The 144,179-nt window shown below is 35.7% G+C and overlaps 1 long non-coding RNA gene across 1 annotated transcript; it reads right to left on the bottom strand.

The window, feature by feature from the left end:
- Positions 1-88,340: 88,340 nt before the first annotated feature.
- Positions 88,341-139,826, bottom strand: LOC129022459 (uncharacterized). The gene is made up of 5 exons (XR_008496435.2): positions 139,768-139,826; positions 138,115-138,404; positions 101,740-101,820; positions 100,418-100,510; positions 88,341-88,574 (listed from the first exon to the last, which is right to left on the bottom strand). It is a non-coding gene; the product is annotated as an uncharacterized LOC129022459 (long non-coding RNA).
- Between the last annotated feature and the right edge of the window lie 4,353 nt (positions 139,827-144,179).

Raw genomic sequence — 144,179 nt, 5'->3', positions numbered from 1 at the left:
TACATTTGTGAATTTGTTGCCTTCCAGTATCTGTGTTGAAAACCACAGATCCAATTCTGTATAAACATTTGTTATCTAGTACAAAGTTTAACATACTTTCTGTCAAGGGCCAAATAGTAAATATCTTAGTAGCATATGGTTTCTGTTGCATATTCTTCTTCTTATTTGTTTGCTTATTTATTTTTTTCACAACTTTTTAAAATTTTTTTTAAAAATTAGCATGAGGGCAGTACAAAAACATACTGTGAACTGGATTAGGCCCATGGGTCATAGTTAGCCAGTTGCTATTCTGATGTCATCTAGAGCTGCATCACCTTAATTTAACATGTGATAAATTAGATTACACTTGAAGGAAGTTGACCAGCTTATCCAAGAGCAGAATGTCATTTCAAAAACCACGTCTAATTTTCTTCTGTGGATGCACAGTTACTTTGAAAATTGATATTTTTACCTTTTAAATTTGAACATTATATTGGATATGAAATATTTCAGGAGCCAGTAAAGAAAATATAAAATTAATGTTAATTGTTGAAAGCATGTTCCTTGATAGATTTCGTGAGGCAATGATGTAGAATTTGTATAAGAATCAATTACCACCTTCTGGATGTATACCTGAGTGTTTTCTCATTTCAATTTTAAGTACTTTTAACAATATAAAACTGACAGAAGGCAGGTATTGTATTCCTGCATCTACATGGAAAAGAAGAACTAAAATGATTCCATGTAGTGTCAACAGAGAGAAAAACAGCAAAAGTTGGAATAGTACACATTATTATATCCAGGTTATATCTGGACTTAACTGCCCGTAGATAGTAATTTCAACTCCATCCCATATGGTGGTTAAATTAATAAAATCCTTCATGTGTATTTTAGAACATCAGAAAATCCATCTGGCTACTATCACCTTAAATTTTAGTGTCTTACTGTGAATTTTACCATCCAAGGTACCACTTTAATGCCAGGGAATGTTTTATCATCCATATTTAATTATTAAGTACCAAAAAGCGCTGGCATTTTGAAACCAGATATGGTAGGGCAGATTAAGACCATGCCCATACATGCCAAATAGAGTACTGGAAAATTATTTGTAATCCAAGGCAAAGACTATTGACCTGAAATAGGCAGGTATCTTAGGTGGAACTATTATTCAATTTGCGTATGTCTGTGACAGGAACAATTCTCCAATTCTCTATGTGCATATAGACTCAGTTATAATATATTATCAAGTTGCTTTCATAAAAATTCATAAGTAAAAATTACTGCGTAGAAAGTATAATAGACTTATTCAGGGCAAAGAACTGAAAAAAAATTCCTGACTTGACTACAAATTTGTGACTTGAGTGTAAATTATAGATAATGAAGAATTTAGCTGATGCTATTACTCTGCTCAACAAATTTAAGGATGGCGTATGTTTCAGAAATGAATTGAAATGTAAAGTCTGTCACTTCTATTTTCTGACTTCTCTCTTTATTCTAAAGGTGAGGCAAATATTTAGAATAAACATACACACTGAGAAGTATGATTCTTTAATCAATGTCAATAAAGGAATATAGCAGTTTAAAATTTTATGGAAATATTTTGAATTTCTATACTATTTATATAAAAATACAATTCTCATGTATTTTATTGTTTGATGGGACTCAGATGATTTTATTGATTTATTACATAAAGAAAGCATATAAAAAAGCCGCTTGATTAAAGTGCTATATGCAAAAAAGTAGTCTGCTTTGCCATTTAGAGTTTAATGATTTCTACTTTAGGCATGCTATAAATAATTGTGTAGGATTTATAAGAGTGAGAACAAGATGATACACTGATGATCTGTTGGAGAGTCCAGAAGCAAGGCTGTATTTTCACAAACCTGTTTTAATCAGACACGTAATGTGTCTGTAGTCAAGGTTGTCTACTTTGACCCTCTGTAGATTTTGTAACAGTAAAGGTGGGGGCTGGAGCAGGCTAGAGTAGAAGCAATAGCAAAATCATCAGAACTATTAACTACTATTTACATTGATTTGCAATTTCCTTTCTTCCTCCTAATCAAATTAATAGTTTCTTAAGGGCTGGGATGGTGTCTGATTTGTCTCTATTTCCCCTACACTTAGCACCACGCCCAGCACTATTGTAAATGCTTAATGATATTCGGTGAACTGAACTGACCTAGGAAGCTAAAATTACATTTGGCATAAAACAGTCTATCAGAAGTTGTGTACTGTCAACAGAATCAAGGCTGTAACAATATAAAGCAGCCAATGCAGAAAAAATAATCAGAGTAGAGCTCCATCACAATTTGTGTTAGAATCAGGGGACCAAGACTCTTACAGGTAAAGTTGGATTTGGAGACATTGCCAGAATGTAGCCATTAGCAGACCCAGAAATGTGGAAAAAGAGAGAATGGAACGAGAGCAAGATGAAGTGCAAATGGTGACATTTGAAGCAGCTGCAGTGCAAAGCAAAAGCAGTTGTTTATGACTACCATCAATGACCACATAACCGTGGAGAATTCAACTGGAGTAGATTACAAGGTAGTGGACTCTAAGTATACCTTAATTGACATTTGGTTGCTAGCACCCAGAAATTGTGATTAGGAGAAAGTGAAGGAGGCATGGGACACAACTGCATCAGGACAAAACCCGATTAAAACAGTATAGAAAGACCCAGGATTACCTCAACTTGACCCAAATAGATGAGTACCCAAGGTAAAGGGAGAGTAATACGTAACATTTCTCTCTCAAGAGAAGATTAAACTCTGGGAAGTAACAGAAACCTCAAGGGCAGATTAAACTCTGGGAAGTAACAGAAACCTCAAGGGCAGGAACAGGAAAAATTTTCTGGCTCTAATTCATATTTATTATTTCAAGGCTGAATTCTAAATGTCAAGGGAAGAACTAAAAGTCCTGAAATATGGTTAGCAATTAATCTGGGAGGTACAAAATTATTTTCTAGAAACATATTTGTCTTCAAATGCAGAATTCTTTTTTTTTTGTATTTCTCCCTGCATGTCACAGATATACACCTTCTTCAGCTACATGATGCTAAATAGATTTCCATAAAAAAACAGAAGGTACAACTTCTAAAGTAACATTTGTGAGATAGCTTTGATTGATTCAAAAGTGATGGACAGTAATCCGAGACTATCTATTTTTTTTTCTTTTTTTGAGACCGAGTTTTGCTCTTTTACCCAGGCTGGAGTGCAGTGGCATGATTCTTAGTTCACTGTAACCTCTGCTTTCTGGTTTCAAGTGATTCTCCTGCCTCAGCCTCCTGAGTTTACCTGATGCAGTAGCTGGGATTACAGGTGCCTGCCACAATGCCTGGCTAATTTTTTTATTTTTAGTAGAGATGAGGTTTCACCATGTTGGCCAGGCTGGTCTTGAACCCCTGACCTCGTGATCCGCCCACGTTGGCCTTCCAAAATGCTGGGATTACAGGCATGAGCCACCGCGCCCAGCCGACTATGGCTTTATAATTACGAGTCTGCCCACACTATTTTTCTCTCCTTAATATTTTTAACAAGGAAAAGTATGCAACAATAATGTCAAAGCCATTATTAGCTTGGAGTTCTATTTAGTAAGTCGTAATGCTGTGAGATGTGTATGGGTATATGTGTCTGTACATCATCAAAATATCTAGCTGAAACGAGAATAACACAAAGAATTATGACTGACAAACAGTATCATCAAGGATTCAAGTCAATCAGTTAATAATAGTAACACAGTAGACATAGTTTTTCAAGGCAAGATTAGGAATACACAACCAAGTTTCCTTGTTTTTAAAGATAAAATCTATTGCCTTCGTTACTGAGAGTCTTGGTCCCTTTTTCCTATATAATTACTGAGAAAACAGCTAATGTCTATTTATTTGTGTTGTACTGGATTCTTCCTATTGATATTACCCTGATTCTGTTACTACAAACCAGAGGATCTTTGCTAAAAATAGTTTAAGGATTTCTGATGGAAGCTTCTTTCATAGTCACTGGATCATCTCAATACAATTATTTTGTTAGAAGAGTGAACTTTCAAAAAAATTATACATAATATAAAACTTGCAAATACAATGAAACTTAAAAGTAGCTCCTCCATATTGTGGTGGTAGCTGTAACATCCCCAAATAAAGCACTTAAGAATGTGACAGAGCAGGTAGCTGGAAGACCATTAAATTTTCTTAAGAAGTTGGTTAATATTACATGAAGCTTCACAGAGAAAATATAAATATCTATTTATAATGATACATTCACTGTGAATTGACTTCTTTATTGTAGTTGGAACACTTAGCAGGAGATCTATGTTCTTAACAAAAATTTAAATACACAATGCAGTAATATTAACTATAGGTGCTATGGTGAACAGAGGTCTAGAACTTATTCATATTGCATAACTGAAGCTTTATACCTGTTGAACAGCAACTCCCCATTTCCCCATCCCTCAGCCCTTGACAAGCACCATTCTCGTTTCTGTTTCTATGAGTCTATTTCAGATAATTCGTATAAGGGGAACAGTGCAGTTTGTCCTTCTGTGACTGTCTTATTTCACCTAGCATAATGTACCCCAAATTCATCCATGTTGTCATATATGACAGAATTTTCTTCTTTTTAAGGCCAAATAATATTTTACTGTATGTATATGCCACGTTTGCTATATTTGCTTATCTATTGATGGAGATTAGTTTCCATATTATGTGTATTGTAAATAATGCTGCAATAATCACGAAAATGCAGACATCTCTTGGAGATCTTGATTTCAACTGTTTTGGATAAAAACACAGAAGTGGGATTGTTGGATTATACGACAGACATTTTTCCAAAGAAGACATACACATTGCAAAAAGGTATATGAGAAGATGCTTAACAACACTAACTGTTAGAGAAATGCAAATCAAAACCATAGTGAGATGTCATCTCATCTATTAGGATGGCTACTATAAAGGGAAACAAAAGGTAGGAGTTGGCAAGTTGGTTGGGAAGTAAAATGGTTCAGCTGCTGTGGAAAATTGTATGAAGCTTACTCAAAAATTTTGAATTTTTTCTCCCAGGATGCTTAGCTCTTTGTGTAACTTTTATTTTAAGTTCAGGGGTACGTGTGCAGGTTTGTTATATAGGTAAATCTAAGTCATGGGGCCTTGTGGTACAAATTATTTGATCACCCAGGTATTAAGCCCAGTACTCACTCGTTGTTTTTCGTGATCCTCTCCCTCTCACACTCCACCATCCAGTAATCTCCAGTGTTCATTGTTTCCCTTTTTGTGGCCATGTGTTCTCATCATTTAGCTCCTGCTTATAAGAGAACATGTAGTATTTGCTTTTCTGTTCCTGTGTTAGTTTGCTAAGAATTATGGTCTCCAGCTCCTCCTGCAAAGGACATGATCTCATTCTTTTTTTATGCCTGCATAGTATTTCATGGTGTATATGAATTAACTTTTAAGTGGAGAAAAGAACTGGTAGATTTGTGAGATTAACAAATATTTCCGTAGATTCAAGTTCATTTTCCCAGGGTTTTCTGAGCTTAATAACCTCTCAAGTATCTGAAACATAGTTTTTCTTCCTTTCACAGAGCTGTTTATGTTATACATGAACTACAACTTAGAGTATTTAAAACTCAATAAATAGTGAAATTATGTTCTTTTCACAATAATTTCTCATATGCTACTTCTCTAAAACAGTGTTTTGTGTTAAAGGAGGCAATCTATTTTGGTGGCTATTTTCTTTCTTCTAGCATATTAAATTTTTTTTCCACAGATATTAGCTGAAAAATTAGGAGGTAAATTATGATTCAAATGCACTCTAATAAATGTAAACAAAGGAATAAGTCTGTAGAAATGTGATATTAGAGGTTGATTCTAAATGTCAGCTTTCATCATGGGGAAGTATTTGCTGAGAAGACTTAATATATTAATGAAACCATTCAGAGTATCCTTCCATATAATTAGAATGTCAGTGTAAGCTACAAAAGTATTTTTTGCTAATTCTATTTGATAGATTAAAATTCAGAGATCATATTGAAGATATTATTTACCAAGTTATCAGATAAATAAACACTTGGAAAAGGAAAGTAACCATTAGACATTAGATCAGAAATCAAAAACCCTAAACACAATCCATTAGTTTGTATAACCCACACAAAATTTTACTGGATTAACTTCTGAAATTCTCTCTCTCAGACACACACATATTTGTTTTGATTTGATTTGATATATTTGTTTGATTTTATTAAGCCTTGAAAATTTCTGTTTACTCTCAATAGAGAATAAATCTACAACCAGACTAGTAGAATAATTACAATGGGAACAGAATGAGAGAGAAGGATAGAAAAGACACTTTACATTTTCAGTGTAATATTAATCTTAGGATACTTTAGAAAGTGCTTCTTCCTTAACAATAACTCACATGTATTATTTGTGACCCCTTCCTCCTCACAGTCATCTCCTCTTAACCCAAGCCATTCTTTCAGTCTCCAGTTTCAGTAACTGTCACACTGGCATAAGTACAGGAGTTTAGTAATACTTTAATTCACCTATCTCTTTCCAGACCATTGTGATTCTCATTGTCCAAATATAAATTGGTAGCTCAAGGTATTTTTCCAACAAAGAAAAAATTTTTAGTGCCAACAGATAAAATAACTACACCTGTACCCAACTACATCACTAGAAACTGGGTGATGATAATGAACAATTAACAAACATTTTGACTTCTCTCTGTCAAATAAATGTGTCAAAAGATCCCTTGTAAATCTAATATGATGTGTTAGGCTCAATGTGTGCTGGAAGACCTGGCTTTCTGAAAAAGGAAATGGAGAGCTCCTGTTGGTGTTTGCTAATCTCCATCCTTTAAATAATCTCACCATTGCCAATATAAGTTGTGAATGTGACATCGAAGAGCTCACAAAATTCTTGAAAATTTAACAATTGCTCTGATAACCCAGTAGAAGCAACGGCCAGCACAGGTCTGGGTGGGTTAAGTCCTGGAAATTATGAGTGTCTGTTTATGAGGCAATTAGATGACGTAGGAAAAACAAAATAGATCCCGGTATCCTTTTATCAAAGATTTGTAAATGATCCCAAAATGTCTCATAAAGCAAAAGTGAGGGCATGAACTATTGCTAACTCTTTCCCATCTTTGATGGCAAAATGCTAAGTATCAATATTAAAAGTTATGGCAAATAACTGAAAATCAAGATTATAAACCTGTTTTGCCATGCCATGAAGGAAGCTTGCAAACGCTGTGATAAGCCAGTAGCTGCTGGTCATTGCATGCCAATCATGCGCCAATGGAAAACAACATTCCTATGTCTCTCCTTGTTCAATAATTGTTAGACCCCAGAAACAAGATGGCTATATGAAAAAAATGCATCCAAGAATGTTTCCTTTCATCCTCATTCTCTTGTTTACCAACAAAGAAACCTAGCACTCTATGGAGCTCTGTCTTTAAAAATTTCCTTTACTAGTAATGAGCTTACATCTGGGGAGGAACCTTAAATTTGAGTATTTTGTCTGCTACATAAGAATGAATGCTCTTTGGTTTTATTTATTCATTTATTTATTTATTTTATTTTTTTTTTTTTGAGACAGAGTCTCAGGCTGGAGTGCAGTGGCGCGATCTCGGCTCACTGCAAGCTTTGCCCCCTGGGTTCACACCATTCTCCTGCCTCAGCCTCCAAAGCAGCTGGGACTACAGGCGCCCGCCACCACGCCCGGCTAATTTTTTGTATTTTTAGTAGAGACAGGGTTTCACCGTGTTAACCAGGATGGTCTCGATCTCCTGACCTCGTGATCTGCCCGCCTGGGCCTCCCAGAGTGCCGGGATTACAGGCGTGAGCCACCACGCCAGGCCTACTCTTTGGTTTTAAAAATAGAGCGAGAGAACAAGATGGCTAAACAGAGCCCTCCAGTAATTGTCCTCCCAATAGGAACATCGAAGTGAACAACTATCCACACAAGAAAGTGCCTTTATAAGAACCAAAAATCAAGTAACAATCACAGTGCCGAAATTTAACATGATATCAAGGAAAGCGGCACTAAAGAGTGTAGGAGAGACAGTCTTGAACTGCCTACCCCATCCCTCCCTCATTTCCCAGCAGCGGGCCGGGTGGTGCAGAAAGAGAATCTGTGTGCTTGGGGAAAAGACAGCATAGTGAGCGCGGACCTGTGCATTGGAACTCAGTGCCATTCTGTCACTGCGGAAAGCAACAAAGGGCAAATTCAGTTGACACACAGGGAGTGAGCCTTTAGACCAGCCCTAGCCAGAGGGGGATCATCCATTCCTAGCATTTGGAACCCGAGTTACAACTAGCCCAACCTTCATGAGCTGAAGTACTCTGGGGTCCTAAATAAACTTGAAAGGTATTCTCACTCATAGGTGGGAATTAAACAATGAGAACACATGGACACAGGAAGGGGAACATCACACACCGGGAACTGTTGTGGGGTGGGGGGAGGGGGGAGGGATAGCATTAGGAGATATACCTAGTGTTAAATGACGAGTTAACGGGTGCAGCACACCAACATGGCACATGTATACATATGCAACAAACCTGCACGTTGTGCACATGTACCCTAAAACTTAAAGTATAATAATAATAAAATTTAAAAAAAAAAAAAAGATGATCTAGGCCACAACGACTGCAATTCCTGCGCAAGTCCTGATGCTGTGCTGGGCTCAGAGCCAGCAGATGTGAGGTGCACATGACCTAGTGAGACTTCAGCCAGAGTCCAAGGGAGTGCTTGTGCCACCCCTCCTCCAACCCCAGGCATTGCAGCTTCTAGCTCCAGGAGAGACCCCTTTCATCTATGTGTGGAGAAAACAGGATAGAGTAAGAAGGACTTTGTCTTTCAAGTTATAGACCAGCTCAGACACGGTAGAATAGGGCACCAGGCAAAGTCCTGAGGCCCTCATTCTACGACCTAGCTCCCAGATAACATTTGTAGACACACTCTGGCCCAGAAAGGAACCCACACCTTGAAGGGAAGGACCCAGTCTTGACAGGATTCATCACCTACCGCCTAAAGAGCCCTTGGGCCTTGAATACACCTTAGTGGTAATCAGGTAGTATTCACTGTAGGCCTTGGGTGACACCCAGTATAGAACTGGATTTGGGGGTGACCCAGAGCATTTCTAGATGTGGTAGCCATGGGGAGAGACTCCTGCTTGAGGAAAGGAGAAGGAAGAGTAAATGAGACTCTGTCTTACAGCTTGAGTGCAAGCTTGATGATAGAGTGATGGAGCAATGAGTGGGCTCCCCTGGGGACACCAGTTTCGGGCCTTGGCCCCTCATCAGCATTTCTGGATCCACCTTGGGCCAGAGCGGAGGCTGCTGCATTAAATGGAAAGATCCAGGCCTGACGTCATTCACCACAAGATCACTCTTGGACCTTGAGTGAATATCAGTGGTAGCCAGGCAGTACTTGCCACAGGCCTTGGGTATGATCCAGTGCTGTGCTGGATTTGAGTCTGACCTAGCACAGTCCAAGTGGTGGTGGCAACAGGAGTACTTGTGTCACCCCTCCACCAGCTCCAGAGAGCTTAACACAGAAAGAAAGACTCTATTTGTTTGGGGGAAAGAAAGGGAAGAGAACAAGACTCTCTTCCTGGTAATCCAGAGAACTATTCTGGATTGTACCCAAGACCACTAAGGTGTTGCCTCTATGAGTCTGCAAACATCTGGCAGCCAACTTCTCAATGGAAGCTTACAGGCCAGGAGAGAGTAGCATAATATATTTAAAGTGCTGATGGAAAAAAACAAAAAACAAAAAACTTTTAACCTAGAATAGTATATCTCATGAAAATATCCTTCAAACATGAAGAAGAAATAAAGACTCCCAGACAAACAAAACCTGAGGAATTTTCATCAATATCAGTCCTTTTCTACAAGAAATATTAAAAGGAATTCTTTAGTCTGAAAGAAAAGAACTTCAAAGAGCAATAAGAAATCATCTTAAGGCCCCAAAGTCACTGATAATAGTAAGTATGTAGACAAACATAGAATATTATAACACTGTAATTGCGGTAGGTAAGGTACTTATATCTTAATTAAAAAGATAAAAGATTAACCTATTAAAAATGACTACAACAATTTTTCAAGGCAGACATTATGATATAACTGATAACAAAAAGTTAAAAATCAGGGGGATAAGGGTAAAGTGAAGAGTTTGTATTAGTTTTCCCTTTGCTTCTTTGTTAGTTTGTTTTTGCCATCAGAGTTAAGATGTCATCAGTTTAAAATAACAGGTCATAAGATGTTATTTGCCAGCCTCATGGTAGCCACAAGTCAGAAAGATACAACAGATATACAAAATATTTTTTTAAAGTCTGGGCACAGTGGCTCATGCCTATAATTTCAACACTTCCGGAGGCCAAGGCAGGAGGACTGCTTAGACCCATAAGTTTCAGAACAGCCTGGGAAACATAGGGAGACCCTGTTTCTATGGAACATTTAAAAATTAGTTGGGCGTGGTGATGCTTGCCTGTAGTCCTAGCTATTCGGGAGGCTGAGGAGGGAGGATCCCTTGAACCCAGGAGGTCAATGTTGCAGTGAGCCATGATTGTGCCACTGCACTCCAGCCTGGGCAGCAGAGGAAAACCCTGTCTCAAAATAACTCAGATAATAATAATGATAATAATAATAATAATAACAATAAATTGAAACATACCCCAAAGAAAATCATGTTCACAGACAGGAACACAGGAAGGAAAAAAGGAAGGAGCAGAACACCACAAAACAACCAGAAAACAAATAACAAAATGGCAATAGTAAGTTATTAGTTATTAATAATAACATTAAAAGTAAATGGACCAAACTCTCCAGTCTGAAGATATAGAGTGGCTTAATGGATAAAATAGCAAGATCCAGATCTTGCTATTTTTTGTTGCCTACAAAAAACACATTTTGCCTATACAGACACACATAGACTGAAAATAAAGGGAAGGAAAAGCATATTCCATGCAAATAGAAACTAAAGAAGAGCAGGAATAGTTGTATTTATGTCAGAAAAATACATTTCAAGACAGAGTTAGTAAAAGAAAAGAAATAATGAAGAACAGAACAGTAATAAAGAAATTGAAATAAAATATACAAAAGATAAATAAAATGAAAATTTGGCTTTTTGAAAAGATAAACTATGTTGACAAACCTTTAGCCAAATTAACTAAAAATCAGAAAGAAGATCCAAATCAATAAAATCATACATGAAAAAGGAGACATTACAGTTGATACTACAGAAATTCAAAGAATCATTGGAGTACTAGGAGGCACTATATGCCAATAAATTGGAAAATCTAGAAGAAATGGATAAATTCCTAGACATGGATAAGATTGAATCATGAAGAAATCTAAAACCTGAACAGACCAAAAAAACTAAGGAGATCGAAGCTATAATAAAAAGTTTTTCGATAAGAAAAAGCCCAGGACCTGATGGCTTCACTGCTGAATTTTAGCAAATATTTAAATGAAAACTAATACCAACCCTACTCAAACTATTTTGAAAAATAAAGGAGGAGGGAGTACTTCCAAAATCAATCTATGAGGCCAGTATTATTCTGATACCAAAACCAAAGACATATCAAAAAAAAAAAACCCAAAACAACAACAAAAAAACTAAAGGCCAATATTCCTGATGAACACTGACACAAAAATCCTCAACAAAATACTAGCAAACTGAATTCAACAACACAGTAAAAAGACTAGTCATTATGACCAAGTGGAATTTATCCTAGGGATGCAAGGATGATTCCATAGCCACAAATAAATCAATGTGATACAGTGTATCAACAGAATGAAGGAAAATAACCATATGATTATTTCAACTGATGCTAAAAAAGCATTTGATATTATTCAATATCGCTTTATCATAAAAACCTTCAAAAACCTGGGTATAGAAGGAACATATCTCAACAATATGAAGGCCATATACAACAGACACAGCTCATATCACACTGAATGAGGGAAAACAGGAAGACTTTGCTCTAATATCTGGAATATGACAAGGATGTCCACGTTCACCACTATTTTTCAAAATAGCAATGGAAGTCCTAGCTACAGCAATCAGCCAAAAGAAAAAAATAAAAGGCATCCAAATTGAGAAGGAAGAAGTAAAATTGTCCTTGTTTGAAGATTATATGATTCTATATTAGAAAAACCTAAAGATTCCACAAAAAAAGTTATTAGAACTGATAAACATTTTCAGTATGGTTTTAGGACAATCAACATACAAAAATCAGTAGCATTTCTATATGCCAATAGTGAACATTCTGAAAAGTACTCAAGAAAATAATCTCATTTACAAACACTGCAAATAAAATAAAATACCTAGGAATTAACCAAAGAAGTATAAGATCTCTGCAATAAGAGCTATAAAACATTGATACAAAAAGTTGAAGAGGACACACAAAAAAATTAAAGATGCTTCATTTTCATGGATTAGAAGAATCAATTTTTGCTAAAATGTCCATACTACCCAAAGCAATCTACAGATTTAATGCAATCCTTATCAAAATACCAATGACATTCTCACAAAAATATAAAAAAAAATCTTACAATTTATGTGGAACCAAAAAAGACCCAAAATAACAAAAGCCATCCTCAGCAAAAAGAACAAGACAGGAGGAATCACATTACCTGGTTTCATATTATGCTGTAGAGCTATTGTAAGTAAACAGTGTAGTACTGGCATAAAAACAGACACATAGATCAACAGAACACAATAGAAAACCCAGAACTAAATCCATACATCTACAGTGAACTTATTTCTTATGAAGCTGTCAAGAATATAGTTTGTGTAAAGAACAGTCTCTTCCATAAATGGCACTGGAAAAACTGAATATCCACATGCGTAAGAATGAAACTAGACCCTGTCTCTCACCACATGCAAAAACTAAATCAAGATCAAAGATTTAAATCTAAGCCCTCAAACTATGAAACTATTAAAATAAAACACTAGGTAAACCCTCGAGGACATTAGTCTCGGCAAAGATTTATTGAATATTACGCCAACAGCGCAGGAAAACAAAGCAAAAATGAACAAATGGGATAACATCAAGTTGAAAAGCTTCTGCACAGCAAAGGAAACAAACAACAAAGTGAAGAGACAGCCCACAGAATGGGAGAAGATATTTGCAAACTATCCATTGGACAAGGGATTAATAACCATAATATGTAAGGAGCTCAAAAACTCTATAGGAAAAATAAATCTAATAATCTGATTTAAAATAGGCAAAAGTTCTGAATTGACATTTCTCAAAAGAAGGCATACTGGCCGGGCACGGTGGCTCACACCTGTAATCCCAGCACTTTGGGAGGCAGAGGCTGCTGGATTACCTGAGGTCAGGAGTTCGAGAACAGCCTGGCCAACCTGGTGAAATCTCGTCTCTACTAAAAAGTACAAAAAATTAGCTGGATGTGGTGGCATGTGCCTATAATCCCAGCTACTGGGGAGGCTGAGGCAGGAGAATTGCTTGAACCTGGGAGACGGAGGTTGTAGTGAGCCAAGACAGATGATGTTCGCTGCACTCCAGCCTACGTGACAGAATGAGGCTCCGTCTCAAAAAAAAAGACATACAAATGGCAAACAGGTACATGAGTTGGTGCTTAAAACCATTGCTTATCAGATAAATGCAAATCAAAACTACAATGACATATATCGCACCCCAGTTAAAATGGCTTTTATCCAGAAGACTCGCAATGACAAATGCTGGTGAGAATATGAAGAAATGAGAACTCTCATAAACTTGGTGGGAATGTAAATTAGTATATCTGCATGGAGAAGAGTATGGAGTTTCCTCAAAAAAATAAAAATAGAACTATTTTGTAACCCAGAAGTCCCACTGCTAGGCATACACCCAAAAGAAAATAAATCAGTGTATTGAAAAGATAACTGCTCTCCCATGTTTATTGCAGCACTATTCACAATAGCCAAGATTTGGAATCAACCTGTGTCCATCAACAGATGAATGTACAAAGAAAATGTGGAACATATATGCAATGAAATAGTATTCAGTCATAAAGTAGAATGCAATCCTGTCATTTCCAACAACATGGATGGAAATGGAGGACATGATTTAAGTGAAATAAGCCAGGGACAGAAAGACAAGCTTCACATGTTCTCACTCATCTGCGGGTGTTAAAATTAAAACAATTGAATTCGTGGAGGTAGAAAGTAGAATGATAGTTATCAGAGGCTGGGAGGGGTAGAGGGGAGTGAGGAATGGGGATGATTAATGGGTACAAAAGTATGGTTGATAGAATTAATGAGATCCAGTATTTGATAGCACAACAGGATGACTGTAGTCAGAAATAATTTATTGCACATTTAAAAACAACTAAAAGTGTATAATTAGAACATTTGTAGTACAAAGAAATGATACATGCTTGAGGTGATGGACACCCCACTTACACTGATGTGATTACTACACATTGTATGCCTATATCATAATATCTCATATACCCCACAAGCATATACATCTACTATGTACCCATAAAAATTAATTAAAAAAAAAAAGAGTGACAAAATTGCTCTCCTAATCAGGCCTATGTCATGCATATGAGAAGCTAAACATCAGGCTTATGTGGATTGTTATAAGTTTTTATCAGATATAATTTACACCAGTTTTATGAATATTGACAAGGTCAATTTTATAAATCACCAAGTGATGCTGAGGCTCTATAATAATAATGTGTAATTTACGACACCATTTTCCAATTTTTTGAAAATATTACCATGTTATCTGTAAAAGTAACTTGCATTAAGACCATCAGTGTTAAACAAATGTCTTAACAGAGAATTTAATTTGTTATTTATAAAAAGGAAAAGGAGTCAACATAATTTTCAAGTGTATAATTGTTTTTATTTGTTATGCGTTTGCCAGATTAACTGAATTATTATTGATTTGGCAGATGTCTTATGTAATTTAGGGTGACATAATACATGTCATCAGGAAAATAAATTGTCTTTATTGTACATCAAATTAGACTGTCTCCCATTGTTTTAAATAAAGAATTAACTAGAATGAATTATTGAAAATATCTATGAAAAATATGTAACAATGTACACAAGATTAAATCTTTTAGTCCAATCGATAATGTGTGCTATATTATATTTTGCAACTAATTTGTGGTTTTCTTATTGTTGTAGATTTCTGAATTGGAAAATCTTTTACTGTGAAGATTTATAAATATGGGGCAGATTTTCCTTGTTTCACAGTGCAGATATCATTTATCACACTTTTTGATGGTCTAAAAGGTTTATATATGTTTCCTATGTTTGTGAAATTGACCATATCGATAGTATGTGCCTCACCCGGGTAGAAACTCACCAGCAAATCATCTTCTGAGGCTTGCATCAGGCAATATTCAGACATGTGACATAAGCCTTGTTATAGACTGAATTGTGTCCCTCTAAGATTCATATGCCGAAGCCCTAACTGCCAATATGACTGTATTTGGATGTATGCCCTTAAGGAGGTAATTAAGGTTAAATAAGGTCATAAAGGTTGGGCCTTTACTCCATAGGACTAGTGTCTTTGTAAGAAGAAGAGTCACTGGCTCTCTTCCTTACTCAATATACACGAAGGAGAAAGGCCATGTGAGGACACAGAGAGAAAGTGGCTTCCTGCATGCCTGGAAGAGAGACCTCATCAGACTAGCCTTGCAGGCACCTGAATTTTTTACTTCCACCTCCTAAAACTGTGAAAAATTAAATATCTGTTGTATAAGTTGCTCAGTGTGTGGTATGTTGTTTTGGCAGCTGAAGCTAATACAAGCCCCAAGAATCGGAAATATTGCTCGAGCCTTTATTCATAAACTTGAGATATCAAGAAATGGTGCCCTCCTACGCGTCTTCAGTGTCAGCAGAACCACATCTTTCAAAGGCAGCATACAGTGTCCAGTGTCTGTGACACAAACAGCGGTTGTGCCCAGCAACAGCCATGAAGGGTCCTATGAACAGTTCCATCGTATGGTTTGAGTGTAAGCTCTGGTTGTGTAAACTCCAAAAGTGATTCTCTGGCCCTTCCTGAGATATCAAATATTAATTAATACATTTGTATTCTCTCTAAAGAAGTTTTTGTATGTGTCTTTATTTATAACCAAAAGGTGAAACAAACGGTTTAAAACAGTGTTTTGCGAATTGGTGAGTCATAAAATATATTCACTATGTAATTTAAAAAAATTAAACAGAACAGAAATAACAGAGTAAAACATAGTAATTACAGTTTCATGAAATGTTTGCTTCATGCATGTAAGTATATATGACATATATGCATATGTATGTCGCATATGTATGTAAGCATCTTTGAATATGCACATACATTAATGTATGCATGTATATGTGTACATACACATACACATATCCAGAATATGTGTCCTGGATCTCAGATAAAACCTACTTTTAAGTGAACTTAGGGTTGATGAGGCTGAGTAGCCACTGATTAAATGTATTTTGGATGGAGACTTTGATGGTATAACACACTTCTTAAATAATTTTGAAAATGAAGTAATATATAATTGGATTATATTAATTAATCACCAAGTACAATTTTCTTTACTCCCTCAAAAAAATCCTCACCTAATTTTTGAGTAAATCTGGTTATACCTAAATTATAGAGCAAAGCAAAGTATTCTCAGCTTATCTTTCCCGATTTAACTTTGAAACAGAAATAATTCCCTTCCTGTGCATCCCAAAAATTAAGTTCTGCTTCTTGTTCCAATGACTTTTCCCCCTCACAGTAGTACCTTAAAAAATGTAATCATGCTGACTTTAAAAACATGGTTTCATTCCCTGGCATGATTTGTTTTTTTTTCTTTATCTCAGAGATGAAAAGTTTTAGACTCTCTCTCAGAAGGGTAAGAAACTATTGTACATAGCTATATAAAAATATCAAGAGATTCCTTCTGTGAGAAGTTCATATCCAATTTGTTTAACTTACTTTATGTTACAAACTTCAATAGTTTATTTGCTTTTTTGGATTCTATGGCCCTTTCTGTTTGTGAAAAAACCTCTTGGCAACCACGGATACATGATAGTATTCCTCAGCTGACAACGTGCCAAGGATCATCACATCTAGAAAAAGCGCTATCTGGCGGACATGAATACAGGGTCATACCATAAAAATGACTAAAGCAACTGCTGAAGAATATAGAATGGATGTAAACCTCAGCTGACTCATTCAGTATAAATGGAATATGTGTGATTGAAATATAATTGCTTTTTAACTTATTCATTTGCATTTTAGACCAAGAGATAAATATGAAATGGATTTTATTCTCTCAATTGAATGTAAACAGACACATCATAAACTACATTCAAATTGGAACTTTAAATGTACTGTATAGTTAAGATCTTTTCCTCATCCTTCTCCCCTTCTAGCTTCTGCCCCCAACTAGGACAGTACTTTGCTCAATATAGCAGTCACTCCTTCATCCTGTGTCCTGGAAAGAGGGAGACATGAAAACTTTGGTCCAAGCCAGCCCCACAAAGCCCAGCTGCAGAATAAGCATTTCCTTCACTTAACATCAGGAAACATGTAGTATATATATAATCTATTATATGTTGAAGGTTGTTTTTGTGAATCCAAAGCTTATTAATTATTAATATACAATTTAAAGTAGGGAACATTTTATTGAATATATGTCTTATAGTATACAAAATAAATTTAAAAATATAACTCCCAAGGAAAAAAAATAATTAAAAGATCTGTGACATTTGGGAGAATCTGTTAAATCAGTGTCATGGTGCATATGAAAATGAAATTTCTTAGCAAAAAGGGCAAATGACTTCTTTTGTTGTTGTTGTTGTTGTTGTTGTTGAGACGGAGTCTCGCTCTGTCGCCCAGGCTGGAGTGCAGTGGCGCGATCTCGGCTCACCGCAAGTTCCGCCTCCCGGGTTCACGACATTCTCCTGCCTCAGCCTCCCAAGTAGCTGGGACTACAGGCGCCCGCCACCACGCCCGGCTAATTTTGTTTTGTATTTTTAGTAGAGACGGGGTTTCACTGTGTTAGCCAGGATGGCCTAGATCTCCTGACCTCGTGATCCGCCTGCCTCGGCCTCCCAAAGTGCTGGGATTACAGGTGTGAGCCAAAATGACTTCTTAATATTACCATGGAATAGTCTTAATCTCATGAACCCCCTGAAAGCATCTTAGGCACGCCTGGGGTCCCTGGACCATTTCAAAAACTGCTAGCTTAGCACAAGTCTTATTTCCTGGAAGGCATTCAATAAGTACCTGTTAAATAAATTAAGTCTAAAATGATTGATGGGGCTGGCACATCTCTGTGTTTGTAAATTCTGATGTGGTCATGCTACTTGTCCTCAGACCTCAAACCTGTGTCCACTTCTCCAGACGGTAGGGTGTGTCTTGGCCTCTGTGCTCCTCTGCCCTTCCCATGAAAGTTGTTCCATGAATGAGTGGGTCAGAGGGTCTTCCAAAATCTAGAAGCTCCTAAGCACTCTGGAGAAGCCAAGGCACCCTCCACTGAAGAAGTTCTTTGTAGATGATTTTGAGGAATCAAGATAAGAGTTGTCTGACTTTGAGTTTTTGTATTTGTGTGAACAGGGTGGTCGTGAAGTCTGGGAAATCTGGAAACACAGGCAAATGTATATCATACATCTTAGAAATGGAGAGGCACTTAGGACCCAGACAAAGAAAAGATATCTCATTTAAGAGAAAAGCTAGAGCATAAGTTTTGTTCTTTAAAAGACTTTTTGATCTTCAAAATGGCATGAGTTGCTCTAACTAGAACCTTGATTTTTAACCATTAATGTTCTCAGAAACATATAGTAAGTGATTTTATCTATTATGTAAAATGACAAAATAACTATAAAATTGTAGTCTCCTTCTCCTAACTTGTTACATTGGGGAAATAACAGCCATGGAATTCTTTTAGTTTTCAATCAAATGAGAAAATGTACATGGTACAAGGCATTAGATTAGAATATGTACGATGACTGCTCTCTATTTTTGTTGTAATCCAGATGTTGGAAATCAAACATTTGGTGGAAAAAAATTGAGGTGATGAATTATCTACTGACTTCCATGTTCATGTATTTAATATCTTCCCTGACACCTATAGATACGAGCATAATCCACATCTAAAAATTCATATGATCCCACCCCTCCTACTCTTAAGCCTGCTCCTGCAATCTTAACATCTCAGCTCCTGAGATTTTGCCCCCTTATTCTATTCGCTAAAGCTACAAAGCTTGGTTTCCTTCACTCTTCTCTTTCTCACCCACATCTAGTTTCCAGTGAATCAGATCGACTTTACTTTCTAGATACATACCAAACTTGACTTCTCAACAACTCCATTGCCACCATCCTGGTACAAGTCATGTTACCTCTTGCCAGGTAATTGCAAGAATCTAGTAACTGATTTCCATATTCCTGCCATTGCCCTTTTCACAGTAGTTTCAGCACAGCAATCATAGTGACCAAAATAAGGCATAACAAACAAGTTTATTCCCATCCCTTGCTCAAAACCCTCCAGTGGCCTCCTATCTCATTAGGGTAAAAATCCAAGAGTCCTTAGAACCCGCAAGTCCTATGAGTGGCACATGGCATTTCTTGGTCCTCCCCACTTTACTTCTCTTTACCTTCTTAACCCATTTCATTCTACACTATTGGCTGTGGATTCTGCATGCTTCTTAGACATCCAGGTGTGCTCTTGCTTCATGGCCCTTTGAACAGGTTGATCACTTTTTCTGGAAATATTATCCCCTATCTCCTCTTTAGATCTCCAGTCAAATTCACTCTCTCAGGGAGACTTGCTCTGGAAACGCTGTTTAAAAGTTCAACTCCATCTACCCACACATACATACTTCATATTGCCTTTTCTATTTATTTTTCTTCCTTAACAATTATCATCATGTAAATCATTATATATTTGAGTCTTTTAAAAAGTTTTTAAGCCCAATGATGGCAGATTTTTTTATTTTGTTCATTTTCAGTGGTCAGAACACTTCCTGGCAGTGAACAAATGCCCAGTGTTGCCTAAGGAATGAACTGATACAGGACTTGCAAATACATGCTACAAACCAGCGCTAGTACCCTTATCCCATCATCTCAGCAAAAGTGAGTATGAATTAAGAGGTGAGGGGAGGTGGTTTGGGAGTAGGGGAGAGTGCTTTGAGTTTGCTGTGCAAGCTGACTGTATTAGAAAGAATATTTATAGAAAGAGATTGTAAACAGTTTACCCTGAAAAAACAAAAACAGCTTTCTTACCAAGAGGGTATCTGTTGAACGTTCAGGGGATGGGACATCTGAGGAAGCCATAAAAGTGTATGTGAGAGAAAGAAACAGCTCTAATCACCCATCAGGCCAATGACAGATCCCACATATGCCTCCCGTGTGGTCATAAGGAATTTCTCTAATGTTCCTTCCTTGGACCCAACCATGGAGAAATGGGACCAGTTGTAAGTGTGTTTGTGTGTGTTTTGAGGGATGAGAATATCTAAGTTAGAGATTAGAAGCTGGTAATATCCACTATTCCATTTTCCCATTCCTAGGCTAAAACAGTACACAGCTAGAGGATGGGAAATGACCTAAAACCTCTGACTCATAGCAGGTTCTCAATTCTATTTCTAGAATAGTTGGTAATAACAGTGCAAGTGTAAATTCTGTGGCAAAGTGAAAGTACAAACAACTTTACTATAGCTTAGAAAAAAAACAGGTCTGCACTAGCTACAGTGTGAGAGAGGTTAAATAGAGGATAGAGATAAAATTGTCACTGATATTCTGAATAGGAAGGAAGGTTTTGATTTCAGGGAAGGGGACTGGGAATTGAGAAGACTCCACTAGTGACCCTAAAGAGTACATATATAAAAGGAAGAAAAATGTGTTTGTGGTAGACAGAGAAGTTTGATGCATTTGCTCTTAATTTCTAGTGACTATGTTGAACTACCTTGTAAATTAGAAATTTAAGGGTTTTTGACTGTCATACTTGAAATTTCTTAAAAAAGTAAATCAGTGATAAATTCACAACTCCTAAAATGTTAGTGGTTCTGATAAAAGTAGTTTATGTTGATTCATGAATTGATCTGTGTGCCTGGGCTGTGTAATTGTTATAGGCATTTTATGTTAATCAGGCTTTTGATATGTAAATAGCATGATTTAATCTCAATTTCATCACCAAGAAGAACTAACTTTTCTTAATGACCTTGTTTTCTTATAAACTCTTTTCTTATAAACTAGACTTTGAACTGGAACTATAAAAGGAATATCTGAACATCATTAACCTAGTGTTCGGTACCAAAGTTAATGACCATTTATATTATAATCATTAACAAAATAATAGAGTGATCAAGAATATTTTCTTACACCCCTGTGTGGCAACATACACCAGAGTGTAAATAATCTCTGTAAGTTTACTCAGGAAACATGTATCAGGTATATATAAAGAGAAAGATTAATCTACATCATAAGACATGAGAATAATAAGTACACTAATTAAAAATAAATTAAATAATCCACTTGTATGTTTCCATTAAAACTCCTACAATATTATCCTTTAAAAATGAGTTTTAGACAAGCAGTTTTGCAGAACAATAAAAACAAAACTAGTGTCCTAACTTTATGAAGATTGCCTTAAATAAATTATTGATGTACCTTGAAATAAGTTTAACACCTTTATATGTTCATGGTAAAATACCCTTTTGTATTTTCACTTATCACTATGGGTTGTTAAGCCCGTATTGTGCATAAATAATCTTGATAAAAATTTTAAGAGAAAATCACATTGTGTGTTAGTGAATCAACAGAAAGGAGATTACTTTAGTCATGCCCTGTAATAACAACTTTATCTTTGTCAAGGAAGAAGTCTTGAAAGTTATTCTTCAGGAAATTGCTCTCATATCTGTATGTTAATAATAAAAAGAAGAAATATAAAAATTGAATGTGGAAATATAACCCCCCAAAATTGTAATAGAATTAAACATGAAGATATTATGCTTCATGCATATTTAAAATTAAGCACTAGGTATGTGCTGTATTCTCAATTCTGCTGGCATATTTGCATATTAAATTCTTTTCAGAACTGGTTCATGAAAACATCACAAGATGTGATACAGGAATTGCTGTATAACAACAAATCATATTACCATGGAACCTCTTGACAGTATTACTGTCATTCTAATTTTCTGTTTATTTGCATCTTTGATAATGATTGCAGTGATCTTATTCTTCAGCAGTTAAACTGGTTTGATTACCAGTATGAACAATGCCATGTTATGAATTGTAAATGTTCCAACCCACTCTGCAGGTGCATCTCTGAGGAATACACATAAATTCTTAGGTTTATATCGAGGATGGTGAGTTATTTTCTGTACCCAACTCCTGTGGGTTCTGATGACCAGCAGGCAGATGATGCAATTGAGTTGTGGAATCCAATTCCCAGTCAGAAAGCATGTTCCTTAGTTCATAAGTTTTCTTTCTTTTCTTTTCTTTCTTTCCCCTCCTTCCTTTCTCTATTTCTCTCTTCTCTTTTTCTTTTCTTTCTTTGGCTTTCTTTCTTCTTTCTTTCTTTCTCTTTTTCTTTCTTTCTTTCTTCCTTTCTTTTTCTTTCTTTCTTTTCTTTCTTTCTTTCTTTCTCTCTCTTTCTTCCTTTCTCTACCTTCCTTCTTTTCTTTCTTCTCTCACAGTGAAGTTCTTCTGCTATTAGGTCATGCAGACAACAGAGATAACAACACAACTGAAATCATCTGAAGCCTCCGCCAACTAACCATCATTAAAATAGATTCATTTGTGCTTATGAGATTCTATATCCTTTGAGAGTTTGCATTATTGCCCTCATTTCTGACAATTTAAATACAATCTTAAAATTTTGAATACCATTTATTAAAAAAATAGTAAAAATCAATTTGTTTGGAATGTTTGAAGAGAATATGCTGAATTGATTCAGATGCTTAAAAGTAAGTTTAACAAATTTTTAGAAATTGCTGATGCTGATAATTATGCTCACGAGTTTTACTATATGAGACTGAAGAGCGCCAATTATTGCAAAATTAATTTTAAAATAAGATTTTGAAGTATTTGGAAAAGCCTTCATGACAATATTAAACTAATGAATTTTTATGTAATGGTGAAAATGCAAAGGTGCCCAAATTTTGAAATACTAGAAAAGTTTATTACATAGCTATTATTTTTTCTAAAAAACCAAGACCAACTAAAAGAGTCTTCATTTTGTTTTACTTTAATTTAAAATGTTTAGTTACCACCTCTAAATATGCTGACACAGTCGGTCTAGTATGGTGTTCAAAAATCTGAATTTTTTTATTTTTGCACATTTTAAAATAAAAGTTAGATAATTTTTTCACCTGGATTGTATGAAGCATTGATATATTAGCTCCTAGTTATGTTTGACTGGGGTTTTGAATGGATAAGGAAAATACACTTGCAATATGAGTTGGACTTTTTAAATTCCCCCATACAATTTGAATATTTTTATAATATCATCATTTGCAGAATATAATTTGGGGACTTTCATATGTTCCTGAACAGTAAAACCTGAATTTTCTCTAATAGTATAAGTCATATAAGTCAAGCATGTGCTTTTTTGGGAGTGAGGGTGGGAGTTGTCGTCGCTGGTTACTGTGCTGGGAGAAGGGGAGATAACTGATGAAGGTAAGAATGATGAATTACACAAGATAAGTAATCAGGCTTTTTATTTTTAATATAATCTTTCTCAATCCAACTAGATCCCCCATTTGTCACTATTCTCTATATGCTGTCAATCTCAAAGGATATGAATCACCAGTTAATCATGTTGCTTTTTATCACCCCCTAATAGATCTGCATGCATTTCACAGCACAGTAGCCCAGCATGATAGGAATATAAAATCAAGGAACTTTAGAATGTTATACTTTCTCAGCTGGTACCTGTAATTGATGCTGTGGTTGCTAGGATGGAATTCATGTTTGCTCCTACCAACATAAGACAATTGGAACAGAAACTGAAGTAATACTACCGTGATAAATACAACTGTCTTCTAAAAACCACACCTTTCTTTAAAATCTACACCTAGTTTAACACATTGTTAAGCCACATTGATTATGCAACTCAGTGTGGTACACCAACATTTGTTTCCCTTGAAATGTACACATTGCCCATAATGATATAGAGTCTGCATATTCAGATTGACTAAGATAGGGTCAAAAACACATTGAATTAATTTTATCAATTAGGAATTGAACTTGGCTAAGAGAAACAGTGGTTTACATAATTGTTTTAACTTTTATTTTAAGTTCAGGTGTACAAGCACAGATTTGTTACATAGGTAAACATTTGTCATGGGGATTTTTTGTACAGATTATTTCATCACGCAAGTTTAAAGTCAGTACCGTTATTTTCCCGATCCTCTCCTTCCTCCCACCTTCCACCTGCCTATAGGCCCTTGTGTGTGTTTTTTCCCTCTACATGTCCATGTGTTCTCATCATGTAGCTCCCACTTATAAGTGAGAACGTGAGATATTTGGTTTTCTGTTCTTGCATTAGTCTGCAAAGGATAATGGCCTCCAACTCCATCCATGTTTAAAAATTGTTTTATTTGTAGGAACTTCATTTTTTTATTTTAGGTTCAAGAATACATATGCAGATTTGTTATGCAGGTAAATGCATGTCATGGGGGTTTGTTTTACAGATTATTTCATCACTCAAGTATTAAGCCTAGTAACCAATAGTTATTTTTTCTGATCCTCACCTCCCTCCCACTCTGTGTCCTCAAGTTGGCCTCAGTGGCTGCTGTTCCCTCTTTGTATCCATGTGTTCTCATCAATTAGCTCCCACTTATAAGTGAAAACATGCATTATTTGGTTTCCTGCTTCTACATTAGTTTGCTAAGGATAATGACCTCCAGCTCCATCCATGTTCCTGCATAGGATATGATCTCCTTCTTTTTTATGGTTGTGAAGTAGTCCATTGTGCATATGTCCCACGTTTTCTTTATCCAATCAGCACTGATGGCATTAGGTTGATTCCACACCTTTGTTATTTCGAATAGTGCTGCAATGAACATATGCGTGTGTGTGTCTTTATGGAAGAATGATTTATATTCCTTTGGGTATATACTCAGTAATGGGATTGCTATGTCGAATTTTCTGTTTTTAGCCCTTTGATTAATTGCCACACTGCTTTCCACAATGTTTGAACTTATGAAAACTCTCATCAACAGTGTACAAGCGTTCCCCTTTCTCTGTAACCTCGCCAGTATCTGTTCTTTTTAATAATAGCCATTGTGACTGGTATGAGATGGTATCTCACTGTGGTTTTGATTTGCATTTCTCTAATGATCAGTGATATTGAGCTTTTCTTCTGAAACTTAATGTTATCAGACTTCAAATTATACTACAGGGCTACAGTAACAAAAACAGCATTGTACTGGCACATAAACAGACACATAGAACAATGGAACAGAATACAGAGCCCGGAAATAAGGCTGCCCACCTACAACCATCTGCTCTTCAACAAAGCTGACAAAAACAAGCAATTCAGAAAAAGTTTCTGTCGAAGAAATGGTGCTTGGGTGACTGGCTAGCCATATGCAGAAAATTGAAACTGGACCTTTCCTTACACCATATACAAAAATCAACTCAAGATGGATTAAACACTTAAATATAACACCCAAAACTATAAAAACGCTGGAAGACAAACTAAGCAATACAATTCGGGACATAGCAATGCACAAAAATCTCATGATGAAGATGCCAAAAGCAATTGCAACAAAAGCAAAAATCAACAAATGGGTTCTAATTAAACTTAAGAGCTTCTGCACAGCAAAAGAAACTATCAACAGAGTAAACAGACAGCCTACAGCATGGGAGAAAATATTTGCAATCTTTGTATATAACAAAGGTCTAGTATCTAGCATTTATAAGGAACTTAAACAAATTTACAATAAAAAAATCCAAAATGGGCAAAGGACATGAACAGACACTTTTCTAAAGGAAACATACATGTAACCAAAAAGCATATTTAGAAAAATTTTAAAAAGGAAATCTAGGATGGATGCTGTGGCATCAACATGTTTTCAAAGCAAATCAGTCCCTTTTACCATCATTTGCATCTGTTCATTTGTTATGTCCTCATTTTTATATTTGAAAGGTGGCAGCCAGAAATCCAGCCATAAAGTTGGTATTTCATAAAAAAGATGGTAAAACATAAATGAGGCTCATGTCAAATCAATACATTCCCCTTAAAAGGCTCCCAGGAACATCTTCCTTTATCTTATTGGTAAAAAATTGTGTTACATGACACTAGCTGCTGCAAAGAAAGTTGCAGAAATTTTTGGCGGGTGTAAGGGGAGGCTATTAATGCCACAGGGAAAGCAAGTTCTATACTTTGGAGAGAAGAAAGAATGGATGTGGCAGTGGACCTTGCTGTTTTGTTACATTTATTAGAGTGAGGAAAGCCAGCTTTTAACAACTTGTTTAACTGTGAAAAAAAAGGATGCCATAATTAGATGTAATAAAGTTCAAAATAAGTAAGATTTTTGACTGGGATGCTGATAGCATCATAGCCAGAATAGGGTAAAGAAGACTAAAATGTATCCTTACCCTCCTGTCCCTTTGGTTTCACTAGAATGTCATCCACTTCCACAGTTATAGCTAATTTTTTTTTTTTTTAGACGGAGTCTTGCGCTGTTGCCCAGGCTAGAGTGCAGTGGTGCAATCTCCTCTCATTATAGCCTCCACCTCCCAGTTTCAAGCAATTCTCCTGCCTCAGCCTTCCGAGTAGCAGGGACTACAAGCGCATGCCACCACGCCTGGCTAATTTTTGTATTTTTAGTAGAGACGGGGTTTCACCATGTTGGCCAGGCTGGTCTTGATCTCCTGACTTCGTGATCTGCTGCCTTGGCCTCCCAAAGTGCTGGGATTACAGGCGTGAACCACTGCGCCTGGCCAACAGCTAAATTTTTTTTTATTGATAACTCTCAGATACATAAATGATATGTTTTTCTCCTCTCATTCATTATCATATTAACACAGACACACTAAATATCCTAAAGCTGACCAATTTATATCAATATGTCCCAAACTGATTTTTTTCTGATTTGTTAATTTCTGTTCATGGCTTGCCCAGCATCTCTCAAGCAAAAGTAAAACCCACCTAGTTAACTTTTATTCAGTGTTCTTCTTCATTTATCTTACCCAATTGGCACTCAATATTGTAGTTCTCTATTTCCAACATTTATTTTTAATAATCTTTTCATCTACTCTTACTACCACTATCCCCATTCATATCCTGGATGATTCAAGACAAAGCTGTTTCCTCAACATTTTCTCTATCCTTTGTAGCATGCTTTTTACAAACAATGCACAGATCTTGTGAAAACCTTGTTACAATCACATCAGTCTCTTAATGAAAATCATTAAAGAATCACGATACCTAATAAAGTGGAAACATCTTAAGGAGATTTCTAGACTCTTAATCAAATATCACCCCATTTACTTTATCAGTTGTATTTATTTTATTTTATTTTATTTTATTTTTGAGACAGAGTCTCACTCTGTCTCCCAGGCTGGAGTGCAGTGGCATCATCTTGGCTCACTGCAACCTCAGCCTCCCTGGTTCAAGCAATTCTCTGCCTCAGCCTCCGGAGTAGCTCGGATTACAGTTGCCTGCCACAGCGCCTGGCTAATTTTTGCATTTTTAGTAGAGACGGGGTTTCACCATCTTGGCCAGGCTGGTCTGGAACTCCTGACCTCGTGATCCACCCACCTCAGCCTCCCAAAGTGCTGGGATTACAGGCGTGAGCCACTGTGCCCGGCCTACCAGTCGAATTTCTTAACTTTCTATTGTGTAACATAGTAGAGCTAACAGACTACTTATTTACCCAAGGGAAAAAAAGCAAAACAAAAATACCTTTCCCTTACATCTGGACTTTTGCCTACACCCTAGGAAACACTTCTTAGGTATCTGTTGACATTGTATTTATCTTCAATTTCAAATTCAAATTAAGCTTTCTTAACAATTCTTGTCTAATTCAGCTGATTGTAATTTCTCTTTCTCTCTCTTTTTTTTTTGTGTGTGTATGTGTGTGTGTGTGTGTGTGTGTGTGTGTGTGTCTTCATGCAGGACAGGTTCCCAGATGGCCATAACCAGCCTAGCTCTTTCCCCTTCTTTCTTGCTTGTACTTCTCAGAATAATGTAGGGTGTTCTAGGAATGCAACATCCTGATATAAGGAGGAACTATTTGGAACAGCCTGGGCTCTGTTCTGTCCTTAGAAAGGGATACACCTCAACACTGTAGCCCAATGAATTCAGTGACCCCTGGGCATAAAACCCACAGCTCATTGCTTTTGGGGTCTCTCAGCTGTGCTGCAACATGGAGCACATGCAGACAAGAGTCCATTTACCCTGGGAAGTTCTCCTGAGCCTTGCAGGATCAGCTTGCCATAAATCCTAGGATTCCATTGTCCCTTATTACCTATCTGTGAATAATAAGGTTGTTTCGCTTAACTTGGTGTGTGAACGTTCTGTCTTACCAGGCTCGTTCAAATAGTAAAAATTACAAATCAATAACCAATGCATGGTAAGCTGGCTTTGCACACAGTAGTCCTTAATTTTTTTTTTACCACTTTGAAACCACTTAATTTAGTATCCCTGTTTTTCATGTAACTTGATATGGTTTTATATTCTCTTCTGGATTATGTAGTTCGGGGAATACTAGTTATTAATGTGTCTCCTGATATGCTAACCACAGTATAGAAATGTGACCCAGTTATATGTCCAGGAAAAAATATGGGTATTTATATGTTGTGAATGAGGTCTGCTCTGTGCCATCGTGCATAGGATGAAGGTTTAATATCAGAGGCCAATATTTATTTTCAAACCACTAAAAGATTACCTTTATGTAATTTACATCACTGTTATTCGAACTTTAATGTATATATGAACCTCTTAGGAGTCTTATTAAAAATTCAGATTCTAATGCAGTAGCTATTTGATAGAGCCCAATATTCTGCATTTCTTACAAGCTTCCCAAAGATGTAGATGCTATGGACCCTCAAACTAAACATAGAGAAGAAGGGAAATAAATAAAGGAACAGTTCAGGAGGACATTTTAAATATTTTTTTCTGTGTCTAATCTATAAATAGAATACTAATAATAGCAATATTTACTTTATGCTGTTGTAGATATTAAATGAGATTATAAGTAAGAAAGTGTTTTAGAAACATAAATGTGTAATTCCTTTAATCAATATATCTATGTAAAAGTAAGTATTTTTTTTCTTGGGAAGACTGAATTACGTATGTTGAAACATAAACATAGAACTTGTTGATAAACAAATCGCATATACCATTAATGTAACCATCTAATAATAATATTCCTGTGTTATTTTTAAGACTTTCTGAAGATATTTTCACTTTGAATTTCTGATCCTAATTTTTGCCCTCTGAAGTCCTTACAAAGATATGAACCAATTAGTTTACAGCCCGAACCTTAGACACTATTGTTCCTAAAACTATTCTAAATTACTCTGCAAATTTCTAATTTGTTTGGGCTTTGCAACAACTTTGAAAACTCACATTTTGTTTCTAAAACTATTCTAAATTACTATAAATTTCTGTTATTTGGGCTTTGGAACAACTCTGAAAACTCACACGCAATACAGAGCAAGATCTACAGAGCTAAAAAGAGAGTTTAAATACATGGATCATTGTCAGTTTGTCAAACCAGCCAAGCCATTTAGCAATTAGCAGCCGTAGTCACAAAATGCCAACTAAATCCAGAAGCATGTTCCTCTCATCAAACAGTCCAATTGTTTGTATTGATGCAATGCTTAGTCATAGACCAGGTGCTCTGTGCTTTAAATATGAATTCATTTTCTGAAATTAAGTCTGAAAACCTAATGAAAAAAGCTGGCTGTAATTGCCAGGACACATTACATCATGACAATAGTTATAAATGATTCAAACAGCAATTAAATATGCCGATTACTTGTTTGACATGGGTTGTGGGAAGAAATTCCTTTAGTTCAATTTACTTTTAGTATTTTACAGCTGCATTTCTCTGGAATATACAGCCCATTTCCACAACTAAAAGGCCAATAGATTTTCTTTATGTAACACTCCAGTGCACTGCCTAACCTCAGCAGGGATAAGCATTTATCCTATTTAAAAAAAAGTTATTTCAAAAAACCCCTCTGACATTGCAATGAAAACTGTAGTAATTGTTGGTAAAGATGATTTCTGTTTTTTCTTTTTCACTGTATTAAATGTTTCTCTGTAGCACAGCATGGTGACTTTTGTAACCTTTACGGTGTTAAAATGAGCTATTCACTGTTTACTAGAGTATTTCTTTTGTAAGATAAATGTATTCAATTGATTGAATTCTGGTAAGCAGTGAATTCATCCACAAAAGTAAGAAGTTTATTTGTTCAATTTTGCATTTCAAATAAATTTTATGCTTTGAACAACTATTCCTTTAACATATTTTTATGTTTATTTTAAATGAAGATACATACAACATTAGGTCCTTTATTTAATGACATATTGGTTAGTCATTTGATGAATGAAAAAAATAATAATGTAGCACGAGTTCAAGTTGGTATGTATTATTAAGTGATAAAGATTTTTATCAAATTGTAATATAGTGTTCTGTTCTTATACTTTGGTATTCTTAAGAATAATTGATTTATATTTTTAACATACACACACACACACGCACACATAAATGTGCTTATTCAGTCATTCTCTTCTGATTTACTGGACATTTCAAGCAAAATTACAAAGTACTTTGCCATGTAAATTCTGGGATGTTAGTAAAAAAAGATTATATTCAATAGATTATTTTTGTTTCTGCTATTAAAACTGAAGTATACATACACTTTAAAGTGATCATATTCATTATGATTTAACACCATATGCATTTGAGCTTGTGATCAGCTGATATGGTCCTAAAATATTTAGTACTACGTCCTGAAGTTCTGCATTTAATTCCAAATTGTATTACTATATAGGCTAAAGGACAGTTTGGCAGCTGGGATAAATTAGTTGTATTACATAATTATTTTTCACTATTTTATAAGTTATTTCTGAAAGAAAAATGCTACGATTTTTTGTGATAAGGTAATAAAATAGAGTATTACATATTCTGGATATATTTTTTTGTTTTTTAAATCACTAGGGGAGGGGGTTTAAACCTTTCATGGATATGCCATTAGTTTCATTGGATCTATAATCTGAGAGCAGTGGTGGCTGCTATTTCAGTGAATCAATAAAGTTAAACAACATGCTTCAAATGTCTTGAGATCTTATTATTTGTTAAACTTTTTATTAGATCAGTGTTTTGGAGTCTCAGTGACAGTCGTGCACATTACGTTATGAGTATGTGTGTGAAAAAATAGAATGATGAGAAATAAAACATTGTTTTCGAAAAGTTGCATCCATGATTCTACTATTATACTGTTTGCTATAAAATCAATTTAATAAAAAGTATCTACATAGTTTTTACATTTTTGAACTCAGAAAAATAATAGTGAGAATTTGTACACTTAAGATCAACTTACCACATGGACATCTGAAATTCTCTTGGGGAGTCTACAGGAAATAGAAAACAATAATAGTGCAACAATGACCTATGAGGATAGTAATTATATCAGCCTGCCTTAAGGAGAGCACTCAACTTCAACACCATCAGTCTGAAAGTTCCCTCCCGTTGGAATTCACAGTAATAAAGGAGTCCATTTGTATTAAAAATTTTAATTCCTGACACAATGGAAATAGTGTCAGGAACAGAGACATAAACATTAATTCAATTATTGACAGAATATTTTGAAAATGAAATAATAAAAATAATTGCAAGCTGCCAGATGAAGAATCAGATAAACAAATAGCAATATTTACTAAGCACTTCTTATGGGACAGAAACCTTTATGTGGTCAGAATAAGGCAATATGAGATATTACTTTGTTGTCAGGAGACCTAGAAAACATCGTAACAATGGAGTGTTTTTGAAGAATAGAGAAGATGGAAGCTAATAGATCATAAATCTTAACAGTTTTGATAGGAAAATAACATACGAGGCAGCCTGGACAGTACACATATTCTGAATTATTTAAGTTTGTTGTCTCTCTTAATATCTATCACCTTTTGGACAGCAAGAACCTTATTTGTAGTTGCGGACTTCAGGGTCTGAATTAGACACCCAGCATTTTCATAAGGAGAGGATTAAAAGGATGTGTTTTCAAGTCAGAAATCCCTTGTTTAGAATTTGGCTCTCCTCCCCATAGTTGATAATACTAGGTAAGTTGTTACCTCCTTTAAGACTTGCTTTACTCTAAAGTAAAATACACATAATAATACTTATGAGTTTTTTTAGATTAAATGAATTGACTTATAAATCACTTTGATTAGTTAGGGGCTCAAAAAATAGTGGTCGAAAAACAAATTGATAATTCCTTTTCAAATACATAACATTGAGAAGGTTAGACATTCTTGTGGAATGAAAGGCTGATCCCATTAGGATCAAATAATATACATACATTTTGAAACAGAGGAAGGTATAACATCACCAAGATGGCAGAGTAGGAGATACCAACCTTCAACCCCCTTAAATACGCACAAACACACACACACACACCCACACACACAGAGACACACGTACATACACACACATAAATACACACAGAGCTATCCTCAAACCAAAATAACCTTGAGAGGGCTCAAAGTCCTATTAAAGAATCTTCTGTAACACACACAGTGGAGCAAATCACCAGAGACTATCTACATAGATATGATTTCTGGTTATATTGGCATACCTGAGATGCTAGAAAATGGATAGGAAGAAAGAAGAAAGTCAGAGGCTATTGGTGTCAGCCACACAGCAGGTACCACCATAGTTCTTGGCAGTCTGCTCTGCGAAAGACACCAGCACCTTCTGCCACTAAGTTAACCAACAGCTATTCCTGCCAAGGAACCCCAGGCATCTTTTCCAAACTCCCTAAGAAGCAGACATTGTTCAGCCACTTTGGGTAAGGAGCTGCCACCTCTCCCAACCCCACTTGGGCCCAATCCCAAAGCCATGGCTACCTCTTGAGTGCTTAAACTCCAGACCTGGGCTCTGCAAACACCCACATTTCTAAAACCAGAGCCATCAATATGGTGAGGGAGCTAGTTATCAATCCAGGCCTGAAACCAAGGTCTCTCTGAGCATGCCCCTGCTCCAGGCACCAGCTCAGCTACTGTGAAGAGCTAAAATCCACCCCAACACCAGAGTCACTGTAACTCTGCACATAACTGTGCTCCTGCTCTTGGATCCCTGGCTGCTTCATGAACATATGCACATCACATATAGTTACCAACACGGCAGTGGGGCTGCGTGTACCCTGGACACCAGGGCCATTACCACTGCAGATCCGAGAGCCATAGTTTCCTCTACTTATACCATAATTCAGACTGCAGCTGTGTGACCACTCCATAGATGCTACTCATCACACACTGGTAACACCACTACTGCAAGTGGACTTGCATGCCAGACCTACTGCCAAGAGGGATCCCCTCAGCCCCAACTATCTTGGTGGGGGAATACGAGATCAGGAGGACCACAGCAGTCATCACCACTGAAGACTCTAACAACCTTTACCAGCACTGAGAACATAGGATGAGAATCAATTCAAAATAGATCAAAGACTTAAATGTAAACTGAAACTGTAACACTACTAGAATACTTAGGTGAAAAGCTCATGACCTTGGGCTGGGCAATGATTTTTATGGATAAATCCTCAAAAGCACAGGCAACAAAAGCCAAAAATACACACATGGGATTTTATTAAATTAAAAAACTTCTGCATATTCAAGAAAACAATCAATAGAGTGAAGAGAAAAACCTATGGAATGGTAGGATATATTTTCAAATCATACGTCTGAATAGGGGCAACTATCTAAGATATATATAAGGAACTCAAACATCTCAAAATTCAGCAAACAAATAGGCTGATTTAAATATGGGCAAAGAGCTGGTCATGGTAGCTTACGCTACTCCCAGAACTTTAGAAGGCTGAGATGGGAGGATTGCTTGAGGGCGGGAGTTTGAGACCAATCTGGGCAACATAGCAAGACTCTGTCTCCACAGAAAATAATTAAAAAAAAGCTAAGTGTGGTGGTATGCTGTAGTCTTAGATACTGAGGAGGATGAAGCAGGAGGATTGCTTGAGCCCATGAGTTCAAGGCTAATATTTTAGAGGTTTATTTGGAGTACATCACAAGTTCAGTTAAGATTTAGTGATTCAATAAAGTTATCTGACATTTCTGTCATTATATTCATATATGCTATTGAGATTGTTAGAGATGGCTTCTCTGCAGCCATCATAAAGTGGAACATTATTACTTAATTCACAATGTTTGTAAAAATGAAAAAATCAATTTCTGAAGGGAAGAATACTAAGGACTGTGTTAAGTTTTTCAAAGAATATATATTAAGGTTATAAACAATGCTGCTTAATTATTACAATAAAAACCACAAAGTGAATTTTATATATTATTTCTTAGTATGGACCTCAAAATAATATGTATGTGAGTAAAAACAATTCAAAAATGACCCTCAGTCGATTGATAAAAGCATGTAGCTGTGTGGCTAAAAATTGAAGACCTATGGGTTACAGTTCTCTTCACTGTAGCCTGTTTACAAAGTTTAAAGTTAACTTCCAAAACTTGAATTCATAGGGCCTTTAAATTGATATCTAGCTTTTAATTTTTTTCCAAAAACAAAAGATAAGACAATATTTAGCCTTCATTCCCACTTAGCAAGTGGCTATCACTTCTAAACAACTGCTGCCTCTGTAGCTAAGGCGTTAACAGTCCAGTTTCACCGTCTTATATTTCATTGTCTTACATTCTGCCTGCTCCCTGTAATCAAGTTTTCTGTCTGAATCCTATACTGAAATTTCCTCACTTTAAGAAAAAACTTTAGCATTGTAAGAGATAAATTTGACTTTACATTTTTCAAAATTGTTCTTTACACTTTGTTAAACTTTTGTATAACCTGAGGAAATACATATTTGGAGGGTTTATTTCAGTCAAATAACTTACCCATATGATCCAAATAAATTTATGGTCAAATGATCTCTATTCTGGATTGATATCATTTTCTGAATCAAAAGACGTGTGCCTTAACATAAAGCCGATTCATCATGTAGGCAAGTATGACCCTGTCAGGGAATTAGTATGGATACCAAAGATAGAGTAGTCCATGTCTTTATGTAGTTCAAATTTTGGTGGTGAGACCAAAAATGAGTAAGTTAAAAAAAGATGTTCTTCTAATTTAAAATAACAAATGCAATTTAAAAAAATTCAAGGTAGGAACATGAAATGATGATACACGGAAGATGTGTATTGTAGAAAAAAATGGATGTGGAAAATGCTCTCAGATAAGCATTGTAAGCAGCGATGTGGAGGGATGCCAGGGGCCAGCCTTGTGGCACTACTGGAGGAGTAAGAGCATCACAGAAAAAGCTGTCAGGACAACTTTATATCACCCAGCTAAAGATCCAGTCACGCTATAAACAGTCTTGTTTTTGTTCCTTGCACTCGAAAGTCTTATCCACAATTTGACAGAACACATAAAAATCAACGACAGAAATAGTATGACTCATTCCTGACTACTCTTCATACAGAATATGTAAAATTGCTCAAATTATTCATGGAAAAATACTGACATATTATTTTAGGTGAACAGGTTGAGTAAGGGAATATAACAGTGAATAATGTAGGAGATGATGTCACCATTTAACACTGGTTACATCACATTCTGAAATAACCAATAATTACCATACAAGCATAATGGCAGATGTAAAACAGTAACCATTATGTGTCTGGAATTGGTTCTGTGTGGTGGGTTATTGGCCTTGCTGACTTCAAGAATGAAGCCACTGACCCTGGCAGTGAATGTTACAGTTCTTAAAGACGGTGTGTCCAGAGTTTGTTCCTTCCAGTGTTCAGATGGGTCCGGAGTTTTTTCCTTCTGGTGGGTTCGTGGTCTCGCTTCACTTCAGGAGTGAAGATTCAGACCTTTGCAGTGAGTGTTACAGTTCTTAAAGGCAGCACATCTGCAGTTGTTTCTTCCTTCCATTGGGCTTCTGGTCTCGCTGACTTCAGGAGTGAAGCCGCAGACCTTCGCAGTGAGTGTTACAGCTCTTAAAGGTATCACATCTGGAGTTGTTTCTTCCTTCTGGTGGGGTCGTGGTCTCACTGGCTTCAGGAGTAAAGCTGCAGACCTTTGCAGTGAGTGTTACAGCTCATACAGGTAGTGCAGACCCAAACAGTGAGCAGCAGCAAGATTTATTGTGAAGAACAAAAGATCAAAGCTTCCACAGCGTGGAACTCCACTGGGTTGCTGGGGCTGGCTCAGGTGGCCAGCCTTTATTCCCTTATTTGGCCCCTCCCATATCCTGCTCATTGGTCCATTTTACAGAGCACCGATTGGTCCATTTTACAGAGTGCTGATTGGTGCGTTTTTACAGAGTGCCGATTGATGCATTTACAAACCTTTAGCTAGACACAGAGCGCTGATTGGTGTGTTTATAATCCTTTAGCTAGACAGAAAAGTTCTCCAAGCCCCCACCTGACCCAGAAGCCCAGCCGGCTTCACCTCTCGATTATGGATTATAATCTCGAATTATTTCACAGCATTGTCAAGTGGAAAATGCAGGTACCAAGATGATATTGTATGAAATCAGTGCTGTATTTCTTTATTGTTTTAATAGATGTTAATTGAGTGGCTATTACGTGCAATGTTCCCAAATAATGGCCAGGAAGGGGCAAGAAGTGACAGGAATAATATCCAAGTTTCTGTTTTTGGTTAGTTGGTAGTGCCAGTGTACAAAATTCAGTAGAAAGAATAACTTTGAGGGGTGAGTAGTCAAGAGAGAGAGATGGAAACAAGTCTTAAATAGGCTTTTCTGGTTACTTTTCTCTGCCATTGATCTGGTGAAGGACAGAGTGACAGCATTCTCGTAAGGTAAGAGCTTACATAAACTGCAGATATTTTAATTAATGTTTCTTTATTAATGGATTATGGGAGGAGAATGTGAACATGCAAAATGTTTTGGATAGCTATTTAACATAATAAATCTATCAGCCAAGTGGGATTGGACATTGGAGCAGGATGCTGGGTGTGAAGAACGCGGGGTACTGCAACATCTTAGCCTAACAACGTCAACAAACTCTGATGTTAAAACACCTTCAAGTATTTTTTTATAATTACCCTAGATATTATAGAAATTAAAAGGTTGCACAATCTTTTTCTTATATTATCATTATTTTATTATTCAAGTCCATTTCAAAGCTCAAAGAAAATAACATATAGCATTATGATAAACAGGATAAAGTTACAAAGCACTTTAAACCTAAAAATGGAGTTATGCTAAAGATTTCATAAAATTGATTTTTTAGTTTGTTGAAGTTGTCGGTGATTATGGAATTCGTAAATATTAAGAAGTTATGCCCAACTAACACTAAAGCCTCTTCTCTTACCATTAAATCAGGTATTAGACCTTTTTTTCATTTTATGCCACTCATAAAAGGGCACAGTAGAATTTATGAAGAAAATATACATCTTCAAAAATTATAAAAAGGCAAACTTCATGTTTACCCTTCATGTTTCGGTTTCTGTCCCTCTCTCTCTCGCTCCCATTGTAAGTTTTTGAGAAACACAAATAAATTTTGACTAGTTGGATCAGTAGCATTGTATTTTAATATATTCAATTAATTCTGCAGCTGGGCTCTCCGTTAGGCAGTTTTGGACAAAGATTCTCTAGCTTATCTCATATTTCATTGCTGAAGCTGATATAAATTTGATGTTCTACAAATTATTAACAAATTCCTGAAGGACAGGTTTAAAATAAAGGTGCTAGCCAGGCACAGTGGCTCATGCCTATAATCCTAACACTTTGGGAGTCCAAGGCAGGCAGATTGCCTGAGGTATGGAGTTTGAGATCAGCCTGGCTAAGATGATAAAACCACGTCTCTACTAAAAATAATGAAAAAGAGCCAGCGTGGTGGCGCACGCTTGTAGTCCCAGCTATGAGGGAGGCTGAGGCAGGAGAATCACTTGAACCCAGGAGGCCAGAGGCTGCAATGCGCCAAGATTGCACCACTGCATTTCAGCCTGGGTGACAGAGCAAGCCTCTGTCTCAAAAAATTAAATAAATAAATAAGATGCTAAATATATGTTTCAAACTACTGTATTTTCCTGTTATATAACAAATAAATTATCAGTAAAATTAAATAATATTTAGTAATATTACATTTGTGTTTCAGGCCATGAATGTTGAATATATCAAACATCAAGAAAATGAGATGTATTTATCTGATTTGCTATCTGTCTTACCTTGGAAATGTACCCCAATCTTAGTTGTCACATTTACTTAGATTCTTCTTGGCTATTTCTCAGATTTTCCTTGTTTTCAATGACCTGGCAGTTTTGAGAAGTACATGTGTGGTATTTTGCAGATTGTCAACCAATTAATTTTGTCTGACATTTTTCTCATTAAACTGGGATTATGGGTTTGGAGAAGAAGATCTTAAAGGCAAAGTTCAATTTCTAACACATCATTTCCAGAATACATGCTACCAACATGACTTATCACTGCCATGCTAATCTTGATCACCTAGCTGAGGCAGTTTTTGTCAGGCCTCTATACGGTGAAGTTACTCTATTTTAAAATAATACTCTAAAAAAGTTCCATTTACTGTTTTGGAGAATATGATAATGAATATTAGCAGTAACATGCACATTAAATTTAACATTTGACCTATACTTCCATATATTCCTCAATAATTGGAACTTATTTTTATAATAATTTATACTTGCATGAGATAGAAACTATACAATTTACTAGGGATGCGTATTCAAGTTCTCCTGTGAGTCTCTTGTCACTCTATGTAAAGCCTGAATAACCAAACATGTAATTTACTAAGTATTACATTCTGTTATTCTATGTTACTATATTCAACCAAGTCAAATTTATTTCACAACAAAAAGTAAAATTTGAACTACCACATGATCCATTAATTCCACTACTGGGTAGATAGATACAGCATTATTCACAACAACCAATATTTGACATCAACCTAAGTGCTTATCAGTGGAAGAATAGAATAGATAAAGTAAATGTTTTATATATTCACAATGGAATATTATTCAGCCATAAAAATTATAATTCTGTCATTTTAAGCAACATGGATGGAACTGGAGGTCATAAGCTCATTAGGTTAAGTGAAATAAGCCAAGCACAGAAAAACAAATATCAAAGGTTCTCACTCACATGTGGGAGCTAACAAAGTGGATTTCATGAAAATGTTAGATTGGTGATTACCAGAGACCAGGAAGGATAGAGGGGAGCAGAGGATCAAGAGAGGTCGATTAATGGGTACAAATATACAGTTAGAAGAAATGAGACCTATGTTCAATGGATCAGTAGGGTAACTATAGTTAACATTAACAATACATTTCAAATAACTGAAAGAGAATATTTTGAATGTTCCTAGAATAAATAAAAGATATGTGTTTTTGGCTTGGGTACTGCCAAATTTTATCTGCCAAAAAGTAAAATCTAATGATTATGCCATTTCACTTTTATTCCCTGTGTCAAATGATAAGCAATTTCAAAGCCAACAGATATATTTTAAAAATTACAGTTCCAATAAATAAAATATAGAATTATAAACCAAAAATAAAGTCATCTTAACAAAATAATGCATCTTAGATAATTTTATAAGGGAATTAGCTGCTCCCATTATCCTGAGTCTGACTTGTACAACAAAACGTCAGCCTAAATTTATAATTATTACAAAGTTGTGCCTTTTCTATGTAAAGCAATCAGTTCACAAAAATATATAATTCATCATACACAGACAAGAATAGTCAGCCTTATAATGAAAATTAAAAAAAAAAAAAAAAAAAAAAACAGGCCGGGCGCGGTGGCTCACGCCTGTAATCCCAGCACTTTGGGAGGATGATGTGGGCAGATCATGAGGTTAAGAGATCGAGACCATCCTGGCCAACATACTGAAACCCCATCTCTACCAAAAATACAAAAATTAGCTGGGTGTGGTGGAGCGCACCTGTATTCCCAGCTACTCGGGAGGCTGAGGCAGGAGAATGGCTTGAACCCAGGAGGCGTAGGTTGCAGTGAGCCAAGATTGTGCCACTGCACTCCAGCCTGGTGACAGAGCAAGACTCTGTCTCAAAAAACAAACAAAAAAAACAAAATAAACAAACAAAAAACAGAAAAATATAAAATATGTATGTATATTTATGTGTATTTGCATATATTAACATATACATATATTTATATATTTGGTATTAAAAACAGTGAATTTGTTAAAGAGCTCATTAGATGAGGCTTAATTGAAAATTAGTGAACTGCAAGATTAAGCTAAAATTACATAGAACGCCACGTAGATGCCTAAAAACATGAGAAGATAAAATAGAAGCTAAGAAATAGGAAATATTAAATGAGAATAAGATGCATTAGATTTGAATTTCGGTTGTATAATATATCTAAACATTGTGGATGCATGGCTGTATCTGCTTCATTCCACCTCATTAAGCATCAAGTTTATGTATGATCCATCATTGGCTTTTTGCAGTCTTTGCTCAGAGCAGGAAAATTATCTCAGATCCTGATTTCAAGAGGTCAGCAAGATCTCACATCATAGGTCAAACTTTTCATTCCTATTACTCACAGAGTTCTAATTTCTTTCTCTGCTTGTTTTTTGACTTTGAAACCAGAAATCTTGCATATTTAATTTAAACACACTTACTGCTTTGTGTTTATAGTCTTTCTAGTCTTAGAAGATGTTTTAAGGAAAACTTAGCAAAGGGCTCATGAGGAAATATATATTCACTCTCTGGGAATACATGTATGCTTCAAAATAAAATTTTGTTAAAAATGAAAAAGAAATAAATATATTTTTTCATATACAAATGCTGGAACAATTCATTGTTAACAAACACACACTACAAGAAATGTTAAAACAAGTGTAAGTGTCAAGCAGAAGAAATATGATACCAGATGAAAATATGAGATAACTCTTAAGGAATAAAAAGCACCAGAAATTATAACTACAGGGATAAATAAATGAGTTGCATGCTGTAAATCTCTTTAAAAGGTAATTGACAGCTTAAAATATTGTGGAGTTTATAGCACATATATGTCAAATACATATATATATCTCTCTCTCACACACACACATAATACACACACATACACATACACATACACATACACATACACATACACATTCACACATCCAGTAGTTGATCCTTGAGAAACACAGGTTTAAACTACATAGATCTACTTATACACAGGTTTTCTTCTGGCTCTTCCACCCCCAAAACAGTAATAACAACTCCTCTTTTTCCTCCTCTTTAGCCTTCAAATTGAAGACAAAAAGAATGAAGATTTTTGTGATGATCCACTTCCACTTAATGAATAGTGAACGCATTCTCTTTTTCTTCTAATTTTCTTCATAATGCTTTTCTTTCTCTAGTTTACTTTATTGTAAGACTACAGTAACATATAACATATAACATACACAATATGTGGTAATTGACTGTTTATGTTATTGGTCAGGCTTCCTGTCAACAGTAGGGTATTAGTAGTTAAGTTTTTAGAAAATCAAAAGTTATAAGGAGATTTTTAACTACATGGGGATTGACACTCCTAATCGCTGTGTTTTTCAAGGATCAACTGTATATGTCAAATGTATAACAACATTTTCATAAAGACCTAGAAGGAGGAAAGGAAAGTACAGTAAATCTCCACCTAATCTCATTGATATGTTCTTGAAAAGTGAGTGTGACTTTAACATAAACTATATATAAGGAAACCAACTTTTATCCTCATCAATATTGTAGTGAAACTATACTGAATTAAATGACATTATTCAAGTGTTTTCTGCATGTTGTTTCATATGAAGTCAGTTTTTAAGAATATATTGATGACGTTAGGTGAGGACTCACTGTATATTATTCTATGATCTTGTGAACTGTGTAGAGTGGTATAATATCTCTTTCATCTGGACTGTGACAAGTTCAAGTAACCATTAAAATAACAAAATAAAGAGATATAACTAAATACAGAAGAGAAACAAATTGATTTATAGCAATAGTAATAATTAATCTAAAATATGGCAGAAAGAGGGAAAAATGAGAGAGAACAGATGAAGCAAATAGAATATAAATAGCATAATGAAAAACATAAATCTGACTATACCACTCACACATTACATTTAATGGCCTAAATACTTCAATTAAAAGGCAGGGATTTTCAGATTGCATTTAAAAGCAGCTCTAATCATATGCTGCTTGCAAGAAAAAAAAATTTAAGAACTATTAGTTTAAACAATAAATAGATTAAAAGTAAAAGAGGTTAAGAAGATAAATCATACAAATGCTTGTCAAAATTAAGATGAAATGACTATACTAATATAAAAAATGTGATTCAGAGCAAAAAATATTACTGAGTATAAAGAAGATTAATTTATAATGTTAATAGTGTCAGGTTATCAGGAGGATATAGCTTTAAATTACATGAAACTAAAACTAATATACAAGAAAATTCAAAATTGTAGTTAGAAATTTTAATTCTCCTCTTCTGACAATTGAGAGAACAAATAGAGTAAGAATGAATGAGGACATAGAATATTTACACAACACTACCAATCAACTTAACCTAATTAACAATTATGAAACACTCCAATCAACAACAGCAAAACACATATTCTTCTTATGTATGCATGAAATATTTACCAAGTTGGACCATAAATCAAGTCTCAATTAATTAAAGAGGGTTGTAATCCCTGGAAGTAACCTAGGAACTAAGTTAGCAAATTAACAGACAGATCTACAAAAAATCTCTCCATCATATGGAAAGAAAGAAAACACTTCTAAATAATACATGGGCCAAATAAAAGTGAAATTATAAAGTATTTTGAACAGAATGGTAACAAAAGAACAACATATCAGAATTCGTGGGATGCTGCTAAAGCAATACTAAGAGAGAAAGTCATGACATTAAAGAAGAAAAATCTAAAATCAATGCCCTTGTCATTGGCTCCAAAACAATAAAACAAGAACTATAAATAAAACTCCAACTAAAGCAATAAGAAGAAATATTAATGATCAGAATAGATATTAATGAAGTAAAAATCACAACACCAATGTAAAAACATCTACAAAAACAAAACTGGTCCTTTGAGAAAATCAATAAAATTGATAAATCTCTAGCCAGATTTATCAATTAAAAAGAGAAGAGTCACAAATAATCAATTTAAAAAGTCAGAAAGTTAAAAAAAAACTCTAGGTGATTATATGATTAGAGAATATTGTGAAAATTGTCAGAATCAAAACGCAAGGGTGGAAAGTGGGTGAGGGATAAAAGACTACAAACTGAGTGCAGTGTATACTGCTCAGGTTATGGGTGCTCCAGAATCTCACAAATCACAAATAAGAACTTACTCATGTAATCCAACACCACCTGTTCACCAATAACCTATGAAAATAAAAAAATTAAAAAAAGAAAGAAAGAAAAAAGAAGAAAGAGAGGAAGGAAGGGAAAGAAACCCTGACAAATAGAACCTGGGAAGCGTATTAAAGTTCTCATGCTGTGTGCCTAATAACAAAAAATATCAAAAAAGACGGCGAAAACTGCAGCCTTGCACAAAGGCCATCACAAACTTACACAAAAAAATACTTCTCCAAAGACATCTGCCCAGCAATTGCCTGTTCATCCTAGAACTTACATCACGCTTGTTATTGATCTTATTGATCTTTGCAGCCAAGGATAATTATGTCCATACAATTATGTAATCTTCATGTTTCCTTTAAAAGCTTTGTCCTTTACCTTTCTAAATCCACACATAATTTAATACGGCATGTATTCATATTGAAATGCCCTGTTTCCCAATAGACATTATTCTCCTTTAGAAAAAATTATTTTAGTTGACTTTAGGAAGAACTTTACTCAATAAATCTATTATGTTCAATATTTCAATTTCCTTGAATGACAAGACAAATTTTATTGAGGTAGAAATAGGTGGCCTAGATATCTCATATCTATTCAAAACAGTAAAATTTTAGTTAAAAAATTTCTCACAAAGACGTCTTTATTACTAAATTTTTCATAAGAGAATGATAGCAAATATTTAAAGAAGAAATAATGGCAATTCTACAGAAACTCAGAAAATTGAAGAGAAAGAAACTCATTCTATGAGAACTGCATTATTCTAACATATTGTGAGAAATGAAAGTTATAGTTCCGTATGTTATATGAATATAGATGCAAAAAAAGTTTAAAGTTTAGCAAATAGAATCCAAAAATATATAAAAAGAATATTTCACCATAATTATTATCTTGGAAACGCAAAGTTGTTTTACATTCAAAATCATAAAATATAATTAACCATGTTAACATTAACTGTGATTTTGTGAAATATATATTTGATCTTAGTCCCTGTTTCTCTTTTTGTGTGCTAATGAGTTGATTGGTGGCTGGGGGCCCTTAGACAGATTCAGGATGAGAGGTAGTCACCAGAAAGAACGAGGCATTATTACAGAGTTAGAACTTTCAGACCCACACTAAACCTCTGGGGAGAAGACTGACACTGAAGATCGAGTTGATCACCAATGGTCAATGATTTAATCAATCATGCTATGTAATGAGACCTCCACAGAAAACAAAAAGGACTAGGTTTGGAGAGTTGCTGGATAGCAGAATACATCCTTCGTTCAGTTCCTGGAGGGTGATGTGCCTCAGGAGGGCATGAGAGCTTTGGGTCCTGATGACTCCCTGTTTTTTAACGCAATGAGAGTCATTTAGGACTTTTGATCTTCACAACTATAAGATAATACATTTGTACTGTTTTAAGTGAATAAGTGTATGGTATTTTGCTGCAGGAGTAACAAGCAATTAATACATGAATGTATGCAAAATATACATCCAACATTAATAATTAATGGCGAAATTGATGCTAAATGCTGTCCAACTAAGATCAGGAAGAATAGAAGGATATTCATTTCACCATGTACTGGATATTTCAGCCAATGAACAAAAGCAAGGAAAAGAAATAAATGGGGTCTAGATTTATGCAAAAAGGAAAATTGTCTTACTGTCTTATTTGCGGAAAGCATAATTGTCTATAAAGAAAATCTGATGGAACTTGATAAAATATTTAAAAGGAAATAAAAAGCAATGCTTTTAGAACTAACCAGTGATTTTAGAAAGTTTACAGAACACAAGACCAATATACAATAATCCATTGTATTTCTAAATATTAGCAGTGAACAATCAGAATTATTTTATTTAAAATTTATTTATAATAGCTTCAAAATGTTAAATGTTTAGGGATAAATTTGACTGAACATGTGCATTACCTGTCCAGTGAAAACTACAAAATGTTACTGGATGAAATTAAAGGAGACCCAAAGAAATGGAAAGAGATACCTTGGTCATAGATCAAGAAGTCTCAATATTGTTAACATTCAATCCCCACCTCCACCCCACAACTAGATTGGCTGATAAATTCAATGCAATCTCTAAACCCATCAAGGCTTTGTTGCTATTTAAGTTATCAAGCTAATTCTAAACAAGTATTTGAAAATCTGAAAGATCTGGAATGGCCAAAGCAACTTTGCACAAAAACCTGTGCTAAAAGAAAAATCTTGGAAGTTAAATGATAATTGAATAGATAAAAACCTCTAGAGAAATACAGAGTTATCCCTGGACTGACATGTTTACATTTCAAAGTGGGAAGAAACCTGGAACCATTTTTTTGTACAGTGTTCCCTATATATCCATGGGGGACTGGTTCCAGGAACCTTTGGGATACCCAAATCTAAAGATGCTCAAGTGCCTGACATAAAATGGCACAGTATTTCCATATAACTATGCACATCCTCCTGTATTCTTTAAATCATCTCTAGATTACTTATAACACTTAACACAATGTAAATGTTATGTGAATAGTTGTTGTATGGTATTGCTTTTATTTTTAATATTTTTAATTGTTGTATTATTTTTTATCGAGATTAAAAAATATTTTCCATCTGCCATTGGTTAAATCCGCTGCGTAGAACGTGGCGATACAGAGGGCTGACTGCACGTCTTATCACTAAACGACTATAAACTAGGAACATCCCACTCCTCTTCCCACAGATGACTTGCTTGTATTGGAGAAATCAGTTATCTCTGTCTCCTATCTCTTTATTATAGCCTCTTTCTCTCCACTACTTTGTTATAAATCTGGATTTTATTAATATGAAAAGGGGATCATGATCCAAGTCACCATATGTTATCTCTAATAAATGCATGAAGTATAGTCAACACATATGCTAAAATGAAAATTCCAGAGACAAATTCCTATAGTCACAGCCAAAACATGATGGAAGCATCATCCATTCTCTCAACAAGTTTATACTGAGATTCCACTATATGTTCCTGCACTTTTCTTGGAACCAGGAACACACTGATGAAAAAGAAATAGTACCTACCAATCAACATTTTTAGAGTGAAATCGTGGCTATAAGCTAAGACAGCCAAAAGAAACAAACAAAAACTTACAAGCTAATTAAAAGTGTGCTATACGCAATACCGGATACTAAACAGATGGTATATGCGTAGCAGAATAAAATTGCCAGAACAGAAATAACAATGGTGCTCCTTCTTTTGGATGTAGATTTGCCCCCTCCCAAAAACAGAAAGAAATTTTGTCCCCATGGATATTCATGATTTAGGAGGGAAAAAGATGTTGGTTAACAAAAAGAGAGAGAGAGGGAGGGGGAGACTAGAATTAGGAGCAAGATCATAACATAATGGGCAAACACCTGTAAACAGGTAAAATGAACTGAAATGAGTAATGTGTTTTCAGTGAAGCTCACCAAATTAGAACAGGAGTAGGAAATAACCATGGAAAAAGACAAACTGCTAGAGTGGTCTGAATAATTAGTATATTTCTGATGCTTTTTGTATTTTCCGTAATATTGAAAAAACAAGGGCTACTGTTACACTAGACCAATTTTTAATAACAAAAGTTAATTATCTGGTAAAAATCCAGTGAAAATGAGATCACTATAACCTGAAATTAGTGACTTATGGGGACCAAAATTTTAGAATGATTTGAACAAGTATCCTAGATTTTAACTAGAAAAAAAAAAAGTTATAAAAACAATGTCTGAATTTTAAATGTATCATTAAAATATCTTAAAGATCTTTGAAAACTAAACCCTGTAAATATACCTTTGAATGAGTTGGATGAGAGCGAAGATGTGAAATGATTTAATGATATTAATATGTTTAACATAAAGGTCCATAATTAGCACATCTAAAGGTTAAAAAAATAGTTCATAACCAAAAGAAAATACAAATTTCAAGAATCTATAAAGTTAGTCTTAGGGGACTGTAATGTTAATTTTATAGAGCAACTTGACTTGGCCAATATATGCCCCGGTATTTGGTGATATATATTCTGGGTATTGCTGTGGAGGCGTTTTTGGGTGACATTAACATTTAAGTCAGTAGACTGAGTAAAGCAGCTCACTTGCTCTCTCTGGTGTGGGTGGGCCTCATCCAATCTGCTGAAGGTCTGAATGAAACCAAAAGGATGACCCTCCCTTAAACAAGAAGGAATTTATTCTGCCTGACTGCCTTCAAACTGGAACATCAGTGTTTTTCCCACCGCAGACCCCACTGAAACATTGGATCTTAGATTTTGAGGCTGCTGGCCTTCAGGTTGAACGTTGAATCATTGGCTTTCCTGAGACCTCAGCTTATCAACTCACCCTAGAGGTCAGCCTCCAAAATCGTGTGAACCAATTCTTTCTCTCATAAGAAATAAATTCCATGATAACTCTCTCTCTCTCCGTGTGTGTGTGTGTGTGTGTGTGTGATGTATCATTTAACAATAGGGATATGTTCTGAAAATTGTGTCCTTAGGTGATTTTGTCATTGTTTGAACATCATAGAGTGTACTTATACAAATCTAGTATATGTATAGATATAGATAGTGTAGTCTACTGCACATCCAGAGTATATGGTACAGTTTTTGCTTTTAGCCTGCAAACCTATTCAGCTTGTTACTGTACTGAATACTGTAGGCAACTATAACACAATTTTATCTATATATTAGTTATAGAAAAAGTACAGTAAAAATGTTATAAAAGATAAACATGACAGTATATAGGGCAGCACCATAATAATATAACTCTCATCATACATGCAATATGTCACTGACAAAATGTCATTATGTAGTACATGACTGTGTATGTGTATGTGTGTGTGTGTATATATATATATATACACACACACACATATACCTAATATGCATAGCCTGTGTGATAAAGGATATTATATTTCGCCGACCCCTTTACAGGACTCTCAACAGGGGTGTCCCGTTTACCCAGACTGCAGTTTTCAACTCCTCTTGGAACTGGAGTGCATGAACGCTGGAAGCAGCCAGCTGCTTCAACGCCAGCAGGGCCGAACTCCACTCACTGGGACCTGCTGCACAGGTGAGCCGGTGCAGGAGTCAGGGCAAGCATTTTCGGGCGGTGGCAGGAGCAAACTCCATGCAAGCCCCGCGGCAGCATCTAGGGGTGGTGCCTGCAACCCCGGAAGGCCCAGAGGGAGTGTTACAGTGTTTTTTTTGCTCTGCCATCTGTGGACAGCTTAAATGTTAACAGCTCAGTGGGCCCTCTGCCTTTTGTATCCATACTTGTGTCTCCCGAGCTCTTGTCCGGAGTCCAAGAGAAATTAGGTTGCATGAATTGAAGGATGGTAAATTCAGGTGATTTTATGGCTGATAAAAGTGGCTTTCAATGGGAAGGGGAGCTGAAAAGGGGACGGGGCAGGATGATAATCTTCCTCTGCATTCTGACGATCTCTGACCAGATTCTTCTCCGAAGTTATGCCACCAAGCTGTCTTTCTAGAGTCAAGCCGCTTCTCTCTGACATCCAACCGTAGCCTTCAATGTCCAGTTACCTTCCTCTCTGCCAGTTTTTACAGGCATAGGATGGGAGAAGGGGCCATAGATGGTTTAGGAAAAAGGCAACAGTAGAACAGTAAAGCAGGGGTGTAAGTTCTCACTTTGGGTCACGGTTTCAGACTTGAGAGTGGGGTTTTGTCGGGGACCCATCTTTTCTGCAGAGGAGAGGACCAGGTTAACTTGACTATATCTGGAGGAAGAAAATGAACAGAGACACCATAGATCTGGTCAAAAAACAAACTGAAACATAAGAAAATAAGGTATTTAATTGTTATTTTGCTTCTATTTTCTCTGTAATTTGGAAATGAGATTGAAACCAATTGGTAAGAAGAAAAATTGATTAACACAATCAATCAAATATATCGAGAAAAATTGGAAGAGAGCAACTAGCTTACTAAATGAACTTGAGTCATGGCTTAGACAAATTACATCTCAGGGCAATGAACAAACTTCAAAAAGAGTTAATTAAAGTTATGTCAAATATCTTTGAGAAATGATGGGAAGCCAAATGAAGATGAAAATATACAGACTGAATATTTAAGAGGAGAAAGTTAAGTCTAGACCCCAGACTAGCTAGAGCTTCATATTGACCATGTCCAAGATTGCAAACTCAGCATCAACTAGTTGAGTCTTGGGTACCTAGAAAAAATAAGTAATGAAAATCCTAAATGTTCCAAATTAGGGAAGGTTTGGAAAGGTCATGGTTGAGTTTAATAAATTACAGTGCATAAGGCAAAGAAGATAATAGGCACACTTTTTTCTGTGCTGATTATTTTCATCTGAAATATTACCTTAAGTTCTTGATGAAATACATTTAAGAAAATGATGATGTACTACATTACCTCTCCTCTAGAAGTATACGCAGAATAATGAAGACAAGTAAAGCCATAGTATTTAAGAAATTGTTGGGGGGCATGGATGATAGTAAATACAGAGAAAAGACACTTAACAGAAACAATTTAGGGTACATATTTGAAAACATGGCATTTTGTATAAAGATTTGGATGCTGTCTGGCATAGCTGTGATGAGAAAAATCATAAGTCACAATTTGGAAAAGCTTTCTAATAATTATCCCCACCCCATCCCCAAGGATCAGTTTGTCCCCTACTGTGGCATTTGATTTGATTTGAAAATGTGGATGCTCAAATTGAATTACCACGTATTGGAGATGTTTTATGAAGGATGTCACATCAAAATGAGTAATTAAGGCTGGTGTCTCAATCAATGGAGGTTTATTGAGCCGGCTTGAGGGTCCATCCGGGAAAATGCAAGTCACAGACACATTGGTGGCTGCTTTTTTCCAAAAGGATCCCAGGAGGTTTGGAATTTATACATTTTTGCTTAGAAAGGGATGTGAGGTGTATAATTACATACTTGTGAGACTTTAGTTAATGCTCATTACATCTACATTTTACAAGATAAGTTGAATGTTTGAAGAAAAAGGGAACAGTGAAAGCAGACGTCTCAGAGAGAGGTGAAGGAATGATGAATCTCATCTTGTCTTTGTTCTATACCTGGAAAGATAAGACAGTAATTAACATTATCAGGGTGGAGTGTTTTGAAAGGACTGATTTTGGTTTATCCCTTAGGGAAGAATGCCTAATGGCAGTTAGTGAGGGAGCAGGTGTAATGAGAAGTGTCCATAGCCCCATCCTACCATGGCAGGGAACTCAGCTCGCAAAGTTTCTCTGGGGTCCCGTTAGCCAGGAGGGAGTCGTTCAGTCAGTTGAGGGGCTTAGAATTTCATTTTTCTTTTTCAGATGTAAGAAATTGTATTGGGGCTCAAAAAAATGATTTTCCAAAGTATAGTGCTTCGGCACGTTGAGTCCTTTAAGCTAAACGATAACCAAGATCTTGCTGAACTTTTCCTGCCCTCCTTTATTTGTCTCCCAAAGCACGGAGAGGAACTCTCTCTGAACTTCCTTTGCCTACCTAAAGCCTGATCTTTCAAAAAGGAACTCGATTTTCATGAGCTTCCTCCTCAAGGATCTCATTAACCAGAGACGATTAACTCCATAGGAGATACCACACACAGACACACCTTGTCACAGAGTATCGTCTATTCTTCTGATGGGCTCTTATGAGGCCATTTATTACCTGAGAGACTTTCTATCTGCGTAACAGACAACCTTTGTTTGTCCTGCATGTCACCATCAACACCCACAGAAGCTCCAGGCCTCCATTTCTTTCTATAGCTGAGGATGCTGTATAAACTTCAATCATCTCACATTTCTTTGAGTCACACATTTTGCAGAACTCTCATGCATGTTTTTTTTCTCCTGTTAATCTGTCTACTGTGTAAACAAAACATAAAATTCTAAGGCCCTTCAACCATCTGAATGGAACCCTTCTCTTGGCCAAAGGCATTCCAAGGTTAACCTGAATCCAGTTCAAGCCGTGATGGGAAGGGAGTTTAGACATGCCTTAATATACCCACCTCCTTTTTGGAATTCAGGAAAAGACAACCAGCATTGATGTCACCACATAAATTAAACCTAGTAAGAGATATTTACATTCTCTGCTCTCTGAAGCCTACTACCTGGAGGCTTCTTCTGCATGATAAAACTTTGGTCTCCACAACCCTTTATCATCATTACCCAGATATTCCTTTCTATTGATTCCAGATCTTTAGAAAATAACTTAACTCAATAAATTGCCTTTCAGAACATTTCTAAATCTATCTGTAACCTAGATGCCCCCGCTTTGAGTTGTCCCACCTCTCTGGATCAAACCAATGAGTATCTTACAGGTATTGATTGACATATTATGTCTCCCTGAAAAGCATAAAAGTAAGCTGTACCCCAGCCACCTTGGGCCATATGTCCTCAGGACCTCTTGAGGCTTTGTCACCTGGGTGTCCTTAACCTCAGCAAAATAAACTTTCTAAATTGATTGAAACCTGTCTCAGATGCTTTTGAGTTCACCACTGTCAGTTTATTTTGTGGAATCAATTATCAAACCTTCAGAGAGTAGACAGAAACCTTTCTCTTCCCTAAATATGGAAGGTGATCTTAAGACTGATCTTATGACATACTTCCAAATCTGATTGTATGCTGATAGTCATAACTATTTAGCTGATCTGTGCAACTTTATTTGTGTGTGCTCATGCCTTCTTATACTGAAAGACAGAAATACAATCTGCATATTTCTATAATATTACTTGACTCACTGTGAGCACTATTAAATAAAAGAAGCTTTACTTTGGCTATGAAGTCGTTTATGAAGAACTACAGCTTACATCATTTACAACTTGAAAATGTTCTAAGAATATACTGTAGAGAGCGCCCTGCATGTCAAGGTGATGCCCCAGGTGGCCTAATTGGAGTTACCTACAGATAATTGCTTCAGCACTGTAAAAAAAGTTCTGGCACAACTAAAATATGTAGTGCATTACCTTAAATATTTATTACAGTCATTACATTGCCAAATGCAATACATTCTCTCTAATTTAATCTGTACATCTCTGTAATTAACAACTTATTCATTATAGGAGCTATGTCTCATATATCATCTAACACACAGGATTAAGTAGCAGAGTTGCCAAGAGTAAATGCTTCACCTATCTATAAAAGAAAACAAAGCAATACACATTTTACTTATTAAATTATTTTCTCTCCATCAGTGAAACAACATATTCATTTCTTCATATCTATATCTATACATACAAATAATTATAAATGGGAACAAAAATATCAGTCATTTAACAATGAATCAAGGGTTATGTTTGAGATCCACCACCCTCTCCCCCACTCTAAGTGCATAATGATATTAGAAGAATCTAAGCTTACCACAGATGTCTTCTAGGAGCAAAAAGAATGTAAACACACGGCAATAAGCAGGTTTAAATATGCGGGCCTGCTAGTATCACAGTCAGAAAACAAGCAGAGGAAGAAGAAAATGAGGTATCTTTGGGTATAATAGGTATTAAAAGGCTTCCCTGAAATGGAGAACATTCCTGACTTTTTGAAATCAAGACATGAGCCTGGTTTCTTACTTTGAAAAGAGACTGAAAAAAAAAAAAGTTGTGATGGCTGTTTTGGCTGAGGTTATAGAGTTCACACCTAATGAAGCGGAATGAAGCAGATATAGCCATGCAGCTAATCATGTTGTTTATATTATTTACGAATGTCACCATGGAACAGGGATTCTGAACCGACTAAATTAGATCTTTCTGGTTCTGGTTAGAAGAAATTTATAACACACAAAACCACATTATAGGAAGGCGTGAGTACATAAAGATAAAGAGAGAAAAACATAAAAATATAAACAACCCCCAACTTGGTACTAACTTGCAAACTGAAAGCAGGAAACTCAAATTGCTATTGATAAGGATAGCAAACTAAATCAACTGAAAAATGAATTTAGAGTAGATAAAATGAAAATAATAGAGGATTTTTTAGTCCTTTTAGGCTGCTATAATAAAACATCATAAAACGAGTAGTTTATAAATGACAGAAATGTATTTTCATAATGCTAGAGGCTGGGAAGTCCAAGATCAAGGTGCCAGCAGATTTGGTGTTTGGCAAAGTCCCTTTTCTCGGTTTATGAAAACAATACCTTCTATATGTGTCCTCACATAGTGGAATGGGTGAAAGAGCTCCCTTGGGCCTATCGTATAAAGGGATGTTTCCCAGTCATGATAGCTGTGGGTTAGGATTTCACTGTCTGAATATGGGTTGGGGGGGTGGGGAGGACAAGCATTCAGATCATAACAATGAAACTTAAAATGACTTTATTATAAATTTTTTAGATATCTCATAGGGATAAAACATGGAATCCCATTAATAAAAAGAATAAAATTATAAAAAGGCATATATTAAATAAATTCATATGGTTATAAGATTGACTTATCAGAAATATGAGAAAAGGTAGTCATTGAATTAAAAAAAATTAATGAGTGGAAGCAATTAATGAGTGCGTCTAGAGACAGTTCTGAGGAGTTTGCCCAGAAAGCAACACAAGAAAAGTAATTAGCCAAAAAATAAAAATAAGGAAGATTTAGGAACTGCAGCACATATTTAGTAGGATTTTCACAGGATAATAGAGGAAATGTCAAAGAAACAGTATATGAAGATAAAAATTAATTATGCTTTTCTTAGCGTTTTAAAATACTAAGAAGTCTCAGATTGAGAGTGCCAAAATATAACTACAAAGAAAACCACTCTGAGGCCCTTTGAAGTAAAATGGAAGACCAGGTATAATTAAAAGGAAAATTATAGGAACTCCCAGATAAAAAGAAAAAGAAATTTTAGAGATGTTAATTAGATTGACAGTAAGTTTTTAATCATTAATGTATGGCAGGGTCACTGAAAAAAAGTTGGCCCAGCGCAGTGGCTCACGCCTGTAATCCCAGCACTTTGGGAAGCCGAGGCGGGTGAATCACGAGATGCGGAGGTCAAGATCAGGCTGGCCAACATGGTGAAACCCCGTCTCTACTAAAAATATAAAAATTAGCCAGGCATGGTGGCAGGCACCTGTAGTCCCAGCTACTCAGGAGGCTGAGGCAGGAGAATCGCTTGAACCCGGGCGGCAGAGGTTGCGGTGAGCCGAGATTGCGCCACTACACTCCAGCCTGGGAGACAGAGTGAGACTCCATCTCAAAACAAAAAAAAAAGTTTAAGAATTACATCAAAAAAGGTAAATGTCACCAAAAATTATCCATCCAGGTGCACCATCATTCATAATTGATGTGGATAAGTAACTATGAAGAGGACTCACATACCACACACCCCTCACTTTAAATCTGCAAGATATATTTTGGTAAATGGCAACCTATACGAAAGCAGTATGCTGCCAAAAAAGATGACTACAATAAAAGACCAAAATATATTAGCAAGTTAACTGTCACGTGTGAAAACAATAATAGTGACCAAACCATTAGAATTTAATTTCTAAATAGAATCAATAAGGACAATGTGAAAAAGGGTTTCCTAAGTGGTTAAAATTTGCTAACAGTGTCTTATTTAACAGCCAGAGGCTAGAAGCAGTAATTATAAAAATACTTATTTAGATATATAAGTTAAAGGTAACAACTGAGAGAGTGGAAGAACTAGGTGTAACTTCTAAACCATCACAGGATAAAAAAAAGATTCTGAGTTTGGCAGGGTATAATGTGTTTGTATAAAGAGATAAAACATAAAACAAAAGAGTTAAAAGAATCAGCAAGATCATTCTAATTAAATTACATTAGTGAAAGAATATGGGCCTGAAGCAAGCCTTGCTATACAATTAATTGGTTCATATTTGATATATATAAATCCAAATACTTAGCAAAGACCTTCCCAATCCTACAAATACAATATTTCCCGCACCCCACCCACGCACCCCTAGTCTAGTGATATATCTCGAATCCTGTGTTCTCTGTCTAGGTTCATTTACTTCTTAGAACCATCAACTCTTACCGTTGTTAAAACAAAAATCTATATGCAATTTTCTTAGTGTTTGTATGTTGGCTACCTATTGTGGCTACCTCCAGATCAGTGAACTGAAATACTGAGCTTGTGTCAAAACAAATATGTTTCTCCCTTTGAATTTCTTTCCATGGGGATGTTTTGCTTGTTGTGCAGGGTACCTTTCCTTTGCTCCTTTAGATTCACTCTCCAGACTTTTCAACTCTGTTATCTACTACCTGAAGCTGACCTCTAATATATGAATCAATGGGCTCCCTTGTGTCCTGCTGTTCTAGTTTGGCTCAGTCTACTAGATGCTCTGAGTTAGAGGAAAAAAGAGGGAAGATAGTAGGTCAGGGTATTCATTCCCCTGATTCCTTTTCTGTGAGGTTGATTTGAACTATGCAATTAATTCAATATCACTGCTGCTCTCAAGGGAACCTCTATTCCATAATTTTCTTCTATCAGGTTATCACTGCTTCCTTTCCTCAAGGGTTGTGGTTTGGTATCTCTCGACTGCTACTGAGCTCAGGTCACAGAACAGTCATATATGCCTTGTTTACATCCAATAAACTGTGCCCAAACTTAAAATTTGACTATGCCATCTGGTTCTTATAGAAACCCTGTTAGGTACATTGTTTATTAAATGTATAATTTTTAATACCTGCCTTATTCATATACTAAATGCATCATTAGGGATTTATTTGTCACACAAACATCACAGAGTGTACCTACACAAACCCATATGATATATCTTACTACACACCTAGGCTACATGGTATGAACTATTGCTCCTAGACTACAAACCTGCACATCATGTTACTGTATAGGGAAAGGACTCCCTATTCAATAGATGGTGCTGGAATAACTGGCTGGCAACATGCAGAAAATTGAAACTGGAACCCTAACTTTCACCATATGCAAAAAATAACTCAAGATGGGTTAAAGAATTAAATGTAAGACCTCAAACTACAAAAATTCCTAAAAGAAAACCAAGGAAATGCCCACTTGACATCAGCTTTGATAAATAATTAATGGCCAAGTCCCCAAAAGCAATTGCAATGAAAACAAAATTGACAAAGAGGACCTAATTATACTAAAGAGCTTCTGCACAGCAAAATAAATTATCAACAGAGTAAACAGACAATTTACGGTATGGGATAAAATATTTGCAAACTGTGCATCCAACAAAAGTCTAATATCCAGAATCTGCAAGGAATTTAAGCAAATCAACAAGCAAAAACCAAGTAACCAAATTGCAAAATGGGCAAAAGACATTCCTCAAAAGAAGATATATAGGCAGGCAATCAACATATGCAAAAATGCTCAACATTACTAATCATAAAAGAAATGCAATTCAAAACCACAATGAGCTACCATCTCATACCAGTTAGAGTAGTGATTATTAAGAAGTCAAAAAATAACATGCTGGCCAGGCTGTGGAGAAAAGGGAACACTTATATACTGTTGATGGGAATGTAAATTAATTCAACCACTGTAAAAGCAGTCTGGAGGCTTCACAAAGAACTTGAAACAGAACCTCCATTTGATCTAGTCATCCCATTACTGGGTATAAACCCAAAGAAAAATAGTTCTATCAAAAAGACACATGAACCCGTATGTTCATCATAGCAGTATTCACAATAGCAAAAACGTAGAATCAACCTAGATGCTCATCCATGATGGATTGGATAAAGAAAATATGGTACATATACACTATAGAATACTAAACAGCCATAAAAAATGAAGTTGTGTCCTTTGCAGCAACATGGTTGCAGCTGGAGGCCATTATCCTAAGTGAATTAATGAAGGAATGGAAAACCAAATACCACATATTCTCACCTATAAATGGGAGCTAGACATTGAATACACATGGACAAAAAGATGGTAACAATAGACACTGGGATTTACTAGAAGGGAAAAGGAGGGAGGGGGTGTGGGCTGAAAACCTACCTATTAGATACTATGCTCACTTCCTGGGTGATGGAACTATCTGTACACCAAACTTCATCTTTCAAGTATATAGAAAGGGAAGTTTCAGGGAATTTGTAAAAATGAGGAGTCATCATCTTCATTTGACATTTTTCCATTTCTATGAATATCTGAATTATAAAGGACTTTCTTACAGAAAAGTACACTAAAATATAGGAACAGATACTTGTCTCCCTAGCAGCCATTTGCCTTCTCATTTGTATTTTTCTTTCCAAAATCAACCTTCTATAACAGAGACTGACAGAGGCTGAAGATTGTTGAAGTGTATCTTCCTAATATTTCGAATAGGAGTGACCAAAACAACTCAGTTCTCTTCCATGAGCTTTCAGGGAAGACTATTTGGAGTAGTGAGGGATTTGGAAAAATATTTCCACTTTAATAAATGAAGGTATTAAAAGAAGAAAACTTTGTTCTTCATTCTTTTCCTTCCTGCTTCAAATGCTGCCATATTTGGATACAAATCTTAGAGACAAGACATTTCACTTTATACTACGAGGGAAGATATTGCCACTACAAGGAAGATAGAAGAATGGAGAGCAAGAACCGGGTTCCTCTAGGGCTTACTGGAGCTCTGAACCGATCCAAAACAGCTAATAATTAGACTTCCGGTTATGTGAGATAATTGAATGAGGTTACTTATGAGTCCTAATTAGCTGTGCATTCTGTTATAGCCAAAACAATATTCTATTGATATAGAAAAGAAGCTGCAAGTCACATAAATTCAACTTGAATCATTTAAATGAAAAATGCAGACTTTTTAATTTACATATTCAAAAATGACTCAAAAATACATCTCCATTTCAGATAGAAAGAAGGCAGGGAGGTCAAGGGTAGGAGTTAAATTCTTTTCCTTTGTGACCTAACCCTTAAACTGTACATGTTACATTTTTAAAACATTTTATTTATTTATTTAATTGAAAATATTATACATATTTATCATGTACAACATTATGTTTTGAAAATATATACATTGCAGAATGGCTAAATTAATCTAGTTAACACATGCATTATCTCATACACTTATTTTTTGTGGTGAGAAGACAAATTCTCCCTTAGTCATTTTCAAGATGCAATATATTATTATTAACTAGAGTAATCATGGTGTATAATAGATCTCTTAAACTTATTCTTCATATCCGCTGGAAACTTTGTATTATTTATGAACATCTCCCTAACCCACTCCATCCCCATCCTCTCCTAACCACTCTTCTAACTCTGCTTCTATGAGTTCAACTTTTTAATCTTTCAAATGTAAGTGAGACCTTGCAAGATTTTTCTTTCTGTGCCTGGCTTATTTCACTTAACATAGTGTCCTCAGGTTCATCTACATTGTTTCAAATGGCAGGATTTCCTTCTTTTTAAAGGCTGAATACTATTCCATTATGCATATGCACCACATTTTCTAAATTCGTTCATCCACTGATGAGCACTTTGCTTTCACATCTTGGCTATTGTGAACAATGCTGTAATAAACATGAGACTGTAGATACCTCTCCAAAATAGTGATGTCATTTCTTTTGTATGTATAACCAGGAGAAGGGTTGTTGGATCACATGATAGTTTTATTTTCATTTTTTTTTGAGAAATTTCTCTACTGTTTTTTGTGTGGCTGTAGCAATTTACATTCCCACCAGCGTACATCTCTTATTGAAGAGAATTTCGTTCCATGAACACACCTAATTCCTTAGAATTGAAAGGAATGTGATTTTATTTTTTTCTGGGCAATACTGTGTCCAGAATAAAAGTTCTGTTACTATGAAAGAACAGATGGTGACAATGTCCTTTATTTTTGCATTTATTTCTGTGGCCAAATATCCATGCACTCGCTTCTCACGAATGATACAAACTCTTCCCATCTCCAGCAAAAAATAAACAAACAAAAACAAAACAAACAACCATTCCCTACTAAATTACAATGTCATTAAATGTTAACGAACAATGGATAATATACAGGAAGTTCCAATATGGACATTTAGTTTAGATAACTAAAAGACAAGTTTACACTCCCCATGTCAAAAACCATCGAATTTGGAATAGAATAACAATAAAAATCTGATTTGAAAAAAGGCGGAAGAGGAAACAATAGGCCTTATTCAAAGTATTTAATAAATGTCACTAAGCAGGACACCGCACCTCAGAAGTAATTCCCTTGTTCATGGTCCTGAGTGCATTTTGGCTGTCCCCCTGGGAAATTTTCTTTATATAGTAATTTGCCCTGGTCAGAGTAAGAGGATATTGGAGAATATCTTCCTGGGGGGTGAATGTAGGTTTGGTGTCCTGGGGATTGCTTATTAATTGTACAATCAAAGGCTCCACATATCAAGCTGTTGGTGTCCTTGCTAATATAATTAACTTGAATGACTTCAGGTCTCCACCCCTTAAAAGGTTGGGCTGTGCATAGTGACTTACCTCTAAAAGGCATGATAGGGGAGGAGCCAAGATGGCCGAATAGGAACAGCTCCGGTCTACAGCTCCCAGCGCGAGCGACGCAGAAGACGGGTGATTTCTGCATTTCCATCTGAGGTACCGTGTTCATCTCACTAGGGAGTGCCAGACAGTGGGCGCAGGTCAGTGGGTGAGCGCACCGTGCGCCAGCCGAAGCAGGGGCGAGGCATTGCCTCACTCGGGAAGCGCAAGGGGTCAGGGAGTTCCCCTTCCAGGGGTGACAGACGGCACCTGGAAAATCGGGCCACTCCTACCCGAATACTGTGCTTTTCCGACGGGCTTAGGAAACGGTGCCCCAGGAGAGTATAGCCCGCACCTGGCTCAGAGGGTCCTACGCCCACGGAGTCTCCCTGATTGCTAGCACAGCAGTCTGAGATCAAACAGCAAGTCGGCAGCGAGGCTGGGGGAGGGGCGCCCGCCATTGCCCAGGCTCGCTTAGGTAAACAAAGCAGCCTGGAAGCTTGAACTGGGTGGAGCCCACCACAGCTCAAGGAGGCCTGCCTGCCTCTGTAGGCTCCACCTCTGGGGGCAGGACACAGACAAACAAAAAGACAGCAGTAACCTCTGCAGACTTAAATGTCCCTGTCTGACAGCTGTGAGGAGAGCAGTGGTTCTCCCAGCACGCAGCTGGAGATCTGAGAACGGGCTGACTGCCTCCTCAAGTGGGTCCCTGACCCCTGACCCCCGAGCAGCCTAACTGGGAGGCACCCCCCAGCAGGGGCAGACTGACACCTCACACGGCCGGACAGGTACTCCAACAGACCTGCAGCTGAGGGTTCTGTCTGTTAGAAGGAAAACTAACAGAAAGGACATCCACACCAAAAACCCATCTGTACATCACCATCATCAAAGACCAAAAGTAGATAAAACCACAAAGATGGGGAAAAAACAGAGCAGAAAAACTGGAAACTCTAAAAACCAGAGTACCTCTCCTCCTCCAAAGGAACGCAGTTCCTCACCAGCAACGGAACAAAGCTGGACGGAGAATGACTTTGACGAGCTGAGAGAAGAAGGCTTCAGACGATCAAATTACTCCGAGCTACGGGAGGATATTCAAACCAAAGGCAAAGAAGTTGAAAACTTTGAAAAAAATTTAGAAGAATGTATAACTAGAATAACCAATACAGAGAAGTGCTTAAAGGAGCTGATGGAGCTGAAAACCAAGGCTCGAGAACTACGTGAAGAATGCAGAAGCCTCAGGAGCCGATGCGATCAAATGGAAGAAAGGGTATCAGCCCTGGAAGATGAAATGAATGAAATGAAGCGAGAAGGGAAGTTTAGAGAAAAAAGAATAAAAAGAAACGAGCAAAGCCTCCAAGAAATGTGGGACTATGTGAAAAGACCAAATCTACGTCTGATTGGTGTACCTGAAAGTGACGGGGAGAATGGAACCAAGTTGGAAAACACTCTGCAGGATATTATCCAGGAGAACTTCCCCAATCTAGCAAGGCAGGCCAACATTCAGATTCAGGAAATACAGAGAACGCCACAAAGATACTCCTCGAGAAGAGCAACTCCAAGACACATAATTGTCAGATTCACCAAAGTTGAAATGAAGGAAAAAATGTTAAGGGCAGCCAGAGAGAAAGGTCGGGTTACCATCAAAGGGAAGCCCATCAGACTAACAGCAGATCTCTCGGCAGAAACCCTACAAGCCAGAAGAGAGTGGGGGCCAATATTCAACATTCTTAAAGAAAAGAATTTTCAACCCAGAATTTCATATCCTGCCAAACTAAGCTTCATAAGTGAAGGAGAAATAAAATACTTTACAGACAAGCAAATGCTGAGAGATTTTGTCACCACCAGGCCTGCCCTAAAAGAGCTCCTGAAGGAAGCGCTAAACATGGAAAGGCACAACCGGTACCAGCCACTGCAAAATCATACCGAAATGTAAAGAACATCGAGACTAGGAAGAGACTGCATCAACTAACGAGAAAAATATCCAGCTAACATCATAATGACAGGATCAAATTCACACATAACAATATTAACTTTAAATGTAAATGGACTAAATGCTCCAATTAAAAGACACAGACTGGCAAACTGGATAAAGACTCAAGACCCATCAGTGTGCTGTATTCAGGAAACCCATCTCACGTGCAGAGACACACATAGGCTCAAAATAAAAGGATGGAGGAAGATCTACCAAGCAAATGGAAAACAAAAAAAGGCAGGGGTTGCAATCCTAGTCTCTGATAAAACAGACTTTAAACCAACAAAGATCAAAAGAGACAAAGAAGGCCATTACATAATGGTAAAGGGATTAATTCATCAAGAAGAGCTAACTATCCTAAATATATATGCACCCAATACAGGAGCACCCAGATTCATAAAGCAAGTCCTGAGTGACCTACAAAGAGACTTAGACTCCCACACATTAATAATGGGAGACTTTAACACCCCACTATCAACATTAGACAGATCAACGAGACAGAAAGTCAACAAGGATACCCAGGAATTGAACTCAGCTCTGCACCAAGCAGACCTAATAGACATCTACAGAACTCTCCACCCCAAATCAACAGAATATACATTTTTTTCAGCACCACACCACACCTATTCCAAAATTGACCATATACTTGGAAGTAAAGCTCTCCTCAATAAATGTAAAAGAACAGAAATTGTAACAAACTGTCTCTCAGATCACAGTGCAATCAAGCTAGAACTCAGGATTAAGAATCTCACTCAAAACCGCTCAACTACGTGGAAACTGAACAACCTGCTCCTGAATGACTACTGGGTACATAACGAAATGAAGGCAGAAATAAAGATGTTCTTTGAAACCAACAAGAACCAAGACACAACATACCAGAATCTCTGGGATGCATTCAAAGCAGTGTGTAGAGGGAAATTTATAGCACTAAATGCCCACAAGAGAAAGCAGGAAAGATCCAAAATTGACACCCTAACATCACAATTAAAAGAACTAGAAAAGCAAGAGCAAACACATTCAAAAGCTAGCAGAAGGCAAGAAATAACTAAAATCAGAGCAGAACTGAAGGAAATAGAGACACAAAAAACCCTTCAAAAAATCAATGAATCCAGGAGCTGGTTTTTTGAAAGGATCAACAAAATTGATAGACCGCTAGCAAGATTAATAAAGAAAAAAAGAGAGAAGAATCAAATAGATGCAATAAAAAATGATAAAGGGGATATCACCACCGATCCCACAGAAATACAAAATACCATCAGAGAATATTACAAACACCTCTATGCAAATAAACTAGAAAATCTAGAAGAAATGGATAAATTCCTCAACACATACACCCTCCCAAGACTAAACCAGGAAGAAGTTGAATCTCTGAATAGACCAATAACAGGAGCTGAAATTGGGGCAATAATCAATAGCTTACCAACCAAAAAAAGTCCAGGTCCAGATGGATTCACAGCCGAATTCTACCAGAGGTACAAGGAGGAGCTGGTACCATTCCTTCTGAAACTATTCCAATCAATAGAAAAAGAGGGAATCCTCCCTAACTCATTTTATGAGGCCAGCATCATCCTGATACCAAAGCCTGGCAGAGACACAACAAAAAAAGAGAATTTTAGACCAATATCCTTGATGAACATTGATGCAAAAATCCTCAATAAAATACTGGCAAATCGAATCCAGCAGCACATCAAAAAGCTTATCCACCATGATCAAGTGGGCTTCATCCCTGGGATGCAAGGCTGGTTCAATATACGCAAATCAATAAATGTAATCCAGCATATAAACAGAACGAAAGACAAAAACCACATGATTATCTCAATAGATGCAGAAAAGGCCTTTGACAAAATTCAACAACCCTTCATGCTAAAAACTCTCAATAAATTAGGAATTGATGGGACGTATCTCAAAATAATAAGAGCTATTTATGACAAACCCACAGCCAATATCATACTGAATGGGCAAAAACTGGAAGCATTCCCTTTGAAAACTGGCACAAGACAGGGATGCCCTCTCTCACCACTTCTATTCAACATAGTGTTGGAAGTTCTGGCCAGGGCAATTAGGCAGGAGAAGGAAATCAAGGGTATTCAATTAGGAAAAGAGGAAGTCAAATTGTCCCTGTTTGCAGATGACATGATAGTATATCTAGAAAACCCCATTGTCTCAGCCCAAAATCTCCTTAAGCTGATAAGCAACTTCAGCAAAGTCTCAGGATACAAAATCAATGTGCAAAAATCACAAGCGTTCTTATACATCAATAACAGACAAACAGAGAGCCAAATCATGAGTGAACTCCCATTCACAATTGCTTCAAAGAGAATAAAATACCTAGGAATCCAACTTACAAGGGATGTGAAAGACCTCTTCAAGGAGAACTACAAACCACTGCTCAAGGAAATAAAAGAGGATACAAACAAATGGAAGAACATTCCATGCTCATGGGTAGGAAGAATCAATATCATGAAAATGGCCATCCTTCCCAAGGTAATTTACAGATTCAATGCCATCCCCATCAAACTACCAATGACTTTCTTCACAGAATTGGAAAAAACTACTTTAAAGTTCATATGGAACCAAAAAAGAGCCCGCATCGCCAAGTCAATCCTAAGCCAAAAGAACAAAGCTGGAGGCATCACACTACCTGACTTCAAACTATACTACAAGGCTACAGTAACCAAAACAGCATGGTACTGGTACCAAAACAGAGATATAGATCAATGGAACAGAACAGAGCCGTCAGAAATAATGCCACATATCTACAAGTATCTGATCTTTGACAAACCTGACAAAAACAAGAAATGGGGAAAGGATTCCCTATTTAATAAATGGTGCTGGGAAAACTGGCTAGTCATATGTAGAAAGCTGAAACTGGATCCCTTCCTTACACCTTATACAAAAATCAATTCAAGATGGATTAAAGACTTAAATGTTAGACCTAAAACCATAAAAACCCTAGAAGAAAACCTAGGCATTACCATTCAGGACATAGGCATGGGCAAGGACTTCATGTCTAAAACACCAAAAGCAATGGCAACAAAAGCCAAAATTGACAAATGGGATCTAATTAAACTCAAGAGCTTCTGCACAGCAAAAGAAACTACCATCAGAGTGAACAGGCAACCTACAAAATGGGAGAAAATTTTCGCAACCTACTCATCTGACAAAGGGCTAATATCCAGAATCTACAATGAACTCCAACAAATTTACAAGAAAAAAACAAACAACCCCATCAAAAAGTGGGCAAAGGACATGAACAGACACTTCTCAAAAGAAGACATTGATGCAGCCAAAAAACACATGAAAAAATGCTCACCATCACTGGCTATCAGAGAAATGCAAATCAAAACCACAATGAGATACCATCTCACACCAGTTAGAATGGCAATCATTAAAAAGTCAGGAAACAACAGGTGCTGGAGAGGATGTGGAGAAATAGGAACACTTTTACACTGTTGGTGGGACTGTAAACTAGTTCAACCCTTGTGGAAGTCAGTGTGGCGATTCCTCAGGGATCTAGAACTAGAAATTCCATTCGACCCAGCCATCCCATTACTGGGTATATACCCAAAGGACTATAAATCATGCTGCTATAAAGACACACGCACACGTATGTTTATTGCCGCATTATTCACAATAGCAAAGACTTGGAACCAACCCAAATGTCCAACAATGATAGACTGGATTAAGAAAATGTGGCACATATACACCATGGAATACTATGCAGCCATAAAAAATGATGAGTTCACGTCCTTTGTAGGGACATGGATGAAATTGGAAATCATCATTCTTAGTAAACTATCGCAAGAACAAAAAACCAAACACCGCATATTCTCACTCATAGGTGGGAATTGAACAATGAGAACACATGGACACAGGAAGGGGAACATCACACTCTGGGGACTGTTGTGGGGTGGGGGGAGGGGGGAGGGATAGCATTGGGAGATATACCTAATGCTAGATAACGAGTTGGTGGGTGCAGCGCACCAGCATGGCACATGTATACATATGTAACTGACCTGCACATTGTGCACATGTACCATAAAACCTAAAGTATAATAATAATAATAATAATAAAAGAAAAAAAAAAAAAAAAAAAAAAAAAAAATAAAAGGCATGATATAAAAAAGAGGAAGAGAAAAGTAATTTTACAGGCACTCTCTCAGCCGGGTGATCAAGGATAGCATAAAAAATGATATCATGTTGGTGATATGATAAACATGGCACTTTACCTTTGTGATTTTTTCGCAAAAATCCTAGTCTAATCATAAGAAAAACACCAGATGAATCTGAATTGATGGAGAGTTTACAAAATATCTGACCAGTACTCCTCAAAACTGTCAAGATCATCAAAAAGAAGGAATGTCTGGGACACACTCATCTTCTAGAGGTGCCTAAGGAGATAATGGTCATTAAATGAAGTATGGCAACCTGGATGGGGTACTAGAACAGAAGAAAGAACAAGAGATTAAAAATGATAAACATGTGAACATAATATTGACTGTAGTTAATGAGAAATTCAATAATATTTGATTAATTGTGACAAATGATCTTACTAATGCACGATGTTAATGACAGTGGAGACTGGGAGCTCTCTCTACTCACCTTGCAGCCTTTCTGTAAATCCAAAATTCTGTTAAAATAAAGTTTATTAAAGAAGTCTTAGCAGGCATCTTGTCTAATTGCTTCAAATCAGTTTAATTGTGAATAAAAGTATCCAAATATTGTTACTAGACATAATTTTAATTCTGAAGTGTATTGTCTTCAATTAAATGTTCTCCGCTCTATCTTGATCCCTCACCCCTCTTACCTTATAACAAAATAATGACAGATGTCTTGCTTTCCTACAGGCAGAGCTTGAAAGTGCATCTGCTTAGCATCTATGGGGATCTGCTTAGCATCTATGTAAATTAAATTCTAAGCTTAGGGTTTTATGCCGTACAAGTGCTGTCCCTTATGGCTCCAGAAACCTGTACGGCAGGCTTGTGTCTAACCTCCCCTCTACCCAGAACAATTTTCCAATTTTAATTGGCAAACATGATTAAGTTACGAATCTTCCCTAATGTGAAGAATACTAAGCAATTGAGTATCCTAAGATGTGTATCTATACATTCCTGCAGTGTGTAGGACTCTGGTTCTAACAGTGAATAGGCTCACTTTGCCAGAATATGTGTTTCTTGCCAGAATGTACAGCTACATTTTTAATTTAAGAAAATAATTTCTAACAATTCGACTTGAAGAACACCTGTCATATTTGAAATTATTAGATACAGCTAGGATTAGTCTCATGGCCACTTATTAGATACTTGTGTATCTAATAATCTTGCTAGCAATGCAGAGGATAAGTCACCAAGTTCCATAATTCCATACAATAGTTTTTATGCAAGCCAGAAAAAGTATGTCACAATTGTGATTATATTATTAGCTTCTCTGTCTTGGAAACCATTAATAAGGACTCATTAACAGTGGGTAAGAAACAGTAATAAAGATGAACTATTAGGACATTGTGTACAGGTTTACACAAAGGGTGGGCAGATTTTTGAGCAGATCATGAGAAAGGAAGAGTCATCCAGGGTTGGATCTTATGGATGCATTATTCTGGCTACTATACAACTTTCATATACACTGTGATTTGCTGAAGCAAAAATCTGCATATCAGGCTACACCATTGTTAAACATTTTTTCTACTGTTATTTTTTTTCACTTTCTCCTAGGGTGCATATATCCTCCAAGTTGACATTCCCTAAAGCAACCCAACTTTCCTTTTTCTATGTTCATAGCCTAATTTTTTAGGCTATTTCATAAGTATCCTTGTGAATTCACTATCAACATTCAGTATCAATGTGACCTGCGCTCCACTGCACTCTAGCCTGGACAACAAAGTGAGATCCTGTCTCTAAAAGAAAAAGAAAATTGAAGTCCATAAGATTACTAGTTCTTTGTGAAATTAATATGGTGAGAAAAAATATCTTTCTCCCAAAAGGTAATTTTATACCAAATTATATACAACTGTAGAGTAAAATATTTGTTTTGTTTCAAATTATATTCACAAATTTTTTGATGTATGTTTGGTAAGTTTTAAAATTGACAATCACTCAACTCTGTATGAATGAGCTGCATGATTACATGATAATTAAACAGAAAATGACAACAAAGTTTCTAAATAATATTATGACTAAAGAATTATGTTATTTTAATGATATGTAACACAATCATAAATTATGTCACACATTACATAATGAATATAAAATAATTATATTCTTTTCTCTAACATAGAGAAATCACGTAATTTCTACCACGTAATTTCTACCACATTTTACAAATGTAAGTACATTTTTTTCTTCAATCCGTGTAGAGAAAATTGAAAATTGCTCATCACCAAATATAAGGATGACCTTTCCAGTATAACATAAGAGTTTTGTTTTTGCTTCTGTTCATTGTCAATCTTTACTTTGATTTTATTAAAAATACATAAAAATATTTTTTGGCCAAGTAATGATAGTAAAGCCCATTGATATTTTTACCAATACAAATTACTTGCTTTCTATGTTGCTTGCTCTACTTCCACTTCCTTTCAAGTTCTCACTCATTTTGTATTTCAAATTATTTTGTGTCTCAGAATCCTAAGGATTTGTGTCTCAAATCCTAATTTATAGATAGTATCTTAATTATTTTGATTGCATGCCCCAATGAAATCCTGTGTGAATTCATTTCATGGATATATAAGTACTCCTCTCTTAATACTACATTAGTGATAAAATTTAATCTGCTTAGAAACATCTTGTTACCGTAGAATAAAAATTTTCTTCAAAAATTACATATATCTTAATAATGGCATGGTTCTAGTATCAAAAGTCTTTAGCCTACAACACTGGCAAAATCTGAGACGATCTATTTCTTGAAACACAGTCCAGTGCATTCTATAATTTGGATCCAGACCTGGTTTACATAATCATGCTGATGAAGCCATTCCAGAGAGACTAATGAATAAAACGAGAGTATGTTTTCCTTTCCAGATCGAGAGACAATTCTGCTGATAAAATCCTGGTAATTGTCAGATTGAATCAGATCCATTGTCTTCCAAGTCAATGTCTCATATAATATTTTTGCCTGTAATTTCATTTGACATAAACTGTAACTGTTTGGGATGAGACTCAGATATGATAACCTGGGTTCAAATATCATATGGGTTTTCATTGCTTCAAACGTCTTATTCACTATTAAAAAGTGTATGAAATAGTTTCTGTTAACTCTAATTTTGACAATTGAATGCTGCAAAGACTTTCTCTGTTAATTTTTATTCTTTGTTGTTTTATATTTTATTTATATACATTGTTATTTTTTACATTTTCTTCAGAACTCTTTAGACTCCCTCAAAAATGGCAACATTCTTACCCTTGAATCAATTTTATCTTTTTCAAATACAATAATTTAATTGAATGTTTTTTGAGAATGAAAATTTTAACTGGAGACATAGGCAGATAGGTATATATATAAACTTAGTAATGTATAAATATAATATGTATTGGTATCTATATAGTTATAGTGGTTATTTATTAGCTGAATTTTATTTATAGTCTCTTCACTTTTTCTACAGCTTCACTAAATTTGTCTACTTTTTCTGTCAATCACTGTATAAGGTGTGCTAAAACCACCCAATAAGATGGTGGATTAGCCAATAATTCCTTATATTTTTGTCTTTCTTTACGTATTTTGAAACTATAGTGTTAGATACATGAAATTTGGAATGTTTTTAAAATCTGGCATATTGAATTTTCAGTTCGAGATATTTTAATACTCTTTATACTAGAATTTGTTTACTTTCTTGCTGTTTAGCTATTAACTGCTTGGTATTTTTTTTGTGTGTATATTCCATCTTTAATCTTTAAATTTTGGTTGTATTATCTTCTGGGTGTGTTGTTTGTCTCTACTGTGAATGACATATAACTACACCCTTTTAGATACACACACACACACACACACACGATAGCTAATGTAGCAAATTCAGCATCAGAAGACATTGCACTACCACTACAATATATGGATAAAAACTAAAAGTTTGCTTGCTGGATACAGGGAATGAAATACCCCCTCTCCAAACCCAACTTCAAAGAAATCCTCAGTGATTGACTTTGCAAATTGGATGTCTGTGTACTCCAGCCCCCTCAGCCCTTCAGGAGCAAATTCTGATATGTATGTTTTGCATAGTTTCCCAAAGGTTTCCTTTAGAATTAACTTGACATCTATAAGAGCAATGAAATGCATCTTTTTATTGGCTTCTTTCTCATTTCATACTTTCCTACTTGTATTCATGCAAACACCAAATAAATTACATGTACTCAAATCCTTTTCTCATGGTCTGCTTCTGAGAAAACCCAACAGAAAACTCAAAAGTTCCAGTGTTTTTGTTACCTAGGAAATATATTCATATTTATATGTATAGAGTTTTTGATATGATAGAATTTATTTTCACCATCTCATTTTGCCTTTTTTATGTTCTCTATATTTATAATTTTCTTTATAGCTTGGAGTACATACCGGGATGACATTTATTGTTTCAGAACTTACTTTTATCTTTATTTCATTCTACCCAAAGGAAAGAAAAGGAAGCCTGAAGTTAATTTTAGAGAGAAAATGCATTTGCAGTACAAAGAGGATAAAAAAATCTATATATGTTAAACACACTAGAGCAAGCATTTAAAAACAATTCTAGAGTATAATTTCAAATTACCTGTCCAAGAGACAGGAAAATAGTTGTAAATCACGGAGGAATATTTGATACTCAGGCATGTGCTTTGATCATTAAAAAAAGAGTTACAATATCAGAATATTATTTATTTTGTAACTTTGAAAGGGGAATAAATTATAAAAATCTAGTAAGTATAACAGCAACTACCATTGATCAAGTTCTTACAATGGCAAAGGCATAGTGCTCAGAACTTTTCATGCATTCCCTCCTTCACTTTTCATCATAGCCCTGGGGAGTTGCACTGTTATCTCTGTTTTACAGATGGGGAATCTGAAGTTTCAATAGATTCAGTAAGTTGACCATGTGATAGAAAGTGCCCACATCACTCTGATATGAATTAAATAAATCGTAGAAATATTTAAGCATTTTGGAAGAGGATGAACTTAAAAATATTTTTTCTGAGGCAAACAGTTAAAAATGTTTTGAAGCATTTAATAATTCTCTTCTGCAGTATATTGCTCTATGTCATGTAATACTGTAATAAAGATCCTATAATTTTAAAAGTCATGTGCTATCTAAACTTTCTGAATAATATAAAATTTCAAAAAATATTTTCTCTTCATAGATATTCCCCTCAATTGAAGGTCCAGATCTATTTTTCATACATATATGTATTTTTCACATATGTATATATTTTCCACATATATGTGCCAAAATTTATTCTACTTATTAATGGAATCTTCATGAAATAAACAGAATCTTATCATTGTTTTGAGTGTGATAGGTGTTTCTAATATCCTATTTTGGTTTATTCAAACAAAACTCTACTGACCTGTAGTAGACGTGCTATAAAATAGAAGTAAATATTTAAAAAAAGAAATAGGAATAACGTTTCAGAGCAAAGAGCAACACATTTACTCAGCAAAGCCATGTAATATTTTGGGGCTTGCCATTAATTTAGTGGTTTTCAGTCAGGACTGGTTAATATCTCAAGCCCTCATATTTTTCCCCAGAAGCATAACACTGTCTCCATATTCTTCACACAGATGTTGTCAGGGTTAAATAAAATGCTCTAAAAACTGTCAACTGCTATATAGGGGAAAAATAATTAGGTATTATTGTTAATAAAGTAACCATTTACAGGAATTTTTCATTTATATTCTCCACTAATGTTTCTCTGATGGAATGTTTTGCCTTAGCCACTTAAACTATGTGCCCCATAGATAACCTTTAGCATCTTGAATTTTTCTGATGCCAATTAATAAAATCTGTGCTCATTATCTTGTTGAATTAGAAGATTATAACCCAACAGAATGACTCTGACTTTATTTCCCAGATGTTTGCTGTATAAAGATGTACCACTTGTTACTCTATCTCCCCAATAGAATTTCTGCTAAAATTTTGATGATTTACTATTAACATGAAAGGTCCTTTTAGTCCCTTAACCTTAGAGTTCTGAGACTTCTTCACTTCCAATGATCTGGTCCTTCAGTTATTGACTCTCTGTTCATGCCCTAGTTTTTGTTGTTTCCAGCGACTACATTTCTTCCTTAATATCAGCTCGAACCTTCACACTCTCCAGCTACCACTTCTAATCTTTCCAAATTCTTTATTACTTGAGAATTCCAAGACCATTTTTTTCCCACCTGAACTTCCTTCAATCCTTTGAGTTACTGCTGTTTGTCACCTCCATTATGTTTTCATTCTTCTCATTACCTTCTTTGGTTTCTATGAGCTATCATTATAATCATTCTGTTGCATGTATTTGCAATCCCCTTGTCCCTTTTCCTTCTGCATTTTGCCACCTTGAAAAAAACCCAAATTTAATTAAGTCAAGCTCTCTCCCTGTTTTATGCCTGCCTCTGAGCAACTCAAAGTAGTTGAAGAAAAACACACACACCCACACTGACTGATCTTGCTTTTAACTCATGACTAGCAGCCTCCATTTACCTTCTGTTCAAAGATTCTACTCAATGTTCCTGGTATATTTACTGTGCAGTTGTAATCTCAAGGACTATATCGTACCTTAGTCTTTTTTCTAAAACATTATCTTTGTAAACTTGAAAAGGACAATGAATCAGAAGTAAAATACAATACATTTTCAGGCGCTATCTGCCTTTCTCTGCAATTCTACTCACTGGTTTTCCACCTGGTTTAGTTTGTCTTATGTGTATAACTATCTAAGGCCAAAGACCAAATCCTAAACTTGTACAATGAAATTATCCTCTCTCAAATGATTTTGTTGTGTACACTTTTGTACTTTCTATTATGAAATAACTCAGTGCAGAATGAATTTTAAAATATTTTTGGCTACACAGTCTCTCTGCTGTCACCAACAACATTGCTCTCCACACTTTGGAGTAAAACTCTCCTGAGTTGTCTGTATTGGTTGAATTCAATTTTTCTTTTTCCATCCTCCCTTGAACTGCATCATGTCTGGTAATACAACAATTACAGTTAAAGCTTCCAGTGAGATTTGTTTGTTAAATCTACTAGATATTTTTTGTTTTGCTTACATCTTACTTGAGTTATATGAAGCAATTGGCACAGATGATCACTCATTCATACAGAAACAGGTTTTACTTTTTGGTAACCAAGACCCATGACTTAATAATTTTTCTCTCATTTCACCTTTCAGGCACTTTTGCTGATTCTTCTTCTAAAGTTTTCATGTCCAGAGCTGAGCCTTGAGTTATCTTTGCTGTACTTATAATGACTTTTTTGGTAATCCTATCCCTTTTCATGGCCTTAAAAATCATGTAAGTGTTGAAAACTTCATTTCTTTGCCTCAGGCTGAATCTCCCATCTGAGATATTGCTATGAAAAGCATTCATTTTTATGTCTGTCAGTCATCACAGAGTTGACATGTTTGATTCTTCACTTTGATTTGCAATCACTCCTGAACTTACTTCTTTTTCGGTTGTCCCCATTTCAGTAAAAAACAGTCCCACTCTTCCTATACTGGTTACACCAAAGCCCTGGGGTCTTCCTAGGCTCATCTCTTTTTCTTTCCTCCCACAGTAATTTCAAAAGCTAACAGTGTTTACTATGTGTCAGATAGTGTTCTAGCTAGTACACAGACACGCACACAGAAAGGAGAAATTTTCACAACTAGATTAAGATAGGTAACACAGTAACCTGTTTTATACAGATAAGGTATCATAAAAAGTTTAAGTAGCACTCTGCTATGTAGCAAGAAACAGGCAATTTTGGGATTTAAGCCAAAGTAGTCTGGTTCCAGGATGCATACTCCCAACAACTACTGTCATACTTTCAAAATATAGTCGGAATCTAATCAATTTTCATGGCCTTCAGTTACTGACTTGCTATAAGCCACCATTGTCTCAACTATAGTACTGCAAGTGCCATAGTCTTTATTTATAGGCCCTACTAGTACACCCTCCTGCTTGTCTTGCTTCCTGTCTTCCTTCTGCTCTCTTCAACTATCACCATATTCAGGGAGCTATCCCTGGTGACCCTGCAGAAAATGACACTGGTCTTTTCTCTCTGCTACTTGACCTTTTATCCTTTGTAACTGAGTACTCCCTTAGTTCAGGGTGAGTTTTCCTTTTTTCCCCACTGTTCTAATATTAGAAGAGTGCCAGATATTTATCAAATATTTGTAGAATAAATTAATAGTCCATGCATACACTGAAAGCATTCTGAGTTGTCCAGATACTTAAGCTAAACTAAGCTGAAATAGTACTTACCATGTTGTGCATAGTCTTCTTTTCAAAGGAAACTGACAAAATTGGTTGCTTATTTGAGTGATATATATCATCAATTATTGGACAATTTGATGTGCAAAAGTCTGGAACAACTTTGTCGTATTCTATTCGTACGTAGAGGTAGAACCTAATAACCATTCTATGTCCATTGCAAGTCTGGAGTTAGACAACTTCCTAATTACCAAAATCTGATTTACTAGCTATACTCCTGAGATGGTTTGGAAGACTCTAGACACCATTCCTATACCCCTGGTTTGCAGGGGCACACTTATCCTGTGTATTCCTGAAATTAGTTGTCTCCAAAGTGAGGTGTATGTATCAAGATGATCCACTGGGGCATAAATAAGAAGAAAACATTACAATGGATAATGTTTAAATGTAGAGAAAAATTATTTTCATAATATTTAATATATGGATAAATACTCATGTTCTCACTTCATCTTAAGACAGATGGACGGTTGTCCCACATTGTGTAAATATCCCCTAAAGAAAGAGAAGTGACAATCTTACTCTCTTTTTCCCCTACCAAGTTATCATGCATGCAACACTCCTATTTCAGGTTTAGTGAATTTCTGGATAGTATTATTTTATTTTAAGAAAAGTAAGTTTTATAACATGAACAAGCAGCTGAAAAATATCCCCGCAAAGAGCCATTAGTTGACAATATTGCTCACAGTATAAACACAAGCAAACAAGCAATGGAGGAGCATATACATTCTTAGTTAGAGCACATTAACTTTGTCAAGAACTACAGGATAAAGCAAATGCCAATTTAAGAAGATTTCAAGGCAGGACGACAAAAATGGAAATAAAGTGAAACTAATTGGAAACATGTATTTAATATGATGAGAGTGTGTGCTATGCCTTGAGATGCTTGTTAATAATACCATTTACCCATCATCTTTAGCAAAATTGTTAAGAACTAAGCACTAAGTGTCAGTGATTGTTTCATTGAGAGTAATAAGTATCAAAATTTATTTTATTGTGAATTTTTGTGAAAATAATGGATGATATAGAATATCAAATCATGTAGCATTATTGTTTATTATTTTATTTTTATTTAGTTAATTTTAATTTCTCTTTTGTAGATTTTTGCAATATACATATCAGCATGGCAGTATAAGTAGTATAAGTATATAAACTGTAAGCAAATCATACATATATTTGGAGTATGTGCTCACAAATTTTAGAAATACAGGTGCATGAGTAAAATGGTTTGGCAATGAAAAGCTCATAATCTACATACGGTATTCACATAAATCTCAAGCCATTAATGGAATTTGTTCATTCAAGCAATTGATTAATTTGATAAATATTTAAAATCCATTACACAGACCAGTACCGTGCAGAAAAATAAAATGATTGCATTATTGCCAAAAGACCCATATTAAAAAGAAAAATTTGGAGAATGTTTAGCTAGTTTTTCTTACAACATGAGGTAAAATTAGACTAATTTACCATATTGTACAAATATGAAAATAAAGCCCTCAAATATTATGTGAAGAACCAAATAACAAAAATAAAAACAATGTCTTCAGGTGGCAGTTAAATCATATTTATAAATAAATGAACTGATACTGATTTTCAACTCTAAAAGCATGTTTTTATATAATAATTAAATTGGTATATTTAACATAAAAACAGTACATAATTTGTATTATACATTATTATATACTGAATACTTTATATACAAATTCTTATATCAATATGCATGATATTGCTCCTGATTAATGAAAAATTGAAGCATTTTTAGAATAACACAATTATGTCTCTAAAGTATTAAAATATTGTTGTTGGAATATACTATATATAATTACAATTAAATAATATTGCATATTTTAAAATATTTGCACATGTTTATTCATATTTATGGTTTTAAAATATAAATTTTATAAGAAAATTAGCTCAGTTTTGTAGTCAACTTAAAATGCAGTATTTATAATTGACTTCATTATTTAAAAGTTAGTAATATATTGAGAAAAACCTAAGAAATAGCCACAAGAATAATAAATCATGCTGTCACATTTTATATTATATTCACCAAAGATTAACTCTTTAAAATTCCCAGAGTTAATGTATTTATTGTTATTTTTGAATGAGAAAAGTAAAATTCTTAAATTTTCAATCAAATTTTTAAATTTATTTTTTAAATGAGAGGAATAAAACAGGGCTATATTGTACTTTACAAATATTAAACCTTTTAGAAATGTTAGGAAAATACTGATATCATGCTAACATATATAATATTTAATACAAATTAATACAAATTGACTTTCTGTTAAAATGTTCGTACTATCTAATAATAAGGAGCAATTATAATGTAAATGGTTGTAAGAATTTGACCCTTAGAGAAAACTTCTTAACAGAAAGACAAGGTCATGATTTAGGTATTAGAACATGGCACCTCCCACATCTAATAACTGAACTAAGCCAGTGAGATTACCTCCAAAGCATCTGTCTCCATTAACCCATGTTTCTTTGTCATCTGCAATACACTGCTGACCCACATAGGTAAGATGATAATATCTCTCAACTTCTCCATTAAAATGTCTCCCTTACTCCTTTTTTTTTTTTTTTTTTTGAGACAGAGTCTCGCTCTGTCGCCCAGGCTGCAGTGGCGTGATCTCGGCTCACTGCAAGCTCTGCCTCCCGGGTTCACGCCATTCTCCTGCCTCAGCCTCCAGAGTAGCTTGGACAACAGGCGCCCGCCACCACGCCCGGCTAATTTTTTTGTATTTTTTAGTAGAGACAGGGTTTCACCGTGTTAGCCAGGATGGTCTCGATCTCTTGACCTCATGATCCTCCCGCCTTGGCCTCCCAGAATGCTGGGATTACAGGCGTGAGCCACCGCACCCAGCCCCCCTTACTCCTAATGTTGGATTCACACCAGCTTACCACTGAGACTACCTAACTTACAGTTCTTAAGCACATGTCTTCGTGGTTTTCATAGCAAATAATAATAAGAAGCAAACAAGCGAGCTCAAACAAATGTGTTAGCGACCTGCGCCTTCCAAACAAAGTTACGATTCCACCTTCTAATCTTCCTCTGCTATGCACTATGCAATTTTCTTCCAGACTAACTGTTTACAATACATCACACTCAAAGCTTAACCTTCTCCCAAGTTCTTGCTACTATAACCTTTTTGATTGTTGCTCCTGGACACATACGACTTGTTTAATGCACTGGACCGCTATAGATTTAAAGGTTAAAGGAGCATGCAAGAAATAGGTTTTTTAGCACAGTACAAAAATTTTTCATAAATATATGTATGTATAGTACTGTGGTGGATTTAATTTATTTTCTCAAATACATTGATATTCCTCTCTCATGGGTAGAGTTTAAGCTCCTTCCATTGACCCTAGATTACATACACAGTTTGTAGATAGGCAACTTATAGTTTATAGAAAGGGGGTACAGAAACTTTCGATACACAGGAAGTTTCTACGTATTTGTAAAAAATGATAAAATCAGTCATCTTGAACTTTCTGGAGTCACTTAGAAATATCTATTTTAATTTTTTAGTAACTTCAGATTTTTCCATATAACTAAAACAGGTAAAAATCATAAAGTAAGTTTTAAAATTTCTTAAAAATATATTAAAAACTCTCTTGATTAATAATATATTTATAAGGAGTTGATTTTCACTTTTTGCAATAAGGTAAAAACTAACAAAACAACTTACAGATCTTTTTTCTCTTTCCCTGAAAACTTAAATCACACTTTATGGGGAGGCTGTTGACTTAAAAGAGCAGAGTACAGTGTTTTCAATCACTTGTCAGAGCACATCTATGAAATCAAATTAAGAAACTGTTGCAAATGTGTTTAAATCACACACCCATGAGCGCATCTAGTCCTAAATCCCTAACCACATGAGTAGAGCAGTCAGCACAGACAGATGCTAATGGAGACTCAAGAGACAGTCCTGTGGGAACCTACACAAACATGGTAAATACAGAGCAGTAGCTGATTAGTAGTAGTGTTTAAACGGTGTTTTTTTTTTTTAAACAAATCTAGAAATACAATTACTGCTTTATTAAAGTCAATTTCCTTTTGTTTAGTCCTGTGTGGACATAGAAAACTGCATTTCCCTCCTAATTACTCTATGTATGAGTCATTTCTATAATCAGATTACCCTTGTCCTTCCTTTCTCTAAGCTAAACAAATCTAATTCACTTAATATTACTATTTGCCAGAGGGTTAATTATCTTTGTTTCTCTTCTCTGACCATCTCCTTTTTCACCCTTTCTTAAATAAGGTCAGCATCTAAAACTAGACACAATTATAGAAACCTGATTGATGTAGAACAGCAGAAAGATTGCTTTCCATTTCTGCCATAATTATTTAATACTTCTCAGTATCTTACTGGATTACATTTTATCATGACATTTCCCCATGGCCATAAATGCCAGTTTCAGTAATTATTATTTTTCAACCTTATAGATAGCATTTCCCCCAAAATGTTCTCTTTGCAATTCATTTCTACATCAACAATTTGGGGGCCCTAACAGTATCATTTATCCTTGTCACACTCTCCTCCAATGCATTTATCTTCTACCATCAGACTAATTTCGTAATGTAGCATCACATACCTTCATCCAGTATGAAGCCAGTCCCTGTTAACTGTCACATGAAGTCAAAGCTCTTCTGGTTAGTTGCCAGGTGTTTCCCTTTTCGTCCCTGGCCTGAAGGTGAGCTCTCTCTACTCGGCTGTGTGCCGCTGAAGATTTCTCCTTGTTCAAAATCTTTGTAACACTTTTTTGTAAGTTTCTATTCAATTATTTGTCTTTCCTGCCTTACTGTAATCTCATTAAGAACATAGACTATCTGATTGACTGTTTCACCTTTATAGCCTGGAATTTTGTGCTAGTGCTAAGATACTCAATATATTGTTTATAATCAAATAAATACAAAAGTCCATTAATATACAAATAATGTTGTGAAAATATTAAATTAATATGTAGTAAATACTTTCATAATTCATTTTATTCTGTAGCCCATTAGTCATGTCTAAATGATAATTTTTATCTATCCTATAAAAGTGGGAATGGTGAATATCTCTTGGAAAGAGGAGAACAAGGCAAAGTGGTAGCCCCTATGAAATTAACTGTGCAGAGAGAAAGAAGGAGCAAGAGCACAGTCAGACTTGAGGTCTTTTAACCCTCATCTAGGTCATAACTTCATAGAGAAAGAGCCACAACACTATAAGGTGTTCCCAGAGTAAGAAGGAGGTTGGATCTAGCAGGACTTTTGCTTATTTGTTCATATAAAAATATTTTTGAAATCCATTTCTTACTTTATCATAAACTAAAATTATTCCAAATAGAAAAAAAAGTATATGAAAGTGTATTTAAACCAAGAAGAACTATAAAAAACAAAGTTCTCCTTTGAAAATATCAAATATCGAGTAATTATTGTAGTGCCAACTAATTGACTGTATTAGAGAATTGGGACCACCTTGAAGAAAGTCATATACCTACATAATTTTAGAAAAGAAACAGTATTTGGTTTGTTTAAATTCAGAGAGGGACTTAAGAATTTGGGGGAAAATGCCACCTATAAGGTTAAGCATCAAATATTGAGTGTTGCGTAGACATAGTTTAGAACCAGTAGGTCTGTTTTGTACTAAGGGTAGGTGTTGACTCCATTACCAAGGCTACAGCTTAAAGAGTGTATTAGTCAGGGTTCTCTAGAGGGACAGAACTAATAAGAGAGATTTGTAAATGAAAGGAGTTTATTAAAGAGAATTGACTCACACACTCACAAGGTAAAGCCTCATGATAGGCCGTCTGCAAGTTGAGGAGCAAAGAAGTCAGTGGTGGATCAGTCCGAGTCCCAAAACCTCAAACGTAGGGAAGCCAGCAATGCAGCCTTCAGCCTGTGGTCAATGGCCTGAGAGCCCCTGGCAAACCACTGGTGTAAGTCCAAGAGTCCAAAAGCTGAAGAACTTGGAGTCTGATGTTCTAGTCCATTTTCACAGTGCTGATAAAGACATACCCTAGACTGGGCAATTTACAAGAAGACAGAGGTTTAATGGACTTACAGTTCCACATTGCTGGGGAGACCTCACAATCATGGTGGAAGGTGAAAAGCAAGTCTCAAATGGTGGCAGACAAGAGAAGAGTGAGAGCAAAGCGAAAGGGTTTCCCCTTATAAAACCATTAGATCTCGTGAGACTTATTCACTACCACGAGAACAGTATAGAGGAAACTGACCGATAATTCAATTATCTCCCACTGGGCCCCTCCTACAACATGAGGGAATTATGGGAGCTACAATTCAAGATGAGATTTGGGTGAGGACACAGCCAAACCGTATCATGCAGGAAGCATGCAACACAAGAGAAAGATGAAGGCCGGAAGACTCAGCAAGTCTGCTCTCCATCTTGTCTTGCCTGCATTATTCTAACCACACAGGCAGCTGATTAGATGGCACCCACCCAGATTGACCATGCGTCTGCCTCTCCCAGTCCACTGACTCAAATGTTAATCTCCTTTGGCAACACCCTCACAGACACACCCAGGAACAAGACTTTGCATCCTTCAATCCAACAAAGTTGACACTCAATATTAACCATCACAAAGAGCCTAGGACAAATACTGAATGAAGGACATGTTTGAGTACTCAGGATTCAACAGGATCTGCAAGAGTCATGGTGGAGATGGACCCACTAGGAGGGCCCTGAAGTCTCTGATTGTGGCCATTTCTTGCAGCCTAGATGGCAGGAAGACACTTACTGCTAAGGAGTATTAATTCATGAGCCAGAGGACAGCACAAGGATACAAATCAGAGCATAGGTCCATTGTCCCATTATGATGAGGACATATAAGAATCTTCTACATATCAACAATAATGAGGAGCAGGGGGCTTATTAGAAGACTGAGCATTTTCCCCAAAGGAGACCATTTTAAAATTAAAACAAACTGAATTTCTTTTAACTTTAATTTTACAAACTTCCCCTGCCCATAGCAGAAATGGAAATTTGTAAGCCCAATGGAAAAAATATATATATATCCAGCAACAGGTAAATAAAAGGATCATGTTCCTGATTAGTGCCGAGGTAGATGTATAAGATTTCTTTTTACCTCTTCACAAATTTTCTGTATCTATTCGAAACCTGCATTCACAGTCAGAATGCAAAGACTTCTCACAAAATCCACATCTATCATACTGGTCTAAGCCCATCACCCACTTGGTCTTAATAGCTATCTCCTCTCTACGTAAATTTTCTATATTTATATCAATCTCTTCACTGTGTTGCACAGTTGCTCATTTTTGTCTTTCTTTATGAATTACCTCATCTTTCTTTTCATTTCTTTTCTAATCCTGCTATGACTGATCTTTAAGATCTAAGTCAACCTCTAACTTCTAGATACTAGCATACTTTTATCTCTCTCTATGCTACAATTTCTGAGCTTCACAGTTTACCTCTTTTTTTTTCTTTTTTGAGACAGAGACTCACTCTCTTACCCAGGCTGGAGTGCAGTGTTGTAATCATAGTTCACTTAAGCCTCAACCCCCTAGGCTCAAGCAGTCTTCCCACCTCAGGCTCCTAAATAGCTGGGATGACAGACCTGTGCCACTAAACCTGGCTAATTTTTTTTCTTTTTAAAAATTTCTTGTAGAGACAGAGTCTTGATGTGTTGTCCAGGTTGGTCTGGAACTCCTGGTCTTAAGTGACCCTCCTGCCTCAGCCTCTCAAAGTGCTCAGATTATAAGTGTGAGCCACCACATGCATCCCAGGATTTAGCTTTTAATTAACTTCATACTGCTCATTTTAATTTATTAGACTTTGTTCAGCATTTAGACTTCTTAAGGAAAGTACACAATGTTTGCACTTATTAAATAAATCCCTCTATACCCAGCAGAAAGTTAGATTAGTGAGTATTTTACATACTTATGGCCAATGGTAACCTTCCTAGATCTGCTTCATCTGTAGTTTTGTGAGGTCATTTTATCATCGTGCATTTTAATCTCATATTAGTGATTAATATCCTTTACAAATGTACTTTTCTTGCTGACTTTATACCTTTTATAGTTGTTTAGACAAATGCATATTTTTAGTTTGTTTTTCAATTTGTTTTACTACGTGGCAACCTATTCGAAATATCCATGTCTCTTATTTCTAAATATCATTGTATTAGTCAGTTATTGTACTGTATAAAGAAATACCTGAGACTGGGTAATTTATAAAGAAAAGAGGTTTAATTTGTTCATGGTTATTCAGCCTCTATAGGAAGCATGTCTAGGGAGACCTCAGGAAACTTACAATCATGGCAGAAGGCAAAGAGGAAGGAGGCATGCCCTACATGGCTGGAGCAGGAAAAAGAGCAAAGCAGGGAGGTGCTACACATTTTTAAACAATTAGATCTCATGAGAACTCTCTCACTATCGTGAGAACTCACTCACTTTCATGAGAACAGCAAGGGGGAAATCCACCCCCATGATCCAGTCACCTCCCACCAGCCCCTCCTGTAATATTGGGAATTACAATTCAACATGAAATTTGGTTGGGGGCACAAATCCAAACCATATCAATCATCATGTTTAAAGTATTGTAAAAAAAATAAAAGGCATGGAGTCAGAAGACCATTGAATAAGTCTCTTAATTTCTCTGAGCTTGTTGGCACCCTTTTTCAAATATAAAAAAAATCCATTTCCTACTTTATCCTAAACTAAAATTATTATTTTTTCTTGTTTTTGTTTGTTTGTTTGTTTCTTTGTTTTGTTTTGTGCAGTGGCATGATCTCAGCTCACTGCAACTTCCATCTCCTGTGTTCAAACAATTCCCTGCCTCAGCTTCCCAAGTAGCTGGGACTGCAGGTGCACACCACCACACCCAGCTAATTTTTGTATTTTTTGTAGAAACAGGGTTTCATTATGTTGGCCAGGCTGGTCTCGAACTCCTGGCCTCAAGTGATCCACCTGCCTCAGTCTCCCAAAGTGCTGTGATTACAGGTATGAGCCACCATGCCCGGCCCTAAACTATAATAATTTCGACTGGAAAAACAGATAAAAGTGTTTTTAAACCACAAAGAACTGTGAATATTGTAGTCTTCTTTGAAAAATATCAGATATTTAAAAATTATTGTCGTGCCAACTAATTGACTATATGATAAAATTTTACTAAATAATTTAAAACAAAATGTTGATTTTGTATAATACTTTATATGTCAATAGTTTTTAAAATTCGTTTATCATTTTGTTATGTAATTAAAATATAATTGAAGTTACAATGCCTAATTTAGCCATGGCAATCCTAGTGATATATTTTAAATAATTATTATGAGAGGCAAATTTCCTAGATAGGCTATAACAAACATGTCATTTACATAGGTCAAAATGCTAATCATACTCACCTCTTTGCTGCCACCAAATCTAAATGTTTGATTTTACCGCTTCTCTGTGAACTTCTTTGAAATAAAAGGACTGAGTGAGATAAAGAAGAAGAAAATGTTAAAAGATGCCAGATAATGATAGTGAAAGCGAAGTCCAGTTTAAATAACAATGTGGCCTGCATTCCAAGGGAAGGCACTTTTGAGTGGTGCAAAGAAGTAACAAGGAGCCAGGACAATGACCATTGCTTCCTGTTTGGGAATAAGAGAATGTGTGTACACAGATACAGATGAATACACACAAACATACACATACACACACAATTTTATAGTTTCTTCCTTTTCCTTATATCCAATACATACTCTATTGGTTGTGTCATTAAAGTGTGAGCCTTCAGAGATCAGTTACTGTGCAGCATGTTCCTGATTGACAGCCTCCTAGACCTAACCATTGTTACCAGAAAAATCTTACCCTTAAAGTACCTGGCATCTCAAGTGTGATTTACATATTGTCATTTCATAAACATCCTCATAGAGTTAGATCAAGTATTAAGAAAATTTTATTACATAACATTCATTATGTAATTTTTTTTCTTTTTGGTTTTGTCATCTCTAAATTGTGTGCTTTTCATGACATGGCATATTATTTTAATAATCATAAGACATTGTTATGCTGTTCATAGAATACAAAAAGAAAAACTCATTGTTATGGGCAATTTCAATGTGTAAGTATCATTTCTCTCTGGCTATTAAATCTCAGATCAATATGAAAGCAGCCAGGAAGCAGAGGAGGTAATCTACTCACTAATAAACTGTAAATGAAACTCTGTGATTTATTATATTTTTAGAATTTAATATGCACATAAATATTTCAATTGGTTCATTTAAATGTATTCAGAAACACACTAATAGATAGTTGGATAACACCAAAGTCATGAGGTCTGAAGTTGTAAAATTGAATTATTATTCTAATTGGAAATAACCAGTGGTAAAGAATTATTTTACTTATAAAGTTATCATATTTCATATTCTACTCATCTTTTACTCACATAAGCTTTCCCCAGGAATGTTCTTTCTTATTCTGTCCACTGGCCCAAATCCTGAAAATCCAGAATAAAGGACACCTTTGTGTCTATAATTTCCCATTGCACTTCATTTGTATCTTTTTTTGTAGCATGCCACTCTCTGAATTATACCACATATCTAGTTTTTCATATTAGATTATATTAAAGGTATTTGAGGATATAATATGTTTACCTCTTTATGTTCTACAGAACCAGGTACAGTACCTTAAATACTGTAGATATTGAATAAATATTTCTTGAGTCAGTATATCTGTAACAGATTGTTAAAGGGAAGTTTCCTAACTCACTTTTATCTGAGACATAAAAATAATAGGTATTGCATTTCCAAGTAGCATTTCCAAGTAGCTTTGTCTGAGACAAAAGAATAATAAGTGTTGCATTTCCAACTAGGTAGGTGGTTAGGAACCAGTTCGAGAACTCACTTATATCTAACATAAAAGGTATAATTAGAAAGACCTAAATTCGTATGTTCAACAAGGTGAAGAATGTGTGCCATTTGCTTAAAGTCTATGAGTGCAGTGCCACTTGAAAAGCTTAAATATTTGTTTCCGGCAGCTGGAGATTTGGGGAATTGATGTCTGACCCATGCCTGAGAAAGATGAAGGAGAGAGCTTGACTAGAGCAGCCTGTGGTGGCTGAGAGTTGGAATAAGGCAGTAAAGGAGAGGCATTGAGAGAGTTGTGGTTCAAGGAGTCCAATGTGGGGCACGTGACAACATAGAATGAAAACACACTCTTATAAAGGATGCTTTAAAATAACACCTGTTCTGTAAAACCTTTTGCAATCGCGAAGATTTAAAGGATAAAATTTAATAATTTTGACACTGTGAAATACTCACCACAATCAAAATAGTGAACATGCCGTCATCCCCCAACATTTCCTCAAGCTTCTTTGTAACACCTGCCTTTCATCCATTCTACCTTATCCTTCCATCCCCAAACAATCATTGCTTGCTTTTTATCAATACAAATTAGTTTGCCTTTTGTTGAGTTTTATATAAATGGAATCATCTAATACATACTCTTTTTTGGGGAGGGGAAGGTCTTGGCTTTGCTTATTCAGAAACATTTTTAGGTTCATCCATGGTGTTGATTTTATCAGCAGTTCCCCCATTTTTGTTACTAATATTCAATTTGTTGGGTACATTATAATGTGTTATGTATTCACCTATTCATAGGTATTTAGGTCGGTTTTGACTATTACAAGTATCTCTTACAATGATAAATGATATATGGACATATATTTCCTTTTTATTCCTTTGGGTAAATATCTAGGAGTAGACTGGCTATACCATATGACTGACATATGTTTAGCAAACAAAACAAAACAAGTTGTTGAGCTGTTTTTCTAAAGTGGTTGTGTCATTTTCCATACACAAAGTCAGAGTATCAGAGTTCCAGTTCCACCCTCTTCTCTGCAATACTTCAGATAGCCTCTTTTAATATTAGCCATTTAAGCAAGCATGTCATAGTATCTCATTGTGGTTTTTAATTTGCATTTTATTAATAATTAATGATGTAAAGCATCTTTTAATGTGTGTATTCTCAATTCACATAACATTATAAATTACAGAAATTATGCAGTTTCTATGACTTTAAGTGACTATAAGTCTGTCTGTTTCTTGCTTTTACAACATATCAGCTATAACTGAATCGACTATACGGTTTGTTATTTCAGTAAAAATCTCCTAACTCAATAACTCAGTAAATCCATAATATGTTGTTTAATTACATGTTAAATGTTCTATGGAGTTATTAATGTAGCAGATTCTTTAAAAAACTACTTTTTAAGGAAACATTAGGGTAATTTTTGAACTATTATAACACAAGGCAAAGCATTTGTGAGAAGTTAGCATATTGACAAAAATAAATGGCAAACAGAAGGATGATGTAAAGAAGCTCTACTAGATATTTTTTAAATGTTTCAATACAGATTTCAAAAAACTGCTTCAGACTATAAGCACTACACTGAGTATCACCCAACTAATAAATAAAAATTAAATGTAAAATTAATAAAATATGACTACAAAGTTAATTTCAAATTATTTAGTTTCTATTAAATGCAAATATTATATAAGGCAAATGGTGGTAAACAGGAGTCTCCAAATCTACAGTATATGTGTTTTGAATAATATTGTATTTGTACAATTTTTATTCTAGCACAGGAAGGAATTTATGTTTCATAATCTTGGACTTATTCTGTTTTGTTCCGGTTACCAATTATCCATACATTTCTCCCAGTCTATTTTCTAACTTGCTTCATAAAATATCCTATAGGTATTCATTGGTTGAATAAAAATCCCTCAGTAATAATTTCTAAAAGCGGGGAAGGCATAACCCTAATGAACAGCCACAAGATATTTCCAGTTTGATGAATGCAAGTCTTTTGACATTACATTAGACCTTTTGCATTATAGATCTAATGAGGAAGAGAAATATAAGAATGGTGACTTAATATTAACCCTCAAAACTAAGACTTTGACAACATCCTGTGCTATTAGGATAATTGTAATAAGCTGAAAAGAAAACTCACCTTAATAATTTGCCTCATAGTGAAAGACAAAATGATCACAAAAACTGTTTATTTTGCCAAAGTAGACATAGTCTGATAAATCTTAATTCTTGATATAAATTTTAAATAAATTTTACTTTGAAAAATGAAAACACTAGAAATTAAAAAAATAATTTCTACTAGTTATAGCATATTTTAAGAACTCTGTTTAATACTTTTTTTCAGCACCACTCAAAATGGAGGATAAAATGAATCACTTTTTGGGGGTAGAAATCTAAGAAATATTGTCCTCTAATTAGCTGTAATGTTTTCACGGAATATGATCTGTCAATTTGTATGATATTACATCAAACTTTTAAATACTTTATAATCATTTATCCCTGCAAATATTCATTTTCATAAGTTTTAAAACATAACATCATAAAAGCTGTTTCAAAGCAGGTAAAAATATGTGTGAATATGCCATGGAAAATTTAATAAATAGTAACTGACAGATCTTGTACTTTGAGACCCAAATACTGACCATATAGTGTATGGAAGAAGTCTTGAATAACTCCAGTTGTCTCAGAATTGATATTTAGAGCACTAGAATAGATAATATATTAATATATGTCTATAATATACACAGATCTATACATGTATACATACATCTATACAAGTATGTATCTATCTATTTAACTATTCCATAAGCTGATATTCCCAATTTAAATTCCACACTAGAAGATTTGTTCTATTCCCTAACTCCTTTTTATATGGTTACTCCCTCTTCCAATAGTGCAACCATTGTCCACAATATATAATCTCATTTGTCAGTCTTAGATTACATTGAAAGCAGTTCTAAAAGTACCAATCCATGCCAATACAAAAATATTGCTAATGAGGTTACAGAACCTTTTAGAAAGTCTTTTTTGTCTTTACACTGAAGGTATTATAGTCAAAATACTGTGCTAATGTGTTTGCAAGTTATTCGGATTCCTTCTTTGCTCCACCCCTCAGTTTGGTTGCATTTTTCCAATACGTTGAATGGAAATACTGTTAGGTTCATTTGTTTATTGGTTTGTTTTTCATTTTAAAGATGTTTCCCTCAAACTTCTTAATTTTATTTTATTAATTATGTAAAATATTAACATGGGTCCAAAAGTAAAACCTATACCAAAAAGGGGAGTCTGAGAAGCTCACTCTTTCTTTAACACCGTTTCTCCCCATTTCCATTTCTATGTATGAATAGAAATATTAGTTTCCCAGGACTGCCATAAGAAAACAACAGAAGCAGCGTGGCTTTAAACAAAGGAAATGTATTCTTTCATGGTTCTGCAGCCTGGAAGTCTGAAATTAAAGTGTCAGCAGGGCCCCGCTCCCTTTGAAAGATCAATCCAGGGAAGAATCCTTGCTTGTTTCTTCTAGCTCCTGGTGGTTTCCGCATTCTTGAGCTTGTGGCAGTACAACTCCAATCTTTGCCTTTGTCTTTCCATGGCCTTCTTCCCTCTGTGTGTCTGTGTCTCTAAGTCTTCTTCTCCTAAAAAAAAAAAAATACACAAAAATAAAAGAACCTCTACTCTACTACTCTGCTACTACTCTATACTACTACTCTAAAAAGTTATAGCAAAAATAAGGACTTAAGCCCTACTCTAATCCAATATGGCTTCATCTTAACCTGACCGTATGTACAAATACCTTATTTTCAAATAAGATGACATTCATAGGTTTACAGTAGACATGAATTTTGGGGGACACTCTTCAACCCACTAATATGGGCAATATCATTAGTTTTAGATTTATCATTCCTGGGTTTTGTTTTGCAAAAACAAGCAAATATATGTATATTTCCTATTACTCCTCTTTCTTTTACACATCTGATAGCACACTATATATATTCTATAAGGTTTTTTCTTCATTTAACATTGTATGACTGTTTCTCCACTATTGGTAAAACAGAAAACTGATCTCCCTCAGTTTTTGTTTTCTTCTCTCTTTTTTTTTTTTTTTTTGGAGACAGTCTCTCTTTGTCGCCCAGGCTGGAGTGCAGTGGCGCGATCTCAGCTCACTGCAAGCTCCGCCTCCCGGGTTCACGCCATTCTCCTGCCTCAGCCTCCCGAGTAGCTGGGACTACAGGTGTCCGCTACCATGGATAATTTTTTGTATTTTTGGTAGAGAGGGGGTTTCACTGTATTAGCCAGGATAGTCTCAATCTCCTGACCTCGTGATCCACCTGCCTCGGCCTCCCAAAGTTTTCTTAAATCAGAAACATAGACTTCAGTGTGTAATTCTAATAGTGTATTCAGTCAATCTCTTATGTTTATGCATGCATCTTCACCAAACATCTTGCTATTAAAAACAATGAACAACCTGTTGCAGGTGCATTTTCATATTGTTGGAAATGTGTCTTTGTCTTAACTCCAAAAAATGAAATTGCTTAATTCAAATGTAAATACACATTTGTTTTAATATATACTAAAACATTTTCTTCCTTAACTTTTTAAAAGCTATACCAATTTACATTTCTATCAGCTATGTTTGAGTGTTATTTCTTCTCTCAGTAGCTTTCTTTCTCTCTCTGTATATACCTGTTGTATACATACAATATACAGGTTAATAAATTTATAAATTTTATTAAATTATATTCAGGATATATCACCTTTATTATGTTTTTATAATATTTTGACACTTCCAAGGATATTTTAATAAATACACCATTTTATATCTAATAAATCAGAGCCACAGAAAGATATGGACATTTAACTATTTTAGGCAACTAATGATTTTCTCCATTGTACAGGTCCTATATTCCTAAGTATGAATTTTTTTATATATAGTAATGCCAAAATAATTTTTCATTTTCACAATTTTTAATTTTTCTATCTTTCCCATGTAATTAATTGGTCTCTGGAGCCAAGTCAACTTTATCCCATGTTAAAAACATGAAAACATGCTTTTTTACATGACTTGAGAAACTAAGAAATACTAAAAAACATTAAATGTCATCTAGTAGATTTTCTAGATGTTCCTATTTTCAAACTAATGCAAGGAATGTTCTTACAACAAGAATCACATAGGCAAAAACCAATGCTATTTAAATAATTCAAATGTTTTCTATAGAAGCATGCTTCCCATATTGATTATTAGGGACAATTTTTTTATGTGTAATGAGCTTGAGATAAATACTGAATCTAACAGATTTTTTTGGTTGTCTTGTTTTGCAGGCTCTTGGAAGGAAATAATAATAATAAGATTAAGTTGCCATTGGGGATTAGTAGTAATTTCTTTGTGTATTTGTTGGTCGTTTTTTTTTTTCTGTTGTTGTATTTTGTTTTGTATTTAGTCCAATAGCAAAAAGAGAATAAAAACACGATAGTTGTTAGGACAGAGTAATGATAATTGTTACTATTGATTGAGTGTTTATAACATGTTTGATCTCTTGCTAAGTGCAGTACATACATTAATTTTTATTTCACACAAAACTCCCATTTTGTAGTAAATAAAACAGATTTAATGAAGATAAATCACTTATTACTCCCAAATCACTTAGCTAGTCATTGGTGATATCAAGCATATCACTCAGTGTTCAGTCAGAGAACCAGAAATAGATAAATCAATAGAGATTTGACCTCATGCAGTATTTTCAGAGGCTTGACCATATGCAAACTGGTTAAGTAGTATCTGTAAATCTCTTGTCTTTGTATTTGATGTTGGACCTTGAAGTGCACAGGACACAGGCAGCAGGGAAAGAGGGATAGATGTCAGGTGGGTGAGAGCAAGCAGTAAATGGAACCCAAAAGCGCAAGCTGTAGCAAATGAGGACAGGCTAAACACTAGGTCAGTTGTTACTGCCTCTGAACCTCATTGGTATGGGTGTTCTGCATAAGCCAGACCTAACACACACACCTGACATAGGAGTTTATGAAGCCAAAAGAGGAACAAAAGGAAGGTGGAACATTTGCAGGCTTGGCTACTGCCTCAAAGTAAGGAAACTAGCAAGTGAGTGACACAGTGGAGAACTACATAACGGCTGCCCCTTCACTTTCACCCTCTGAATCTCTCCCAACAGTCTTTTCTGTGATCCAATTAGCCGGAAACATACAGAAAAGGAAATAATAAAAAACGTATTTCAGTGTAGCTACATTGACACATTACAAAACTACATGAGAATTCAGTTGCAGAGTTTTCTATTTTCAAAATCTGTGTTCTCAAGTCCAGTGCTCTGTGGTTATCTATCATCGCAGGAAGTTTAAAGGCTTCTCTCCATGATTTCTGACTGTAAGGGGAGGAGAAGCTGCCCATGTCCAGGCAGTTGAAGAAAACACATTCTCAAAGAAATGATGCCTCATGGGAGTTAGCGAATCCTAAACTGTGCTTAGCACAATTGCCTGGAAAAAGTTAGGCACTCGGTAAGTTCATTTTAAATAGATGACCACTTCGAGAAAGGTGGAGAGAGGGGGCGGAAACACAAGTCGCAATGGCTACAAAAGCAGGGCCCAGGGTGCCAGAAACTTGGTGGGCCTGAGGAACCAAGAGAATGCCGGAAACCAAATCCCCTAAAATCACAGCTTAAAGTCTGGTAATTTAGCTACTGGGTTTTCAAATGATACTTGTGACCTAGTAAATAGATGTTCTTTTTATTTTTTTGTTTCCAGTTTTTTCCCCTAAATTTGTATATTAACAGGGCTATTTACCAAGTGTTCTGTGGATTTAGTTTTTTCTACATTATTCACTAAAACATGTTATTATTTGTTTCCTACTATCATCCACATGCACAGATTTAAAAACTACTCAGATTTGTTAAGAAAGTTCTTATATTCAGCCAGGCGTGGTGGCTCACACCTGTAATCCCAGTACTTTGGGAGGCCGAGACGGGTGGATCACCTGAGGTCATGAGTTTGAGACCAGCCTGGCCAAATGGTGAAACACCGTCTCTACTAAATATACAAAAATTAGCCAGGCGTGGTGGTGCACACCTGTGATCCCAGCTATTTGGGAAGCTGAGGCAGGAGAATCGCTCGAACCTGGGAGGCGGAGGTTGCAGTGAGCCGAGACTGAGCCATTGTACTCTAGCCTGGGCGACAAGAACGAAACTCCATCTCAACAAAAAAAAAAAGAAAAAAAAGAAAGTACTTATATTCAGTAAACAGCCTGAATTCCAGCAAGTGTCCTTTAAATCTATTGTTTTGATAGCAATGAAAGGTATATTCTGAAGAATTTGAATGAACTATTATCTTTGAAGAGTGTGTTTTTTTTTTTAATTTTAAGCATATGTCAGTTTTTGTTTATCTTCTTTTATTGGCAAATAATAATTGTACGTATTTCTGGGATATTAGTGATGTTTCAATACGCATAATGTACAGTGAGCAGATGAGGGTAACTCACATATCTATCAGCTTAAACTTTTATCATTTATTTGTGTTAGGGATATCCAATATCCTCCTTCTAGCTATCTTAAAACTATATAATGTATTTTTGTTAACTATAGTCATCCTGCAATGGTATAGAGCAATAGAACTTATTCTTCCTATCTGGTTGTTAGAGATAATTTGTTTAATAAATTATTAAGACCATAATTTTCTGAACTATATTTTTTAGCAGCACTTTTTAAAAATAGGACAAATATTATAGTTAATCCAAAGGGATTTTTAAGTGTAAATGAAAAATGATAATTCTTACTTTTTTGTTTTTAATGTTAGATTAGTGGTAGATTAGATTAGATGGTAGTAATAAATTAGATTAGGGCAGAGGATATGATCAAAGACAATGAAGTGTTCTAACATAAAATCACAAAATACTATTTTATTTAGGATTTCAGTCTTGATGAAGCATAAAAGCAATTTGCATCACATAAAAGTTATTTAAAAAATAAATAGTGATAAGTGGTGGGTGAAAATGGAAATCTATAAATTTGTGAGCAATAGAGTTATTAATGGAACGAGCCTATATGATCAACAGAATATCAGTTCATGCAGGTGAAATGTGAGAATTAGTTTTGCAAAAAGCACAAAGAAAATAAATGAAAAGCTAGTCATTTTTTTAAAACCTTAAATACTATAGAGCAGTCTATTCATTATCCTTTGAAGTTTCCTGTTTTTCCATTGATTAGTCAGTATAATTATAACCATGCCTTCTAACAAGGTCACCTAGGATATAGAGAGCTTGAGTTCAGTTTTGGAGCCTCACTCCAAAATGGAAATGAGTGCAGTTACTTAGGAAAATAATTCTTGAACCAATTAACATACTCCTTTCCTTTATGATGCAAATTTCCATTAAAAAGCAGCGAAAAATTTTACTGCACATCACTTAATGAATTGGGAAAGTTCATACCATCTAACTTTAAGATGTAATGGGATTGCCGTTATAAATATTTCCAGCATTCTGAATTGTACCTTCAACATTTCTCAACAAATGAAACACGTAAACCAGTTATAACTGCCAAGGTACCTCATTATATTTAATATGTAAATATTCTGTGATATAGAATAATGGCATGATTACTCATAAACACACATATGTGCACACACTACACAACATCTCTAGCTGCCAACCTTGTGGTCCTACCTCTTCATTCACCAGGAATTTACAGATCTACTTTAAAGACTTTCTCACTTCAACTGTTGTCACTATTCTGGTTAATATCAAACTCATGTGGGCTGCCTGCTTAATACTGCGGCTTTAACTTTATATAAGAAACTGAAACCCTTCCCATCCCTTAAGTTTTATTATTTCCTGGAATATTTTATACCCTGAAATCTCACTTTACTTTCTCCACAGCCTAAACCATATATTCAATAATATGCGTGACTATCATCACCATCGTTGATTCTCTGGGTTGTTTTTATCTACCATCTACTCCCTAACTCACCCCCATCTTCTTTGAGATCACTTTCCTTTGTCCTACATCTCCTCACCCAGTACACAATATTTGCTGGTGGAAAAAAAATAATACCAACACGATAAACTTATTGTTGCCATTTCAAATACAATGTTGCCAAATACAAATCTAATTGTTTCATGTCTTTTACCTTATTTTATTTCTCAGCTGCATTCCCCATGGTTAATCCTCTTTTCCTGGAAACATTTTCTTTTTCTCCATGGCAGATACTTTTTTGGTTTTTATTGCTACTATACTGGATTTTACTCCTCAATCATCTTTGCGAACTCCTCCTCCTCCACTTTGCCTCTAAATATAGAGGAGCTCTTTGGTCTTTTTCTGGATTTTCCTCTTTTTTCTATCTCCATTCAGCTTGTTTATTTATTTATTCACTTGTTTATATAGCTTCAAATTCAATGACGTTGTGGGTGTTTTTGATACAGAAGAAAATATTGTCCCCAAGTATTCACTGACCTTTCCTGTAAGAAGATGATGGCCCTCCCAAAACATCTGGATTGTCAGGACTTGCTTTAACCAATGGAGGGTGATCAGACATGATACATGCCATGTTTAAATCATCTAAGTAGAAGTTTTAAACCATCTTGTGCTTTTGCAATTCTATTTTCTTTTTCTTTTCTCCTTTTCCATGAGAATGTCTTATCTCAGAGGGAAGCATTTCTGCAACCTGCATTCAAAACTAAAGAAGACAGGTGGCATAATTATGGTCGATCTTCAGCTGACAAGTAATTGAGCAAGAAATCAAGAAATAAAATTTTACATTTGTATGCCTTAGAGATCTGGAGTTATAAGCACCCCTACTTATAATTTTCCAAAAGAATTACTCACACTTAGAATAAAATGCAAACTACTTACTTTTTCTAAAAAAAAAAAAAAAAAAAAAAGGCCTCTATCATCTGATACTTGCCTGATTACCTAACCTCTTCTACTATTTTCCTTGCTTCTCTCAGGATGTTTAGGCATCTTAATTTTTTTCTTACTTTCTCTATGGGTCATTGTACTACCTATTACCTTATTACAGGTGTTTGGAATGATCTGTTCTGATTTTTGTATATCTTGCTCCTCTTTTTTTCCTTTAGGTCTTGGAATAAGTGACATTTGAGATAGACAGTTAAGAAAAAAATTTTTTTTAAAACCCACTAATTTTTCACTTCCTTTTATACACTCTTTTTTTTTTTTTTTTTTTTTTTGAGACAGAGTCTTGCTCTGTTGCCTAGGCTGGGGTGCAGTGGCGTGATCTCAGCTCACTGCAAGCTCCGCCTTCTGGGTTCACGCCATCCTCCTGCCTCAGCCTCCTGAGTAGCTGGGACTACAGGCGCCCGCCACCATGCCCGGCTAATTTTTTGTATTTTTAGTAGAGACGGGGTTTCACTGTGTTAGCCAGGATGGTCTCAATCTCCTGACCTCGTGACCCACCTGTCTCGGCCTCCCAAAGTGCTGGGATTACAGGCGTAAGCCACCCGGCCCGGCCTTTTTTTTTCTTTTTTAGACGGAGTCTCGTTCTGTCACCAGGCTAAAGTGCAGTGGTATAATCTTGGCTCACTGCAACTTCTGCCTCCTGGGTTCAAATGATTCTCCTGCCTCAGCCTCCCGAGTAGCTGGGAGTACAGGTGCATACCACCATGCCCAGCTAATTTTTGTATTTTTAGTAGAGATGGAGTTTCACCATGTTGGCCAGGATGGTCTCGATCTCTTGACCTCTTGATCTGCCCACCTCAGCCTCCCAAAGTGCTGGGATTACAGGCGTGAGCCACCGCGCCCAGGTTTTACTTACTGTTGGGTAGTTCCCTTCCTTACTGACTCTGGCCTTGTCTATGTGACCTGCTTTAGCCCGTGAGACAGCAACAAATGTTATCCAAGCAGAGGTTTCCAATTACTCATTGCAACTCTCTTTCTTTGGTGGATGTTAGAACCATCCCACTCCTGTGTAAGCAAGATCAAGCTAGCTTATTGGAAGATGAGAGGCATGTGGCCCTGACATCTGTTGGCAAACAGCTTGCTGATCTCCAAATATGTGACAGACACTTACCAATGTCACCCGTACCACAGCCAACCTTTTGCTGATTGAAGACACACGGGAAATCTCAGAGCAGAAAAATCAGGCAGACATTCCAAGGAGTTCAGAGATAAAGAGGTGGTTGTTTCAATTCATTTAGCTTTAGGGGTTTATTAGGCAGGAAAAGCTAACAATCTCATCACAGTCATTCCATTACCATCCCGAACAGAGGTCCCTTTCCACTGCTTTTTAACGTATCATCCTATTTTAAATTATTTGCTTAGCATTTGTGACCTTCTGATTTTTTCTTTCTGTATTCTCACCAGCTCTTAAAGAGCATGATCTTACCTAATTTCTCCACTCTTATCTACCCAGAGCCTAGAGCAGTTTTTTTTGACAAATAGTAGGGATTTAATAAATATTTTTTGAAATAATGAAGGAAATGAAGCATGTATTTGTACTCATAAATGTACTGTCAATATCATTATTTAATATATTCGCTCATTCTTTATGAATTCTCTCAGGAATAATTTAGAATCTTTGTTAGACACAATTTCAGTTGTTTGGCAAATATTTTCCTTATTCTTTTACAAAGGAATTTATTGTTTTAATCCAAATACCAGATGTAACCAAGTAGTTAAGAACTGCGCTTTTGTCAATTTGTGGCATCTCAAGTCTCTGCCGAGTGAATATGACTACATAAATTTAGGCAGTACAAGGTAGTATGGTGGTATTTGCTATCAGCTTTATATATATATATATATACAATTTTTTTAAATTTCTAGTATTTTCTGAGAAGTCACTGTTCTCATCTGATGGTTGGGTATAAGTCAACATCAATCTTGGAAGCATCTTTAGACTTCCTGCTCCCACCACTGTAGGGCTACAGAAAATTCAGTGAGGTATTATTCAGTTTTCTGCCCACCCTGTCTTACTTTGCTTTACACAAAAATCATTTAACTTTTTATGGAGCCATGCTAGGTTGTGCAGAAGTGCTATGAAATTTTCTAATATCTTCTCACTTTACAGAAATCTAATAGTTTCTAATCTGGTCTTCTAGTGATGTTTGTGCAAGCAGAATCTTTAGAATCATGCCATTATCCTGGGCACAAATCTGCTACAAGCTTCAATTTCCTCTCAGTCTCAGTTTCGGTTATTCCCTTCCAGGCTTAGTCCCATGGGTAAAAACCTGCTTAGGATTAAGTTTCCTTGTATAACCCTTTCATTTTTTCTATAACATTTCTGTTCCTTCTCTAGCCCAAGGTCAAGGTACATTCTCTTCTTATCATCTAAATCTTTGCAAATGCACATTAATTGGATTCAAATCACCATTCTTACTCTTAACCTGTATGTACATATCAAAAGTGAAAGTGAAGGTCAAGTAAAGGAATTTTCCCTGATAGAATATTGTTAACCAATTCAGCCACTCCAAATATTAGGGCAGGCTTATCCCTTAACACATTACCCATTTTAACTAAATGTCTCCCACTGCCAAATCTTGCTGAAAACTTATAGCTATGTGTATTGGAAAATACAGCTACTCTCAGTATTTCTAAAAATACAATGTGTGACTCATCTGCAACAGAATCACCTGGATGCTTGCTAAGAATGCGAAGTCCTGATTCACATCTCAGAAGTACTTTATGAGAATCACAGAAATTAGGAAGAAGGAATTTGATTCTTATGTGCTTTAAAAATAAATACATTTAAGGTGTAATAAGAATAAGTGCTTAAATAGGTTTACATAATGCAACGAACCCACTGAAAATTACACATCTATTTCTCTTTGTTTTCATGTGGTAGCAATAATCCTCTTCTCTCCTTCAGGATGGACCAATGTCTCGTCCTATCAGAAATGCTATTCACTTGTTAAGAATGCAATGACCAAAGAGTATGGATATGTAGTAAATCCTTCCAGAAGTTAGCCAGACATTAGAGCATAATATCAGATTGATGTTGTTCCAAGAAATTTGGAAATTTTAGACACTACTGGTTACATCTGAATAATTCAGTTTGGCTAATGTAAGAGTTCTTATTATTAGCCTACTTGGTTAGCTTCAAGAACCTGACCTTGGCTTACTACCCAGGACTTTATGTTTTAGAAAGAGATTTAATTCATAAACTTATTCTGAACTAGCCTGTGTCTGAAGTAGCCTTTAAAGTAGTTAAGCAACTATTCACTTTCTTAAACCATTAGGTTAATTAATCCATGAAGATTACTAAATGGTTAATATTTTAAAATACATTTTTTACAAAATTTCTAGACAATAATGAACTTTTAGGCATTATACACTAAGAAAAATATTTTTTCATTTCAATTAATTAAATTCTAAGTATTTTATGCGTCCCTGGTAAAAAAAATAGTTAGTCCAAACATTGTTCAACAGTGCCACTAATCACAAGACATTACCAATACAATTATTTTTTAATGTCAGTTAGGAATAAATATATACATTTAAAAACACTCTGAAACAAAACATCATTTTATTTCTGAAACTGTCTTAAACATATGTGAAACTCAGACAAAAGACTTTGAGAAAAATGGACATCTTAGCAATCTGAAAATGAATATCGAGTTTTGCAATGTCAGAGTCAATAAAGCTTCTTGTTGAAAGGCAAGTAACACAAGCAATTAAGCAATGGGTTCTGGATTCAGACTTTCTGGTTACAGACTTTAGCCATGTTATAATATTTTCAAAAAGTTAAAGTCTCAATTTCCTAACATAGATGGTTTGATAAGAAAATGAGTTATTAATATAAGATGTAGTCAGTGCTCACTAGATGTTATCTATTAAAGCATATAGCTTTTTCTTTATATATTCCAAAGTAGCTATATATATATTTTAAATATGGACTCTTCTAGATCTGACATTGTATGTGTGTCACACACATATCTAAGCTTAAGTTTCATTGACTATATTCCTTTCTTTGATATAATAAGAAACCAAATTTGGTGGAGCTATAAATATTTTTCCAAGGACTGAAGACCATCTCAAATAAACCTGGAACATCTAAGTTTTTAAAAGACATGATGTATTATTTTAATTAACATTTGAATTGGAATTATTTGTGTACTTTAAAACATGTCAACAAAACCCTGCTTCTGTTTGCTTTGGTTTCCATTTTATAAGTGAATGCCTTATGAAATAATCAGCATCTTTTACAAGCAAATTAAGATGAATAATCACAGCTGCGGTCACAGATCCAACAGACACAGTGGGCTGGCCCATTACCATATGATGTACATTCTCAGGTGAAAAAAAACCTCAAAGGTGAAGTTCATTTAGCTTCTAATCTCAAGTGATGGGGTATCATAATAAAGAAGAGCATAGGAAGGAACTAGGGAATCTTGACCTTTTTATTAACGACATTAAAGGAGGAGAATTATCGTATCAGGTAACAAGGAAGAAAACTATGACACACTATAGGGCGTAACTGTAGTAGTGTGTATTATAATCTGAATAAAATAATTTTTTTTAAAAAAAACCTTAACAATGTAGATATGATTTTGTAATCTGTGATTTAACGTAAAAGAAATTCTATTTTTCATTTCCTCAGGCTATTTCAACTAAGTTCTTCTAATAAAGCCTGATTGGTTTCCCAAGTTCAAATGTCTGCCTATTCTAATAGAATCTATAGAGTAATGTAATTACATAATCCATCCATTATACACGATAAAGATAGTACAGTTAAAGTGTCGAATATAATCAAGGCTATCTTAATGAGAAATATTTTCTATTGTAATTTTTTCTTTCCCCAAAGAGACATGAAGGTATAATTTCCTGCATGTGTGAAATGTTTATATTAAGCTTCTAAAAAGAAAAGTCTCAAGAACCATTTCAAAGTAAAAAGTGCTTTGTATTTGTGACCTTGTACAAATTTCCTAATTTTTCACGGCCTCAGTTTCCTTATCCGTAAAGTAAGAAAGAGAAGCAAAATTGTCCCCTCACTATGTGGATAACCAAGGATTTTATGTGTCCCCCAAATCAATTTTTTAAAGTAAGAAAATGATACAGTGGCATTTAGCCACGTGCAGTAGTCCACGCCTCTAATCCCAGCACTTTGGGAGGCTGACTTGGGCAAATCACTTGAGGCCAGGGATTCGAGACCATGCTGGCCAATATAGCAAAACTCAGTTTCTACTGAAAATACAAAAAAATAGTTTGGCAAGGTGGTGCATGCCTGTTGTCCCAGCTACTGAGGAGGCTGAGGTGGGAGAATCACTTGTACCCAGGAGATGGAGGTTGCAGTGAGCCGAGACCACGCCACTGCACTCCAGCCTGGGTAACAGAGTGAGACTCTGTCTCAAAAGAACAAAAAAGAAAAGAAAAGAAAAAATATGATATAGTGGCACTTAGAAATGTATTAGGATTGTAGCAATTATAGTATCAGATTTATTGACACTGAAAGCTAAGCATTTAATTGAGAAGTGTTTTATAGGAAAAAAGGTAGAAACTGCAATTCAGTAAACTGACATTTCATCTTGACATACCTTGAACAACTCTTCTTTTGTCTGCCTCAGAAAGCATGCATTCCTGGAAAGGGATGTATTTCAGAAGCAAGGAGAAAGCCAAAAGGAGAGAACCTGTCCGGAACACATTATAATTACTTTGTTAGAGTTTTCACTAGCATTATACTCACCTAGAATAGAGAATGGGAATGAGATAGAAAAATGAATCAACATTTTATCTGTAACACATATAACCCTTTGCACAGGAAAATAAATGTGGTCTTTCCATTGTCAGTGGATGCAAAGTTAAACAGTTTTCTGGAAACTCTAAATCATATAGACAATCTGAAGATAAGGACATAAATATTGAACAACATATATCCAACAAATATATTTGAGTGTTTAATATATCAGGCACTTGAGATGTATGAGTGGAAAAAACATCAAAGATCCTAGCCTTGTAAGGACATGCATCGTAGTAAATAGTAGATGCAGTAGGTAAATGATGTAATATGTTGAAAGCAATAGGTGTTTTGGGAATATTTAAAAAGAGAATAAAAGAAGATTAGAAAAGGGATATTAGAATAACTGCTGGCACACTACTATTCAGTCACATTCAGCTACATGCAATACAGGCATGGAATAGTCAGGGGGTGAAATTAATCAAGTGTTTCAAAATGAACGTTTGAAATCAAGAGAGAAAGGAGATCTGAGAATGTACGCAAGAGAATGACTGTCCTGACTAACTATACCGGTACATCTAGTAAGCAAGAAAGAAAAACCACCAAAGTGTTGAAGAGGAGTTGAAAAAGAAAGTGGTATGTAGAATCAATAAAATGTATGTTTGGTGGGTCATGGAATGGCTTAAACAAGGGAATAAGAGGAGATACATTCATTCTAAACCTAGGTCCTTACATTGATCTGGTGTTAGAGTGGGATGGATGAAATGAAAATTATGGGGAGGTTTTAGATATTGCTAATATATAAAGTAATAAAAATTTTTGTCACGAGACAGTAAAATTGTCATTTCAAAGACATAAAACACAAATTAAGGAATATATTACGGTAAATCATTGAGTATTTCATTATGAAAAATAAAGACTGTTACAATGATATCAAATTGAATTGAGGAAATGCTGTACATTTTTGTATTTCATTTGAAAGTTAATACCCATCACTGAGACGGCATTGGAGATTTGCATTTGTTTCCCTTACTCATATTGGCTCAGCTCATTTGCTTGTCATGGAAAAACTGTCAAGTAGATAGCCCAGTTCATATTTTGCTGATAAGAAAACAATGGCACAGATAAATGAAATGACTTCCTGGTATAGAGAAGTTCCAAGACTCAAACTAAGCTACTCACTTTTGCTTGCCAGAATATTCCAGTAAAAACTACACCTCCTCCCTGGTAGGTAGACCTGTTGGGTCACATCTCTGAATCACTCTGTGAGTAGAACAATAGACACAGGAAAAATTAATTTTAATGACAAATAAAAAGAACTTTGGTATTCAAATTGTTTAAATTATTTACAATATTATTTTATATAACATATGCAAAATGTAGCAATATACAAAATGTATAATATGCAAAATGTGGCATATATAATATGCAAAATTGCATATAATATGCAAAATGTAGCAATATACAAAAATAGTTAAAAAATTGACAACTTGCGGGAGTAAAGTTATGAAAATCCTTTTGTTTGTTATGTTGGAGAAAGGCGGAGAAACTTTCAAATGCCTTGAAATTGAATTTTGATTAATTACTTTTTTATCCATCTCCAGAAAAAAGTGCATTATTTCTTACAGTAAAGATGTCAATGACTGTTTTCCTAGAAGATGCAAGGGTGTCCAACTTCACACAATCCTGATGCTTTCCCTGAATATAATGCAATATATCATTTTGTGATTTTACTATATGAATATCCTTCAGTATCACTTTTACTGTTTGTAGTATACTAAATACAGGTGAAACCACTTTATTTTCCAAGCTACTGTGAGTTTTCATTTAAAATAATAAAAATTAATATGAGACCTTTTGAACAAAATGCAATTTAACCTTAGTGTAGTATTTTGAAACATAACAAATTCTTCAGCTAGAATTGATATAACTAAATATGTTTATTCAGCCCAATAATTTTAAAAGGAAAAAAAAACAGTCTTTTTTAGTGCATCTCAAGAAAATGCTAAAATCATCAGTGACAAGGTTAACATTCCAGGGCATTCAATCTATCTTTTGAATATGCATCGTCAGACAAGCCGAGATACCACCAAAATATGTTTCCCTAACAGTAAATCATCATCATGATTGCCATTATTGATCTGTAGAGTCAGTAACCAAATCTATCCATGAGATTCAACATCATCTATCTTGATATTATATAGCCCCATCCTCCTGCCTAAACTCATTAAGCTGTCATCTGTAGGTTTACATCATTTTTATTTGAGGGCCCTAGTGAAACTTTGCACTTTACTTGGTTTCTAAAACAGTTCTAAGACCAAATTGTCTCATCAGGAAAATTCCTTGTTTCCTGTTAACATCTGTTGATTCCTGTTACATCTGTTTCCAAAAATGAAGACCATAAGAATTTTAAATGGGAGGATAGGTTGAGAATGAAGCAAGATGGCAGAATAGAAGGCTCCACCTATCATCCCCTGCAAGGACACTAATTTGACAACTATTTACACACAAAAAAGCACCTTCATAAGAACCAAAAATCAGGTGACCATTCATAATCCTTGGCTTTTACTTTGTATCACTGAAAGAGGCACTGAAGAGGTAGAAAAAGCAGTCTTGAATCACTGACACCACCTTTTCCCCACCCACCAGCAGCAGCAGCTTTCTTTAGACAGAGTTTTTGTGCCCTGAGGAGAGGGAGACCCAGCAATTTTGAGACATTGAACTCGATGCTGCCCTTCTTTATAGAAGAAACCAAAACTAGATTAAACTCAGTTGATGCCTGTCCACAGAGGGTGCATTTAAACCAGCCCTAGCCAGAGGAGAATGATTGATCCCAGAAGTGAGAATTTGAGTTGTCGTAAGGCTCTCCACCGCAGGCTAAAGTGGTCTGTGGCTCCAAATAAACCTGAAAGGGAGTCTAGGCCACAAGAACTGCATCACCCAGGCAAGTCATGTCCTAGGGCTCAGCTGGGCCTAGAGATAGTGGATTGGGGTGGCATGTGACCTACTGAGACTCCTCTGCCTGTGGAAAGGAGAGGGAAGAGTGGAAAGGACTATGTCTTGTGGTTCGAGTGCCAACTCAGCCGCAGCACAATAGAACCCAAGGACGACTTCTAAGGTTTTTGATTCTAGTCTCTGGCTCCCTAACAGAACCTCTGGACCTTCCCAGGGGCCAGGGGAAATCACTGCTCTGAAGGAAAGAACATAGGTCTGGATGGCTACAACACTTATTCTAGAGACCCAGCACTTTGAGCGAACATAGGTGGTACCAGGGAGTGGTTACAGCAGACCTTGGGTAAGATCCAGTGCTGTACAGACTTCAGGTGTGACCCAGTACACACCTAGGGGTGGTGGCCACAGAGTTCTTGTGTCAATTCACCCCCAGCTCCAGGTGGCTTAGAGCGGAGAAAGAGGGAAACACACATATACTGAAAATAAAGGGATGGAGAAAGATATTCCATGCCAATGGAAACCAAAAAAAAGCAAGAGTAGCTACTCTTATCAGAAAAAGAATAGATTTCAAGACAAAAACTCTAAGACGGTGCAAAGAAGGACATTATGTAATAATAAAGTGTTCAATTTATCAAGAGGGTATAACAATTTTAAATATATATGCACCAAACACTGGAGCACCCACATATATAAAAAATATATTATTAGAGTTAAGGAGAGAGATAGGCCCCAATACAATAATCGCTAGATACTTCAACACTCCACTTTCAGCAATGGACAGATCTTCCAGACAAAAAACCAACAAAGAAACATTGGACTTAATCTGCATTATAGACCAAATGAATCTAATAAATATTTACATGGCTCATTCTCAAGGATAGACCATATGTTAGGTCAAAAAAACAAGCCTTAAAACATTCAAAAAGATTGAAAAAATATCAAGCATCTTCTATAACCACAATGGAATAAAAGCAGAAATCAATAACAAGAGGAATTTTGGAAACTATACTAATACATGGAAATTAAACAGTATGCTGCTGAATAACCAGTGAGTCAGTAAATAAATTAAGAAGGAAATTGAAAAATTTCTTGAAATAAATGATAATGGAAACACAACCTACCAAATCCTATGGGATACAGCAAATGAAGTAATAATAAAGAAGTTTATAGCTATAAGTGCCTACATCAGAAAAGAAGAAAAACTTCAAATAAACAACTTAATGATGCAAGTAAAAGAACTAGATAAGCAAGAGCAAATCAAACCCAACATTAGTAGAAGAAAAGAAATAATAAATTTCAAAGCAGAAATAAATGAATTTGAAATGAAGAAAACAATACAAAAGATCAATGAAACAAAAAGTTGGTTTTTGAAAAGTTAAACAAAATAGACAGATTTTTAGCCAGGCTAAGGAAAAGAGATTATCCAAATAAAAAAAATCAAAGATAAAAAAGGAGACATTATGCCTGATACCACAGACATTGAAAGTATCATTAATAGCAACTATGAGCAACTATATACCAATAAATTGAAAAATCTAGAAGAAATGGACACATTCTTAGACACGTACCACCTATCAAGATTGAACCAGAAAGAAATTCAAAACCTGAAAGGACCAATAACAAGTAATGAGATCAAAGTCATAATAAAAATCTCCCAGTAAAGAAAAGCCAAGGGCTGGGTGCGGTGGCTCATGCCTGTGACCCCAGCACATTGGGAGGCCAGGGCAGGTGGATCACCTGAGGTTAGAAGTTCAAGACCAGCCTGACCAACATAGTGAAACTCCATGTCTACTAAAAATACAAAAACATTAGCTAGGCATTGGGGGTGCATCCCTGTAATCCCAGCTACTCAGGAGGCTGAGGCAGGAGAATTGTTTGAGCCTGGGAGGCAGAGACTGCAAGAGCTGAGACAGTGCCACTGTACTCCAGTTTGGGTGACAGAGTGAGACTCCATCTCAAAAAAAAAAAAAAAAAAGAGCCCAGGACCCAATGGTTTTACTGCTGAATTCTACCAAACTTTTAAAGAACTAATACAGAGCCTATGCAATCAATTACAAAACATACAGGAGAAGGGAATACTTCCAAACTCAGTTTAAGGCAAACATTATCCTGACACCAAAACCAGACAAAGGCATACTTAAAAAAAAGAAAGAAAGGAAACTACAGGCAAAAATATCCCTGATAAATAGAGATCCAAAATTCCTTAACAAAATATAAGCAAATCAAATTCAACAATAAATTTAAAAAATCATTCATCACGACCAAGTGGAAATTATCATAGCATGCAAGGATGGTTCAAAATACACAAATCAATCAATGTGATACATCATATCAACAGAATGAAGGAAAAAACCCACATGAATGATCCAGCTGATGTTGAAAAAGCATTGATAAAATTCAACATCTCTTCATTATCAAAACCCTCAAAAAACTGAGTATAGAAGGAACATACCTCGTCATAATTAAAGTCATATATATGAGACCCACAGCTGTCATACAGAATAGTGTCATACTGAATGAGGAAAAACATAAAAGCCTTTCCTCTAAGATCTGACAAGAATGCCCCTTTTCACCACTGTTATTCAACATAGTACTGGAAGTCCTAGCTAGAGAAATCAGACATGAGAAAGAAATAAAGAGCATCCAAATTAAAATGAAAGAATTCAAATTACCCTTGTTTGCAATTAATATGATCTTATGTTTGGGCAAACCAAAGAGTCCACTAAAAAGCTATTAAAACTGATAAACAAGTTCAGTAAAGTTGCAAGATACAAAATCAACATACAAAAATCACTATATACCAACAGTGAACAATGTAAAAATGAAATAAAATATAATCCCATTTACAATAGCCACACATAAAATAAATATCTAGGAATTAATTTCAACAAAGAAATGAACAATCTCTGTAATGAAAACTATAAAACACTGATGAAAGAAATTGAGGAGGACACCAAAAAATGGAAAGATATTTTATATTCAGGGATTGAAATAATCAACATTATTAAAATGTCTATACCACCAAAAGCAATCTACAGATTCAATGCAATCCCTATAAAAATACCAATGGATGAAATTGGAAATCATCATTCTCAGTAAACTATCGCAAGAACAAAAAACCAAACACCGCATATTCTCACTCATAGGTGGGAATTGAACAATGAGAACACATGGACACAGGAAGGAGAACATCACACTTCGGGGACTGTTGTGGGGTGGGGGGAGGGGGGAGGGATAGCATTGGGAGATATACCTAATGCTATATGACAAGTTGGTGGGTGCAGCGCACCAGCATGGCACATGTATACATATGTAACTTACCTGCACGTTGCGCACATGTACCATAGAGCCTAAAGTATAATAATAATAATAATAATAGTAATAATAAAAAGAAAAATAAAAAAAAATACCAATGACATTCTTCACAAAAATAGAAAAAAAAACTAAAATTGTTCTTAAACCACAAAAGATCCACAATAGCCAAAACTATCCTAAGCAAAAAGAACAAAACTGGACAAATCATATAACCTCACTTCAAATTATATTAGAGTTACAGTAACAAAACAGGATGGTACTGGCATAAAACACACACACACGGAACAGAATAGAGAACCCAGAAACAAATTGACGCACATACAGTGAACTCATTTTCAATGAAGGTGCCAAGACCATACACTGGGGAAAAGACAGTCTCTTCAATAAAAGAGGAAAACTGGGAAATTCATATGCAGAAGAGTGAAACTAGACCTCTATATCTCACCATCTATAAAAATTAAATAAAAATGCATTAGAGAATTGAATCTAAGCCCTCAAACTATGAAATTACAACAAGAAAATATTGGAAAAATTCTCAAGTACATTGGTCTGCACGAATATTTCTTGAGTAACACCCCCCAAGCACAGGCAACCAAAGCATATATGGACAAATGGGGTCATATCAAGCTAAAAAGTTTCTGCACAGCAGAGAAACAATCCACGACGTGAAGAGACAACCCACAGAAGGGGGAAAATATTTGCAAACTACCGTCTGACAAGGTATTAATAACCAGAATATATAAGGAATTCAAACAACTCTGTAGGGAAAAGTCTAATAGTCTGCTCAAAAGATTTGCATGGACATTTCTCAAGAGAAGACATCCAATTGGTAAACGGTCATATGAAAAAGGGCTTAACATCATTGATCATCAGAGAAATTCAAATAAAAAAATACAACGAGATATCATCTCAGTTGAAATGGCTTTTATCAAAAAGGCAATAACTAATGCTGGCAAGGATGTGGATAAAAGAGAACCCTCTTGTACATTGTTGGTAGGAATGCAAGTTAGTGCAATCACTATGGAGAAATGTTTGGAGGTTCCGCTACCATATGATCCAGCAATCCCCTGCTGATTATATACCTGATATGGTTTGGCTATGTCCCCACCCAAATCTTATCTTGAATTGTAACTCCCACAATTTCCACATGTCTGGGAGAGACCCAGATGGAGGTAATTGAATCATGGGGGAAGGTCTTTCTCATGCTGTTCTTGTGATAGTGGATAAGTCTCATGAGATCTGATGGTTTTGTAAAGAGGAGTTCCCCTGCACAAGTTCTCTCTCTTTGCCTGCCGCCATCCATGTAAGACGTGACTTGCTCCTCCTTGCCTTCCACTGTGATTGTGAGGTCTCCCCAGCCACGTGGAACTGTAAGTCCATTAAACCTTTTTTTCTTCCCAGTCTCTGGTATGCTTTTATCAGCAGCATGAAAACTGACTAATACAGTACATTGATACCAGTAGAGTGGGGCACCCAAAATGTGTAAGTGACTTTGGAACTGGGTAACAGGCAGAGATTGGAACAGTTTGGAGGACACAGAAGAAGACGGGAAAATGTGGGAAAGTTTGGAACTTCCTAGAGACTTGTTGAATGGCTTTGACAAAAAGGTGTTGATCATGATATGAACAATAAGATTAAATCTGTGGTGGTCTCAGATAGAGATGAGAAACTTGTTAAGAACTGGATCAAAGGTGACTCTTGTTATGTTTTAGCAAAGAGTCTGGCAGCATTTTGCCCCTGCTCCAGAGATTTGTGGAACTTTGAACTTGAGAGAATGATTTAGGATATCTGGCAGAAGAAATTTCTAAGCAGCAAAGCTTTCAAGAGGTGACTTCACTGCTGTTAAAGCATTCAGTTGTATAAGGGAAGCAGAGCATAACAGTTCAGAAAATTTGCAGCTGGACAATGCGATAGAAAAGAAAATCCCATTTTCTAAAGAGAAATTAAGCTGGCTGCAATGACAATCCCCAAGACAATGGGGAAAATGTCTCCAGGGCATGTCAGAGAGCTCTTTACTGCAGCCCCTCTCATCACAGGTCCAGAGGCCTAGGAGAAAAATATGGTTTTCTGGGCTGGCCCAATGTCCCAGTGCTGTGTGCAGCCTGGGAACTTGGTGGCATGAGTCTTGGCCACTCCAGCCATGACTAAAAGGGGCCAAAGTAAAGCTCAGGCCATGGCTTCAGAGGGTGCAAGCTTCAAGTCTTGGCAGCTTCCACATGGTGTTGAACCTGCAGGTGCACAGAAGTCAAGAACTGAGGTTTGGGAACCCCCACTTAGATTTCAGAAGATATATGGAAATGCCTGGATGCCCAGGAAGAAGTTTGCTGCAGGGGTGAGTCCTTTATGGAGAACCTCTGCTAGGGCAGTGTGGAAGGGAAATGCGGGGTTGAAGCTCTCACATAGAGTCCCCACTGGGACACTGCCTAGTGGAGCTGTGAGAGAGAGCCACCATCCTCCAGACCCATAGATCCACTGACAGCTTGCACTGTGTGCCTGGAAAAGCCACAGGCACTCAATACCAGCCCATGAAAGCACCCAGGTGGGAAGCTGTACCCTGAAAAGTCACAGAGTCACTGCTGCCCAAGATTATAGGAACCCACCTCTTGCATCAGCATGACCTTGATGTGAGACATAGAGTCAAAGGAGATTATTTTGGACCTTTAAGATTTGACTGCCCAGCTGGATTTTGGAGTTGCATGGACCCTGTAGCCCTTTTGTTTTGGCCAATTTCTCTCATTTGGAATGGCTGTATTTACCCAATACCTGTGCCCCAATTGTATCTAGGAAGTAACTAGCTTGCTTTTGATTTCACAGGCTCATAGGTGGAAGGGACATGCCTTGTCTCAGATAAGACTTTGGACTGTGGACTTTTGGGTTAATGTTGAAGTGAGTTAAGACTTTGCCAGACTGTTGGGAAGGCATGATTGGTTTTGAAATGTGAGGACATGAGATTTGAGAGAGGTCAGGAGCAGAATGATATGGTTTGGCTGTGTCCCCACCCAAATCTCTTGATGAATTGTAACTCCCACAATTCCCACATGTCATGGGTGGGACTCAGTCGGAGGTAATTGAATCACAGGGGTGGGTCTTTCTTGTGCAGGTCTCAGCATTTTGAATAAGTCTTACAAGATCTGATGGTTTTATAAAAAGGAGCTCCCCTGAACAAGCTCTCTCTCTTTGCCTGCCACCATTCATGCAAGACGTGACTTGCTCCTTGCCTTCCACCATGATTGTGAGGCCTCCCCAGCCACATGAGATTGTAAGTCAGTACCTAATTGAATACAATACCCAAAAGAAAGGAGATCAACATATGCAAGATATATGTCCAACCCCATGTTTGTTGCAGCTTTGTTTACAAAAGCCAAATATTGGAAGCTACCTCAGTGTCCATCAACAGATGAACGGATAAAGAAACTGTGGTACATGGCTGGGCACAGTGGCTCACACCTGTAGTCCCAGCATTTGGTAGGCCGAGGCAGGCGGATCACCTGAGGCCACGAGTTCAAGACCAGTCTGGCCAACATGGCAAAACCCCGTCTCTACTAAAAAATACAAAAATTAGCCAGATGTGGTGGTGGGCACCTGTAATCCCAGCTACTCAGGAGGCTGAGGCAGGGAGAATTGCTTGAACCCAGAGGCGGAGGCTGCAGTGAGTAAAGATTGTGCCACTGCACTCCAGCCAGGGCAACAGAGCAAGACTCCGTCTCAAAAAAAAAAAAAACAAAGAAAAGAAAAGAAAAGAAAAAGAAACTGTGGTACTTATAGACATGATGTACTATTCAGCTGCAAAAAAAAAAAAAAAAAAATGAGAACCTGTCATTTCCAACACCATAGAAGGAATTGTAGGTCATTATGTTAAGTGATATAAGCCTGGCACAAGGAGACAAACATCATATGTTCTTACTTACTTATGGGATCTAAAAATCCAAACAACTGAACCCATGCAGATAGAGAGTGGAAGGATGGCCAGCAGAGGCTGGGAAAGGTAGTGGGGATTGGAAAGAGGCTTTGTAACAGGTACAAAAAATAGTAATGAATGGACAAGGATTAGTATTTGATAGCACAATAGGGTGCCTATAGTCAGTAATAATTTAGTTGTACATTTCAAAATAACTAAAACAGTATAACTGAATTGTGTGTAACACAAAGAATAGATATTGATGAGATGGATAACCCATCTTTCATGACATGATTATTATGAATTCCATTCCTGTATCAAAATATCTCATGAGCTCCATAAGTATATACATCTACTATGTATCCACAACAACTTTTTAAAAAGAAATAAACCTCTTGCATTTAATACATTGAAAAAATGGGAAGACAGCCGTCATCACTGAACATAGCACGTCATATAGGATGTGCATGTTTATTTTCATGTCTACACGTATACTTGCAAGAATGTATAATAAAATAATAATTCAATAGCTATCAGAATATAGGAAATACTACGTAATGATATCTGTTCTGGTGTACATTCAGAATAAATTAAGAATTGTTGAATACTATTTAATATTGTTACCTATATCTTTGAAATAATAAAGTGATAATAAAGAAATAATTTAGTTAATACTATTTACCTAGAGTTAAGTTGAAGATGTTTTGGTTTAGGAACTTAAGGTCTTTCCTTACCTTCATTTCCAAAGACTTTCAATTAATGAATTGCAATATGTGTGTGAATATCATGACAATGCATACTAAATATTGTATCTATGTTCATTTCTCTTAACTGGTGAGAAAAAGATCAAGAGTTTTTAACAAATTATCAGGAAAGCCCATGATTTATAAAGTATTTAAAACTACAAGATACCTAGAAAACATGATTTTTTAAATTCAATGAATAATTGCCATAATTGATTTGCTGAAAATAAAGAAGTAGTATATTGTACGTAGAGTTTACACTCAAAACATTGAAAGTAAACATTAAATATCAGCTCAATATCAAAATGAAACACAAAACATATTTTATCTACAGTTTAAAAGCTCATGTGTCAGGAGCTTTTAGGAAAAAGCAAACAGCTCATGCAACAGGGAGAAATATATTTACATATATATATGTGTATATATATATACACACACACACGTATTTCTCCCTGTTGCATAAAGGAGAAATATACATATATACATATATTTCTCCCTTTGCATAAACTTATATATATACACAAGTTGGTATAATATGTACCCTTTTTGACTTTTGAGTAATTTATTATGCTCTTTCCTGTAATTTCTATTTTCTGTAATTATCAACTAAATGTTATGCTTACGAAAGTATAATAATTGCTGTTACAATAAAATTTGTAACTGTAGTTTATAGGTGGTAAAATTTTGAATTTTTAAATCACAGAAGGTGTATGCAAGTGAACATATTCTTTCTAATCTCTAAAGTGTAAGGTAAAAAATTAAGGTATATCATATCTATATATACTTATATAGTTATATGTATATATCTGTATATGTGTATGTATCTATACGTGTGTGTGTGTATATATATACATATGGATTCAATCATCTTGAAGCAAATATACTATGCACTAGACTCTTGGCATCAAAATTGGAAATGATGTAATCTATTATCCCTATCTTCAAGGACTTCATGTTCTGGTGAACTATTTAATTACATTAGGTTGGTGCAAAAGTACTTCAGGTTTTTCCATTACTTTCAATGGCAAAAACCACAACTACTTTTGTACCAACCTCATAATACAACTCTGACACAATGAGGACACTACAATGATGGAGATGCACACAAGGTTGGACTAGCAAATGCTGAAAATATTTTCTGGAGAAAGCGACAGGACTGCAAATGCCTTCACTACCAGCATTCTGTGAACTCCTTGGGTTTCCAGCCTATCGTCTTGTGACTGTGAACTCAGCACATAGCAAAAGTACACTGTGCACATTAGGGGTCTTTAGAATACTTTATACTGAATGTAGATTAAGTTATATACTCATTCACATTGTATCAATTCCACCCTACTTAGGACTAAGCTCTTTTTCTAAGCCTGGATTTAGAAAACATACAGGTTTTGAGGACAAAAGTTAAATAGTAGTGAGTATGTATATATCTCCATTTTTGAAGATTTCTAAGATTTTATTCATTTTGTTCATTGACACTGTACTAGCCATGATGAATTTTGCAATCATGAGCATAATTCTAGGCACAAAACTGCACTTGTGCACTTTCTTTCTCTCTTTTTTTCTCTCTTCATATGTGTATGTGTGTGTGTATTACCTTTATATTATGTAAATTTCCCATAATTTGTGATATATGCATGCATGCATACACACATATACACCATTTTATTTTTTTAAAAAAACTTTGTATTATGAAAAATTTTAATCATATACAAAATTATATAATGGATCCCCATGGATCTCTCACACAGCTTTGATAAATGTCAACACATAATTAATCTTGTTTCATTTATACCCTCATCCACTTACGCTCTAGCATATTATTTTAAAGCAAATCTCATAGGTTAGGTCATGTCATCTCTAAATATTTTATTATTTTACTCAAAAAGAAAAGGAATATTTTTCCTTTCTGGGAACTCATTATTTATATACCTGTAAATACAGATGTATAGAAAATAAGAAACCGGCAATAAAAATGAATAAAAAATATAGTGAGATACAGAAAGTTGGAAGGAATACAGTTATTTAACATAGCCAGAATATAGCAAATAAGCTTTTCAAGATAGTAGTTGAGTTTTATATATTTAAAACATTTCTAAAATCATTTTTGATGTTACTGATTTTCATGTTGAAATAATCTCTGAAAGTTTTTATACAAATCTAAATGTGTTTTGCTTGAACAGAATCCCATTTCATATTTTTTAAAACAAAAAGCATTTCTTGCACATGTAGTATACACATTCTTCATATAGAGATTTAAAGCAGAATAGGAAATGATTCTAAATCTGTGGAACCAGATGAAAGTATTCTATGTGATACGAGTCAGGAATTTCCTCAAACAGGTGTCTTTTCTGAGTCTTAAATTTGAAAAATAATTTTCTTAGCCCTGCCACAAAATTAGGAAGTTTCTTAGTAAATAAAAGCCAGCAACCCATGCAAGGACTCATCGATATGAATGAACTTGGTGGGTTCTGGCAGATGGAAGGATTGTGCTTGGTAGGGGAGGAAGTGGAGATTTAGTGTAAGGAGTTGAGAAGTCAGGGGACATACTGTGCTAAGGAGTTCAAAACTTTATACTCCAGGCAGAGGGAAGTGACTGGATGATTTGTGAACAGATTTGTGTTTTTCAAAGTCTAGGTTCAGTGTAAGAAGTGGACTTAATGCAGGAGAGATTCAAGACAGCAACAGGAAGTTTTACAAGAGTTGATGAGACACCCACTAGCTGTCCTAACTCAGTCTTACCTAGTTTCTCACAGTAAAACCAAGGGAAGGCTTATGGACCCTCATCTGACTGTATGCCAAGAGTAGGTTAGTAGGAGGTAGTAGAATACTAGTAGTCTACTCTGGGTATAGGCAATAAGGGGGTGTATTTTATGTGGAGAAATTTAAAACAATAATAAAACTGACTAAACATCTGTTTCTTATTTTCATATGAGCTGACAATGCTAAAATATATCAGAAGATACATTTGTTAACCTAAGTTATAAACAATTGCTGTGATTAATGTTGTTTTAATAATACATCTGTCAGTTACAACTTGCAAGTTTGTATTACTTATCATTTAATCAACATTATATTCTATGGGAAATTTAATTCAAAGAATCCCTAGTTATATAGTCAACCTCGAATGCAAGGAGATTCACCTACACATGTTCATCTTGAGAGGAAATTTGTAAGAATTCATAATTGTTTGACCTTCCTTAAATTCATCTTGTATCTTTAACCCCAAAAGCATATAATTATGTGTGCAAGAACTGTATGCAATTTTTCTTTTATGAGTTATCTTTTTCCCCAATATAAAGATTTAAATGAGGTTAATCAGAAGCAAAATATATTTGCAAGTAGCCAGAATTAGTCTTGAAAAAAATATACAGTGGACCACTAAGCTGAAATCAATCTTTGAAAATTAGTACATGGAAATTGTGGAGTAGGACATCATGCAGCCGCAACATTAAGGGAGTGGATCCCTCCAAAGAAAAGCAGAATCAAGTTGCTAAGAAGAAGACCAAGAGAACTGAAAAAGGTGCTCATCTTGTATCGTCAAAGATTTTTAAAAGTGGGATGGTTTATTGCCTAGATTGTTCACTTTAATAAATGGATACTCATTCTAAACTGATGAATTAATAACACCAATATTTGTTATTATTCAGCTGTTTCTACAATTTTTATAAAAGACAAAAAAGTAACAATACTTTAATAAATATCATTAAAATTCATAGTGTATTTTCTGTTGAAGATGTTTTATGGGAAATTTTGTAAGAGCAAGAAATAAAACAACATTATAGTATATATTTCAAGTAGGATATTTACAAACTTCTGCAAAACTCATCTTTATATTGAAGACTTTTGTTAATAATTTGTGTTCCTTGTTTCTTCATGTAATATAACATTTTCAAAACTAAAATTAATAACAAGTATTCTTTCACCAAGGAGAGAAAGAAGAAGGACAAATCTGGTTATAATAGCTATAGGACATGAAGAAGATCAACTTTGATAAAGTGATTGATAAATTCGTGTAAGTTAAGGCTCAAAACAAAAAATGTAATATTTATAAATATAACAAATCCATATGTCATATATTTTTCCTTTTTAAAAAGATATTGCAATTAAAAACTATCCATTATTTTCCTTTTGGATTTTATATTTTTTTGAATTTTTCTTTCATAATTCTACATATATGAAATTCAGTAACATAAAATTCTCACCCTGCAAATTTTTGCCATAATTCACACTTATTTCATCTTATTAACATCCCAGAAAATAATGTTGTCCTATAGACAAGGAGGATGTTAAAAAATGATTCACCCTGGTGGTCAAACAAAACAGACATTGCCGTCATTAGAACTCTAAACACCTCGGTTTAAATCACCTTGCACCAACCTCTGAAAAAACTTAAATTCTATCAAAAGTTTACTGTATAGATTGGATATTAAGGAATTATTGTACATTTTCAGCTATGCATGATGATGGCATTACATATACATATGAAAAGTGGAAGGCCATAATGTCTGAGATATTTTTGAAACATCTTATCACCAAAAGAATAAAAATGTGAGAAAACAAAGAAGATATTAAAAAGATATCAAACAAGTTTAGAAGAATGTTTATCATTTGAATGATGTATATTTGGAAGATTGTTATAATATTCTCTCTCTGTGCAGAATAATTCATTTTTTTCATAACAAAAAATAACCATGAACAAGTTCACCTTGATCAATGGATCTGGATTGATAATTACATCGTTATGTTTTCTGAGAAAACCTGACCATCAGCAGGACTAAATAAAAAAAAAAAAAAACATACATTTTGGTACTTGTCTTAAAGACCCAAAGTCTACCTTAAAACTGTGTACTTATTCTTCCACAACAGAGATACTTATTTTGTAGGGAGGATATAATACTTTTCGTAGTCCATCTTGATATCTCTCTCCCTCTTTTTTCACCTCATCAATATATCTTATTCTGCCTGCATTCAAAAATTGCAGCTTGTAAAGTAAGCATGTCTGGAGATGGAAAACCTGTAGTAAATGTGGTAACACAAAAAGTTAAAAGATGAAGGGAGTTCTTCTTGTTGCAATGCATCATGGGAATTATGAAGAGTTTATTAGATTATGAATTATGAATTAGTTTATTCATTAGTTCATATGAATTATGAATTAGTTTATTCTTCAGTTCAGAAATTCACTGAAATACTCAGTGGGAATAAGAGAAGAATCCAACTCGGTGAAGTAATAGCCCACAAATAGCTTCACTTTATTACCTTTTATGTTCCACCATCTCTGATAGTTGATATGCACATTTCCATTTCTAATTCAGGAAAATATTAAGTAAAGGCCCAGGAATCTAAAGAAAATAGGACAAAACAGGTAAGAAAAATGTGCTAAGTAGAAGAATATTAGCAACAAGTGTGTCTACAGATGTGGGAAAGGAAAGAAAGGATCTTACAATAAGGAAGCTGAACCCACGCACCTAATCCATCACCCGTGGAAGCAGCAGGCCAGGACGGACACCTAGTCCACAATAGAAAATATATGAAGTTAAAGTTAACGAAGCCATTGGTCAGAGTCTTACAAAGACAAGGGCCACAGAAGAGGAGGCAAACAAGGTGGGAGAACTTCAGTTCTGTTTCTGGAAATGTAAAAAGAATAAGAAACGACTACTTCTGCAGAGGGAGGAGCAGAGTATATAATCAGGAAGTCTGAAGGGCAAAGAATTAGGAAAGTCCCCAGGTAGTGTCAAGGGAAATTAAAATGGACATAGTTAGAAAGATAAGGAAGATTTAATTCAAGACTATTGCAACAGGAAAGAAAACAAAAGGCAGTCTGAACCGAACTCAGGAAGTCTGAAGGACCAAGAATTAGGAAAGTCCCCAGGTAGTGTCAAGGAAAAATTAAACCTGACAAAATAAAAATGCTAAGGAAGATTTTATTCAAGACTATTGCAACAGCGAAGAAAAAACAAAAGGCAGTATGGACTGAACTCTGCTGCAGCAAAAGCCTGGAGAGTTTTGAAGAGCTGGGGTAGTAGATTATAAGCCGTGTGTGTTTTCAAATTAGCCTCATTCAAAGGAAATGTAATTTCAACTTTTATTTTAGATTCAGCAGGTACATGTGCAGTTTTGCTAGATGGGTATATTGTGTGATGCTGGGTTTTAGTATTGATGATCTCATCACCCAGCAGGTGAGCATAGTACTCCACAGGTAATTTTTCAGCCCATTCCTCTCTTCCTCCTTCCTCCCTCTAGTTTTCTGTAGGGTTCCATCTTTATGTCCACATGTATTTGTTGTTTAGCTCCCACTTATATGTAAGAACATGCTGTATTTGGCTTTCTGTTACTGCATTAATTCGCTTAGAATAATGGCTTATTATTTGCAAAATGTAAACTCTCTTTTTATGACTGAAGGAAAATTTACAAATTAGATTTAGGCTTCTGTGCTCAGATAGAGACTGGGAGATGGGGGCTCTATCTTCCTTAATGATTACATTTCAAAGGGATGGCTCCCAGGACCTTGAAAAAGACAGTCCTAGGGTATAAAAGCACCAAGATACTTTTGAAACAGCTTGAAATCTCAAAGAAGCAGAGAAATAATGTGCAATTACATGTTGTCAAAACTACATGCTTTAAGAAATGAGAGTTCAGGGGCCTAGAATCAGAAAGAAGTCTGTCCAAGGTTTAGTCAAGCTGAATAGAACATTAAAACCATCTTGTTCAGCATGGTTGTTGCTAAAATGCAGAACTGAGGAACAGAGCTATCTCTATTTATCAGTTACCTTTGAATATCTTGTAAGAAGGTACTTCTGTATTTTAAAGGATCCAGTGATTAAGATTAGCCCTAATTTCCATAATACAATGTTCTTCTTCATTTTGACACTTCTTTTATCAAGGCACATTTCCCTTCTAAGATTTAGGCAAAGGAATCAAATAGTCCTTCACCAAGGCCTTTGATAAACCCAGAAGGCTGATAGAAACTGAAGAAAATGAAAGTGTATTGGAAGAGCATATACATGTGCTCAGTACTACAGAGGACTTCAGTCATTGAGATACAGGTCTTTCAGTCAAGGATCTCCTCTATATTTCCAGTTTGGAATTATCCAGGGAGACTGGTGTGTATGAAACAAACAGAGAGAAGCCAAAGGAAGTGTTTGGCCATAATGCAGAATGGTTGGAGAAGGCCAGTTGCTAAGAATATATTAAAATAATAAAAGAGGTGCACTAATTCAGAGTCAACCAATATGGGAAGGAAATGGTTTAATTAAAGGATGATGAAGCACTGCAATGCAGAGTCTCCAAAGTGCTCACCAAGTCATTTTTTTCAATCCTATACACAAAGCTAAACTATTCTTTTCTTGCCTACAACCACTATCTTGTAGAAAGGTGAGACCATGGGACCAAGTTTTGGCTGATAAAATATGGGCAGAGATGAGGCATCTCTCTTCCTGGTCTATTACCTAAATTTTCTTTTTCTTTCCTCTTGAAGGCTGGAAAGGTGGCAAAGAGTCTGTGGAGAGCTCCATATTTTTGAAGGATGTTGGAATCACTTAATGGAATACCTATATCCTGTATCTCAGTTCTTTAAAAAGCGCCGTCCAAGAGAGTTGCATGTTTAGCAAATCTACATTGGAGGTAGGAAGAGCAAAACATATACATTTGTTGTGTTAAGCCACAGGGATATTTGATTATTTATTTTGGCAGTTTACTGAGTTCTTAGTTCTACAGTGCAAAAACAAGGCTGACAAAATAAATGTAGAACGTTGGAACAAAAATGAGAATGAATAAAATCTCTAAGGGAAAGAAATAGGCCAAAAGAAACAATACTCAAAAACAGAGCCCTGGGAATGCCTCAGATTAGGAAACAAAAGACGGATAAGTAGCTGTAAAGGAATAAAATAAACCGATTATGTAATAAGTATGTAATAACATAATGTCATTGAAAATAGGAGAGTGAACATTTTTTTTTAAATGAGGAGTTAAACTGGATAAATAAGATCCAGAACTACATTGATTAAATGTGTACATGAGAGGGATTCTGAAATTTTAAGTTCAATTTATCATAAAACTTACAGTTGAAGGGAGACATTTTATTCAGTGCTCTCATTTTAAAAGAGGTATGGAAAAATTAATAGAGAAAGATAACAATGATTAAAATTACACATAATTCTTAAAAATACAGTGAGTCTTTTAATCAAGATGAACTATCATGAATGTTTCAGCAACAGATTTTTTCAAATATATTACTATTTGTTGTTTCATGTTAAAGTCAGCGCCAGACACTTAAGGAGTCAATGTAAAAGTAGACTGAATTTCTTCACTCTTATTCCAGTGAAATTTTGAGAAAATTGATCAATGCTTAATTATTTAAGAGGGAAGTTTTGTTTGTGTTATTACTAGAAAAAAGAGATACTAGCAAAAATATATCTAAACATCCAAATAGTGATAATACAGCAGACCAGGAAATTTTAGAATTGGATGCAATTTTAGACTCTGAATCTAAAATTATTTAGCTAGCAGGAACCTCTAGGACATACTCATGAATGAGCTACAAGGTGTCATTGTATTCCTGAAATTAAAAGTAAAATGCAAAGTGCAAGTCATTTTTATAGAGAGAAGATATAACTTTAATCAAATTTTCAAAATGTCCGTGACTCAAAAAGATCAAAAGAAATTGTTATAATTCAGCTTTATCCCTTTTCAAATGAGGCACGTAAAATTCAGACCAATAAAATGTCTTATACAAAGTCACACAGGTAGTTACAAAATTACGACCATAATATATGTTTTCTTATCTATAGTACTGTTCTTTTCTATGAATATACTGTTCTATGAAGAATTCTAGAAGCAATAAAAAATTCAAATCGAATGATACAGTTACAGGGGAGAGGCAGGGGATGTTTTTTCTCATTCTTTAAGACCATACAGCTGTTTTATTCTGTTGCTTCCCCTGTAAAATGCCTGGAACCATTCTAATAAGCATAACCTTTTACATGTTTTGGGATAGTTATTAAATCTGTCTAGGCCTTTCAGGCAAGATATTATCAATTCTGCTCTTTCTTTACATACTATATTTTCCATTCCTTTTATATTTGCTCTCTTATGAAAGGTCTCCAAGTCTTTCCCATGTATTTTCATGTTCGATAACTACAAATTAAAGACATGGTAAATACTCCGGTAAAATATCCCTTTCCTGAAGCATTTTCTATTATTTATTCTTTACTCTTCCAGATATTTCACTTATGTAATTACTTTGGTCTCTCTAAAGTTGAAGGAACTTTGGAGAAAATAAAAGTATCCATTTAGCTGAATTAATTACTGTAACACAAGTTTTTGAGATCTTTCATGAAATTTGATAGCAGTGTAATGTAGTCAAAGAGAATAGACTATGAGGCATTTATGAGCTGCTTTGAAATATCTCCAACAATTAATTAACTGTGTAACATTGGGTATATTATTTTACTTCTATGAGTGTCCATCTCCTTCTTAAAATGGAAGTATTAGTAGAGAGACTAAAGGTTTTTAAATTAAACGTATCAATGAATTAGAAAAAATAAATTTAAATTTCCTATAACCCTTCCTAAAAATTTTAATTATTTGTTAAATCTTAATGTATCATTTGAAATATACATTAGCAACCTTACTCAAGATTATCAATTTATGCTAAAAGATAATACAATATTGATCATTAGATTTTATCAATTTATCTTTCAGATATATCCTACATTGTCTTTTTTTTCGGTTTTTATGTTAATGTTGAATTCCACAAATAATTTGGATTTTCTCAATTTTATTTATTTTTTTTATTATACTTTAAGTTTTAGGGTACATGTGCACAACGTGCAGGTCTGTTACATATGTATACATGTGCCATGTTGGTGTGCTGCACCCATTAACTCATCATTTAACATTAGGTATATCTCCTAATGCTATCCCTCCCCCCTCCCCCCCACCCCACAACAGGCCCACAACCCCTAGTTCAAAGGGAATTATGGATGAACAAAGTGTGAAACAAATAAAAACCAAAACTGGTTTTATTTAATAATGAGTTGAAAGTTCAACAGCTCGCCTACTGATTTGACATTTTTTTCTCAACACTATAATCCTCCTGAGAGTTCATATTTAAAATAGTAATGGGGATGTATTTATGGGAGAATTATGTTTGAACTCTATCTTTTCCTAGGCACCAATTTTATTTTGTATAATATTTTAAGGTACAAATTGCATATGTGTTTGTGTGTGTGAGTGAGTGTGTGAATGCTGATGATGATGTGTATACATCTTCAATCCTAGCATAGAGAAATGACAATTTTGACTCCCAAAATATTACTTTTACTTCCCACAGCTTCTTATTTTTCCTTTCTTTGTCCAACAACTTGTCTGTAAGAACTGTTTTCTAAAGTTTGACAAAATATTTAATCTTAATTATTTTAAAGCTTAAAAAAATCAAGTCTGAGGAACATAAATAGAAAGGAACTGGAGTAATACTGCACAGGCCATGCTTTACTGAGATAACATATTCACATGTCCCAGAATCTCAGTAACTTGCAGCTTTTTCTTTATTTTATTTATTTACTCATTATTTTCACAACTTAATTTAAAATATGCTTACTAGTATATTATGAAGAAGCTCAATAAATAATTGATACTACCGTGAAAATAGATATATTTTGTAGTTTGAAATATGCATATTACAATCTTTGGAACAAATGAGAACACTATATTTTCTACATAAAGAGTCACATAAGTTAATGTCTGAATTACAATATGATACAGCACAAGGCCGCACAATATGTCACAATAACAACACTGGGTACAATGTACCTTTGTGCTATAAACTTGGAATTGTTTTATTGATGGCCTGGCAATGTGAACATGAGTATCTGGTTATAATTTAATGTGAAAAGTGTTTCTGCAGGCATTTTAACAGTGGACATTTTTATTGTTAGTCAAATCTAGCTTTTTGCAAGACAGGTAAACATAAAACAACCATAACATGTTATTTCACTGTTTAGTGACCAGTATATCCAAGAAATATTTTTCCAAATGCAAATAACATTCCTATTTTCAATGCTAAAAAAGGTGAATATTCGTCAAAATTGAGTACACCGAATGTTGTGTATTTTACACGTGATTTTTTCATTGTTCTATAAGTACATGGATTTTAACAAATATAACTCTTTATGCTTAAAACATTTTATTTAAATAACTGAATTTTTTTTAAGTCATGGCTCTTGGAGATTTGCATGAGTTTAAATATATTAAGTACCTCACAGAATGCCTAATAATCAATGGAGACATATTTCCTTCAATTTCCCTTCTTTATTAAAGATTATGATTTACTTTCTGCTATGTTTTAAAAGATAATTTAATTTACTGTAAATCCATAAATTGACGATCGATGTCAAAAATTTCCCCCTCATCAAGTCTAAAGCAGTATCTTCATTTTAGAAAATCTCCTTCAATTTTTATCTCCAAGCAAATATCTCCCAAATTTTAAATTATGTCTTATTTTATTTTCATGTGCTAATCTACAAACGTGTTGAATACAAATTTCACTCTAAGCACTATACTGAACATTAGGAATATGATGTCAATAAGAAAAATATATTTTCTATCCTCAGATGCCTTACATTCTAATGGGAAAATATGGAATAGAAACAATTAAGTAAATAATTTAACTCCTTAGAGTGCTCTGTGCTTTGAAAATTCAAAGGAAAAATATCGGTCAATGTATGACAAGACAAAAAGCTACTTTTGGAAGGATATGCTGAAAGAAGAACTCTTTGATCTTGATATGTCTTACATCTTATTGACAAGACATGAAACTCTGAGGAAAAGACCGTCTAGGTAAATAAATAAACAAGGACAGAGCCTTGATTGGAATGAGTTTGATTTGACAAAGGAAAAAGAATTACCAGCCTCATGTTTACATTACAGAAAGAGTTTTCTAGCTATTTTTATCCTTGCCATCCTACATTCAGTTCTCCAGACAGCAGCGTTTGTTGAAAAATATCATCAGATGCTTTGCTTGGCTAGTGAAAGGACTTCAGTAACTTCTTTTGAAATATAAAATAAATTCCAAATGATTTACTATAGCCTGCAAAGCCAACTCATGCTCAATCTTGTCTTTCTGACATCATCTTCCTTTAGTACTTTTCTCATTCAACAAGCTCCAACAATATTGATTTCATGGTAAAGGGTAGAACATTAACGCACACATGCTTTATCGGTTTGCAACTGATGACAGTTTGAAGACTAAGATGCATTGGTGAAGATGACAAGGTGTATCCTTGACTTGGAATGTAATCATACTTGATATTCTTCAGAGTGTTGTAACTGAGAAAGGAAAAGCAAGGATGTGCCCAAGGTTTTGGTCTGAGAAATTAAGTAAGAAGAAGAATGTGACTGGGTGTAACATGGGCAAAGCTGAATTTATTATTGCTCAACCCCTCCCAGTCTGGCCCTTTGCTCTATTACCTGGCAGGTCATTCATTTGAAGTTTTTCAGACTCTATTACCTTCACTCTTCACATTTAATTAATAGTCAGATCCACTTGATTATAAGTTCTTAATAGTTTTGTGTCAGATCTCTACCAGGCATCTATTAACTGGGTTAGGGATAGGGTTAGGGTTCGGGTTCGGGTTCGGTTAGAGTATGTATGATATATATACCTGGTGATGATACTTCATCACCGTCTCTCGAAATATTCCTAAAATGAAAATCCAACTATCTCTTGCTCTGCAGAAAGTCCTTTATGATTTTGTATTACCTTCAAAATCAAATCTAACCTTAGTAGAAAGGGAGATAGATGATAGATAGATAGATAGATAGATAGATAGATAGATAGATAGATAGATAGATGGATAATAGATAACCTCCATCATAAGGTTTCTACTTCTACCAGCAATGTCATCTTTTACTGTGTCCTATTTAGGACTTCCAGCTTTAGCTATTCTTAAATAAGTACAACTTCCAAAAATAAATGTTTCATATTTATTTATGAAATATGAAATGTTTTCATATTTATTTATGAAATGTTTTTGCCCCCTTGAATGTTTTCTTCCACCATTGGACAACTGTTCACATTTAAAGACTCATTTCAAGGGTATTATTCTAGTAAATTCCATTTAAAAAAATTTTTAAAAGATCACGGAAAGCATAATATATTAGTTGCTGATTGTATGATTCATTGCTGTGTGCTAAAAATCTCAGAAAACTTACTGACCTGAAAGAACAACAATTATTTTGTTTCCGTATCTATTCCTTGGGCAGGGCTTATGAAGGGTTTAGTAGGCAGCTTGCCTTTGATTCAAGAGGTCTGTTTAAAGCAATTGATCTCAGAACTGGAGAACATACTACCAAAATGGTTGACTCACATAGGTGGTGATTTGGTACTAGCTATCAGTTGGGATCTCAGCTATACTGTCAGTCAAAATTCATGCATACATCCTTTCCATGGAGTCTCACTGCTTTGCCTGCTTGAACATTCTCACATCGTGGAGGCTCTTTTTCTACAGCAAGCATCTCAAAAGATCACAGTGGATGATGATGGCATTTTTATGTAATATATCGAAGCAGTCACAAAAAGCCAGCGAGTTTCAAAGGGAGAGGGCAAAGACCCTATCATAGGTTGCACTGTAGAAAGAACTTATGGAATACAGATACTGTTGTGATCTTCATTGAAAAATGCAATACACCACAAAAATTTTGATTACATACCCCACACTCCAAAGTATATCACCCCACCCTTATAAATTCTGGGTCCCATTCTAAAGCAATCAATCGCTTGTTAGACAGAATGGATTTGACTGACTACTTAATCACATGGCAAATAATAACTTTCTCATTTGTTTCCTTATTTATGGCTGATATGAAATGGCATGGTGGGAAGAGGCTCAGCTTATTCCTGGTATAAATCACATACAGTGTAATGATCATCAGGCATGAAATATTTCAGCATTTTACCTTTATACAAAGAAAACCCATATTCTACATTATTACAAATTATTCCCATCCCTGTTTACTCAAATAACTATACCTGCTAAGATTCTCTTGCTTAGCAGAGTCCCAGTCAACTAACTCCAACTTACTTATAACAGTCCTCAACATACGTAATGCAACTCAGACACTAAAAGGAAGTAATGTGCTCTTCCAACTTCAGGGAAACATGATTGATAGTAGCTTCTCTATTCTAATACAACTAATGACCTTCCAGAAACATCTATACTATACTATAGTTACATAGCCTGAGTTCAAATTTTTATGAAACAAGAGGTGCTTAGGTATTATCATCTTTCTAAGCCCGTTCTGTAGACTGTAAGTACCTGTGAATTGAATTGAATACTTTGGTGTGATCATGGAGGGGAAGTCTGGTTCATGTAGTATAAAGTTTAATCACTAAGGCAGATAGAGCAATAGCTATGGAGTGGTGGGATGAAGCATGAATAGGCAGACTTTGCTACAGATGCATATGGAGGGCAGGAATAAAGGTTAACATACCCAGAATAACATAAAAAAACTTGCATTTTCAATATCTGGTTTCTTATTACATTGCACCTCTTTTCCTTCAAGGTGTATGTGTGATTCATACTCTAAGCACTATGGGTAATACAAGGTAATCCTCCACTAATGCTATATGCATTAATAAATGACAGCATAAAGAAACCAATTGGTTATATTATTTATTATGGTCTTTATGACACTGGGAGATTATTGTAAACAGAGTTCATGTCAGGTCTTATATACAATAACATGAAACCACACTATATATGAGGAAAAGTCAGACAATTTCCAAACACTGAGTCAGGCACTTTCTACACAATGAATAATAAGTGATACGTGCAGCAATTTGCTTTAGTATTTAGTTAATCAATTATTTAAATCTATCATATTCAATATATTATCAGGAGATATCTGTGCTCTAGCCTATTGTAGGATAATATTTCAAGATTAGTACCTAATCAAGAACCAGACATGATACCTCTTACTTAGTGCATACTTCTGAATGGAGGACATGAATTCTCCCATATCGAGAAAGCACTAAGACACTAAAGTAGAAACTCAAAATATGAGTGACAAGTTTTGCAAATATTCTGTTTGATTCAGGTACATACTCCACTTTAAAGACATTAAGTAAATTAGAGGATTGTTTTAGTTCATATATGAAGATGGGCACAGAAGAGTAAGAGAAACAGTGTGGGAGAAGCTTACCAAGACACAGTGATCTGGATAAGTTAGGAGCATTAATTTTGTGTAGCCGGGTACTGAGAGAGTACATACATAACAGCAAAAATACAAAGCCATAACAACAAATAACTTCCTGACAAAATCATGCACAAATCAGCACCTATTTTTTTAATTAAATAGACTTCTCTAAGTGGAACAAAGCAGAGCAATTGGATACATAGCATAACAACAGAGAAATGATCCACATTTTCATGTTTCATATAAATATTGGAATTCTGTCCCAAATCAGGATTTACACAATTGGGTGATGGATGTGAGATGGAAATCCTGACTCACAGCTTAATAATTGTAAATACAGCATAAAAGATGCATTTCTACAGGAGAACATGAACAGCTTTAGCTTGTTGGTTATAGTTTTGCAGATCTAATAGTTAACAAGACAGCATTTCTACAGATGCGTAAGTTCCACTGACAAGCTCCAGGATCATCTCATTCTAGTCATAATCATTGTCTGTCTTGAAGCCTGGTAGGGCATTGGTTATCTTCTTCTGTGGACATTTTCTCACTATGAAGTGATACATTATGTTATAGGGAATATAGCACGTGTACCCTTGGCTGCCAGGTATGCATATGAGCGTGGCCATTCTACCAAAATTTTCTTTTCTGCAAAGCCTTGCAGAGGTGAAAATACTTGCCCTCCTACAGAGAGCTTGAGATTGAGCCATTAAACTTAATGTAGCAAAGAAGCAATGTTTGGGATCATTATATAGCTTGCTTTGGATTTACATATTCTTAATGCAAATTTGTGATAGTCAAAATTTCAACATAGACATATCTATTCACCATAACAGTAAAGTTCCCATTTCGGTGCTTTCAGATATTGAAAAATATATATTTAAAGTTATGCACACATGCATATACACATGAATACATATATATGTAAAATCAAGCCAAGCAACCAAGCTGTACATATATTAAGGAAAATATCTAGTTTGAAATAAAATAATTTAAATATGACTATGGAAGGAAAAGAGTTATCTGTGTTGATTGCTGTTGGAATTCCCCCTGATTACTAATCCTTGTTAAGTTTAAGTTTCTTTTTGATAAAATGTTGTATAATCATCTTTTTTTTTCCTAGCAGTTTGATGAATGTATTGTTTGGGACATTTTAAAAAAATATTTCTCAATTAATGCATTCTAGAAAAAACTGTTAGATATTGATCCAGAATACTTCAAGAATGGAGGTTCCAAAATATTTCAACATAACCAACGTGACCTGTTTTTATGTTTCACTGTGGCAGACCACCCCAAGAGGATCCCGAGTAATTCCCACCTCATGGTGTATCACACCTCTGTGCGCTCTCCCTGCCACCCCTGTCCCTTGGCTGGAGGTGGCAACTGTGACTTGTTTCTAACCATTAGCATATGGCAAACATGGCAACAGTAATGGCGTGTCACACCTGTGGTTTGGTTACATAATATGGCAAAGTTGATGGAACGCCTATGCCGTGGTTCCCGTGGTTACATTATGTAAGACTTCATTCTAGCAGACTGAACTTGAAAATTCACCTTTGCTGGATTTGAAAGTACACTTCCATTTGTGAGAGGACCTATAAAGTGGTTCATGTGGCAAATTAAAAAAAATAAAAACGTCAGGCACTTATGGGAGCCAAGAGAGGCCTGGAGGTTGCGGCCGTCAAGGAAATGGGAATCCCAGTCCTACAAATCCAGGAGGATTGATCCTGCCAACAACCAGAGAGAGCTTGAAGGTGACTCTGATCCCAGCAGAGCCTCTGATGAGACTAAAGCCATGACCAACGCCTGGATTGCAGCCTGGTGAGGTCCAATTAAGCTATAGTTGGGTTTCCAACATACAGAAGCTGAAATACCAAATGTGTGTTGTTTTAAGGCACTAAGTGTATGATAATTTGTTATGAAGCATAGAAATTAATACACTCATACATTAACGTGCCTGCAGCCAAAGTAGAACATTTCAGTAAAGTTGAACCTTATGAAACCAGCCACGATGAAAAAAAGAAATCTTTCATCTTTAATATGCATTTCACATTTTAAGGAGACATATTTAATGAGGAAATTATTTCATTTCTATATTTTGTGCCCTGGATCCATTAGAATTAGCATGAGACTAGACAAAGAAAAGGAGTTATTCTTCTCTCGTGATTTACAGCCCTAAATGTTGTCATTCTTAGCAGTACTATAAATCAGAAGTGCTTTTGTAAGTTATTAAAAAGTTACAATAGTAATTAAAAATTAGACTCAACCCTTAATATTGGGAATTGCTGAATGCGAATGTTCATGTTCTCTTTTTCACACGCCGTGTGTGGGGAGTGCTATGGTCTGAATGTGTTCTCCAAAATTTATGTGTTGAAACTTAATTCCCACTGTGATGGTATTAAGAGACGGGGCTTTCGGGACGTGTTTAAGTCAATGAGGGTGAAACTCTCATGAATGGGATTAAGGCCTATATAAAAGAGGCTTCAAACAGCATTCGCCATTTTTTTTTTTCTTTTTTGGTTCTAGGATTTTTGGGGTTATTTTTGCCCTTCTGCCTTTGCCATATGAGGACACTGTGTTTGTCCTTTTCAGAGGACACAACAGCAAGGTACTATCCTGGAAAGCTGAGAGCAGCCCTCGCCAGACACCGGTCCAGCTAGTGACTGGATCTAAGACTTTCCAGCCTTCAGAACTACAAGAAATAAATTTATAACTTTTCTATATCCACTTATTTACATATTTACATTATCTGTTGCCCAGTCTCAGATATTTTGTTATAGCAGCACAAAGACAGAGAAAGAGCAAGAATTGAGTCTGTTTCTGCAAAGGAAATGGCCTTTTCAAGAACTGCAAAGGCAAATCTGGGTCTTTCACTGGTTAACAGCTACTACCTTAATGTCCTCTCATTCCTGTAAGAAAAATGTGGTCTGACATCCAAGGCTCTTCTCAGTATGACTCCACTTATGTTCCTAACATCCCGCCCTGCTTTCATGATATACCAAAATACTCAGTTATATAAACCGGCAATAGAATGTGATGCTATTTGATCTATGATCTGCCTATGTCACCGCTTCCTATTTTGTTCACTTGCAGTTTCTTCAGTTCCTTCAAATATGACTCTCCAAGGATGTGTTAGTTGTACTCCATTCATGCTGCAGTCCTGCCACTGCATTCCCAGTCTTCTTAACACCAAGAATGTTGTACTGTGATTTTTTTATATGCATTTACCTTTATAATTAACAACAATTGTCTTGAAGTCAGGGACAGTGTGTCATTCATATTTATGTAACCAAATGCAGCAACTAGCATGCAGTAAAAACTGAAGAGATACATTTAGTGCATATACACCCACATACACACACAGTGCAGTAAGCCCTCAATAGGTAATTATTGAATCAATAGCTTGTAAGATAGTATTTGATTTTAAAAGGCTTTCACAAAAATAATGAGTTCTTCAGAGGAAGCTTTAATTCCCTAACATTTTCTGAAAATGTGACTGTTAATTTTATCTGTCAACTTCACTAGGCTATGATGCCCAGTTGTTTGGTCATACATCCGTCTAGATATTGCTGTGAAGATATTTGCATGTGTTTTTAAAATTTCCAATCAGAGGAATTAAAGGAAAACCAGATTACCCTCCAAAAGGAGAATGGGCCTCGTTCAATTTATTGAACCCATGAAAAGACAAGATGGAAGAATCTCAAAGAAGAAGTAATTTCTTCTCCAGATGGCAACATAGAAACCTTGCCTGAGTTTCCAGCCTCTTGACTCATTTGCAGACTATTTCAGATTTAAGATGGCAATACCAACCTTTACCTGAATTTCCAGGTTGCTGGCTACAAATTTTAAATTTACTAGCCGCCACATTGCTAGAGTCAATTCTTAAAATATATTTCTAGATAGATGATTAGATAGATGGTAAATTGATAGAGCTATTGGTTCTCTGGATTATCCTAACTCATACAGTGAATAAGTTTTAATTGATGATGGCTTAATATTTACTCTGCCCTAAAAATGGTCAATCCAATAGGAGACCTAAAGAATGTCCCAATCCCATTATTTTGAACCTCAAATAAGATAAATCTTTTGGAATTTTAGAAAACTGCTTTTGACAATGAGATATCATATGTATAAAATGTGTATTAAAGCTGTGTGTGGTGGCTCACGCCTGTAATGCCAGCACTTTGGGAGGCCGAGGCAGGCGGATAAAGAGGTCAGGAAATGGAGACCATCCTGGGTAACACGATGAAACCCCATCTCTACTAAAAACAAAAAAAATTAGCTAGGCATGGTGGCACGTGCTTGTCATCCCAGCTAGTCGGGAGGCTGAGGCAGAATTTCTTGAACCTAGGAGGTGGAGGTTGCAGTGAACCCAAATCGCGCCACTGCACTCCAGCCTGGGCAACAGAGGAGACTGTCTCAAAAACAAACAAAAAACAAAACAAAACAAAAAAAACAAAACCCACACAATTTTACTTTTAACCAACTTTCCTTATATACCTATGTTAATTATACCAAGCTCAATCTTGGTTTCAATGGATATTTAGATGACTTAAGGGTGCCATTGTAAGATAAATGGCTTTTAAATAGGTGTTTTATTGTCCTATGGGCTGGGACATTTTTTTAACAGAATATCCATATAAAATGAAAGGAAAAAGGATCACTGCTAGTGAGAGATATAGTTGCTCTCAAAATACTCAGAGCAGTAGAGGAGGCTGTAGGCAGTGTAATGGAATCCCCTTTAAAAAGATGTCCCTATTCTAATCACTAGATCTTGTTGATATTAATATATTATCCAATACAGAAAAAAAAGATTTTCTAAAAATAAGCAAAGGCCCTTGAGATGTGGAAATTATCTTGAGTTTGATCTAATCACACACACACACACACACACATACACATACACACACACACACACACACACTTTAAAAGTGGGAATCCTTTCCTATCTGTAATCAGAGGAAGAGTCGACAAATGCAAAGGCACTGGTTTTGAGGATGATGGAAGGTGGCTGTGAGCTAAGGAATGCGAATGGTTTCTAGAAACCAGAAAAAGCAAGAAAATAGATTGCCCCTCAGAGTCTCCAGAACACAATGCAGTAGGTACTGACACTTTGATTTTAGCCCAGTGAGGCCCATGTCAGACTTCTAACTCATAGAAATGCAAGATAATACATTTGTATTGTTTTCTGCCAGAGTCCGTGGTAATTTATAACAGCAGCATTAGAAAACTGATACAGAGGTTTTCAAAGTAATTAACATCTCTGAAGTTAAAAATGCACTGTTCAGATAAGGTCATCCAGCACTTGCAAGTATTGGCTTACACCACTGATAGCTTCCACCAGCAGGCAATTGTGAGCACAGCTCAGTGGGTTCAGTGGTGACCTTAGTACACAGCTAGAACTTCTAGATTGTTTCATTGAAGAAGACCTCAATTCAGAGCCGTAGCCAAGCTTTTTGAAGATGTGGGGCATTATTTAAGAAAGTTAGAAATTTTTGACTTCGTAATACCATCTTTTTCCCCAGTGTACTTTGGGGTGCATTCTTGTCTTCAGTGTTTCTAAGGAGGAGCTTTTCAATGGCATTATCTCTAATAGGCACAGATGTACTATCCAAAGTTCAATGACTGCATTGCCTGGCACAGTGAATTCCTGTAGATGAATAAGTAGCATGTTGGGCTCCAAAAGAACAATATTGAGGACAGTCAGTCTTTCAAAATTATATCAATTATGCAAAAATAAGACAGAAATCTCTTGACTAATTATTGAATGAATGTCTAAATTATAATGAAGAAATGTTGCTGTAAGATGCTCTGCTCCCTGCATATAGGCAGATTAGTAAAGGAAAGGTAAAGATAAAGTGGAGATAGTCTGTTTCCTATCACAGAGTTATTCTGAGGATAAAAAGGGATAAAGAAAAAGATGTTCAAAATTATATACATATGGAGAGGCGAGACTTTATTAAAAATCACAAAAGCTACTGAAGAAAAATAGAGATGAAAGAAAAATATAATGTACCTTTTGTATTGGTAATTTATAATTTTTTAAGGATTCTATAGCAGCAATAACTTTAAAACATTTCCTTCTCTAAATAAACTTTTGATTCAATCCTAAAAATATATATATTAAGAGTTTGAAAACAGCTAATTGTGACCATCCTCCATAAGCTAAATGAAGTTCCAACTTAATATTCATTGATGTTCCCTAATGCCCAAATGCTTGGAGATTAGCACTGTCTAATAAAGACAAAATGTGAGATGCATATTTAATTTTAAATTTCTGGCAGCTGCATTTAAAGGGTAGAAAAGACAGAGATGAACTTAGTTTTAACAATATATTACATTTAATCTAATACATTCAAAATAGTATTATTTCAATATGTAATCAATACAGTAAATATTATTAATGCATTTTATCCTTCTGTTTTACTATGTTTATAAAATCAAATGTGCAGACTATCTTTTTAACTATCTATATTGCAAAGGCCCAATAATCACATGTAGTTAGTAGCTACCATATTAAAAAGAATAGCTGTAAATTTTATGCTTGTCCCGCATTTTATTAAAAAAGAGAGGTTTCATTCAATCCCCAGTTTTATTCAATTGATTTCTCAGAAAAAAACTTGATACACTCTCAATCACTGACCATCAATCTGTAGTGGAGATATGGGCAGGTAGGAGCAATGACTTCCTTTCATAGCTTGGGCTAGAGCCATTCTAGTTGATTTTTTATTTGTTATTTTATATTTTTATGTAATTATTTTTGGACAAAGTTTTCTTGATAAAAAATAGGCTTGAAAACAATGCTTTTGGGTAGTGATTACAAGATACTACCCACAAGCAGAAAGAAACCCATGGATATAGTATACTTTGGGCTTGTATATTTTATTGGAATTTTCTTTTTTACATAAACTGCTATGTTTATAGCTTCTTTCAAAAAATGAAATATTTGTTTAAACATTCCTTCCATGCCCGTTCTTCAGTCATTGACATATGTCAGAGTATCCTAGACTTATTTCTAACACATATTTGTATCACCTATTAAGTTTATAAGGGAAAATACAAAATTTGGGTTGTGCTCTAGCATTGGAGGTGGCTTTCAAGACTAGACTCCAAAGATATGAAAATAAAGTTTCCTATTAGATTTTCTCTAGGTGCTTGAGCATTACCTACTTTGCTTTAATCTCAGAAACTGAAGCATACCTCCTCAAATTTGAGGTTTAATATTTCGACCTGTGTTTTTCATTCTCTTTTCTTCTATTGTCTCCAGGCCATTTGTTTTTCAGTTATCTCATTTCTTCTCCTATATCTTCCAACTCTTCCTCTCTCTGCATTCTTTTTTACAAGTCTGCTCCATATTACAGATCTGTTCTCTATTTATTAAATAGCACCATTATTATTTGAATCACTTGGGAATTACTAATGATCCCAAAGATTCTGAGTAGATTGAAAGTGGTGTGGCCTTTATATTAGTATGCTTTAAGTTCCCATATAATTCTAATACGCTGAAGTTTGAGAACCACTAGACTATATAATTTTAAGCTAGAACCTGATTCATTTTTTATTTGGTACCTATCAACACCAGCAAGAGACACTTTTAAGAATCCTGTCAATCTCGCTTCTTAATCAGCTGTCAAATTCAATCCTTGTTATGTGTACATTACCACTTCCTTGTGTGAGAACTCATCTTTCCTTAGGACTAATTCATTAGTAAAATTAATCATACTGATCTTGATCTGCCTCTTGGACAGTAAACTCTTCAAACTTGTCAGACCATACTGTATAAGTTACAAAGTGGATAATAATTTACACTCATTAAAAAATATTTGAAGGTTCACTATTGTGTGCAGCATGAAGTTCAGATGCTTTAGTTAAATACATGACTATGTTAATCTGGTACCTTCACATTCTTCACTATCTATTACATAATTCTCCCTCCATCCCACACTTTAACTATCCTAAGCCCTTGCTCTATGTAATTAGTGATTCGTGCAAACCTTCTTGGTTTTCAGCCTTTAGCTAAGACATCAATTCTCTATCTAACTTTTCTATCTTACTCCCCACTACGTACTCCAATTCAAGTAGAATATTTATACTTTGTTTTTATGCCATATATACATTTTTGCCTTTTTGCAAAACATGTATAAGCTTTGGTGCCTTATTTGCTTATAGATTTGCCTTCATTCTCCAGATTTTAAGGTTCTTAAAAACAAGCACCATATATTCCATCTTTATATTATATTTATGTCTACTGAAGTGGTCATAACTGTATGAATAGATATGATCAAATTAGATGATCACATGCCCTTATCCAAGTATAAATAGCGCCGACACTTCCTTCGATAAGACCACTTCGCCTTCATGGGTTTCTTCCACATATCTAAACCTATAACAGAGGTTCTCAAAGTGTGAGCCTTGGACCAGATGCAGCAGTGTCACCTGGGAACTTGCTAGAAATGTTCCTTTGGGGGTCTTGTTCCAGTCTTAATTAATCAGAAACCTGGGGGAAAAGCCCAGAAATCCACATTTCAAGAAGTTCTTCAGATACTAGTGACCTGTCAAAGTTCGAAAGCCACTGTAACAGTCAGGGAAAGAGCTAACATTTGCTGCCTGCCTAATTTTTCTCCTTCGTTTCATGCTGTCTACTAGGAAGGCTGGGAGAGTAAGATCTCAATGGGAATTATAGCTCACACTCATCATCTGAATAACGTGAGGAAGTGGCTTAATTTTTTTGAAACTAAGTTTTCTCATTTATATAATATGGTAAAATCTCACCTACCTCAAGAGTTGCTGAGAATATTAAATGAGTTACTCTACAGAAAATGCTTAGCACAATTGATAGAGAAAGTGCTTTGCCCAATGCCTGTTCAAAAATTTTAGGTATTTTTCTGCCACCTTTGGCACTATTGCTGCTATTTCTATAATTGCTATTACCACTATTATCTACTATTAGGACTATTACCATTACCAGATAATACAATTTTTATAGTGAATATTAGGACTAACATAATCTACACTGCAAAAGAAGGGAAAATAAGAAATGCTTAGTAAATGAATGAAAAGGAAATTAGGTCATTTGAGTAAAAACCATAGACACTGTAAAGTAATGTCAGGTCTTTTTAAAAAGTGGTAACTCAATATTTCACAGTCAAAGCCCAGTTAAAATATGGCAATAAGGTATACAACCCTTATGAGCCTATTGTTTTCCTTTGAAATTTGATATGCATTTCAACCCGAACTCACTCAAACTGGGGTGCTTACTTAGTACTGAGATGTTGTTGGAATCACCTAGCCCTGAAGTAATCTGTCCCTATGAGTATCTTCTGAGATTTTATTGATCCCAATTGGTCTTCAGTCACTGATTCTTTCAGGTTGTCATTAAAACATTCTCCTTTCCTGTCTACTGACTTCATTCAGACTCTGCTGCTCTTGCTGCTACTTTCATGCCAATTGAAAGGCCAAGGGCATCATCCCTGGCTTCTTTCTCACCCTGGGACTTGGAAATCACAGTTATCTGTGACTCTTTTCTGCTTAATGCTAAAAATATCCATTCCCACATATGGGGAACGCAAAATAGCCTAAATGCGTTGTCAAGGCAGGAAGTGAACTACGGAGAACATAAAAATGCTATTAGTATTTATAATAAAAATCATTCAGTTTTATTTCTAAACATGGCATACTTTCTGTAATATTTCAAGGCTTAAATCATGTGTCCTTAAATTCACCTTTGGTTGAAGTCACCTAACCCACTTAGCTTTCCTTCACAAAACAAATTAAGTAACCATTCATCTGATAAGCTAATTCAAGTCACCTGATCATGAACTGTACACAGTTCTAATATCTATCATGTGCTTGGCAACAACATTCAAAGTCTGTATGAACTGACAAAGACGTTCAGATCTTTACCCTGGAGAAAGATGAGGAGAAACATACAGTATTCACAATGCTAGTAATTAAATCTTAAGAAGCATAAAAGGAAAAACTTTAAGATCCTGCAAAGTGGAGAGAAGGAACATCAATAATGGTCCACGCATTAGTGGAGAAATAGGGATACAAATTTGGTTTTATCAAGAAGATGTGAGTTGAAATTGATAAATTCATTCCAAATGGGCTGAAATAGGTTCAAAATGTCATCAAGCTTAAATCTCAACTGTCAGAGAAAATTGATTCAAAAAGACAATAATTGGTTTTGTGTCCCCACACAGTCATAAGATAAACCCACACGCACATGCCCCCATGTACACATGCTTTATTTTTGATATATGATTGTAATACATTTTGGTCCATAGATTTCTTTAATATGCAGATTTATTTATTGCACCCAATAATTCATACATTCATTTCTAACTTATCTTAATAATGGAGTTGATATTTTCATTATCTATGTAAATGAAGTGGTAGTTTATCAGACTGAACAGGCTGACTTCATGAGCCGAAGCTTGAATACCCAATCCCAGTGTTGAAGTAATTTACAAGGCTTGTTACTGACCCAGAGATAAAATAGAAAAACTACAGTCCCAGAATAAATGCTTAATAAATATTTATTTTAAAAAACACAAATTAAAAATAGTGAGGAAGGGAGAAAGGGAGAGAAGAAGGAAAAGTGGAAATTAAAGAAAGGAGGGAAGGGAAGGAAAGTAGAAGAAAGAGATGAAAGGAGAAGGAGAAAAAAGAAATGAAAAATAAAAATAATTTTCAGAAGCTCTGGTGATAAATATGCAAAGCCACTGGCTGCTGTTCTTACTATGAGCATTAGCTATTTCTTTCTTCAACTGATGCACAATTTCTACTGTAGTCATCAGTCAAATTTTTAAAATATAGAGAGAGAATCCCATTTCTTTCAGTAGGACTCATATTCTTCCATTCATTTAGGTTAATTCCAGAAGCTATTTTTAAAACCTCACTTTACCTTGACACAAATTCCAGTAGCTTCTCAAGAACTATGAATACTCTCTTCTAAAGCATCTATATTGCTTGTAAATGTCTGCTTCCAACACCACATTTAGATTGTTGTAATGACCACTTTAATGATTCCCAAGCATTAGACTCTCCCTGTAGACCTACCCAAAAAGCATAAATAAAAGCTATCTCATTAACTTTTCTAAATTCCTGCTTGTTTGCCATCACTCCTTTTAACCATCTTCAGTTTTCTACAATATCATATTCAAATGTGTACTCTCTCACTTTTCCAAATCTATGCCCCAACTACATTTCCAAACTTATTTTCCACTATTCCTAGGCATAAAAATCATTATCTCCTCCAAGGCTGACCTCTAAATATTCCTTTCATATTCCTACCTTGTCACTTCTTTTCTGAAGTTCTCAAATGGAATGCCCCCCCCCACCCCGTATCCTTTCCCTCACCCTTACTTTATGACTCTTACTCCTAATCCCGAGCGTTATCAGTTCCCACTCTTTTTGCAAGCTTTCTCTAGCCAGCCCAGTCCACAGTGTCCCGTAGCTCACCTTTATGTGAATTTCATCTATGATCAGCCCATGTATTCAGCATATGCCATGCAGAATTCAGTACTTTTAGTTAACATTTTCTGGAGGACAGCAGTCTCCATCTTATTATAAGTGAGACAGGCCAACACAGGATTTGGCCAAGAGGAAACACAAATCATGATTAAGAGCATGGATAATGGCTGGACACTGTGGCTCACTCCTGTAATCCCAGCACTCTGAGAGGCTGAGGCGGGTGGATCATGAGGTCAAGAGCTCGAGACCATCCTGGCTAACACGGTGAAACCCCGTCTCTACTAAAAAATACAAAAAAATTAGCCAGGCGTGGTGGCGGGCATCTGTAGTCCCAGTTACTTGGGAGGCTGAGGCAGGAGAATGGCAGGAACCCGGGAGGCGGAGTTTGCAGTGAGCAGAGAGCGCACCATTGCACTCCAGCCTGGGAGACAGAGCGAGACTCTGTCTCACAAAAAAACAAAAAAAAAGAGTTTGAGAAGTGAGTAGATAATGAACCAGTGAAAGCAGCAAGACATGTCTACATTTCAAAATGTTTTCAGAGAAAGAAAAGAAACAGGTAAAGGAAATTTAAGGATCTAAAGAAGAAAACTTTCAGGATAAGACAAACTAGAACATATTTAGAGGCAGGAATACAGGAAGTAATACAGAAATTTAAATTAATTAATTTCTATTAATTTAATAGAAATTTAAGCACAGAAGTAGAGGAGAAGATGCTGAATGGATTGTCTTCCTTGAGACATGTGTGCTGAGCGCAGAGGTCCCCATCTTGATGTGAGAGGTCACGAGTGAACTAGGATAAAGAAAGATTTATTAGGAAATACAGGGTAGTGATCTAATACATTTTAAGCTCAAGAACTTCAGCGAGGTAGGAGATAAATTTATCTCTTTAAAATAAGGAATGGAGGTGTATTAGTCCATTTCACATTGCTGATAAAGACATACCTGAGACTGGGAAGTAAAAGGTTTTTTTTGTCTGTTTGTTTGTTTGTTTGTTTGTTTTTGAGACCAGAGTCTCACTCTGTCGCCCAGACTGGAGTGCAGTGGCAAGATCTTGGCTCATTGCAACCTCCGCCTCCAGCGATTCTCCTGCCTCAGGCTCCCAAGTAGCTGGGATTACAGGCACGCACCAACACACCCAGCTAATATTTGTATTTTATTTTATTTTTATTTATTTATTTATTTATTTATTTATTTATTTTGAGATGAATTCTTGCTCTTGTCACCTAGGCTGGAGTGCAATGGCACGATCTCAGCTCACTGCAACCTCTGCCTCCTGGGTTCAAGCATTTCTTCTCCCTCAGCCTCCTGAGTAGCTGGGATTACAGACACACGCCTCCACGCCCAGCTGATTTTTGTATTTTTAGTAGAGACGGGGTTTCACCATGTTGGCCAGGCTGGTCTCAACTCCTGATCTTGTGATCCACCCACCTCGGCCTCCTAAAGTGCTGGGAATACAGGTGTGAGCCACCGTGCCCAGCCCATATTTGCATTTTAAGTAGAGATGGGTTTTTGCCATGTTGGCCAGGCTTGTCTTGAAACTGCTGACCTCAACTCATCCTCCCACCTCGGCCTCCCAAAGTGCTGGGATTACAGACATGAGCCACTGCACCCGGCCAGAAAAAGAGTTTTAATTGGACTTACAGTTCCACATGTCTGGGGAGGCCTCAGAATCATGGCAGGATATGAAAGGCACTTCTTACATTGTGGTGGCAAGAGAAAATGAGGAAGAAGCAAAAGTGGAAACCACTGATAAACCCGTTAGAGCTCGTGAGACTTATTCACTATCACCAGAACAGCACAGGAAAGACCAGCCCCCATGATTCAATTACTTACCCTGGGTCCCTCCCACAACACATGGTAATTCTGGGAGACACAATTCAATTTGAGATTTCAGTAGGGACACAGCCAAATCATATTGTTCCACCCAGGCTCCTCCAAATCTCATGTTCTCACATTTTAAAACCAATCATGCCATCGCAATAGTCCCACAAAGTCTTAACTCATTTTAGCATTAACCCAAAAGTCCAAAGTCCAGAGTTTCACCTGAGACAAGGCAAGTCTCTTCTGCCTATGAGCCTGTAAAATCAAAAGCAAGCTAGTTACCTCCTAGATACAATGGGGCTACAGGTATTGAGTAAATACAGCCATTCCAAATGGTAGAAATTGGCCAAAACAAAGTGTTTATGGGCCCATGGAAGTCCAAAATCCAGCAGGGCAGTCAAATTTTAAAGTTCCAAAATGATCTCCTTTGATTCCGTGTCTCACATCCAGGTCACGCTGATGCAAAAGGTGGGTTCCCATGGTCTTGGGCAGCTCAGCCTCTGTGGCTTTGAAAGGTACAACCTCCCTCCTGACTGCTTTCATATGGTGGTGTTGAGTGTGGCTTTCCCAAGCACCCGAAGCAAGTTCTCAGTGGATCTACCATTATGGGTTCTGGAGGATGATGGCCCTCTTCTCACAGCTCCACTAGGCAGTGCCCCAGTAGGGACTCTGTGTGGGGGCTCCAACCCCACATTTCCCTTCTGCACTGCCCTAGCAGAGGTTCTCCATGGCAACCCTGCCTCTGAAGCAAAATTTGCCTGCACATCCAGGTGTTTCCATACATCTTCTGAAATCTAGGGGGAGGTTCCCAAACCTCAATTCTTGACTTCTGTACACCCACAGGCTCAACACCACATGGAAGCTGCCAAGGCTTGGGGCTTCCACTGTCTGAAGCCACAGCATGAGCTGTATGTTGGCCCCTTACAGCTATGGCTGGAACAACTGGGACACAGGACACCAAGTTCCTAGTCTGCACATAGCACGAGGACCCTGGGCCCGGCCCACAAAACTGCTTTTTTCTCCTGGGCCTCAGGGCTAGTGATGGGAGGGGCTGCTGTGAAGGTCTCTGACATGGAGAACATTTTCCCTGTGGTCTTGGGGACATTTTCCCCAAAGTCTTGGACATTAACATTAGGCTTCTTGCTACTTATGAAAATTTCTGCAGTTGGCTTGAATTTCTCCCCCGAAAATGGGTTTCTTCTTTTCTATCACATAGTCAGGCTGCAAATTTTCCAAACTTCCATGCTCTGCTTTCCTTTTTAAACTGAATGCCTTTAACAGCACCCAAGTCACCTCTTGAATGCTTTGCTACTTGGAAATTTCTTCCACCACGTACCCTAAATCATCTCTCTCAAGTTCAAAATTCCACAAATTTCTAGGGAAGGGGCAAAATGCCATCAGTCTCTTTGCTCCAGTTCCCAAGTTCCTCATCTTCATCTGAGATCATCTCAGCCTGGATTTTATTGTCCATATCACTTTCAGCATTTTGGGTAAAGCCATTCAACAAGTCTCTAGGAAATTCCAAACTTCCCCACATTTTCCTGTCTTCTTCTGAGCCCTTCAAGCTGTTCCAATTCCTGCCTGTTACTCAGTCCCAAAGTCACTTCCACATTTTTGGGTATCTTTTCAGCAATGCCCCACTCTACTGGTTCCAGTTTACGGTATTAGTCCATCTTCACACTGCTGATAAAGACATATCCAAGACTGGGAGGAAAAAGAGTTTTAATTCGACTTAATTCCACATGGCTGAGGAGGCCTCAGAATCATGGCAGGAGGCGAAAGGCACTTGTTACATGGCGGCAGCAAGAGAAAATGAAGAAACAGCAAAAGCAGATACCCCTGATAAACTGAGCAGGTCTCATGAGACACATTCACTATCATGAGAATAGCATGGGAAAGACCAATCCCCCATGATTCAATTACTTCCCTCTGGGTCCCTTCCATAAGAAATTGGAATTCTGGGAGTTATATTTCAAGTTGAGATTTGGGTGTGGACACAGCCAAACCATATCAGGAGGAAAATATTGAAAAAAATGGCATAGCCCATGCAAGGAAGTGTGTCAGAAGATCAGCAAGAGAAGCATTTCAATAAAGACTGTGGTATCTATTGGTCAGCTTGCTATCTAAAGTAAGATTATGGTTTTTAATCATTTCCATCGTTAAAAATTTTTAAAATAAGGTTCATGTTTCACTGTCGTAATTATTAGATGCTTCATTACTTGTTGTGCTAAGTAGGCAGTCAATGGCATAATTTAAGAAAGAGCTCTCAAATGAACCACTAAAGGATTTGTGTCAGCATAAACTGTTAAATAGGAAATGATTTTTAATATTAATTACCATAATCTACATTGGAGCTGCAAGAAGGCAATAAAGTCAATCACTGAATCTTTTGTCATCAATTAATGTTTCAATGGCCATAAGGAATCTCACTGTTACTCTATCACACATTGGCAATTATAGGTGTTGCAAATTAACTTTCAAAAGTTTTATTTAATTTTTCTAATTAAACGATTTTAATTATTTTAATTTTTATCTTATGAAGCTATTTTCCACATGCTGGAGTGTCCGAAATAGGCTACACAACTTTTGTCAGAAAACAAAATAAGAAAATCATTTAAAACTGAGAAAAAACAACTAAAATTTGCTTCTAGCAGCATCTAATTTATTTAGGCATTGCAAAGTACATAAAAAGTACTAGGAAAACGTAAGTCTATAATTTTTTACATTTCTATACAAACTAAACTTAATGTAGAACTTTAACAAAACATATGTTTATGGAATCTTCTAAGGAGTTCTAAGAACATTCAGACACAAATCATGTACAACAATCAGAAGGATGATGTGAGGGAAAATTGTACCTAAATTGTTTGTGCCAGAATCACAGATGCATTGTCTTTCTGCAATAATGATTATTTTAGTTAGTGCTTCAATGTAAAATTATTCCATGTACTGTAGAGATGTCTGGAGTATATACTAGAATTTTTTTTTTTATCAAAGTTTAACTGTGTACTCTCTGAAAAGCTAAGGTAACAACAAGAAGTTCTTAAAACCAAAATTATGAAAATTTATTCTCTGAATATTCTGTGACCTGTAAGGATTAAGTTTACAGTGTTCATTTATTATACAGCAAGAATATTAGTTTCTAATAGCTGTTATAACAAATTGCCACAGATTCTATGGCTTCAAACAAGACAAATATGTTTTCTTACATTTCTGGAAGCTTGAAGTGAAAAATCAGTTTCCTTGGGATGAAACCAAGGGCTATGCTACCTCTGGAGGCACTAAGGGAGAATTGTTTCAGCTTGTAGGGTTGCATTCCCTGATTCATGAGCCCCTCCTGCATCTTCCAGTCAGCAGCATACCTTCACTCTCTGATTGTTTCCCTCTGATTCCTTCATATGGTTTTCTTCTTCTGTAGCCTGTGTTAAATCTCTTTCTTATATGTGTACATGTGATTGCATTTAGGGCCTGCTCATTTGGATAATTCAGAATAATCACCTTATCTGAGGATTGTTAATTTAATCAGATCTCCAAACCCTTTTTATGCCATGTAAGATAATACTCACAGGTTCCATGGTTAGGATGTGGCTATATTTGGTGGGTTCATTATTCAACCTACTACATTATGTAATGCACACAATAATCTAAAACTTACTATCGTATGCAATTCTTCCTTTATCTAGTGTATAAAAAGGAAATTGCAAGGAAAAATCTTAATAGTTGAGTACTTTCAAACTGAAAGGAGCATACTGAAACTTGCAGACTGAAAGGAGCATGTTTAGAAAAACATGCTTCTATAAATATATAAAAAAGCAGAGGCTGGGTTTCCACCCTGAGGGATTGTCACTTCCTTTACTTACAAATCTCTCATAACTGATAACTATGTGAGCATCTCCAGGTTACAGCACTTTTATGTCAAGGACACTACCTAGCAAATGTGTGCCCATGGGCAAAAGAGTAGAAATATAAGGATGAAAGCAGATTATCGGGAGGTTAAGTCAACATCAAGAAAACATGTGCGTCAAAAATGCAAAGAGAGTAATGTTTGGAAAAAGTAATAGAGGATTCTGGAATATTGGTAAACAAATACCTCTGCCCGGCTGGGCGCGGTGGCTCACGCCTGCAATTCCAGCACTTTGGGAGGCCTAGGCGAGTGGATCATGAGGTCAGGAGATCGCGACCATCCTGGCTAACACGGTGAAACCCTGTCTCTACTAAAAATACAAAAATTA

Source organism: Pongo pygmaeus, chromosome 22, assembly GCF_028885625.2.
Source record: "Pongo pygmaeus isolate AG05252 chromosome 22, NHGRI_mPonPyg2-v2.0_pri, whole genome shotgun sequence".
Classification (NCBI taxonomy): Eukaryota; Metazoa; Chordata; class Mammalia; order Primates; family Hominidae; genus Pongo; species Pongo pygmaeus.
Note: the sequence above shows the minus strand (reverse complement) of the source record. Positions and strands in the feature narration are given on the sequence as shown.